Source organism: Pongo pygmaeus, chromosome 12 (assembly GCF_028885625.2).
Source record: "Pongo pygmaeus isolate AG05252 chromosome 12, NHGRI_mPonPyg2-v2.0_pri, whole genome shotgun sequence".
In the NCBI taxonomy this organism is placed as follows: Eukaryota; Metazoa; Chordata; class Mammalia; order Primates; family Hominidae; genus Pongo; species Pongo pygmaeus.
In genome coordinates this window covers 33974774-34118952 of record NC_072385.2, presented here as the reverse complement: position 1 = coordinate 34118952, position 144179 = coordinate 33974774, and positions in this window count along the sequence as shown.

The following is a 144179-nucleotide window of genomic DNA, read 5'->3' as shown; positions in this document are numbered from 1 at the left end:
ATACCTGAAGAGCCTTCTCAAGAGGGATTGGCACAAACAAACCCAGGCTGTGAAGACTGCAATAAATACCTAATTATTCAATACCCAGACACTGACGAACATTTCCAAGCAGCAAGATCCTCCAGAAAAACATGGTCTTAACAAAAGAACTAAATAAGACAGCAGGGATCAATCCTGAAGAAATTTATATAAGTGACCTTTCAGACAGATAATTCAAAACAGATGTGTCGAGGAGACTCAAAGAAATTCAAGATAACACAGAGAAGAAATTTGGAATTCTATCAGATAAATTTAACAAGAACATTGAAATAATTAAAAAGGCTCAAGCAAAAATTCTAGAGTTGAAAAATGCAATCAACATATTGAAGAATGCATTAGAGTCTCTTAATAGCAGAATTGATCAAGCAGAAGAAAGCATTAGTGAGCTTGAAGACAGGCTGCTGGAAAATATGCAGTTGGAGAAGACAAAAGAAAAAAATAATTTAAAAATGAAGCACACCTACAAAATCAAGAAAATAGACTTATACAATAAATCTAAAAGTTATTGGCCTTAAAGAAGAAGTAAAGAAAGAGATAGGGTAGAAAGTTTAGTAAAAAGAATAATAACAGAGAATTTACCAAACTTAGAGGAAGGTACCAACATTCAAGTACATGAAGGTTACAGAACACCAAGCAAATTTAACCCAAATAAGTCTAACTCAAGGCATATAATAATCAAACTCCCAAAGGTCAAGAATAAAGAAAGGATTGTAAAAGCAGCAAGAGAAAAAATAGAAAACAAATAACATACAATGGAGCTCCAATATGTCTGGCAGCAGACTCTTCAGTGAAAACCTTACAGGCCAGGAGAGAGTGGCATGACATGGCATGACATATTTAAGGTGCTAAAGGAAAAATGCTTTTACCCTAGAATAGTATATTCCATGAAAATATTCTTCAAGCATTAAGGAGAAGTAAAGACCTTCTGAGACAAATGAAAGCTGAGGGATTTCATCAACACCAGACCTACAAGAAATGCTAAATGGAATTCTTCTTCTGAAAGAAAAGGATGTTAATTAGCAAGAATAAATCAACTGGATGTATAAAACTCACTGGTAATAATAAACACACAGAAAAACAAAGACTATCATAACACTATAATTATGGTGTATAGACTACTTTTATCTTAATTAGAAAGACCAAATGATGAATCTATCAAAAATAATAACTACAACAACTTTTCAAAATGGACTGCACAATAAGAGATAAATAAAAACAACAAAAAGTTAAAAAGCAGGGGGACAAAAATTAAAGGTGTAGAGTTTTAACTAATTTAACTGTTTATGCAATCAGTGTTAAATTACAATCAGCTTAAAGTAATGGGCTATAAGACAGTATTTGCAAGTTTCACAGTAACCTCAAATCAAAAAAAAATACAATGGATATTCAAAAAGCATATGATGGATACACAAAAAATAAAAGGCAATAAATTAAATCATATGATCAGAGAAAATCGCCTCCACTAAAAGGGGAACAGAGAGAAAGAAAAGAGATGACCACAAAAAGCTAGAAAATAAATAACAAAATGGCAGAAGTAAATTCCTACTTGTCAATGATAACACTGAAAGTAAATGGACTACAGCCTGGGCAACATGGTGAGGCCCTATCTCCACTAAAAATACAAAAAAAAAAAAAATAGCTGGGCATGGTGTTGCATGCCTATGTTTCCAGCTACTGGGGAGGCTGAAGTAGGAGGATCACTTGAGCCTGGTAGAGTTTTCAGTCAGCCAAAATTATGCCATTGCACTTCAGCCTGGTTGACAGAGTGAGACCCTGTCTCATAAAAAAAAAAAAAAGTAAAGAAAGTCAATGGACTAAACTCTCCAATAAAAAAGACAGAGTGACTAAATGGATGATAAAACAGGAACCAATGATCTGTTGCATAAAAGAAACATACTTCACCTATAAAGAATACACATAAACCAAAAATGAAAGGATTGAAAAAGATATTACATGCCAATGGAAACCAAAAAAAAAAGCAGGAGTAGCTATACTTAAATAAGAGAAAATAGGTTTCAAGACAGAAACTGTAAGAAGAAATAAAGAAGGTCATTATATAATGATAAACGGACTGATCAAGGATAAGTATATAACGATAGTAAATATATATTCATTTAACACTGGAGCACCCAGATATATAAAGTAAATATTATTAGGGCTAAAAAGAGAGGTAAACCTCAATGCAATAATAGCTGGAGACATCAACAACCCACTTTCAGCATTAGACAGATCACCCAGACAGAAAATCAACAAAGAAACATTGATTTGATCTGCACTATAGAACAAATTGATCTAATAGATATTTACAAAAAAATTTACTCGAGGCTGCAGAATATGCATTCTCCTCTTCAGCACATGTATCATTCTCAAGAACAGATCACCAAACAAGTCTTAAAACATTCCAAAAATTGAAATAATATCTAGCATCTTCTCTGACCACAATGGAATAAAAATAGAAATCAACAACAAGAGAAATTTTGAAAACTCTACCAACACATGGAAATTACAGAATATGCTCCTGAATGACCAGTGGGTCAATGAAAAAATTAGGAAGAAAATTAAAAAATCTTCAAGCAAATAATAATGGAAACACCACATACCTAAACCTAAGGGATACAGCAGAAGTAGTATTAAAAAGGAAATATATAGCTATCGGTGTCTATATCAAAAAAGAAGAAAAACTACCAAGAAAAACTAACAAAGCATCTTAAAGAACTAGAAATACAAGAGGAAACTGAACCTAAAATTATTAGAAGAAAAGAAATAATATCAGAGCAGAAAAAAATGAATTTAAAATTAAAAAATACAAAAGATCAATTAAAAAGTTTGTTTTTGGAAAAGGTATACAAAACTGACAAACCTTTAGCCAGACTTATGAAGAATAAAAGGGGAGAAGACCAAAATAAAAAAAATAGAAATGTAACAGGAGACATTACAACTAACACTGCAGAAATTGAAGGGATCATTAGTGGTTATTATAAACAACTATATGCCAATAAACTGGAAAATCTACAGGAAATGGACAAATTCCTAGACACATACAACCTACCGAGATTGAACCATGAAGAAATCCAGAACTTGAACAGACAGTAACAAGTAATGAGATAAAAGCCATAATAAAAAGTCTCTGAGCAAAGAAAAGCCTGGGACCCAATGGCTTAACTGCTGAATTCTACCAAACCTTAAAGAAGAACTTTTATCAATACTACTCAAACTATTATAAAAAATAGAGGAGGAGAGAATACTTCCAAACTAATTTGACAAGGTCAGTATTACTCTGATACCAAAACAAGACAAACACACATCAAAAAAAGAAATCTACAGGCAAATAGAACTGAAGAATATTGATGCAAAAATTCTCAACAAGATAATAGTAAACTGAATTTATCAATACATTAAAGAGATTATTCATGATGACCAAGTGGGATTTATGCCAGAGATGCAAGGATAGTTAAACGTATGCAAATAAATCAATGTGACACATCATACAAACAGAATGGAGGAGAAAAACTATATGTTCATTTCAATTGATGCTGAAAAAGCATTTTGATAAAATTCAATAGCCTTTCATGATAAAAAACCATAAAAAATCTGGGTATAAAGAAACATACCTCAACATAATAAAAGCCATATACAACAGATACACAGCTAGTATCATACTGAATGGGGGAAAAAGTAAAGGACTTTCCTCTAAGATCTGAAACACAACAAGATTGCCAACTTTCATCACTGTTGTCCAACATAGTACTGGAAGTCCTAGCTAGAGCAATCAGTCAAGAGAAAGAAATAAAAGGCATTCAAATTGGAAAGTCAAACTATCTTTGTTTCCAGACGATATGCTCTTATACTTGGAAAACCTAAAGAATTCATCAAATAACTATTAGAAGTGATAAACAAATTCAGTAAAGTTGCAGGATACAAAATCAACATACAAAAATTGGTAGCATTTATATATGTCAATAGTGAACAATCTGAAAAAGAAATAAAAGTGTAATTCCATTCACAATAGCCACAAATAAAATAAAACATCTAGGAATGAACTTAACCAAAATAGTGAAAGATCTCTACAATGAAAACTATAAAACACTGATAAAATAGATTGGACACAAAAATATATTTTAAAAAATCCATGTTTATGGAGTGGAAGAAGCAATACTGTTAAAATTTCCATACTACTCAAAGCAATCTACAGATTCATTGCAATCGCTACTGAAACACCAGTGACATTCTTCACAGAAATAGAAATAACAATTCTAAAATATATGTGGAACCACAATATTCTGAATATTCAAAGCTATCATGAGCAAAAAGAAAAAAAAATTGGAGGATTCACATTACCTGACTTCAAATAATACTACAGAGCTACAGGAACAAAAACAGCATGGTACTGGCATAAAAAATAGACACACAGACCAGTAGAACAGAATAGAGAACCCAGAAATAAATCCGAACATCTACACTGAACTTCTTTTTGGCAAACGTGCAAAGAACATACACTGGGAAAGGACAGTCTCTTCAATAAATGATGCTGAGAAGACTGAATATCCATGTGCAGAAGAATGAACTAGACTGCTATCTCTTGCCATATACAAAAAAAGAAATCAAACCAAAATGGACTAGAGACTAAAATGTAAGACCTCAAACTATGAAACAACCATAAGAAAACATTGGGAAAACTTTCCAGGACATTGGAGTAGGCAAAGATTTCTTGGGTATTATCACACAAGCACATGCAACCAAAGCAAAATGGATGCATGGGATCACATCAAGTTAAAAAGCTGCTGCACAGCAAAGGAAATGATCAACAAAGTGATGAGATCGCCCACAGAATTGGAGAAAATATTTGCAAACTATCCATCTGACAAGAAATTAGTAACCAGAATATATAAGGAGCTCTAACACCTCTGTAGGAAAATATTAAATAATCTGATCAAAAATGGGCAAAATACTTGAATAGACGTTTCTCAATAGAAGACATACAAATGGCAAACTGGCAAGCAACTGGATGCTCAACACCACTGATCATCAGAGAAATGCAAATCAACACTACAATGATATATCATCTCACCTAGTTAAAATGGCTTTTATCCGAAAGACAGGCAATAACAAATGCTGACAAGAATGTGGACAAAAGGGAACTCTCATACACTCTTGGTGGAAATGTGAATTAGTACAACCAGTGTGGAGAACGGTTTGAAGTTTCTTCAAAAACTAAACATAGAACTACCATATGATCCAGCATTCTCACTGCTGAATATACGCCCAAAAGAAAGGAAATCAGTATATTGAAGAGACATCTGCACTCCCATGTTTATTGCAGGGCTGTTCACAATAGTCAATATTTGGAAGTAGCCTTAGTGTTTATCAACAAATAAATGGATGAAGAAAATGTGGTACTTATACACAATGGAGTACTATTCAGTCATAAATAAGAATGAGATCCAGTCATTCACAACAACATGAATGCAACCGAAGGTCATTATGTTAAGTGAAATAAGACAGACAAAACAACAAGCATCAAGTGTTCTCACTTATTTGTTGGAGCTAAAAATTAAAACAATTGAACTCATGGAGATAGAGAATAAAAGAATGCTTACTAAAGGCTGGGTAGGGTAGTAGTGGGGAGGTGGGGATGGTTAATGGTACCAAAAAAAGTTGGAAAGAATGAATAAGACCTACTACTGGATAGCACAACAGTGTGACTATAGACAAAACAATTTAATTGTACATTTAAAAATAACTAAAAGAGTATAATTTGATTTTTGTAACTCAAAGGATAAATACTTGAGGGGGTGGATAACCCATTTTTCCCTGATGTGGTTATTTTGCATTGCATGCCTGTATCAAAAATTGCATGCCTGAAGAAAATATTTTGGTTAGTTCACCCCATAAATGTATACACCTAGTAGGTACCCACAAAAATAAAAATTAAAAATTAAAAAATATATAATTTAAAAACTAAAATTAATTTTGAATAAAATTTAATTTAAAAAACATTTTAAAGTCTGACAATAAAAAATTATTAAAGATATAATAAAGTTCTTTATTAAAATATGCTTTTATATAATTTCATTTAATTATTGAGATTAGTTCATTTGCAAATGTATTGAGGTATAAGTTATACATAAAACTTATCTATATTATGTGTATATTTTCATGAATTTTAAAAGTTGCTTTGCAGTCACATTGCCACCACTACAATCAAAATACAAAATGGTTCCAGGCTGGGTACAGTGACTCATGTCCGGATTCTCAGCACTTTGGGAGGCTGAGGCAGGAAGATCAAAGGAGAACAAGTTTGAGACCAGCCTGGGCAGCATAGTGAGACTTCATCTCAACAACAAAAATATATATACAAAAATTTAAAAAATACAAAGTGGTTTCATTGAACAGTTTCTTTAAGACCTTTTTAGTCTATTTTCTCCCCTGACTGCCAGGTACAGGCCATCACTGATCTGCTTTCTGTCACTATAGTTTTACATTTTCTAGAATCCCACATAAGTGGAATTATATAATATTAGTTCCTATGGCTTGAATATTTCTGTCCCCTCTGGAATTCTTAGGTTGTAATCTAATTCCCAAAGTGATAGTCTTGACAAGTGGGATCTCTAAAAGCTAATTCAGTTATGAGGATGGAGCCCTCATGAATGCATTAATGCCATTATTAAAAGTGTTCCCAGAAATAGTTTGGTTCTATTGGACATGAAGGTTCCCTGTCACCTTCCACTATGTGAAGATGCAGCAAGAAGACCCCATCAGATTTCAGCACTTGAATTGGACTTCTCAGCCTCCAGAACTGTAAGCCAATACATGTTTGTTCATTATAAGTTACCCAGTCTGCTGCCTTCTGTTATTGCAGAACAAAATGAACTAAGACGGAAATTGGTACTGGGAGTGGAAGTGTTGCTATAACAAATACCTAAAAATGTAGAAGTGGCTTTGAAACAAGATAATGAGTAGAGGCTAGGACAGTTTTGAAGAGAGTGCTAAAGAAAGCCTGCATTGCCATGAGCACAACATTCTGAGCAATTCCGGTGAGAGCTCAGAAGAGGAGAACTGTAGCAAAAATCTGAAACTTCTTAGAAATTACTTAAGTGATTGTGATCAGAACATTGGTGGAAATATAAACAGTAAAGACCATTCTGATGAGGTGTCAAATGGAATGATGAATATCTTTTTGGAAACTGAGGGAAAGACCATCCTTGTTGTAAAGTGACAAGAAACGTAGCTGAACTGCGTCCATGCCTGGGGGCCTGATCAAAGGCAGATTTTAAGAGTGATGAACTAGGATATCTGGTGGAAGAAATCTTTAAGCAGAAACTCATTTAGAGTGCTGAGTGGCTTCTCTTCACTGCATATATTAAAATGTAGAACAGAGAAAAATAATTTAAAGATGGAATTTATAATTAAAAGGGAAGCAGAATGTAAGGATTTGGAAAATCCCCAGTGATTTGGTTTGGCTCTGTGAACCCACCCAAATCTCATGTCAAATTCTAATCCCCACATGTCAGGGGAGGGATCTGATGGGAGGTTATTGGATCATGGGGGTGGATTCCCCCCGTGCTGTTCTTGTGAAAGTGAGTGAGTTCTCACCAGATCTGATGGTTTAAAAGTGTGGCACTCCTTATCCTCCAACACTGCCTTCTCTCCTGCTGCCATGTAAAACATGTCTTGCTTCCCCTAAGCCTTCCACCGTGGTTGTAAGTTTCCTGAGGCCTCCCCAGCCATGTGAAACTATGAGTCAATTAAACTACTTTTCTTTATAAATTACCTAGTCTTTGGTATTTCTTTATAGCACTGTGAAAATGGACTGATACACCCAGCTAGCCATGAAAGGCATGAAAAAGCATGTGTTTAGGAGAGAAAATCAAGGCTTTGGCTAAATGAATGTTGGATAAGGAGATTAGTATGGACTGAGGGAAGCCAGGTGCTATTCATCAAGACAAAGGGAGAATTAGCTTTTCCAATTCAATTTAAAAAGACAATGGCTGAGTAACATTGAAGGTATTTCAGAGATCTTAGAGGTTATGCTTCCCAGCAGATGCCCAGAATGCTGCATCCTTGAAGGCAGAAAAGTTGAGAGGAGAGAGAGAGAGACAGAGAGAGAGAGAGAACCAGGGCATCTGCATGACCACAATATTTGTTCCCATGCACACCTCAAGTGTTTGTTCCCCACGTTCCAGCACAGAACTCCTTGGCTGCTCCAGTTGTGGCTCAAAGTGGCCCAGGTGTGGCTCTGATGAGACTTGGTGGTGTTCACATGATGCTAATTCTGCAAGCACAGAGAGTGCATAAGCTGTGGAGACATGGCTGCCTCTACCCATATTTCAAAAGATATGGTAGAGACATGCTGCAACTATAGAGCTGCCACAAAGCATTCTCACTAGGGCAATGCCTAGTGAGACCATGAAAGTGCGAGGGTCAATGCAAACAGCCTCCACTTGGGTAATGCCCAGCAGAACTGTGGGGTTGGGATCACCAGAGAATCTCCACTAGGGTAATACCAAGTAGGGCTGTTGGGTGGGACTGCCCCAGAGACCCCAGAACTATAGAACCGCCAGTGTGCCACACCAGACTGGAAGAGCTTCAGGCATGAAACCCCAGACATAAGAGCTACTATGTGGACCGGGCCCGCAAGCCCTAGAGGTGTGGTTGCCTGAGGCCTTGGGGTCCCAACTTCTACCCCAGTGTGTCCAGGAGGCAAGACCTGGAATCAACAAAGATTTACTCTGGAGCCTTAAGGTTTGACGTTGTTCATTCTGTTGGGCTTTGTACTAATTTAGGACCAGTTACCCTTTTTTCTTGCCTGTTTCTTTCTTTTGGAACAAGAAAGTCTATCCTAAGCCTCTCCCAGCATTGTATTTTGGAAATGAATAACTTGTTTGATTTCATAGACTCACAGTTGGAGGGGAATTTTCCTCAGAGTGAATTGTACTTTGAGTCTCATTCATATCTCATTGAGTTGAGACTTTGAATTTATAATAGTCCATTTTCATGCTGCTGATAAACACATACCTGAGACTGGGTAATTTATAAAGGAAAAGAAGTTTAATAAACTCACAGTTCCATGTGGCTGGGGAGGTCTCACAATCATGGCAGAAAGGGGAATGGCATGTCTTATATGGAAGCAGGCAAGAGAGAATAAGAGCCAAGCAAGAGGCAAAAACCCTTATAAAACTACCAGTTCTTGTGAAATTTACTCACTACCGTGAGAATAGTATGGGGGAACCACTCCCATGATTCAGTCTCAGGTTTGGAAACCCCTGGATGTCGAGGCAGAATAACTGAGGTTCCTAAACCTCAATTGTTGACTTCTGTGTGCCCACAGGTCCAACACCACATGGAAGCTGCCAGGGTTTGGGGCTTGCACCCTCTGAAGCCATGGTCTGAGCTGTACCTTGGCTTCTTTTAGCCATGGCTGGAGCAGCTGGGACACATGCCACCAAGTCCCTAGGCTGCATACAGAGGCAGAGGCCTTGGCCCGCCCCACAAAACCATACTTTTCCTCCTAGGCCTCTGGGCCTGTGATGGGAGGGGCTGCCAGGAAGGTCTCTGGCATGCCCTGGAGACATTTTCTCCATTGTCTTGGTGATTAATATTTGGCTCCTCGTTACTTATGCAAATTTCTGCAGCAGATTTGAATTTCTTTCCAGAAAATGGGTTTTTCTTTTTTCTTGCATTGCCAGCCTGCAAATTTTCCAAGCTTTTATGCTCTGCTTCCTCTTGAACACTTTGCTGCTTAGAAATTTCTTCCATCAGATACCCTAAACTATCTCTCTCAAGTCCCACAGATCTCTAGGGCAGGGGTAAAATCCCACAAGTCTCCAGTTCCCAACCAGTTCATCATCTCCATCTGAGACCACCTCAGACTGGACCTTATTGTTCATATCACTATCAGCATTTTGGTCAAAGCCATTCAACAGATCTCTAGAGACTTCCAAATTTTCCCACATTTTCCTATCTTCTTCTGAGCCCTCCAAACTATTCCAACCTCTGCCTGTTACCCAGTTCCAAAGTCACTTCCACATTTTTGGGTGTCTTTACAACAGCACTCCACTCTACCATTACCAATTTACTGTATCAGTCAGTTTTCATGCTGCTGATAAAGACCTACCCAAGACAGGGTAATTTATAAAGAAAAAGAGGTTTAATTGACTCACATTCCACGTGGCTGGGGAGGCCTAACAATCATTGCAGCAGGCAAAATGTACGTCTTACATGGAGGCAGGCAAGAGAGAATGAGAGCCAAGCAAAAGGGGAGACCCCTTATAAAACCATCAGTTCTCATGAGATTTATTCACTACCATGATAACAGTAGAGGGGAACTACCCCCATGATTCAATTATTTCCCACAGGGTCCCTACTACAAAATGTGGAGATTGTGGGAGCTACAATTCAAGATGAGATTTGGGTGAGGACACAGCCAAACCATATCAGGACCTAAACTTTTGAGTTAATACTGGAATGAGTTAAAACTTTCAGATTTATGGAGATGGAATTAGGGTATTTTGTATGTAAGAAGGATAGGAATTTGTGGCAACTTGGGGTTAAATATTCTGGTTTGAATGTTTGTCCCCGCCAAAACTCATGTTGAAACTTAATTACCATTATAATAGTTTTAAGAAGTGGACCGTTTTAAGAGGTGATTAGGCATGAGGGCTCCATCCTCATGAGTAAAATTATGCCATTATAAATGGGCAGGCTCAGCCTGCTCTTTTACTTTCTCTTTGCCCTTCCACCTTTTGCCATGTTATGACTCAGCAAGAAAGCTCTCATAAAAGGCTGGCACCATGATGTTGGACTTTTCTGTCTCCAGAATTGTGAGCTAATAAATTTCTGTTCATTATAAATTACCCAGTCTATAGTATTCTCTTACAGCAACCTAAAACAGACTACTACAATAGTATTCTTAGTTTAACTTCTTCAGATTTGCAATTTTTTTTATTTTCTATTTTTCCATAAGTTATTGGGTTACAAGTGGAATTTGGTTACATAAGTAAGCTCTTTGGTGGTGATTTGTGAGATTTTGGTGCATCGATCACCCAACCAGTATACACTGCACCATATTTGTAGTCTTTTATCCCTTGCCGCTCTCCCCCTCTTCCCCCCATGTCCCCAAACTCTACTGTATCATTCTTATGCCTTTGCATCCTCATAGCTTAGCTCCCACATATCAGTGAGAACATACGATGTTTGATTTTCCATTCCTGACTTACTTCACTTAGAACAATAGTCTCCATTCTCATCCAGGTCACTGCAAATGCTGTTAATTCATTCCTTTTTATGGCTGCATAGTATTCCATCATATATGTATAAAACACAGTTTCTTTATCCACTTGTTGATTGATGGGCATTTGGGTTGGTTCTGTGATTCCATGATTTCACTATGTTGAATTGTGCCACTATAAACATGCATGTGCAAGTATCTTTTTCAAATAATGACTTCTTTTCCTCTGAGTAAATACCCAGTAGTGGGACTGCTGGATCAAATAATAGTTCTACTTTTAGTTCTTTAAGGAATTTCCACACTGTTTTCCATAGTGGCTGAACTAGTTTACATTCCCACCAGCACTGTAGAAGTGTTCCCTGTTCACTGCATCCATGCCAACATCCACTGTTTTTATGATTTTTTTATTATGGCCATTCTTGTGGGAATAAAGTGGTATTGCATTGTGGTTTTGATTTGCATTTCCCTGACGATTAGTGATGTTGAGCATTTTTTCATATGTTTGTTGGCCATTTGTATATCTTGTTTTGAGAATTGTCTATTCATGTCCTTAACCCACTTTTTGATGGGATTGTTTTTTCCTTACTGATTTGTGTGAGTTTGTTGTAGATTCTGGATATTAGTCCTTTGTCAGAGGTATAGACTGTGATGATTTTCTCCCACTCTGTGGGTTGTTTGTTTACTCTGCTGACTGTTCCTTTTGCCATGCAAAAGCTCTTTAGTTTAATTAGGTCCCAGCTATTTATCTTTGTTTTTATTGCATTCACTTTTGGGTTCTTGGTCATGAAATCTTTGCCTAAGCCATTGCAAAAGGGTTTTCCAATGTTATCTTCTAGAATTTTTATAGTTTCATGTCTCAGGTTTAAGTCCTTAATCCATCTTGAGTTGATTTTTGTATAAGGTGAGAGATGAGAATCCAGTTTCATCCTCCTACATGTGGCTAGCCAATTACCCCAACACCGTTTGCTGAAATGAGTGTCCTTTCCCCACTTTATATTTTTGTTTCCTTTGTTGAAGATCAAATGGCTGTGAGTATTTGGGTTTATTTCCGGGTTCTGTATTCTCTTCCATTGGCCTATGTGCCAGGTTTTATACTAGTACCACAATGTTTTGGTGACTACGGCCTTATAGTATAGTTTGAAATCAGGTAGTGTGATGCCTCCAGATTTGTTCTTTTTGCTTAGTCTTGCTTTAACTCTGCAGGCTCTTTTTTGGTTTCATATGAATTTTAAAATTGTTTTTTTCTAATTCCATGAAGAATGTTGGCAGTATTTTGATGGGGATTACATTGAATTTGTAGATTGCTTTTGGGAGTATAGTCATTTTCACAATATTGTATCTACTCATCCATGAGCATGGGGTGTGTTTCCATTTGCTTGTGTGGTCTATCATTGCTTTAAGCAGTGTTTTGTAGTTTTTCTTGAAGAGGTCTTTCAACTCTTTGGTTAGGTATGTTCCTAAGTTTTTTCTTGTTTTCTTCTTTTTTTTTTTTTTTTTTGCAGCTATTGTAAAAGTGGTTGAGTTCTTGATTTGGTTCTCTGCCTGGTGGCTGTTGGTGTATAGAAGAGCTACTGATTTGTGTACATTAATCTTGTATCCAGAAACTTTGGTGAATTCTTTTTTCAGTTCTAGGAGTTTCTGGAGGAGTACTTAGTGTTTTCAAGGTAAATAATCATATTGTCAGCAAACAGTGACAGTTTGATTTCCTCTTTACCGATTTGGATGTCCTTCATTTCTTTCTCTTGTCTGACTGTTCTGGCAAGGACTTCCAGTACTATGTGGAAGAGGAGTGGTGAGAGTGGGCATCCTTATTTTGTTCCAGTTCTCAGAGGGAATGCTTTTAACTTTTCCCTATTCAGTATTATGTTGGCTGTGGGTTTGTCATAGATGATTTTTATTGCATTAAGGTACGTTCTTTGTATGCTGATTTTGCTGAGAGTCTTACTCATAATGTGATGCTGAATTTTGTCAAATGCTTTTTATGCACCTATTGAGATGATTGTGTGATTTTTGTTTTTAATTCTGTTTATATGTGGTGTATCACATTTATTGACTTGCCTATGTTAAACCATCCCTGCATCTCTGGTATGAAACTCACTTGATCATGGCAGATTATCTTTTTGATATGTTGTTGGATTCAGTTAGCTAGTATTTTGTTAAGGAGTTTAGCATCAATTTTCATCAAGGATATTGATCTGTCATTTTCTTTTTTGTTTATGTCCTTTCCTGGTTTTGGTATTAGGGTGATGCTGACTTCATAAAATGAATTAGGTAGGGTTCCTTCTTTCTCTGTCTTGTGTAATAGTGTCAAAAGTATTGGTATCAATTCTTCTTTGAATGTCTGGTAGAATTCTGCTGTGAATTTGTCTGGTCCTGGACTTCCATTTGTTGGTAATCTTTTTAACTACCATTTCAATCTTACTGCGAGTTATTGGTCTGTTCAGGGTATCTAATTCTTCCTGATTTAAGGTAGATGGGTTATATTTTTGAGATCCATCCATATTGCTTCATGTATTAATATATTGCTATTTATTCATTACTGAGTAGTACTCACATCTTGTTGATGAACGTCTTGAATTTTGGGGGGTCAATATGAATATTGCCATCATCATAAGCATTAGTGTGGACATGTGCTTTCATGCGTCTTGGTGAAATAACTTGAAGCAAAATTTAGGTTAAAACATGGATGATAAAGGCAATTATGACGATGTCTCAGAGACAAATGAGAAACATGTTATTGAACAATGGAGGAAAGGTCATATTTGTTTCAAAGTGGCAAACAACTTGGCTTAATTGAGTTTATTCCCTGGTGTTTTGTGTAAAGTAGAACTTGTGAATGATGAAATTGGATATTTGTATGAGGAAATACCTTAGCAAAGTGTTAAGATGTGGTCTGGTTTCTCTTGATTGCTCATAGTAAGAAGTGAGAAGACAGAAATCACTTAAAAATGGAATTGTTAATCAAAAGGAAGCAGAACTTGAAGATGTGGAAAATTCTTAGCCTATCCATATTGTAAAGAATAAGAAAGTGTGTTCAGTGGAAAAGACCAAGAGTGTGACCAAATGACTATCTCATAAGGAGATTAGTTAACCACCTAAGTAGAAGCCAGGATTCATTTTCTATGACAATAGAAAAAATGCCTCAGAAGGTAATTCAGAAATCAGAAGGACTGTGCTTCTTATTACAAACCCAGAGTGATAAAACCTCAGTCAGCATGGAGCCATTGCAGAGACCCCCAGTTAAGGCACTATCCCACAAAATCATGGAAACATAAGTACCTTTGTGACTCATACTGGCAGGGACATGGCATGTGATTCCAGCTCAAGAGAGACACAATCACATGACCCAGGCATAGAACTGCTGCAGGGGCAGGGTTAACCAGAGACATGTAGACAGAGCCACCACCACAGTGTGTCCAGAAGGTGAAACACCCTCAAATTCATATGGAATTGCAAGTGGTTTCAAATGGCCAAAACAATCCTGAAAATGAGTAAAATTAAAGGATTTAATATTTCTCAATTTCAAAACTTAATACAAAACTGCTGTAATCAAAAGTACATGGTAAGTATAGACATACAGATCAGTGGAATAGAATTGAGGTTCCAAAAAAATTAACATATACATCTATGGCCAATTGGTTTATAAGAAGGGTGTCAAGACCATTCAATTGGGAAAGAATATTCTCTTCTGCGTAAGGTGCTGGGACCGCTGGATATACACATCCAAAAGAATGAAGTTAGACCCTTTTTTTACACTCTATACAAACTTAACTCAAAATGGGTTAATTAACTAAATATTAAAGCAAAAACTATATAATTCTTACATGAAAATATAGGAATTAATCTTCATGGTTGTGGATTAGGCCATGGATTGTTAGATATTACACCAAAACCCCAAGTAACAAAAAGATATAGATATACATATATAGATATATATACCTACATATATGTAGGTATATATATATGTAGATATATATCTATATATATGTATACCTATATCTTTTGTTTTAGAATATATATAGGTATATATAGATATATATGTAGATATATATATCGATATTATGTAGATATATATGTAGATATATATATCGATATTATGTACCTATATATATCCATATATATGTATATCTATATCTTTTGTTACACAATTGTGGTTTTGCACACATATATAATGTGTGTGTGTGTGTGTGTGTGTGTATATATATACACACTGTATATATATATACTGCAGATTAGTTGTTTCTATGGCCTGAGGTTAGGGAGGAGTTGGGAGTGACTGCTTAATAGATACAAGGTTTTATTTTTGAACTAGATTAAAGTAGTGGTTGCATCACATTATGAATGTACTAAATGCCACTGAGATATACATTGTTAAATGATTAATTTTATGTTATCAGAATTCATCTCTTTAAAAAAATATGCTTCATGGTAGGATAGGAAATGAGATAGACAATTTGATATAAAAGTTAGTTTCAGCTGGGCATATAATTTTTAATAGATGTTTTTAAAACACAATGTGCCCTTTATTACTATTTTCTTCATTTCTGTAAACAATGGACTAATAACTCATTAAAATACTACTTTTTATCAAATAAATACTTATATAGGCCAATTTTGGGAAAAGAAAAAAAAAAACTTGATACTGAAAAAAGTTAGGCCAGCACCCATAGTCTCAGGCTGCATGTCTTCTCCAATGTCAGACTGTTCCTGGCAGCACAACAGTCCAGGTTTGCTTCTGAAGACCTAGGACATAGGTCTGTTCCTACAATCCCAGTACCTAGGCCTTCACTATTGGATCCAGTTTCCAGGCCCATAATTGCAGACCTGGGCACTAGGGAAGGTCCTGTAGTCCCAGGCATCATGGCCACCCAACTTCTGACCTAGACACCAGGCCATCCAGCCCAAACACTTTCTAGCAGCAATCTCACCTCATGGACCCCACTAGCTGGCCCACCAAAATTTTTAAACAGGCTGATGGGTGAAGGCCTTTCCCAGTCAAAGCCAGTGTGCAAAGACTACAAGAGGTGCCTACATCTTTGAATGCACAGATACTAATGCAAGATGAAAAGAATCACAGTCAGGAAAACATGAAGCCTCCTGAGAAACAAAATAATGCACCAATGACCAACTCTAAACCAATGGAGATCTATGAACTGCCTGAAAAGTACTCAAAATAATCATTGTAAGTAGTGCAGTGAGCTTCAAGAGGACAAAGATAGACAATTAAAAGAAATCAGGAAAACAATAAATGAACAAAATTAGAAGTTGAACAAACAGATAGACATCATTAAAGAAAGAACAAAACAGAAATTATGGCACAAAGAACACAATGACTGAACTAAACATTTCCATAGAAAACTTTAACAGCAGATTCAATCAAGCAGAAGAAAGAATCAGTGAGCTTAAAGATGGAGAGGTCATATGAAATTACCCAATCAAAGGAATACAAAGGAAAAAGAATAAAAAAGAGTAAAAAGTTGTTTATAGGACTTTGAGAGATCATTAAGTAAACCAATATATACATTATGAGAATCCTAAGAGGAGAAGGGAAAGAGAAAAAGGGAAAAAACTTATTTAAAAACATAATTACTAAACTTCCTAAATCTGGAGAGGAAAATGAACATCTAGAATGATGAATCCCAAAGAGTACCAAAGATATCTTTCCAAAGATGTATTATAATCAAATTCTCAAAAGTCAAAGACAAAGAGAAAATTTTGAAAGCAGAAAGAGAAAAGTGACTTATCACGTACAGAAAAACTTCTAAAATATTATCAGTGGATTTCTAAGAAGAAACTTTGCAGGCCAGGGGAGAGTGGAATAATATATTTAAAGTTCTAAAAGAAAGAAAAAAATCTAACAACCGAGAATACTATGCAGAGAAACTTTCCTTCAAAAAATGGAGGGGAGATAAAGACATTTCCAAACAAACAAAAACTGAGGGAGTTCATCAACACTATACCTGCATTGCAAGAAATACTCAAGGGAGTTCTTCAAGCTGAAACAAAAAAACACCAATTAGTAATATGAAGACATATGTAAATATAAAACTCACTGGTCAAAATAAGTACATTGTCAAAATTAGAATATTCTAATGCTGTAATGAAGTTTTGTAAATAAGTTTTCACTCTAGTATAAAAGTGAAAAGGCTAATACAAAGGTATTAAAAATAATTACAGTAGTTTGTTAATGGATACACATTATATAAATATATAAACTGTGACATCAAAAACATAAAATATGAGAGGAGAAGAAATTAAAGCATAGAGATTTTATTCATGGTGAAAAGTTGTCAACTTAAAATAGAATGTTATGAATATAAGTTATTTTATGTTAGCCTCCTGGTAACTACAAAGAAAAAAACCTGTAGTAGGTGCACTAACGATAAAGAGAAAGAAACTAAATTCCACCTCTACAAAAAAAAAATTACCAAATTACAAAGGAAGACAGCAAGAGAGGACGAAAGAAACAAAGGAACTGAAAAACAGTGAGAAAACTATCAACAGCCGGGTGCAGTGGCTCACGCCTATAATCACAGCACTTGGGAGGCCAAGGTGGGTGGACCACCTCAGGTCAGGAATTCAAGACAAGGCTGGCCAACATGGCAAAACCCCCTCTCTACTAAAAATACAAAAATTAGCCTGGCTTGGCAGTATGTGCCTGTAATCCCAGCTACTTGGGAGACTGAGGCAGGAGAATCGCTTCAACCTGGGAGGCGGAAGTTGCAGTGAGCCAAGATTGAGGCACTGCACTCTGGTCTGGGCAACAGAGTGAGACTCTGTCTCAAAAAAAAAAAGAAAAGAAAAGAAAAGAAAAAAGAAAATAACAAAATGAAAGCCGTAAATTCTCACCTATTAATAAGTGCTTTAAATATAAATGTGCTAAATTCTCCAATAAAAAAAAATGAAGGAGCTGGATAGATAAAAACCATGATCCAACAATATGCCCCCTATGAATCACTTTAGCTTAAAGGATAAACACAGGCTGAAAATGAAGGAGTTATAAAAGCTATTTCATGCAAATGGTAAAAAAAAAAAAAGAGAGAGCATGGGTGGCTATACTTACAGCAGACAAAATAGACTTTAAGTCAAAAACTATCCAAAAAGTCAAAAAATATGATTATATCAGGGTCAATTCATCAAGAAGGTATAACAATTTAAGATATATATGTATCCAACATCAAAGCACTTAATAAATATATATGCTTATATATATTTTATATATATATAAACTATAATATATATAGTAAATGTAAATGTTAGCAGAACTGAAGGGAGAAATAGATAGCAATGTAATAATAGTAGTGGAACACAGTACTCCACTTTTTATAATGTGTAGGTTATCCAGACAGAAAACAGCAGACATAAAAAACACTATAGATCAAATAGACCTAACAGATATATACAGAACATTCCATCCAACAGCAGCAGAATATGCATTTTTTTTTTCAAGCTCACATGGAACATTCTCCAGAATAAATCACATGTTAGGCTGCAAAACAAGTCTCAGCAAATTTTAAAAGATTAGAATTATACCAAATATCTTTTCTGACCACAACGGTATAAAATTAGAAGTCAGTGACAGGAGGAAAATTGCTAAATTGACAAATATGTAGAAAATAAATAACCACCATCTGAAAAACCAATGGGTTAAAACAGAAATCAAAGAAAATTTTAAAAAAATTATGTTGAGACAAATGAAAAGGGAAACACTACATAAAAAAACTTATGGGATACAAGAGTTCTAAGCGAAAGTTTTTAAAAATGCCTACAATAAGAAAAAAAGAAAACTCAAACAACCTATCTTTATACCCAAAGGAACAGGAAAAAAAAGAAGAAAATACGCCCAAGTTTACTAGAAGGAAAGCAATAATAAAAATGAGAACTGAAATAAATATAATAGAGACAAAAATTAAAAAGACCCATAAAATTAAGATTTAAATTTTTGAAAAGATCAACAAAATTTCTCAGGTTTGTCAAAGATCAGATAGTTGTGGATATGCGGCGTTATTTCTGAGGGCTCTGTTCTGTTCCATTGATCTATATCTCTGTTTTGGTACCAGTACCATGCTGTTTTGGTTACTGTAGCCTTGTAGTATAGTTTGAATTCAGGTAGAGTGACGCCTCCAGCCCTGTTCTTTTGGCTTAGGATTGACTTGGCGATGAGGGCTCTTTTTTGGTTCCATATGAACTTTAAAGTAGTTTTTTCCAATTCTGTGAAGAAAGTCATTGGTAGCTTGATGGGGATGGCATTGAATCTATAAATTACCTTGGGTAGTATGGCTATTTTCATGATATTGATTCTTCCTACCCATGAGCATGGAATGTTCTTTCATTTGTTTGTATCCTCTTTTATTTCGTTGAGCAGTGGTTTGTAGTTCTCCTTGAAGAGGTCCTTCACATCCCTTGTAAGTTGGATTCCTAGGTATTTCATTCTCTTTGAAGTAATTGTGGATGGGAGTTCACTCATGATTTGGCTCTCTGTTTGTCTGTTATTGGTGTATAAGAATGCTTGTGATTTTTGCACATTGATTTTGTATCCTGAGACTTTGCTGAAGTTGCTTATCAGCTTAAGGAGATTTTGGGCTGAGACAATGGGGTTTTCTAGGTATACAATCATGTCATCTGCAAACAGGGACAATTTGACTTCCTCTTTTCCTAATTGAATACCCTTTATTTCCTTCTCCTACCTAATTGCCCTGGCCAGAACTTCCAACACTATGTTGAATAAGAGTGATGAAAGAGGGCATCCCTGTCTTGTGCCAGTTTTCAAAGGGAATGTTTCTGTTTTTGACCATTCAGTATGATATTGGCTGTGAGTTTCTCATAGATAGCTCTTATGGGGAAAGGACTCCCTATTTAATAAATGGTGCTGGGAAAACTGGCTAGCCATATGGAGAAAGCTGAAACTGGATCCCTTCCTTACACCATATACAAAAATTAATTCAAGATGGATTAAAGACTTAAACGTTAGACCTAAAACCGTAAAAACCCTAGAAGAAAACATAGGCATTACCATTCAGGACATAGGCATGGGCAAGGACTTCATGTCTAAAACACCAAAAGCAATGGCAACAAAAGCCAAATTTGACAAATGGGATCTAATTAAACTAAAGAGCTTCTGCACAGCAAAAGAAACTACCATCAGAGTGAACAGGCAACCTACAAAATGGGAGAAAATTTTCGCAACCTACTCATCTGACAAAGGGCTAATATCCAGAATCTACAATGAACTCAAACAAATTTACAAGAAAAAAACAAACAAACCCATCAAAAAGTGGGTGAAGGACATGAACAGGCACTTCTCAGAAGAAGATATTTATGCAGCCAAAAAACACATGAAAAAATGCTCACCATCACTGGCCATCAGAGAAATGCAAATCAAAACCACAATGAGATACCATCTCACACCAGTTAGAATGGCAATCATTAAAAAGTCAGGAAACAACAAGTGCTGGAGAGGATGTGGAGAAATAGGAACACTTTTACACTGTTGGTGGGACTGTAAACTAGTTCAACCATTGTGGAAGTCAGTGTGGTGATTCCTCAGGGATCTAGAACTAGAAATACCATTTGACCCAGCCATCCCATTACTGGGTATATACCCAAAGGATTATAAATCATGCTGCTATAAAGAGACATGCACACGTATGTTTATTGCAGCACTATTCACAATAGCAAAGACTTGGAAACAACCCAAATGTCCAACAGTGATAGACTGGATTAAGAAAATGTGGCACATATACACCACGGAATACTATGCAGCCATAAAAAATGATGAGTTCATGTCCTTTGTAGGGACACGGATGAAATTGGAAATCATCATTCTCAGTAAACTATCACAAGGACAAAAAACCAAACACCGCATGTTCTCACTCATAGGTAAGAATTGAACAATGAGAACACATGGACACAGGAAGGGGAACATCACACTCTGGGGACTGTTGTGGGGTGGGGAAAGTGGGGAGGGATAGCATTAGGAGATATACCTAATGCTAAATGACGAGTTAATGGGTGCAGCACACCAGCATGGCACATGTATACATATGTAACTAACCTGCACATTATGCACATGTACCCTAAAACTTAAAGTATATTAATAATAAAATAAAATAAAAGATCAACAAAATTGACAACCCTTTAGCTACACTAATAAAAAAGGGAAAATATTCAAATAAATTAAATTATAAATGAAAGAGAAGACATGACAACTGATGTCATAGGAATACAAGGGATCATGAGAGATTGCTATGAAAAACAATAGTTCAACAGATTTGAAAAACTAGAAAAATAGATAAATTCTTAGAAACATACAATCTACCAAGTCTGAATTATGAAGAAACATAAAATCCGAATAGACCAATAATGAGTAAGAAGATTGAGTCATTAATCATTTTTCTTTTTTTTTTTTCAAAAAAGCCCAAGACCTGATGCCTTCACTGGTAAACTCTATCAAACATTTAAAGAATTAATTCCATTCTATATGAAATTCTTTCAAAAACTTAAAAAGTGGGAAATATATCCAAACTTATTTTATGAGGCAAGCATTATCCTGTTACCAAAGCCAGAAAGAGATACTAAAAGAAAAGAAAATCATGGGTACAAAAATCTTAGATACAAAAATATTCAAAAAATACTAGCAAACTGAATTCAACAGCTTATTAAAAGGATTATAAACCATCGTCAAGAGGGATTTATTCCTGAGATCTAAGGATACTTCAAAATATGCAAATCAATAAATGTGATACACCTCGTTAACGGAATGCAGGATAAAATACAAACGATTATCTCAATAGATGCAGAAAAAGCATTTGATATCCTTTCATGATTACAAACAAAGTTCTCAACAAATTGCATATAGAAGGAATCTACCTCAACACAATAAAGACCTTATTGGACAAGCCCACAGTTAACATCATACTCGTTGGTGAAAAGCTGAAAATGTTTTCTGCAAGATCTGGGAACAGGAGAAAGATACAATCTTTCACCACTTTTCATTAAAATAGTACTGGAAGTCCTAGCCAGAGCGAGGTAAGAGAAAAATATAAAGGGCATCCACATCAGAAATGAAGAAGTAAAATAGTTTTTGCATACAGATGACATGAGCTTATATATGAAAATCTTAGATACCTACCAAATACTGTTAGAACTAATAAATCTATTTAGTAAAGTTACAAGGTACAAAATTAACACACCAAAACCAATTGCTCTACAGTAGCAATTAAACAATTCCATTTAAAAAATAAAGAAAACAATTCCATTTACAAAAGCATCCAAAAAAACTCACTTAGGAATAAATTTAGCCACGAAGGTAAAATATCTATACACTGAAAATTATAAAACATTAATGAAATAAATTGAAGAAGACACAAATAAGTGGAAAGATAGCCTATGTTCACAGATCAAAAGAATTAATATTGTTAAAATGTTCACTACCCAAAGCAATTTACAGATTCAATGTAATCTCTACCAAAATTCCAATAGCATTTTTCAAAAAAACTTTTTAAAAAATTCTAAAATTCATATGGAACCAGAAAAGACACAGAATCACCAAAGTCATCTTTGGCAAAAAGAGCAAAGTTGGAGGCATCACATAAGCTGATTTCAATATATAATATAAAGCTATAGTATTTAAAATAGTATGATACCAGCATGAACAGACATACAGAACAATGGAACAGACTAGAGAACTCAAAAATAAGCACATGCTTTTGTGGTCCACTGATCATTGGCAAAAATGCCAATAACACACATAGGGAAAGGATTATCTCTTCAATAAACTGTGATGGGCAAATGAGTGTTGGAAAAGCTTAAAAGAATGAAATTGAACTCTTATTTCATACCATACACAAAAATCAACTCAAAATAGATTTAAGACTTAAGTATAAGATCTTTAGCTGCAAAACTACTAGAAGAAAACTTTTGAAAAAAGCTTCTTAATATTGGTCTGGGCAATGATTTTTTTTTCTTTTTTTTATTATTATACTTTAAGTTCTAGGGTACATGGATGAAGCTGGAAACCATCATTCTCAGCAAACTATCGCAATGGGCAATTTTTTTTTTTTTTTTGGATTAGATCTCCAAAGCATTGGCAACAAAAGCAAAACTAGACAAATGAGAAGCTTCTGCACAACAAAGGAAACAATCAATAGAGTGAAGGGAATGAGTAACTATGTACCAACTATACATCTCACAATGTTTTAATATCCAAAATATAGAAGGGACTCAGCTCAATAACAAGGAAACAAAGAACTCAATTAAAAAACAGGCATAGGACATGAATATAAATTGTCTAAAAGAAGACATACAAATGGGCGGAAAGTATGACAAAATGCTCAATGTCACTAATCACCAGGGAGTTGTATGCAAATCAAAACCACAGTGAGATATCACCTGATACCTGTTAGGATGGCTATTATATAAAAGACAAATCGTACAAAGTCTTGGTGAGGATGTAAAGAAAAGGGAACATTTGTACACCATTCATGGGAATGTAAAATAGTACAGTCATTATAAAAAACAGTCTGGACATTCCTCTGAAAAATAAAAATAGAATTACCATATGATCCAGCAACCCCACTTCTGGGCAAATATTCAAATGAAGTGATATCAGTATCTTGAAGAGATATCCTCTCTGTTATGTTTGTTGCAGTATTACTCACAATATTCAAGATATAGAATCAACCTAAGTGTTCACTGTCAGATAAATGGATAAAAGAAATGTGCTGTATATACACATATATAAAATGGAATACTATTCAGCCTTAAAACAGAAGGAAAATTCTGTCATTTGTAACAACACGAATGAACCTGGAGGACATGATGCCGAATGAATCAAACCAGGTACAAAAAGACAAACACTGCATATATGACTTATGTAAGGACACTAAAAAAGTCATACTTGGGCTGGGCATGGTGGCTTACGCTTGTAATCCCAGCACTTTGGGAGGCCGAGGTGGGCGGATCATGAGGTCAGGAGATCGAGACCATCCTGACTAACATGGTGAAACTCCATCTCTACTAAAAATACAAAAAATTAGCTGGACGTGGTGGTGCGCACCTGTAGTCCCAGCTACTCGGGAGGCTGAGGCAGAAGAATGGCATGAACCCGGGAGGCAGAGCTTGCAGTGAGCCGAGATCATGCCACTGCACTCCAGTGTGGGTGACAGAGCGCGACTCTGTCTCAAAAAAAAAAAAAGTCAAACTTGTAGAAACAGGGTAGAATGGTAGTTACAGGTGGGTAAGAAGTAGGGTAATAGTGAGATGTTGGTCAAAGTATCCAAACTTTCAGTTGCAAGATAAGTAAGTTCTGCAGATCTAACATACAGCATGGTGACTACAGTTAATAATACTGTATTGAATACTTCAAATTTCCTGAGAGGATAGATCTTAAGTGTTATTACCACACACACACACACACACACACACACAAAGGCAGCTACATGAGATGATAAATACGCTTATTAGTTTGATAGTGGTAATCATTTCACAATATATACATAGCAAAACATCATGTTGCATACCATAAATATATAAAATTCTTATTTGAAAATTATATCTCAAAAAAGCTGGGGAAAAGATAATGAACAAAATTATTTTTGGAAGTGAGAAGATATCATTGTATATCACAGAAATATATTATTCAATTTAATTATCAAACATTTCACTTCATATACAAGGATCTCTTATTTTGTAAAATATTAAGAATATTTCTCATTATTTTTCAGAAAAAAAGTCGTTGTAATGTGAAAAACATTATATATATTTAGAATCAGACAACATAGGAAGGTGTATCCTACTTTGATCCAAAGATGGTAGATCCAAAGTAGGAAAAAGTTCCTTGCAGTTTTCATCAGTGTTTTTTTATTTGGAAGAAAGTGGTCTAATTACACACCCTCTCCAAATATTTTCAAGTCTCTTATCATTTTAAAATATATTAGAATAATGAGGCCAGCCCAACTATATTTTATCCAACACACTAATCTGTAATCTTATTATTTAGGGAGCCATGAGGCCCAGTGAAAGAAGGCACTACCTACATTTTCAAGAGAGGAAAAAAGAAAGTGAGAAGTAATTCAATTAAAGCTACTATAATTTTTTTTTTACAACTGTCATACAATATACCTGACATATACCTGACAAGTTCATGGATATTCAACTTCAGAGATGACTGATATTTCAGTGTCAACTGCAGTTAACAAGACTAGCTTCTCTTAATTTCCCTTGATTCTGCTCTCTTGCATGTAGCGGCTATTAATTGCACCAGCCTACACCTATGCTCATTACCAGAAGAAGAACACTGTCACTCCCATTCAAGTCCAGAATTCTAGAGGCTGTAAAGGCAAGGAAATAAATCCCTAGATCCTCCAGAAAAGAACACAGTCTACCAACACGTAAATTTTGGCCAAAGTCATGTGGATGTCTGACCCACAGAATGGTAAGATAATAAATTTTTTTAATTTTATGCTTTAAAATCTATCACTTTAATCTTATGTTCTTTAAGTAAGTGGTAATTTGTTGTGGCAGCAAGAAAAAAAGAGAAAGAAAAACCAACACAATAGTATTTTAGTCATTTATAGAGATATAAATTTGTATTGAAATTGGGAGTGGGTGGGTGGGTATGAATGGGCGTACTACCTGTCTGGCCATTAATACAGTAAATACGGAGTCATGGGATAGTAACCCACAGCACTCCAGGTCCCTCCCAGCATTTGAATCCTTAGACTTTACTCATACGAGCTCCTTTCATTGATATTTTCCAAAAGATAATATCAAGAGAAAAAGAAATTAGTTTCAGGGAGAAATAGAAAGTTCAGGGTAAAAATGGTCACTGGTTACTAGCACAGAAAGAGAATCAACATAAACATCATTCATCCTTACGTGCTAGGACATATCCAATGCCTTATCCCATTTAGTATTTCCAAAAACATTCAAGAAGGTTGTATTATTCATACTTTTACTAGTAAATACAGAAACAGAGAAAGACTCTTTGACCAATGTTACAAGCTGGTAAAGATTAGAGTCAAGCTTCGAATCCAGATTTTTCTGAATTCAAAATTCTTGCCAGTTCTCCTCTACGAGAGCTGCCTTCCAGCGAAAGTAAAGTGATGAACTTGTGGCTACATTTGATGTGATTATGCTTTTTACTCAGACATGCTCACACCAAACAAGGGGTTAGTATAATGGAGAGGCGGATCTTTTCTAGTGCTTTAGAAATCTCCTTTTTCTCCACTCACAAACCAATCAACTTCACATACCCTCAGCACCATGCTAAGCGCTAAAGACAGGCATCTGGGAGAAAAACAAGGCACATTTTTTTCTGTAAGAGACTTGAAAATATTTGGAGAGACAAGAAAGGGGGGAATTTGAAGAATGTAATTGAACACTAAATAATACTGTGCTATCACCAACATGGCGTATGTAACAAACCTGCATGTTGTGCACATGTACCCTAGAACTTAAAGTATTAAAAAAATTAAAAAAAAAAAAAAGAAACAGGACCGTGAAAAAAAAAAATAATAATAATAATGTGCTATATGTTCCTAGAAGGAAGAAATTAGTGTGATCTGCCAGGCGCGGTGGCTCACGCTTGTAATCCCAGTGCTTCGGGAGGCCAAGGCGGGTGAATCACCTGAGGTCAAGAGTTCGAGACCAGCCTGACCAACATGGAGAAACTCCGTCTCTACTAAAAAAATATATATACACAAAATTAGCCGGGTGTGGTGGTGCATGTCTGTGATTCCAGCTACTCAGGATGCTAAAGTGGGAGAGTCGCTTGAACCAGGGAGGCAGAGGTTGTGGTGAGCTGAGATCATGCCATTGGACTCCAGCCTGGGAAACAAAAGTGAAACTCTATCTCAAAAAAAAAAAAAAAAAAAGAAAAGAAAAAAAAAGAAAGAAATTAGTGTGATCTGAGAGTATCAAGAAAGCCTGCACAGAGTGAGAAGGACTCAGGCAGACTCAAGGTGGGGCTGAATCCCTATGGTGCCTTCAGACAAGTGTGGTGCACACTTGTCTGAGAGTCAGATGGATACCAAGAACTTGCTAAGTGCAGGAAGGCATTCCTTGCCCTCAGGGCACTCAAGACACTCACAAACATTGCATGAGTTTGTGACAAACAAGAATTCATCTTGGGATGTGATATGTTTACATCAAAGAATTTACATAAAAATTGGAGAAGAGAGAGTATTATCAATCCTGACACTGTAGGACAGGTTCATTAGACTCAATATTATGCCATGGTTTGTCCTTTGTTTTTTAATAGGTTCATGCCTGCAATAGTTCAAACTTTGGCAGTTTCATCATGTTGTTCAAAAGGCACTGACTTGACAATTTCTACGTAAACGGAAGCCCAGAGGCAGGCACCCCTGGTGTTCTGATGACTGAGAAGTAGTGCTTATTGGCAGAAATGAAGGGAACTGGCTAACCTTTATGCCATTCCAGTTTCACTTCCACATCCAGAGGGTAATCCTTTGATGGTATGAAATCGATTTTGAATTTGTTCATTTATAAATTCCTCTCTATAAACATTCAGAAATATCCTCATTGAATTTTACTCACCTAATTTTATATATTGGATATATTCAGCATCCTAATCTGAGAGTAGTTAATTTAACATAAAGTGTATTTCAGAAAATGGGTCTCTTTGTGCCTGTGGCCCTTATAGACTTCTTCTGCCCATTTCTTGTTTGATGGGTTTGATTCTATTTTTTTTTTCTAGGGGAACCAACCTTATTTCTCTGTCAGTTGCCTCTCTTTTCTACACAGCATCAAATCTAACATCTTCTGCTTTCTCTCACTTGGGATAATTCACTGAAATACAGCTCCAGCTCATGCTTATTTTTTTTATTACCTTGAAAAAAACAAAAACAACAAAAAAAAAACCTGTTGCCCAAGAAGCTCAGCCTGCCCTCCTGAGCCAGCCTGCCCCACGCACTCAGACCCAGAATACAGGACATAAGAATGGAAGGTGCCAGTGACATGATGTATTCCCCGTGGGCAGCTATTCTACTTAATTTCTTTATCTAGAAAGACAAGTTTGCAGAAATTTTAGATCAGTCACAGCTAAAGCAGTTTATAGGCAGCCAAAGCCAGAAGGGGTTAAGAACAATCTCTGAAGTCTGGTTGGGCAATGGTGTAGGAAAATAAAAAAATAAAACTTATAAATGTTGAAGGTGTTTAAATTTGTTTAATACATGTCTTTTTCTTTAAGGTAACTGCTTTATATGTGGTTGATGTTTTGAAATTATGCCAATTGAAATGTAAAATAATCAGAATTTTCCTGCCCTATTCTTATTTGAATAAATCTTATTACACATTGCTTTTACCCATGACTAGGTTATTGCAGTGCCGAGTCAATATCATTCACATGATTTGGATTAAATTACAGCAGTGCAGGTCTCTTTTCTTTCTTTTCCTTCTCTCCTGAATATAAACTCACTATGATTTTTCTTTGGCTGGCATTTGCTCCTTTGACTTTCCCCCATATTCAAGAGATGGTGTATGCTCCAAACACATAACATTATCAACTTTAAGGGCTGCAATTGATTGAATATTTTGACAAATATACCTCTCTAATTCCTGAAGCCATATGGACGTGCAGGATGCCATATGGAATAAAGTACTCTGCCTCATGAAATGATCCAAAAGCATTTTTTTTATTAGCGGTTATTTCCTTGAACTGAAAACTGATTAAATTTTGAATATTCCATCACTGGGGATAGTAATCTAGCCAACTCTATATTCTTAGCAGCATCTCTGGTGATGGAAGTATACTGCTGAAGTGAAAGTCCTTGACAGGGGTCACCACATTTTTTAAAATGTCAGGGGAAAGGTTACTTCTGTATTATTTGTATATCCATTAAGATGTTTGCTGCAGGAAGCAACAGAAAACCCTCAATTAGCTGTCTTAAAACTAGGAGGAGATGTGGTTATCTTCTATAACAGGAAGTCTCAGGCATGGCAGTGAAAGGGTTGGTGAAATCTGAGGTTCCAGAATGCCAAGAACCAGCATTCTGTCTGCCGTGACTCTGTCCTCCCTGCCTGCCAGCTTCATTCTCCAGCTGGCTGCCCTCATGGTTGTGGGGCGGCTACAGCAACCTGGGTGGGACACACACGTGTGACAGTGTCCGGTGGAAGCTAATTCATCGGCTCCTGCTGACAGTCTCTTTTATAAGAAGAAATTCTCAGAAATCATTCAACAGGAACACCCTCACAGCTCATTCTGTGTGTGTCACATGCCTGTTCTAACAGCATGTCCAAGGGAGGTGGGATTCCCATGACTGGCCCAATGTAGCATGTGGATGCAGAAGAAAGACGTTAGACCCCCCAATTAAGCTGGAGGTCTCTTAGAAAGGAAGTTAGAAGCAAGAGCTCGATGAGGAGGCTTGTAACCAACAAAGTTTGCTACATGCTTATAATATTTCTTTGTACTTTAAAAATTGACTTGGCGATTCCACCTCCATGAGATCTGCTGAGTAAATTCTTTTACGTGGGAGAAGTAAGTGGAGTCACCCCCAAAGACCATCAGGAAAATATTTCACTGAAATCTGAGGCTGCCCAGCCATGGATATTTGTTGAAGTCTACCTTTCCAGTACTCCAAGGACTATTTCTTAGAGAAAATCTTAATGAAAATAAAGGACATGTAGGACTGGCTTTCTTCTTCATTGCTAAATGGCTGTAGAAGTATTTTCAAACCACTAATCTCTAATCTGCAATTCTATTTCTATTTATAGAATGTAAGGCTTTTTCAATATCTTCTGTGAAGTATTAATGAAGACGGAAAAGCAAAATTAAGAGCATCTAATCCATTAGACATTCAGAACTGAAGCTTGTTTCAATAAAGTAGGTACAGGACATCCCATGCAGCTTAGAACATGAATGTCCTGGTTCATCTTGACCCTGTTGAATCAGGACAGTGGTGTCTTGAGCAGAATCCAGATTTTTTTCTTCACATTTGCAAATAGTTTGGACTGGCTTATCTCACTGAGAAGCAATGAAAGCCCTGTGATTTGGAATTCCTAATGTCTGTGCAAGTTCTTTCTCTGATTGGCTGAGTGAACTACAGCAACTTACTCTATCAGGAACTCAGAGTTATCCATCCGGTGGTGGTGGGTGAAAGTGGTATTCAGTGATTTCTAAAATTTCATTCAACTCTGACTCTATGATTCTCAGTTGAGTTAAAATAAATTGAATCTTCAAAAAGGTCAGATGAAAGCAAATCATGGTGTCTGACCAAGTCTCAAAGCCATAGCTAATAATCATTGTTATTAAACATTTAACTATAGCTCCTAAGCAAATATTGGAATAGAAATCAAATTTTCAGTGAACTACACTTCACAGTTAATAGATTACAACCTGGAATGGATTTCTCAAGCCCTCCTTTTCTCAAACATTAAAAAGTTGTTGGTTTTTTATATCAAAAATCTGACTTTCTTACTATTGGCTACAAAGTATTCTCTGGTAGGAAGTCTAGGTTTTAGAGATAAATACACAAAACAAATAAGAAAAGGCATTAGAATTTATCTTTCCTTGTCTAAGATGCCATTGAACTTCAACCTCTAAAATCTAAAGTAACAAAGAGCATTTTGTATAAGTATATGAGAAAAACAGACAGTAATGTTTATAACCTACTTATGTCATCTGCTCTCAATTTCTCATTCACAATTAATTTGGATTCATCTTCATCTTATGTATTGAAATTTTTTTAGCCCATTAACACTCTTTCAAAGGTCTATAAATGAACATAATTAAGGAACATATTTTTGTAAGCACTAGCTTCTGAAATATTCATTATTAACCTGCTGGCTACACTTGTCCTTTTTTATATTTATATAATTAATTAAGTCTCTCTCTTCTAATCCATACATTTTCAAAAAATTATTAATGCTATTCAGGTTTTGACTTGTCTATTTCTCCTTTCTGCAGTTAAAGGAAATAGTTTTTGTTAATCAGAATTTCTCTCACCTTTCCATTTTCTAGTAGAGTTGAAGCACTTGAGGATAGTGACAGTTGGACCATTTTTCTAGTTTGCTAGAAAAAGAAAAAATGACAATACATTTAGAAGAGCTTGGGGAGAGGAATAGTTCTAAATATAAGTGTTCCATGATAACAACATATAAGATGCATGGTCCAGATGTCAGCTCTAGGATATTTATGGGGGCAGGTTAGTGCCAGATCCAAGTAATTTAAATTGCTGCTCTTGTATAGCATTTGAATTCTGGCTGATGAGACCCATCCATTAGTTTTTCACAGATGACTTATATAAATAAGTCTTAGACAATTTCCAGATTGTAATTTTCTGTATTAGAAAACAAATTGGGTCAAGGCTAGTAATGAAGTCACATCTCACAAAGAGAATGAGCTAGGGTCATCCAGTGAGCTGCAACTATTTAGGATCAGGAGCCTCACAACCTAGAAGACATCCTAAACTGTCTAGCGTTACCAAGAAGGAATCAAAAGTTTATTTTAACTGTTTTTAATAACAAATTATCTACCTTTGATATTTTCAAACCAAATAAAATAAATATTTTTTAAATGAAAAAGAGGAAGTAGAAAACTTGGCATCACTTTTTCAAAGTGTTCCCAGATCTTGAGTCTTCTGAAATGACTAAATTACAATGGAAAATCAATTTCATGCTGGTTTACTCTGCAAAAGGCCTTAACTGGATGGCTAAGAAAAATAAAAATTGGAAATGGTCATGGTGACACCAAAAGCTGCAGCTGATTTCCCTGTGTAGGAGTTTCCATATGTACAAAAGTCAGTGAACTTTTACACAGATTTGCTGATTCTAATGAACTAATTTGACAGAATTAGGTCTGAGAGTGGTTGTCAGAGAGCAATATGAGGCTACCCACTGAAAGTTGGGCCTCTTGTTTAAAATCTCAAAAAGAATATCCATGCTGAGAAAGCAGCTTGACACTGTGCATCTATTGTGTGTCAAAATACTTACAATTTTTAAAAAATTGTATATCTCTAAAAATGCCTGGAAGAGGCTTATACTCTCTTTCTTTATTGCAGCCAAATGTTCCACCTGGGGAAGATAACTGAACAAAAAATAAAGGAGATAATATCAGCTATGTAAAGTGTTTTTTAAAAAGGAAAACAGATTGATGTGATATAATGTATATGTGCTTGTTTGTTTCATTCTGGTGGTGGTGGATCAGCTCCAATTGCATGGCTGACCTTTGGACAAGGTGACAGGAGCGATGACACTTGAGCTGAGTCTTAAATGACAAAAATGAATAAGCAATTGGCATATCTGGACAAAGGGCTTTCCAAAAAAAGAGAACAGCTGATATGAAGACCTAAAGACTAGGAAAAAAATGTTGATGTGTTCAAAGGCAGCAAGAAAACCAGCGTGGAGTGAAGGTTGAACTTGAGGGAGGTGTTGTAGGAGAAAGAAAGGATAAGTTCACATCCAGGTCGGTGAGTTTGAAAGCTTTGCAAAAGAGTTTGATATAATTCTAAGAGTAGCAGTGAGCTGCAGGAAAGTATTAGGTAGGAGGATGAGTCATGTGTTCAAAAATAATTCTGACTTTACTGGGGAAAATAACTTATAGAGGCACAAAAATAAGAAGGGATTGATTACAAGGCTATTGCCTATTACTGAGGGAAGAAATAGTGGTGTGTTGGATTGGGTGGTAGAGGCAGGACTGATCAGATATAGATTCAGGACATATCCCAAAGATACTTTTGAAAGGGCTTGCTGATGAGTTGAATGTGGAGAAATGGGGGGAGCGGTAAGATCATGCATGATTTGGAGGCTTTGGCTTGAGTACTCTCTGGGGAGGTGGTAGGTTAGTTGCTATGGGGAAGGCTGAGCATGTTGAGGAATGAGGAATCAGGAGCTCTCTTTTGTATATATAAGGTTTAAGATGCTAATTTGACATCAGAGTAAATATTTCAAGTAAGTAGTTGGATACATGACTCTGGAAATTTAGAAATAATTTAGGGCTAGAATTTTAAGTTTCCAAGTTTTCAATATTTAGAAGGAATGCACTCTCAAGGAGCTGCTGGAAATGACCTAGGACATGAAGGGTAATTGCACAACAAACTAAGAGCAAGAAGACAGCAAAGGCGACAAAGACAGGCTGTCCTAGGAAAGAGGAGGGAAATCAGGTCACATGATAGTACAGCTAAGAGATGAAGGAGAGAGTGGTCAATGAAATAACAACAAACAAGTGATCAATGGGTGGCAATAGGGGTCACCAATGCCCATGATGAGAACAGTTTTAGTGGAGTGGAGGGAACAAAAATTTGATGGAAATGAACTAAAGAGAAAATGTGAGGTAAGAAAGATGGAGTGGACTACTATAGATCACTTTTGTAAGTTTTTGGTTTTATTATTTTATTGTTTTGTTTGTTTTAACTCAAAAAAGTATCTGAAATAAGGTTGTAGCTGGAGACAGGAAGTCTGGATTCAAGGGAGAGGTTTTGATTTTACTTTTAAAGACCAGACATTATGGTAGATACGTTTATATGCTGATGGGACATATTAATAATGCACCAAATGAGAAGATACTTGCTGGTTCCTTCCTTTCAAAGGAAGAAAATAAAACTAAGTGGCCTGGAGGGAAAAGGTACTGCAGTGACTACTAGGTGCATTGCAAGATCAACCTGCAGCTGCATAGCCCTTCAGAGATGTCATTGCAAATGATGGAAACACTCTGGAGACTGAGGGTTCTGGAGTAAGAGATTTTAAGGCCAAGTTTAGAGATACATACAAGATGCACACATGCCACAGCACAATTTTGTCGACAAAGCAAAATTTTCTGGTTGAATTCATCCATTAATTCCTTGATTTAATTCATTCATTCAACAAATATACATTAAGCACCTAGTATGGTCCGTTTACTCTGTTAAATACTGAGGGTAAAATAATAAAACAGACATGGTTCCTGTCTCTTTAAATACATTTCATTATATTGCTTAAATGTGGACCATGTCTTATGATACTCACACATACACACATGCACTAAACTATATATATTTTATATATAAACACTAAAACTATTTATAAATATATAAATATATAAATATATGTAATATATACAAAACTACATATATAGTTTTATATCTAAAACTATATATATTTTATATACATATATAAAACCATATATGTATATGGCATTATTTTGGATGAAATTCTGTAACAGCCTATGTGTCCTAAAATTTGAAAAATGTGGATTTGCTTTAAATGCTTAGATCTAGGACTAATTATCATAGGCACTCAACTCCAGATTACTATAGGAATGATTTGGATAGCCCACGAAAATTGAAAAGTTTGTCAAACTCTTGATTCTTAATCTAAATAATAAGGGACCTCAAAGTAAATTCAAGATGGAAATATATAAATATATGTTATCTGGGCTGTGAGGCCTCTTCTACCAAACATCCTTAATGGCGGAAGTAAGAAAGAGCTACATTATTCATTCATACACATTCACTCATTCCCGATCAGGGGAGATGTACCACCTAGGTTCAGCCTGACTTCAGGGAGGGCCACAGAGTGCAGACAATCTCACTGTGACCAAGAGTGAAACTGCATCTCCATGAGCAAAGGGGGTGAAGAGCTTGAGAGGCCAGTAAAAAGTCTATGGAAACTGTGTGTTGGCAGGGATTTGAGGTGACCTGAGATGTTATTTCTGGTGGCAATTGGGAAACTTTGGGAACTTGAAATCACCCAAGGCCTCTCAGTATCTACGATGTGCCTATTGCAGATTCTTGATTTTCTGATGTTGCTTTCTCGGATGTAATTTTATGCTGAAAAAAAATAACTGCTGTCTCTTGTTCAAGTGCCTATTCATAACCACATACATGGTTATGAAATGATTAAGCAACCTGTGCTGCTGGGGCCAAGGAAAGTGTGTGTAGTGGAACACAGGGTGAACTATGGGAAGTGATTTGGAGGAATAGAAGGGAGACTATTCAAAAGCCAACTTGCAACTGGAAGTTTTTGTTCTCTGACAAAAATAATCCTGTTTCCAAGGTCCTTCTGTACTCTTCTGTGTAGACAAAGAAAGAAACATTTCTAGTTGCTAATTTGAAACTTGCTGTAGCAGAGAGGTATATTACTGTAGTTTCCAAAATTATATGGGTACATGCAGAGGTTAACAGGAACAACAAGGTTAGAGTTGCAGAATAACTACAGTCCACAAAAGTGTTTGCTGTTAGAATAATAGCAGCCATGGGTATGAAAACAAGAAGACATAAAGCATAGTGAAATATCAGAGACAATCACCAGCACAGAAATCAGAGAATATCAGAAAGAAAGATGTGAGGATAGAGAAGAAAAAGAGACACAGCTCGTTTAGCAACTGTTCTCTAACTCTTTACCTAGTCTCTATCAGAGGATAAACAGTTAACACCAGAATTGCACAATATAATATCTGCAGAGTATTCATGATGACTAGTTCTTTCTGTATATGTCTATAGATAGGTGTCATACTTTATCTTGTTATCTGTTAGTAAATTGTACTTGTTTTGCCATAATATGGGTCAGTTATTCTCAAATGTGCCTTTAAAAAATAAGACCTTGGCTAAGATCAACACTATTTTATTTTCCAAAATACTCTGTTTATCTGGTAATGAAGTTTACTTTCTTCTTAGATATACTTGTTATTGAAATGCATGTATTGGCTTGGCATGGTGGCTCAGGCCTGTAATCCCAGTACTTTGGGAGGCCCATGCAGGAGGATCTCTTGAACTCAGGAGTTTCAGACCAGCCTGGGCAACATGGTGAAACCCCATTTCTACTAAAAGTACAAAAATTAGTCAGGTGTGGTGGCATGTGCCTGTAATCCCAGCTACTGAGGCCGGAGAATTGCTTTAACCCAGGAGGCGGAGGTTGCAATGAGGCAAGATGGTGCCACTGCACTCCAGCCTGGAGACAGAGCAAGACTCCATTTCAAAAAAAAAAAAAAAAAAAAGAAAGAAATATATTTATTAAATGCCTAATTGGGGCACTCTTTGAACACCCTACCTACTGAAAACTAGTAATTTAAGAATATATTAAATTAATATAATTTACCATTTTTAAGTTTACCTTCTCACTAACTTTTCCACAATGTTTATAAGAGTTTTGAATATTACTCATTTTGTTCAATTAATCGATAGTTATAAAAATAAAATATGGAATTTATAAAAACACTAAGTTAAACTATAAGTATAAAATGAAAGATAAATGCCACAAACTTTCTAATTTAAATAACACAAGACGCAAACAGGCAAGCATTACATAGACACATAAGAAAAGCCGAGATAATCTATGTTAAACGTTCTTCTGAGCTGCCTGGTAGCAAAAGCAAAGGGGTCTATACAAAAAGGTGGTCTAATTTCTCTGTTCAATAATATAAAATGAACATAATCTGAGAGAGTTTCACACATCAGTGCTTAAATGTGGGCCTCTGAGCTGTGTAATGAGGAAGACCTGTGAGCATTTTTTTCCAAGATGCAGAATTATTCTTATACGACCAATTTTTCTGTCATCTCATTCTATTAAGCATTTTCTGGTTTTGGTCTCAGTGAACAGAGAGCCAATCAAGTTTGCCTAAGTAAACAAAATTTAAGTTTGCTTAAGTAGTGGCAAATTGAAAGTTGACCTCACTGGTATCTAAAAATATGAGACCTATACATATTTCAAAGCATCATGTTGTACATAATTAACATACATACTTTTTTTTTTTTGACACAGAGTTTCGCTTTTGTTGCCCAGGCTGGAGTGCAATGGCTCAATCTCAGCTCACCTCAACCTCTGCCTCCCAGGTTCAAGCAATTCTCCTGCCTCAGCTTCCCAAGTAGCTGGGATTGCAGGTATGTGCCAGCACGTCTGGCTAATTTCGTATTTTTAGTAGAGACGGGGTTTCTCCATGTTGATCAGGCTGGTCTACAACTCCCTACCTCAGGTGATCCACCCACCTTGGCTTCCCGAAGTGCTGGGATTACAGGTGTGAGCCACCGCGCCCGGCCTAACATATATATTTTTAATTTGTCAATGAAAAAAAAAAAAGATGAGGCAAATGTGGTTGGCTGTCCAGGGCCTGGATATTTAATTTGGTAACCAAGGTTAATGTCTTCACATAATGCCATCTCTGCATCTCTCTTTCTTATGACTTCATTTCACTCTGTACATCTGTCCATTTGTCATTCTCTCCTCCAAGGGTATCTGATGTTTGATTATCTTATGCTTTGCTGAAAATCACTACTTCCATGGAGCCTCCATATGACTCTTCAACTCAAGTAGCTCTGTCTCTTTCAGTTCAAATTTCTGAGAGTCAGTGGTTTTACAGGTTTTTATTCACTCAAACACCTATTCCTGGTCCAATCAGTTATGGCTGAGGACTGGGGAATTAGAGGTCTTCAAAGTAGGATTAACTTTCTAGGGGCTGTGGAAAGAAGACAGAATAAGACATATCTAATAATAGCTTTCAGTAAAATATGAGAACAATGTAAGAGGGTATTTTTGGGAGTTGATTAATCTTACATTGTTATTGAATTGTTACTCCAAACACACTTTGCAGCATGAATTACTATAGGGACATAGTGCTTTTATGTTTCTAGATTCTGCGTGCAAGCTTTACATAGTCTGTGTGTTCTGATGTAATGGGCAATGTCACAAGACAGCAGATCAGCTGAAGATGTGGCTGGACTCTAGGAGACAGTCTCTCTTCTCAAGTCAACCTTTGGCAGAACCAATGAGTCACACTGGATTATTCGCCTCCGGAAGCCTGGACAATACTATCTGCCTTGATCCCCATGTACACTCTACTAGCTGTCAGCTCTATTATTGCACCTCTGGCATTCATCAAAAGCAGGGGCATTGAAGCTTGACCATCATTAAATTGAAGGAGACAGCTGGAAATTCTATATTTCAAAAATCCTTATTGATGGTCCACTATATGTTAAACTTTTTGCTAGGCTCTGGGATCACCAAGATAAACAAAACACAATTCCTTCTGAGTAACTCCCAGGTACTGAGCAGAAAGAAACACCCAGATGAAAAATGTTGTGTAATGTGATAAGTGTGGTAGAAGTACTGTGGACAAAGTGCCATGAAAAAAGAGAGGAAATGTAATTAGGAGAGACTCCTCTTCCTTTTGTGTATCGTAGAAGAATTCAAAAAATAATTTCTAAATAGTTGAAGAATTATAAACTGAGTAATCATTAGAGAGGTTTTTAGTGTTTTCTATTCATTTTATAATGGGTTATTGAGTTTGTAGTACATATAGCTCCAAATTGAATCAAGATCTCCAAAATTTTGCTCAATTTATATGTTTCTAAAATATTGTGATTTAAACCTATGTGTTTTAGAAAAAATACAGTGCCTTTAAGAAGGCTGTGATTTTCTACGTGTTCTTTTATTTTTTTCTTTTGGAATAAGCTCTTATCTTTTAAGGGAGAAGAATTTAATTTACCAAATTTCAGAATATGAGTAACTCCCAGGTACTGAGCAGAGAAATTCAGAATATGAAATTTGGTAAATTAAATTCTGTGGCATTTTCTATGGATAAGACTTTGACTTGTACACCTAGAAGTGCTTATGTAAATATACAATTGTTTATATTTAAAATGCTATTCCTGAGATGTCTGAATGCACCTGGATTAAGTTATAGTATCTGGACCATTTCTATGTCCACTTAAAATTGCAGTAATCATTTTGCAAAAAATATATACAGATATAGACATTCAGTCAAGGGATTAGGTATGAGGGTATGAGGTCTGCAGAAGAAGCTATGGTTCACAGCTGACTAACTTCAGGTTGATAAGTTCTTATCGGGATGCCACGAGAACATGCTCCCTGGCTTCCAATCTCCTTTCCCATCATCATCTAGACAGATCCAGTCTTCAATATATGCTTTATTCACATGGCAATTTGAATCAGAGTGTTGCTTATCTTGGATTTTGTTTCTTACACACTAACTAGATGTGGGAAAAGAGGCAGACAGCCAAATGTCTGTGGGACTCAAATGCCCATCTGGAAAATGAATGGTAGACTAAGCCAGTAGCCTCTAAAATTTTTATTTTTTTGATAGGCACCTCATCAGATTAATAAAAAGTGCATCTTCTTAAATGCAAACTTATTTATTCTAACTTGTAGGAAAGTACTACCACATAGCTACATTATATACATTATAAACTATATGTGAAACAGAAAATAAAATAATCCCGAGATATATGTACATGTAAATTGTTGGTAACATTTTAGTTCTTGCCTTGGGTGATGAATTCATGTATACTCATGAATCGTGCCTGTTTCAGATGTCATACAATAAAGTATAATTAAAATGAGAGGGGGCCTTGCATGAACCAAGGTCGACAGAGCGTCCTGAATTTAAAATAAATTAATCATTTCTATGGACCTCATTTTCTAAACTTAGATTTTTAAAATTTGAGATGATGAAAAAATTGTGCAATATTTTTAAATGTCTTCCTAACCATGATTATATAATCCCATTTTATCTAAAAGACAATACACACTTAGAGTGCAATTCAGCATTACTGAATTGGATGCAGATCCATATGTTAAATAAAATTTTTAAAGACTTATTTATCTCCTTTTTTTGCAAGCCTCTGCATTTCACGTTTTAAAATGTCATAACTTATGCTATATGAGCTCTTCCCTCAATTGTTTCAACTGGGCTTGTCTTACCAGTGGCATCTGAAATCAGTGGCTTCTTTACAGGAATAATTTAAATCACTTGTCCATTTTGTGCTGGTTAGTCTAGCTGAAACTACATAATCTAGTTCCTAAATCTGCTTAACTAGGTATACATAAACTCTACCGTGTAATGATATATTAGGCAATCTTGTGATTAAAATCGTCCTGTCCCTGGCTTTACATGGAAGAACTCCCTTTTTCTCCCTCAGTTTACCATGGGTACCACAAGGGACTCATACAGCACTGATACGCAAATGGAAAGCAACAGTGTTGCTATACTGGTTGTTAAAGAATTGAATCACTTTCATACTAGATGTAAATAGTCACTTTCCCAAGCTCCTCAAAATACCCACTACTCTGGCCCTTCCTCTAAACCCTCACGTCTCCCCAGGATACAGCAACTAAAGAATTAGCATCTGCATCTCTGTGGGTGGTGTCCATCCTGATTGGTCTGATGAGTGTACAAAGTTGGGGGATACAGCCCTGGACCTCTGACCTTCAGACTGGGTGACAGCATGGAAGAGAGCTTATATATTAAATATTAGTAAAGTTCAAGTTTTTTTGTTTGTCTAAGTAAACATAAATAGATAAGAATTAATTATCATATACTGTCCCCAAAACCTTCTTTAAGACCTCTGGACTTAACAGTATCTAAGATTCCTTTGAGATTACCAGGAAAAAAAATCTCCTGTGTTTTTTATAATCGACAAATGGAACTCTTCAAATTCAAAATTACATTTTTGCATAATGTTTCATACATAAAATTCTATTTTGGAGACAACTTTTCAGAAATATAGCTGTTCTAAACATATTTACTGATACTTTTGTTCATATAAACAGATGTAGGGGAACTAAAATATGATGTCTAAATTCAAATCTAAGCTTCATCACTTAGTCTTATCAACTTGATAAGAGGAAACTCAGTGTCACATAATTAAGGGTAATATTGAATATGTGAATTCTTCAGCAGTTGATCATATTTATACATTTAGACTTTCTATTTGGCTGCACACTTTGTGGGAAATTTTTCTAATTCTTTTGAATTAATTTAATGTCACTGCTTGAAATAGCCTAGGATATAGAAAAATGTCAATGATTTTCAAAAATGTCACCTTCTCTATGTAAAGAATGGCTTTTTGTTTTCTTTAAAAAAAGAATAAAGCATTTGTATTGAAACACTCTATGGGATGGCTGCCACAGGAATCTGTGCATTACTCCACAGGTAGAAACCAATTGATCTTCAAGTGGGCAAGTTGGCCTTACCCCAATTTTGAGCAGATACATGTTGTATCATCAAAACCTTTGGGGCAGTTGTCCTGACTTGAGCATAGCAGGATGAATAAAACACTCCCAGAAAAAAATCATATTTAGAACTTTCTCTTTTTAGCGAAGGAACAGAAACAGGTTTATTGAAGTCCATCAGATCTTCCAGTTTTTTTTTAAGAAATACATGTTGCTGTATCCTATTGAATTCTGGCATCTTAAGAGAGAACTAATAAAGCGTATAAACATTTCTCTCTGTGCAAACATGTATGAGATTCAGAAAAATGTTAGCTCCAGGATCAAACACAAAACCCTTATCAGGCTAGCCCCTAAAAGCACTAAGAACATCAAAAGCAGTATTTAGTCCACATGTCAAAACAAAACAAAACAAAATCAAATGAATTTGTTGATACCAAGAATGATTTTGTTTTAATAACACAAATCATATACATCACCGTGGATTACATAGATTCTGGGTTAAGTTTGCATTTTAGCTGCTATTTTGATATCCCTAAGCGGATGGATGAGAAGAAAGTATAGAGTGGTACCAAGCACCCACATGACAAAGGGAGACAGGAGAAAAACAAAACAAAACAAACATCCAAACCACAATAATAATAAAGAATGGATCTGCCAAATATCTTACTGCAGTATCTCACTTGGTCCTTTCAACTATTTTGTTAGGTATTATGATAGATTCCATTTTATTAAGGTTCATAAAGACAAAACAAATCAGTTGAGGGTCTAACAGGTAGTAAACTGTGGAACAGGGATTAAAATTCGGATCTATCACGTCAAGGTTTCTGCCCCTAATCAGGATTGTATCATGAAAGGGAAAGCAAGGTATTTATGGGCACACTTTGTGCCAGAGACTTTGCATACAATGTTCCATTTCATCTCCACAGCATTAATCTTTCTCAACACGGTTGGAAGTTAAAAAGTATATGTTGAAAGAATAAATGTAATAACAGAAAAGAGAGCATTTTATGTCTGGGAAAAATAATTGCGGAAGAGAAGGAAATAGGAACAAAAGGCAGAAGCCAGAGATCAGACCAGAGGTAACTGCGCTAAATGTAACATCACCACCGTCAGTCCAGGAGGAATATTATTTCTACTATTTGTGGGATAAATATTCTAGGATTATTATTTAATGCTTAAGGGACAGGATTACCCCAGTAGATATGAAGATTTGGGGGAATATCCAAACATCAGGGTTCAAAGAAAAAGACATCTAGGTGGCAAAAGTCTGACACAAGTGGTTCTGTTCCTCAAAGGCATTTTAGTCATTGTGGTTCTGTTTTCTTTGACAAATAAAGCAATAAAGCATTTTCTCCTAATAAGTTAAATTGGAATGAACACAGGAGGTATCAACCCAAATTTCAGAATGACACTTTTCTTTTTTTGAAAGGGTCTCACTCTGTCACCCAGGCTGGAACAGAGTGGCACGATCATGGCTCACTGCAACCTTAAACTCCTGGGCTCAAGCAAATCTCTCTGCTCAGCCTCCTGAGTAGACAGGACTAGAGGCATGCATCTCCACACCCAGCTAACTTTCTTTTTAACTTTTTTGTAGACAGAAGGCCTCACTATATTGCGCAGGCTGGTCTCAAACTCCTGGCTTTAAGTAATCTTCCCCCTTTGGCATCCCGAAGTGCTGGGATTACAAGCATGAGGAACTGTACCCACCCAGAATGACACATTTTTTTAGAATAGAAGAGAATATCTAGAAAAATATTATCCTTCAAAGTAGTCAATTTTTTAAAAAGTACAGCAACATTGCAGGAGTTAATTGCAGATGCCATCTGGTTCCATTTCTGTATCGTATTATCTCCTACTGATTGTAGTAGTTAGGCTACGTTGGGTACAAGTAACAAGAAAAGTAGAGCAGGCTAAACAGCCAGGAGCTTAGTTCTCACCTTGATGAGCCCAGTGGAATGTAGGTGCTGGCATAAGTTTGTCGGCCTCCTGATGCCATTGGGGGCCCACAGAACAGGGCAAGCTGCATGCCCAGCAGTGCATACATGCTCAATGTCAAAAGAAGGAGACAGACAGGAAGACAAAGTGGTTTTGTGTGGAGACATTTTGTCTTTTTATCAGGAAGGAAACCTTCCTCCCACCTGTGTCCTGGCACACCACCGTTTGTTCCTCCATGCTTCTAGTGGATCTCGTCTTGAGTTCAAATCGTCCGCACTGTCCCATGCTCACTTGTTATCCAGTCACTGGCCACGGGGAAGGAAATTTGGGTAACAGAGTGATATCATCAGGAATCCTCCCAGACCTGGCTCATCTTGACTTCAAGGGATCTCAACCAGATGCCTGACAAATCAAAGTTGCATTGACAAGGATACCTGCAGGTGGGATAAGATAGCTGGCTGCTGTGTAACCACTAAGCCGTCTGCATGTCGATGACAGAGTTATTATTTCACAAGGAGGAGTTGTTTGGTTGAAATCAGTGTAAGCCTCTTTATCCAAAGATAATAGAACAAAAACATTCATTTTAAAATGAATTTTAAATCCATCCATATTTACTTTTACAAGTAAAACAAATAATGAGGCCACATTTATTGAAGGCATTTGGAATAAAAATGTAACTTAAGACTCGAGATTGTATTTCCTTTCAAATGACAATATCCGTATTTCAGACCACATTTTAATCTGCAGTTTTGAAATATGCAAAGTGCTTTTTATACTAAGAAAATACAATGATTAATATAACTACTACATATACTACATCCTTTTTCTAGTAAAACGTCAGTTTTCTTCAATGTAGTCGGTGTTGCACCATTATTTTAAAAGGCCATGGACAGTAACAACATGTTTTTGAAAACTAACTCCTAGATGGCAATGACAATGTGTAAATGTACTCATTTATATATAATGAAATGTTAAGTTCCTAAAAGGCAACTCTAATTAAATGGAAGAGGCAGAAACTCCACTGCTTGGTTGCATTCATTTGTCACACATCTCAATAAGACACAATTACTTATTTAATGTTTTAATGATTTGGTTAATGCTGTCCAACCCTTATTATAAACAACGAACATGGTAACATCAGAGGAAAATGTTAAGAAAAGGGAGAAATATTTCAAAATACATGTATGTAAAACAATGCTATTTATAATTTAATCATCTCAATTCTGTGACATTAATAATTTATCAGAAGCTGCAGCCTGGGTAACAGCCCAATATGTGTAATTCATCTCCTGGAGTCACTGCTGGTGGTCAGTTAACCTAATAAGTCCAGAGTGATTCAGCTTCCTAAAAATTAATTTAGTAACTGTCCAGCAGTTGGTTCCTTTAGAAATTTCATCATCTGCCATCCTCTGCGTAAAGTTCCAGTAGAATTGTGCTAGGAATGGTGGGGCTTGGATTAAATACTAAACTGCATTCAGGTAGTTCTTGTATAAATAGTCAGTGCCACTGTCAGATGTTTTCTGATAGCAGCATACCAAGAATTCACAATTACTGGACTCTGTTAGGGTAATACAGTTTTATTCTCAAACTATGTGAAAACAGCTCATTCTTTGAAGACCAAAACTGACTTGTTTTCTTAATCCCATAGCCCTCAGCTTCATAGAATTTCATGTGCTATTTATTTTGGGCATCAATCATAAAATGTCTCTTGTGATTTAGAAAGTGTGTATATATCAGAGTCAGAATTTTCTTATAATATCAGAAGCAGGGAGGTGGATAATGGTCTACATATTTCACTAGCAGACTTTGAGGCATGGGAGAGCATGAATCACAGTGAGAAACCTAAACAGAAGGGAGGAACAAAGCAAAATAGAACACTAAACTTTAAGATTCTGTGTGTGTGCTTGTGCGTGTGTGTCCATTTATAACATAGTTTTCTACCTTGGTAATGAGTTGCCAGTTAAGCAATTTTGCTACTAAGGAAACTGTCCTAACTTGGAAACATGTTGCTTTCACTCAACGGCACAAGGAGAAATCTGAGTAAGTCAAGATCAGAGGGAGCATCTTTCCTAGACTAAGATAATAATCAGGTAAATCTGCCATGAGAAATCACAATGTGTGACTATTTCTCATTCTTAACCAAAGATCAGCTGCAAACAGCAGGACAGTATCTCATGTAGTAAGTTATTTAGGTTGGGTTTTACCTAATAGTCTGAAAAATGCATTAATCCTTTGCTTCAGTCCTGAATTTAGTGGCTGGCTTGAGTTCCTGTTCTCTGGCATGAATACAGCATAACAGACAAGGTGTCTTTCTCATCCCGACCTTTCCTGAGGCTGCAGGAGTAAAGGGGACTGTGAGCTGTGACTGCTTGATTACTTGGGAGTATTTATGAATGGATTTTTTTTCTCAGTCCTTGAGCCAGTTCGTTCACACCAGTGTGTTTCTAATTTCACAAAACTGCTGAGTTTTGTTCTTAGAAATAAAGATATCACTAGGACCATAACTAATTACTAAGTCATGACTTTTGTCATGCCCTTGAATACAACCATCGTTTTTCTTCCCATCACAGATCTGTCCTGCTTTTTAAGTTGAGAGGCTGATCCATGAGAGTCCAATGATTTGGACTCTCAAATCATTTTCCTCCTGATTTAATTGCTTATGACTTGGGACCTATGCATAAATAACCCTTTTATTGTCATTCAAATCTTTTTCACGGCATTGTAGTATTTATAATCAATATGTTGTTTATGATTTAGAAAACTCCTTGGAATTATTTTATAAGATTCAAAGAAAATCCTCATGCTGTTTTTTGATTTGTCCAGAAAAAAAAAAGAAAAAAAATAAAGGAGAAGGTAGGGGAAGGAGAAGATGCATACTTTAAAAATGCAAGGAGTTATATGGGAGAAAGGAAATGAAGGAGCAGGGGAGAAATGTGTGAAATACAAACAAAAAGACAAAAACTGATTCTGTGAAGAATGGAGTGAATTAAAGCAAGCAAGGAGAGCCGCTTAGCAGAACAGGCTGTCCTCCACGTACGAGGATCTTGCCAGTGAACTTTGCAAGAGTCTCTAAAGTAAGAACAGAGATATAAATGCCCACCAGGAACCAGACACAAGGAAAACACTTTTTTTTTCCCAGGCAGAAAAAGAAAGAAACGATATGTTTAACACGCACCGACCGTCTATACGGTGCCAACTGCGTTCAAAAGCTCGTCTCTCAAATGAAAACCACGCTTGCTTGGACTCTGCAGATCAAACAAAGCTGTTTGAAGATAATTATGCTCTAATCCATCTGTAGTCTCCTTATAGGTGTTTGGGAAAGTGAACTCAATTTTCAATAGGAGAATCTTCCCTAATATCTCGGGTCAATAGGATTGCCGGCAAGAGACCCCAATTTAAAGGAACTGGGCCTGGATCGAAGGCCCTTGCTAGGTGGTGGATTTTTATGACGTTTGAGTCTTCACTTTACTTTTGCTTTTCCCTCAAAGCCAAGAACAGAAAGAGATCATGTCTCTTCGTTGTAACTGTATTTCTGTTGTGGGCACTTTGCACTGAAACATTCGAGTCTTATTTATAATCAACAAGGTTATGATTTTCCTTTCTCTGTTTCCTCTTTTATTTTTGCCATATTTGGCAACAGAAGATTGGCAAGGCATTCTCCTTTTCAGCATACATCCTTGCTCAGGGACTTGATTAGCACATTTTTGCCAATAAAGCAGGCAGTAATTAATTTTTAATAATCAGTACATTTCTGCTATATCAGCAAGCGATTCCGAAGCCTGAGATATTTTAAAAACAGTGCTCAATAGCACAGGATGCCACATATTAACTTTGGGGCAAATATAGCTTTTAGAATAATGTTTTGAAAAGCAGCCTCCTGTAAATATAAGGTGGTATGGCACCATATGGAGACTGGCTTTCTGACATATGGCTTGAATTAACAAGTTTAAAACTGTTAGGATCAGTTTTTCTTTCACTGAAGGCAAAAACCACAAGATTCAGAAGTGAAATATGCTCCAGTCACTGATACAAAGGCTCACCAAACGCAGGGCCTCTTGGGCTAGATTTTTTTTGTTGGCAGTCAGTGCAAGTTATCAATAGTAAAGCAAGTCGTAACACGACGAGAAATCACAAGGCTGCCAAGCCTTAAGATTTCACTTCAAATAGCGCTTACATGGGCCCACACCACACTCCCTAGCAAAGGACATTGCCATTTTTGAAAGTGGCTTTTGAATTATGATTATTACATCCTCAACATAAATTGTTGTTCTTGGGTTGACATAAAAGATATTTGAAAAGATAAACTTGAGTGACAGATGGAAACGGTGTCTTCTGATCTCTCCTAATTGAACTTTTGTATGATGAATTGAACAGGAGAAGTTCAAAGATCCAGGATCTGTATTACACAAATATTGTTTCATTTAATCAAAACTGTCTTTGAAGTGTGGTGCTTGTGGGCCACCTGTAGCTTTGAAATTTAAAGTCACATAAAGCCTTTGGTGATACTGAAGAGGACAGGACGCAGCTAGAATAACTGCTGGACAAAAAAGGGAAAAAAGTGAAGATGCGAATGAAGGCAGTTTTCATATTCATGATTCCTTTTATTGCCCTTTCAGTTTTTCAGCAAGCTGAGCTCTCTAAAGTTGTAAAGAAAAGCATTCGTGCATCCAGACACTTACAGGGCTGATTTTCGTCATTGGAAATGTATTTGTTTGTGGTTCAGCATCTAAACTATAATTATTGCAGCTTTGAAATATCCCATCAGGGTGAAGTTAAGCCCGGCTAATCTGATTCCACTTTCTCTGTCTGCAACTCCCTGTATGAAGATGATTATAAAATTTCTCTCACAGAGATCTGGAAATCCAGTTCTTTTTTAAATCTTGATCCAAGTGGCATCAAATACATTTGTGGCCAGAATGGGAAACCTCTATCGGGATAAAATATTTTACTAATAAGAGGAAATGTTATCGAAATGATATTTTATATTTATACAGTTTGCAAAATACTATCAGGTATGTTGTCACCACTTAATTCACAGAACAACTCTGGGACATAGTCATCTTGCCATTTTATAGATTAAAAACAGCAAAAACAAAAGCCTGAGGCTTAGAAGGCTTAAATGATTTGCCTAATAGGTCACAGTTAGTCAGCAGCAGGAGGGAGATGAACTTGGGATTGGAGTTCAGGCTCCCAGCCCTGTCCATCATGTCCCTTCCCACAGGCTGGTCTCTCCAGCCACTTTCCTTGCAGTGTGGTGCTCCCTCGGAGTGGAAGGGAGCTGTGTTTCAGACACTGTGGAAGCTGCTCCTTGGTCTCTTTGTTTGCACTGTTATCCATGCTCTCTGCCATAGGAGGGCAGCAGGAAAGCAATGAGATGTGGGGAGGGAGAGCAGAGGTAGCAAGGCATTTGAGTCACCTGAAAACTCAGTATCCTGGGGTCTTGCTTTATTAATCAGCAGGGCACTCATTGCGCATAAACAATAGGTTTCCTGGGAGCCCGAGATGGTGGACCACAAGGTCAGGAGTTTGAGACCAGCCTGGCCAATATGGTGAAACCCCGTCTCTACTGAAAATACAAAAAAAAAAAAAAAAAAAAATTAGCCAAGCTTGGTGGCAGGTGACTGCAGTCCCAGCTACTCAGGAGGCTGAGGCAGGAGAATCGCTTGAACCCAGGAGGCGGAGGTTGCAGTGAGCAGAGATCATGCCATTGCACTCCAGCCTGGGCAACAGAACAAGAATTGTCTCAAAAAAATAAATAAATAAATAAAAGGTTTCAAGTGAATCTGTGTTCTTGCTATAAACAGGTATATAGGCCTTTCTGTAAAAGCATTCTAGAAAACCCTTTCACAATGACTGTGCCCTCTTAACCTAGATCAGATAGCAATTCCTTGTGATTCCTCTGGATCCCCAGATACTGTTCTTCTATAGGTACTTTTAGATGTATGGAGGCCTGAAGTGAATCTAGTAATGATTTTTTTTTTGAAGCATTTGTTTCTGCCATGGGATAAGTCTTTTTGGCCTAGTTCGAGAAATTTCACTTACTCAGTTAGTTTAAAAATCAGGAGAGAATCACAGAGCAGACAGCAATCTTTGGGAGCATTTGGTTCAATCCAGCTAGGTTACAAACAAGACAACTGAGGCTTAAGAAACATTACTTATAGAAAATCGCACAACTACAGAGATTGGCACCCAGGCCTTCTGTCTCCCATAGTCCAAGGCTTTTTTAGTCAAACTACCTTGTCTTAAATGTTATCTAATAAAATGAAACAAAACAAAACAAAACAAAAAACAGACAAAAAGCACAATGTTTCAGGCATCTCAATCCATTATTCTCTCAAGCCCCTGCTGTTTTTTATCCTTCTTCAGAGGATAGCCATTACCTACCTGACCTATCACATATTTATGGTTTATTATTTGTCTCCTCAGCCCCCAGGAGAACGTAAGTGGTAAACATACTGGTAAATGCTTAACAACCAGCTCTCTGAAGAGAAGGAAAAAGCAATGACTTGTAGCATTTGCTGATTTTGTGGTGTGAATCCACCCACCAATGGTTGATGTCAAGCTATCAATGTGGCCGAACACAAAGTTGAAGATGCATGTCTACTAACCTTGCCGAGGCACTCCAACTGTTTCATAAAAGCTCTGGCTGTATCCCCAGTGTCTAGAACGGAGCCTGGCATGTATTGACTGCTTAATAAATATCTGGAACTGCCTTATGGGAGTCATGAGACTAGTTTTCTAAAAACTGCTGGAATTCTGCTGCTCTAATTTTCCCCCTAACGTGCAAGGCTACAGCATACCTTCCTTGGGGAGAATGTTCATTTTCCCAGCTTGTCTCTTTCTGGTTGTTGGACATTGGCCAGATTCTGTTTTAACTTAAACTTTAAGTGAAAAAAAAAGCATAAAGGGTTTGTCAGGTGAAATTTTAAATGCAGATTGAGAAAAACTAGATTATCATAATGAGACTCGTGTTTGGGAACATTGTGATAACAATGTGATTCTTTTTCTTCCTCTTCTTTTTTAAACACTTGGGATGACATCATTCATTCTCTCCTTGGGGGTACAGGTCCAGCCCTCTGGCAACCATTTCTACAACCTTTCCCTCTGTAGCCTCTGCCTAGAAGCCACTCGCAGGAAACTAGTAAGCTCTGACCAAAGCTTTAAGCAATTGGAGAATCAGTGTCTTTGTGGCGGATAACATAACCCATTATGAACTGAGTTGTATGCTTTATTAATGAGAAAAAGAAATCTCAATTCTGCTCTGGTAATTAGTGTAACTGGAACTTATGTCGAAACCAAATGTGGGAGGGCTTTGTTCGGCCATATTCTTTTGACATTTTTATGTGCAAAACACTGTAAGAAATGAAGCCACCATAAAAAACATGTCCAATAATTTTGGTGATCTTGAAGTTAAAATATCCATGAATGCACAAAGGAAGAAAAGGGACACAAAATGAAAAATTAAAACCACATCCTCCTGTGCTGTAGGAGAGAGGTGCATCTTCAAATATTGAGCAGCTCTCTCAAAGGTCAGTTATTTTTTAAACATGAATTTTGGTGTTTTCTGTAGAGTTCCCAAAACATGACCAACAAGGCCTAACAGCAACTCTGTATATTTTTCACACAAATATATACATTTTGCATGCGTGTTTTATAGAAATTATAAAAAGAGATGAGCGTCTTTTTGGACCTTTCTTACTACGGCATGTAGTATAACTTATATTAAATTCCACAGGAACAGTGCAAATCAACAAGACATTTAGCCTGAAGATTTCAGTACTAGCATAAGCAAACAGTCTACTGGAAATTTATGCATTCAGAAGTTTCAGGAAATTTATACCTTTCAGAAATTCATATATTCAGATATTTTATTTTGGGGGACACATTTAATTTCAAGCAAATGATTTGAGGGGAAACATCTTAACTATGGAAAATTCTTAACGAAACATAAAAGGCTGCAAAAAAATGGCTTTCTGTTAGGGCACACTGAATACCTGAGTGATCATATACCCGCTGGAGGCAGCACTCATAGGCAGACATCTTTGTGCACTGTCCCCACCACACACACTGTGTGCTCAGCCAACGTACACGCATTAGGATTAAGGGAAATGATTCAAATGGACTCAAAAGCTAATTGAAAATGTACCCTTGTGATTCATAATTGTAACGACATGGGAAGACTTCATTTTGGATTGATTATTTAGACAAAACTTGTATCTTTCCTTATGAACACTATGACTTCCATATTTATCGAAGTAATGTTGACTTAAAACAAAAAAGAAAATTTTAGGCACTGTGGTTCTTCAAAAGCAGCCCAATTCAGTTGCCTAATTTTGGTTCCTATGGAAAACATAATATTTGTATTTTTCTTCTGCCTCTAATGAATATCTTAAGCAAAATCTAAACCATGTTGGCCTGTTAAATGAGGAAAGTGATGGAAATACAGACACAGGAGGAGAGCATTTCTGGGTTTTTTTTTTTTCCTATTTACATGAAACTGGCTAATAGCCAAGAAGTCTGGTGTTTCACTTTAAACATACAGTCGTTTACCCCACAGAGCATAAGTCAGCTGCCTTACCTGAGACAACCTGTTCCCTTCCAGAGCTGTTCTTTTAAGGAGGTTTATTTTGAACTGATTCATAATCAGCCATCACAAGGATATTAATACAGTTATTTTAAGGCAAGGATCCGTTCAATAATTAATTACTAGTCCGTCAAAACACAACTGGTAATTCCCAACTAAAAAGTGCAATAACTTACTTAATGTGCTGAATGAAATTCTTTAAAGCGTTAAAAAATACTTTATGAGTATTTTTAGAGTACACATAATCATAAAACCAGAGCTTAATTCTATGTTCTACATACAGGTGCAAAACAAAACAAAACCAAAAAAGAAAACGGAAAAAAAATCCTCCAGGTTTTCTTATGAAAGGCATTAAGACTAAATTCTCTATCAACAATTGCACTGTCTTTCTTTTAAATGTGCTGATCTAGGAAGCTTGAAGAAACTTTTAAATGTAAAAATTATAATGCTATGTATGAAGGAAAATATTTAGAATTGTAGGGATTTCTGCAGCCTAGAAAACTGCTTTGTGAGGGTCAAGGATTGTCAGTAAACAAGGCAGAGCAGACCACCATTTATACCTTTAATTTCTCCTCCCTGACTGAGAAATGTTAAAATTCTTGAAAGCTTTCATTAGAGAACTTTCCAAGCAAAAAAGAAAAGTCTAATCAAAAAAGGGGCATTAGCTTAGCTTTAAAATAAACGAGCTTTTATAGCTCAGGTGAAGTGTGCTATCTCTCTTTCTCTCCTCCTTACCCATCTCTCTCTCTCTCTCTCACTCTCCCCCTTCCATCCACCCCCTTCTCTCTGTCTTAGGCAAACAGGTATATTAATAGATCATAACCACAGCATTTTGCTAACAGTCACAAAGCTATATTTAAACGCAGAGTGCCTCTGCCATGAATTCTATAGTATCTTTATAATCTTGTCTTAAAAATACTTGCTATGGCACAGCATCTTTGATCCCAGGTGTGTGACCGTGACCTCAGAGATCTAGCTACCACCACCTTCTTTCTGCCTCACCCTCCAAGAGAGGCTGCAGGTGGAGGTGGCCCCAGGCTGACCCCTGCCCTTCAGACAACAGGAGGCAAATTCAAGTGTCTGAGGCCCAAACTTAGCTCTTTAACTCCCAGGTAAGCTGATTTGGGGAAGCTTTGCTCCTTTTAACCTAATAATTAAAATACACAAGAGTTTGCATTGAAAGGGCCCAGAGGCGCTGACCCAGGTAGGCTCAGACTCCTTTCTGGCTTTCAGTGTCCATGAGACCCCCACCCTGCCCCCAGTCACACATCCATTCACTGCAAGATAATTATGCAAATATATACTAACTAGGCTTAGTTCCCTACTTAGACTTCCTTCCCACTCCCTGCATCCTAGCATGGGTGCTGACAGTGTTTTGGAAGAGTTACTAAATAGCTGGAAGGCTTTCTGAATATATCTATCCTGGCCTGTCAAAGCTAGAACGGCGACGGTCCATCTGGGCCTGAAAGACAATTTCCATGGTGTAAAATACTCTTTCAATTCTTTCCTACCATAGACAACCAGCTGGTGCTACAGTGAGACAGCCAAATCCACTGTGTGTAGACCTCCGCTCCAAGCTACAGAATGGCCTGGGATGACCCTGAGGCCGTATCTTCAGAGCAGTGAGCACAAGCCTTTCCGAGGGGAGAAGGCAGGTCCGGTATTAGACTCACAGTCTAGCGCTGAGGCTGTGGAAGGCAACAATGGCAGGATACACAAAGCAGTTGAAAAATGAATGAAAACGTATTTTTTTCCAACTTTCTGGATATTAAGCACAGAAAAAGATTTATGGGGAAAAGAGCCTAAAGTTTTTCAAACAAATGCCTACTTTTCAAATGTCTATCTTAACCAGAAGCCCTTTCTGGCACATTTCTGTTGTGTGATTCTGTATACCATTATAAAATCATAAACAGCATTTGAATCTGGCTATGTGGGCACAGTGGAGGAGATTGTTTCTTTCCCTGGAAGTCCTGGGATTCTGCTCACCCTTTAGTTCTTCTAAAAACATCATTTGCGAATGTGCTTCAGTACTGATGTATATAGAGTATTTATGAGCCATGTGGGCCTGAAACTCATTCAGGCTCCTCAGTAAGGATTTCTGGATACACATCTTTCATTATTATTATTATTATTATACTTTAAGATCTAGGGTACATGTGCACAATGTGCAGGTTTCTTACATATGTATACATGTGCCGTGTTGGTCTTTTATCCATATTACATCTTCTGGGAAGCATGAAAAACATGATCCTTTTCTGAACCACCAGGTCAAGGTAAGTCAGACTCAATATTTGTAAGGAGTCACAAAACACAAGCAAAATTCTCAAGCAATGGAAGTCATTAAGGCTCCATACTGCACTGCCAGCCCAGAATCAAAGGCAAAGGGCTGGGAAAGCATACATAGCTAGCAGCAGCCAGGGGGAGAGCAGAGTCAGTCATTGCACTATTCATTGGTCAAACCAGTTAGGAAGAGCAAGAACAAACAAACAAACAAACAGAGAACAAGTTGATTTTCTCAGGCAAGGTAAGAGTCAAAAAGCGTGGAAAAGTTTCAGGGGAAAGTAGTCATGGCACCCTGCGGGGGGAATAATTCTTAGGGACCTTGAATAAGCAGCTTTGACCTTGAATGAGTGGCTTTGATAACCACTACTCATAAGCTTTTTCCTAAACCTCAAGTCTTTGTTTTTATCAGGACCCCTGCAGAGACTGCAGGCCACAAGAGGTCAGTTGCTGAATGCCCTGGGCAGGGCCTTGTCTTCACAATTCTCAGTATTCAGAAGACTTCTTGCTGGTGTCCCAGGAGCAGGTGTTCAGGAAGGTGGGCAACATCCCTGTCTCAATGACATCTGGTTTGGCAGCCTTCTGGCTATGCTACTACAGCCAGGGGAAAAATACCCAAACAATATGTTCTGGTTTAATCATGAGCTTGGCCAGTTTAAATAGAACTTTGTTCTCTGCTAGTGTGACCAATGTATTCCTTACCATCATTGGACAGGTAGGTCAGGGCCAGAGTGTGCCCATGAGAACCTCACTAATGGGATGCCACAGAGGAAGAGAACACCATCTGGATTTATTCTGTGCTATTGCCAGGGTTATAGAGAAAAGCAGTAGAGGTTGACAGTGTCCATGTACCATTCCAGAATCCCTGATGGTTAGAGTAGTGAGCCCTGGGATGGAAAAATGCAATTGAATCTCTCAATCTAATGATTTCTCTGAACTTGGCAACATTGCTGTTTGTTGCTAAGAGCCCACCCTGCTTATTCACATACAGTCAAGAGCGTCCCTCACTTTTGTAAATGAGTTTCAGATAAATATAGCTCCCTCAGGCACACTGACATCTCTGACACGCAAGAAGCAATGTGTGTTAGAGTCTAGACTGCTTAGAATTGACCTGAAAGGTAACCATATCCCAAGTCTGCCTGGGTGCCAGTAGTATCCTGGTAAACAGTTTAAAAAGAGGCCTATAACAAATTAAAATTAAATGAGACGCCACTACATACCAACTAGTGTTGTTAAAATTAAAGCCTGATGATTCCAAGTGGGGACAAGGCTGAGGAGCAACTGACTCTTAGAATATACTAACAATGGAAGTGTAAATTGATTGAAAATTTACACTACAACTGTGGGAAGCTATGTAGCACTATCTATGAAGTTGAAGACGTCCATATCCTTTGAACCAGCAATGCCATTCTTGTGTATATAACCAACAGAACTACTTGAACATACTCATTAAGAGAGGTACATAAATGCTTACAGCAGTATTATTCGTAATAGCATGAAACATGGAAAAGCAAATAAATGTCCTTGATTGTCAAAATAGATAAATAGTTTCTGGTCTTACATTTAAGTCTCTAATCCATTTTGAGTTGATTTTTGTATGTTGTGAGAGATAGGGGTCAAGTTTCATTCTTCTGCATATTTATATGCAGTTTTGCTAGTGTCATTTTTTAAAAGGGTGTTCTTTCCCTGATGTGAGTTCTTGGCATTTTTGTTGAAAATCATTAAGCTGTAAATATGTGAATTTACTTCTGGATTTTCTCTTCCATTGTCCTATGTGTCTGTGTTATATCAATAGCATGCTGTTTTGATTGCAATGGCTTTATAGTAGATTCTGAAGTCAGATAATGTGATGCCTTCAACTTTGTTCCTTTTATTCAGTATTGCTTTGGCTATTTGAAGTCTTTTGTGATCTCACATGAATTTTAGGATTATTTTTTCTATTACTATGAGAAATGCCATTGGTATTTTGATAGGGATTGCCTTGAATCTGTAGATTGTTTTGGGTAGTATGATCATTTTAATAATATATATTTTTTCAATCCATGACCATCTTATACCTTTTCATTTGTTTGTGTCATCTTGATTTATTTTTTCATCTGTGATTTATAGTTTTAATTGTAGAGGTCTTTCACCTCCTTGGTTAAATTTATTATGGGTATTTTGTTTTATTTTTGTACTTATTTTAAATGGGATTGCTTTCTTGATTTCTTTTTCAGCAAGTTCATTATTGGTGTATAAAAATGCTACTGATTTTATTTTTATTTTTATTTCTATTTTTTTGAGGCAGAGTCTAGCTCTGTCACCCAGGCTGGAGTGCAGTGGCCTGATCTCGGCTCACTGCAACCTCAGCCTCCTGGGTTCAAGTGATTCTCCTGCCCCAGCCTCCTGAGTAGCTGAGATTACAAGCCTGCCACCACCCCCAGCTAGTTTTTGTATTTTTAGTAGAGAAGGGGTTTCGCCTGTTTGTCCAGGCTGGTCTCGAACTCCTGCCCTCAGGTGATCTGCCCATCTTGGCCTCCCAAAGTGCTGGGATTACAGGCATGAGCCACTGCACCCAGCTGCTACTGATTTTTGTATGTTGATTTTGTATCCTGCAACTTTACTGGCTTTGTTATCAATTTTAAGAGTTTTTTAGTGGAGTCTTTACGGTTTTTTTCTATATAAGATCATTTAGTCTGCAAAGAGAATCACTTTGACTTCCTCTTTTCCTGTTTGGATGCCTTTTAGTTCTTTCTCTGCCTAATTGCTCTTGCTAGTACTTCAGTGCTATGTTGAATTAAAATGGGTAAATAAATTATGCTATACTTCTAGGGTAGCTAACTATCCTAGGGTGTCCAGACTAAGACATTTCCAGCAACATAGAACTTCCAGTACTAAAACACAACTGTTTGTGTTTTAGATACAGTGTGTAAGAAGGTTAGCAGTTACTACTCTCTCTTAAGAAATAAAAAGCAGATAAAACTGAAAAATCAACAACTCTTCTTAGATAAGTCAGAGAAATGAAGTCACAGGACAAACTTCCACCTCGTAATTGGACAAACAAACAGGTGAATACAGAGACTCACAACTTAACCTGAGCAGAAACCACAAGTTGAAACCAGTGCCAGGGTAAGGAAATTAAGCAACTAATTTCTGGAGGATCTCTGTGAGCAAATCTGAAAGTTAAAAAGTCCTGGGGGGTTTAGGCGCAGTCACTCATGCCTGTAATCCCAGCACTTTGGGAGGCTAAGGCAGGAGTGCTTGAAGCCAGAAGTTCTAGACCAGCCCGGGCAACAAAGTGAAAGCCTGTCTCTGCACTTTTTTTTTTTAAGCTGACATAGTGGCATGTACCTGTAATCCCTGCTACTATGGGGAGCAGAGGCAAGAGGATCTCCTTAACCCAGGAGTTTGAGGTTGCAGTGAGCTATGATCATGCCACTGCACTCTAGCTTGGGTGGCAGAGGAAGACCCTGCCTCTTAAACTTTTCTTTTCCTAATCTTAAATTTTTAAAAAATATTTTAAAATTCCATCCCAGTTCTCACTACTCTAATCATCAGGGATTTTGGAATGGTATGTGGACATTGTCAACCTCTACTGTTTTTCTCTATAACCTTGGCAGTAGCACAGAATACATCCAGGTGGTATTCTCTTCCTAAATTTATCTAAATTAAAATTTTCTTAATTAAAACAAAATCATGTGGGGTTCCCACACTTTTGTGGATTTTACCTCCTGAGACACCATCAAATTCTCATAGTGAATATCAGAGAAAAATCTTCTCAGGATTCTACAGGAGCAGAGGTAAAATAACCATTTTTGAACACCCCAGGGCAGCAGTCCCCAACCTTTCTGGCACCAGGGAATGGTTTCGTGGAAGACAATTTTTCCACAGATGAGGTGTGGGGATGGTTTCGGGATGACACTGTTCCACCTCAGATCATCAGGCATTAGATTCTCATAAGGAGTGCACATCCTAGATCCCTCAAATGAGCAGTTCACAATAGAGTTCGCATTCTTATGAGAATCTAATGCTGCTGCTTATCTGACAGGAGGCAAAGCTCAGGCAGTAATGCTTCCTTACCTGCCACTCACCTCTTGCTGTGCAGCCCAGTTCCCAACAGGCCACGGACTGGTACCAGTCCACAGCCCAGTGGTTGGGGGTCCCTGCCCCAGAGCATACTGTGCTCCTTAACAAGATATGCCCTCAGCAGAAACTACTCAGTCAGAACCAAACTTTCTGGAGTTTTATTAGAGCCTAACTTACTTGGGGAAAGGGAAATGTCAAACTCCAGGCCCCACTAGCCATCCTGTCCCACCTAAGGATGGGAAAGAACTGAAAAGAACTTGTGAAAATCACAATCCAGAGATAGAGCCTTATGAAAAGACTGAAACCTAATCATAGGACCGTAAAACACTTCCCCTCTCACACACCTTACCACTATATTGCTAAATGCCTATTCTTCTTTTATCAAGTATTTAATGTCCATCTTTCAACAGAAAATTACAAGGCATATTAAAAGATAATGAATTCAGTTGAACAGCCTGAACAAGCATCACAACAAGAGTCAGATACAGCAGGGATGTCAGAACTACCAAACCAGGAATTTTGTTATTGTTAACATGCTAAGGGCTTTCATGGAAAAAGTAGACAACATGAAAGAACAGATGGATAAGGTAAGCAGAGACATGCCAATAAAAAATAAATGCTAGAGATCAAAAACACTATAACAAAAATAAAGCTTTTGATGAGCTTATAAGTAGAATGAACACAGATAAGGAAAGAAACTCTGAGCTTGAGGATATCACAATGGAAACTTACAATACTGAAAAAAGGAGGGGAAAAACAAAAAATCAGAATATCTAAGAATTGCAGAGCAGCTACAAAACATGTAGCAAATGACTAATGGGAACACCAGAAAAAGAATTAAGAGAGAAAGAAAGGGAAGCAACATTTAAAGCAATAATGACAAAATATTCCTAATTCCTCCTTTTGTCCCTGGATCATTGCTTTTATTCATTTCACTTACATATAAGCATATATATTTGCACCCATGCATCAAAAAATAACATTGTGGTCAATGACAGCCTACATATATGACAGTGATCCCATAAGCTCAACAAATTCCCCCAAAGGCCCAATTTTCCCAAATTAATAACAGACAGAAAACCACAGGTCCAGGAACTCAGATAACATGAAGCGTAAAACAAAACAAAACATTTTACCTATAGAGAAGCAAGGATTAGAATTATGTCTGACTTCTCAAAAACCATGCAAATAAGAAAACAGTGGAGTGAAACACTTAAAGCATGAAGAGAAAAAAACTCACCAACCTAGAATTCTGTACTCTATGAACTTATACTGTAAAATGAAGGACAAATACTTTCTTAGACAAACAAACATGCAGCAAATATTTTGCTAGTAGACCTGCCTTGCAATAAATATTAAACAAAACTTCAAAGAAAAGGAAGATGATATAAAAAAGAAACTGATGTAAATTTAAAAAGAAAGAACATCAGAGAATGAATAAGTGAAGTAAAATAAAAACATTTTTTATTATTAATTGATATAACAGACAACATTTTTTTCAAAATAGAAGCAATAATGTATTAGATTATTTAGTATATATATGCATGTGTATACATGTCTGTATGTAAATATATGTATATATACACACACACATACAGGCATATGTGTCATTATGTGTCATATAACGACAGGGATACATCTTGAGAACTGTGTTCTTAGTTGATTTCATCATTATGTAAATATCATAGAATGTACTTATACAAATCTAGATGGTACCGCCTACTACACACCTAGGCTATATGATATTGCCTATTGCTCCTAGGCTACCAAACTGTACAGCATAGTACTGAATACTGTAGGCAATTGTAACACAATGGTAAGTATGTGTGTATCTAAATATATCCAAATGTAGAAAAGGTACAGAAAAAATATGGTATTATATTCTCATGGGATCACTATCGTACATGCAGTCTGTTATTAACCAAAATGTCATTATGTGATGCATGAATATATATACATATATGCCTATATATAAGGGAAATGAAGGAAAGCAATGACACAGGGCACAAAGAAGGGAATTAGGAATAATTTGTTATTATATATAATTGCTCTACCTGTGAAATGGTACATTGTTATTTGAAAGTAGACTTGAATTTGTTGTTAATGTATGTTGCAAAATATAGGGCAACAACCCGCAAAAAGTAAATTATATATACATGTATATATACATAGACACACACACACACACACACATATACACACATATATGTGTGTATATATATATAATATAGTAAAAAAAAAAAGCAGAGAAAATATCATATAAAATGCTCAAATGAAACCACAATAGGCAGAAAAACTGTGGAAGACAAAAACAGGAACAAAAATGAGGGCAACAAATAGAGAAAAATAACAAATATGACAAATATTAATCCAACTATATCAATAATCATCTTAAACATCGATGTTCTAAATACATGATTTGAAAGACAAAGATTGTCAGAGTGGATCAAAAAACAAGATTCAACTTATTTTCTATATGTTGTTGACAAGAAACCCACTTTATGTAATTTCAGATTGAGTAGGTTTCAGGGCAAAGAAATTAGTTAGGGAAAAAGAAGGGCATTATATAATGATAAAGGGGTCAATACTCCAAGAAGACATACCAGTTCTTAATGTGTATTTGCCTACTAGCAGAGCATCAAAGTACAGGACACAGAACTTTAGGAAGAAACATTAATCCACAATCATAGTTAAAGACTTAAACCTCCCTGTATCAGAAATGGGGAGATTTCAAAGCCAGAAGATCGTAAAGAACATAGCTCAACTTACCAGGACCATCAACTGAATATAATGGACATTTATAGACCATTTCATTCAACAATAGAAGAAAACCCATTCTTTTAAGCTCACATGGAATAGTCACAAAGATAGACCACATTCTGAGCCATAAAACAATCATAATCAGTTCAAAAAAATAGAAACCATACAATGTTTGCTCTCAAACCAAAATAGAATGAATCTAAATATCAATAACATAAAGAGAGCTGAAATATCCCAAAATACTTGGAGATTTAATAACATACTTCTAAGTAACACAGAAGTCAATGGAGACTATTAAGAGATATTTTAAAATATTTTGAACTAGATGAAAATGAAAATATAATTTTTTGGAATATGTGGGATGCAGTGAATGCAGTGCTTAGAGGAAAATTTATAGCATTGAATGCATACATCAGAAAAGTCTAAAATCATTCTTCTAAGCTTTCACCTTCAGAAACTAGAAAAAGAAGAGTAGATTAAATTTAAAGTAAGCAATAAAAGAAATAATAAAAATTAGACTGGAAATAAATTTAAAACAGGAAGACAATAGAGAAAATTAATAAAACCGACAGCTGTTTATTTGAAAAGAGCAATAAATTGATAAGCCTTTAGCCAGGATAAGAAATGAAGTGAGAGAATACAAATTACTAATATCAGAAATTAAAGAGCAGACATTACATGTCCCATGGACATGTAAAGATAATCAAAGAGTACTGTTAACAACTCTATGCCCACAAATGTGAAAATCTAGGTGAAACAAAAGAATTTCTTGAAACACACAAGATGTCTAAACTCACACAAAAATAGACAATATGAATAGGCCTATATTTTGTAAAAAAAATTAATTAATTACCTTCTAAAACAGAAAGGGTCAGGACCAAATGAGTTCACTGGGGAATTCTATCAAATACTTAAAGAAGAATTTATATCAATTGTCTACAATTTTTTTCACAACATCTTAATCAAAATTGATCATTAATCTAAAGGTAAAAAATGCAAAACTATAAAACTTCTGAAAAATAACATAGAAGAAAATCTAGCTGACCTCGGATATCTCGATTACTTTTTAGGTACAACAATAAAGGTACTAATAAGCTGGACTTCATTAGAACTAAAAACATTCGCTCTATGAAAAACAAGGTCAGGAAAATAGAGTACAAGCCACAGATAGGAGAAAATATTTGTAAAATGCATATCTGCTAAAAGATTGCTACCCAAAATATACAAAGAACACTTAAAACTCAACAATAAGAACACAGACAACCTGATTGAAAAATTGGTCAAAGACTAACAGACACCTCAACAAAGAAGATATGCAGATGACAAACACGCCTAGGAAAAGAAGCTCCACATTCTGTATCATCAGGGAAATGCAAACTAAAACAACAATGAAGTATCATTAAACACCTATTAGTAAAGCCAAAATCCAGAACAAAAAGCTGGTAAGGATGTGGTGCAACAGGAACTCTTATTCATTGCTTGTGGGAACACAACATGATACAGCCACTTTGGAAGACAGTTTGGAAGTTTCTTACAAAACTAAATATACTCTTACCATACAATCCAGCAACTGAATTCCTTGGTCATTATCAAAGGAGGTGGAAACACATCCATACAAAAACCTGCACATTATGTCTATAGAAGCTTTATTCATAATTGCTAAAACATAGAAACAATCAAGATGCCCTTCAGCAGGTAAATGGATGAATAAACAGTCTGGTTCTGGGAAAACTGGGATGACTGGTCGTCATACAGTAATGAAATAGGATGAATGAATATAATACCTTGAATGAATCTCATAAGCAAATTGTTTGATGGAAAGAAGTAAAACGCCAAACAATAAGTTCTGTATCATCCATTAATATAAGTCTAAAAGAGGCAAAACTAAACTATGGTATTTGGAGGAACATACAAACTATGAAGAAAAGGAAAGATGGTTACTCATTGAGTGGCTACCCTTTCTCTGGGTGGGCCTGGGAGATTCATGAGGAAGGTTTCTGGAGTGGAGAAATGCTCTCATTCAGAAACAGAGTGGGGGTTTATCAGTATTAGTTCTATAATAAATCATTAAGATGTATTTGTGATTATTTCATATTTCTATACTTATGTTGTATTTTAGTTTTAAAAGGTTAAAACAAAAGATAGAGTGAGAAAGAATAGCTGTATTCCACAGCAAAAAAAAAGCCTTTCTGTGTCTATTCTGGAAGACCATATATTAGAGTGGAAACTGCATAGATCTTTGAGTCAAAATACCAGGTTTAAATTTTGGTTTTACTCCATGACCTTGGGCAAGTTGCTAAATTGATCTGAGCGTGTCTCTTCCTCTAGGGGCAAAAATATATTGGTTTCATTTTACTGAAGACATATCTATACAATATGCTTGGCACTTCACTTAAATACTCGGCATCATCTAACAGGAAGACAATAGCACCCATTTCACAAGCTGCTGTGAAAAATAAAAGAGATAAAGAAAGTGAAATGTACAGCAGGAACCCACCCATGTGAACCAGTCAGTGGGTGGCAGGGCCCCACTCTGCATCCTCATTTCTTATGTTTTTAGGACTATTCACTGCAAATGCAGTTCTCCCACAGTGCCAGGAAATATGATGTTTTACATTTGATTTCAGTTCTGCAACCATAAAACTGCACACGTAGTTGCAAATTGTTGGGAGCAGATGCTGCCATGTTGTGGAACGGTGGACCCCTGTCTCCTGCAAGAATGTCTTGTCTAACTTGAAGTCCCTACCAGCCAGCCCTCATCCACTCTTGCTCATGGGTCTGGAGAAGGGCCTCTATCAAGAGGGAAGAACCCCAGATATTTAACTAGAATGGCCAAGATAAGACTGTAACAAAAAGGGATAGGAAATACCAATTCCTGCTATATATCGCCATGTTTGAGTCAGTGCTATCCCATGGCACAGCTTCAAGCAGAAAACAGCGGCTCTGTATTGTAGATTTAATGATGAGTGAAGCATGGTCTCTACCTTGAAGGAGCTTAGAAACATGGTGGGCTCATATATTAGGAGGGTAAGCTCAGATCATTAAACAAGAGCATGTCTGACTTGCTGCCAAGGCATGCAAATGAGTTGGCCTTGCACTTGATTACATGGGACACATTCAGCTGCTCTTATAAAAATTCTGCCAAGGACAGAGAACCCAAGGTAAGCTTGACCAACACCTATGCAATATCTCCTCCATGGCAGACACCTCACTGACTGCAGTTACATTAATTCCCTTGGTCCTCATATTGCCCCTTAGAAGTGAAGAAATTGAAGCTTGGGAAAATTAAGTGGTTTATTTTTGGTGTCGCTGGAATGAAGTATTAGAACCAATTTATACAGCTGGAGTTAAAGTAAAGCCCATTTTCTTTCTGCCATAACCAGAGAGCTATTTATGAAGTCTTTTCTGTGGCATGTCACAGGTTAGCATTTCCCACATCATGGTATTCCGTAATACATCAGTGTCCCACAAAATGTTAAAATAAAAGGTTCAATTTAGTCAGAAAAATGAGCTAAACAGTTCTTCACCCTATAGGAGTTTTCATCACCTTAAGGGTTTCTATTACCAATTATGACCCTCATGGGAGAATACGTACTTCATTTTACAAATTAATTAATTAATTAATTTATTTATTTATTTATTTATTTATTTTGAGACGAAGTCTCACTCTGTCGCCCAGGTTGGAGTGCACTGGCGTGATCGCATCTCACTGCAACCTCTGCCTCCTGGGTTCAAGCGATTCTTCCACCTCAGCCCCCTCGGTAGCTGGGACTACAGGCACGCACCACCATGTCCTGCTAATTTTTATATTTTTAGTAGAGATGGGATTTTGAGATGTTGGCCAGGCTGGTCTCAAATTCCTGGCCTCAAGTGGTTCGCCCGCCTTGGCCTCCGAAAGTGCTGGCATTACATGCATGAACCACCATGCCCAGTCACGAATTTATTTTGACACTCAAATATTTTACTCTCTCTCTTGGTACACAAGTGTTCTATGGAACCCAGTGTGGGCAATGATGCCCACTCTCACTGAGATGCTTCTCGGTGCTAAATTGGATATGTAACTGCGCAGAGAAAATAATAAGCATCTCCCCATAAACCCAGCAGAATAAAGCTCACAAACTCACCTATCATCCTCCTTGTTTGAACATAAACTCAACTGTGTGCTTTGTGACAAGGCTAGGGGAAAACTCATGTTTCTAAGCAAACATCAGCAAGCTTGCATTTTTTGTTGTTATTGTTTGTTCTTTAGAGGAGTTCAGAACTTTAACTAGAATTAACTGGAAATACCATTTGACCCAGCCATCCCATTACTGGGTATATACCCAAAGGACTATAAGTCATGCTGCTATAAAGACACATGCACACATATGCTTATTGTGGCACTATTCACAATAGCAAAGACTTGGAACCAACCCAAATGTCCAACAACGATAGACTGGATTGAGAAAATGTGGCACGTATACACCATGGAATACTATGCAGCCATAAAAAATGATGAGTTCATGTCCTTTGTAGGGACATGGATGAAACTGGAAATCATCATTCTCAGCAAACTATCATGAGGACAAAAAACCAAACACCGCATGTTCTCACTCATAGGTGGGAATTGAACAATGAGAACACATGGACACAGGAAGGGGAACATCACACTCTGGGGACGGTTATGGGGTGGGTGGAGGGGGGAGGGATAGCATTAGGAGATACACATAACGCTAAATGACGAGTTAATGGGTGCAGTACACCAGCATGGCACATGTATACATATGTAACAAACCTGCACATTGTGCACATGTACCCTAAAACTTAAAGTATAATAATAATAAAATTTAAAAAAGAATTATAACCAAAAGACAAGAGACTTAGAAACAAAATGATTCTTAAATTCATAAATAGAAAACAATGTCTCCATGGCCTCACTAGTAAAAGGTTCTTAAAGCTAGATATCCACCAGAATTATCTATGGAGACTTTTAATTAATTGTAATTTTTTACATTTATTTTCTTTTATTTTTATAGATTTAGGGGGTACGAGTGCAGTTTTCTTGCATGAATATACTGTGTAGTGGTGGAGTCTGGATTTTTAGGGTATCCATCACCTGAATCATGCACATTGTCCCCATTAGATAATTTCTCATCCCTCACTCACCTCCCACTGACTTACCTTTCTGAGTCTCCAGTATCTATCATTCCATTCTCTGTGTCTAGGTGTACACATTATTTAACTCCCACTTATAGGTGAGAACAACAGTTTTCGACTTTGTATTTCTGAGTTATTTCACTTAAGATAATGGCCTCTAATTCTATCCATGTTGGTGCAAAAGACATAATTTCATTCTTTTTTGATGGCTGAGTAGTATTCCATGGTATATAAACATATACCATGGAATAAATGTATATAGTATATATAGATATGGATATATATCATTTCTTTATCCAGTTATCCATTGATGGACACTTAGATTGAATCCATGACTGTGCTATTGTGCATAGTGCTGCAATAAATATACAAGTGCAGGTATCGTTTTGACACAATGATTTCTGTTCCTTTGGGTAGATAACTAGTAGAGGGATTGCTGGATTGAGCAGTAGTCGTATTTTTAGTTCTTTGATAAATCTCCATACTGTTTTCCATAGAGATTGTACTAATTTACATTCTCACCAACAGGGCAGCTCCCATCATCCACAGTTCTGATTCAGCAGGTTTATTTTGTGTTGTTTAGTTTCATTTTTGTGTTCCATTGGTCTAGGCCACAGAGCCATCGCTCTCCAATGAAGTAACTCTACTTCACTGATAACAAAGACAGAAAATTATGATTTCAAGTATTGCCTTTGTGTTCTTGATTTAAAGTGTAGTTTTGTGAAGAAACTGGAAATATCCTAATGCATAAGAATAAAGAATTTCTTGGATAAAATATGGCACTTCCTTACAACTGAATACACTGTGGTTCATTACATATCATATTATGGAAGGAATTTAGTACCTCAGCTGTCCCTGCTAAATGGCCCACCCCACAGCCCTGACCTCCCAGTCAGTTTCTACTTTGCTGTGACATTCTTCTATCCCACCTGCCTAGTCAAGATCACAGATAAATGTCCCCTCCTCCCTTGGGTGCACATGCAAAACTCTGCAACTTATAAGCAACTCAGAGAGGAGAGATGACAGGTCCACCTAGGCGCTACTTTTCACCCCTAATCTCTGTATCTTCCCATTTCCTGAAAGGGAGTGGAAGGCTTCCCTGCTCACATTCTGTTCTGAGTTCCCTCTGTCCTTGACACATGGTCAAATTCAAAGACAGAATCCATCAGTTCTTCCTCTTTGTGCGGGTTTTTGTCATTTAGAAATCCCTTCCTCTCCCCACAAAACTGGCTTTTAAAGTGATCACTTTCTGAGAAAGTTGAGAAAGTGAGCTTTGAGACATAATGAGCAACGGGCTTGTCCTCCAGGCTGCTGCTCATGCCAGGAGCGTCAAGATTCAGCCTTGGCTGTGGACAGTAATGAGGAAACCATGGGAAGAGGAAAATTAAAAGACAGTCTTTCTATTTGCAAAATATTGGACTTATTATACTTTAAAAAAAAAACTTTCTTTCTTTCAATGGTAACTTTACCATTCTTACTTTCAATGGTAACTTTACTTCTGCCTGCCTGGTCACTTTCTCTCATTCTTAGGGACCACCTCCTTCCGTCCTTGCCCATCACTTGGGCCACACCAGCATATGGGGCTCTACTGGGACCCATGATTGAGAGGGACTGATTAGCCCAGCAGGGCAAGGGAACTGGTCTCACACTGTGATTCAGACAACCAGGGTGGGATCAGCCAAAGCTGGGACTAAGCCTGCAGTGCCCACAGCCACCTCCACTGCACAGGAGTGGGCTTCTGAGGACAGACATAGAATCCCTGTTCATATCATGTCCCAGCCCTTTGATAGAGATGCTGGAAATGAATCAATAGCTACAGCAGGGATCATTAAGCCTACCAGTAGTATTTGCTTCTGTGTTCAATGATCCACTTTTTCTGCCCCCAAACATTCATCTTTCTTTTCCTTACTGGGTTATTTTTATCTCTCTCTTCTTATCTCTTCCATCTTTCCCCCCGAGCACCAATACATATATGTAGCTCCATTGTCATAGGACAGACTTGGCATATTCTTGAACACTCTAACAAAATCACTACCTTTTATAGCTTGAGCACACCTCAAGAAGATATCAAGACCAATTCGTTTATTTTGTCAGTGGCACCAAGAGATGTTATCAGACGTCTCCAGGATTACACAGCCAGGTAGCAATGGTATGGAAACTAGAAATCAGGTCTAATATTGCACCTCTCCAGTTCTCCTGAAGTGTATTCATAAAAGGCAAATCTATTTTAACATTAACTCAAGAAATGCACAGAATGCTAAATCTGTGTACACACACACATACTCACACATAGCTCTCAACACCACACATAAATACTTTTGATTATCTGTCTTTTTTCAAAAAAAGTGCTTTCCTTGCTTATCCCCTGCAATTTCATTAGCTCAGAGAGCTAAAAGTTGACTCAGTATCTACATTTTTTTAAAGCTCTCCTTTTCAGAAGCAATGCCCATTTTGAAACAAGCCTACACATACGTGAAAAATGTCATGCTTTATATCATGTTGTGCCTCTGGGCATTTTGTCAAATTATTTTCTTTTTTTTACTTTGGGTCCTAATGATCCCAGACACTCACTATGCAAAGGAGTGAAATATTTTGCTCGCCTCCCTCCACTTGAAATATTCAAGTAAGAAGGGGCTCTGAGGCTCTGTGTCCTCTGCTCAGCTGGATCGCCCATGTCCTCTATTCATATTTGTGCCTGCATCCTTGCTGTTACCTTCATCTACATACATTCCCTGATCATCTGCAGGCTGTCTTTTCTCCTTTGAAACAATCTCTGTTCTTTATATCCAAGCTGCCAAATTCATGCATTCATTTTACTGTTTCCACTGCTACTTTGCTATCTGGGTATTTGTATCAATGATGGGGAGCAACTAGCAGTACATAAAATACATTTGTCCGGCATTTTTTCCATGGAAACAAAAGCAGGACCCCCTCCATGTCTCATGCAAGAGCTCCATTGAAAAAGATCTCCACCGGGTTCCAAAGGGAAAGTCATGCCTACCAGAACCAATCTGGCGACAAGAGTGATAGGCATGTTCTTCCTTTAATTCTAACATTTTCTTGTGCTGTTAGCATTTTCTACGGATCTTTGAGAGGGGGCAAAAATCAACATACTCTTTTCCCAGGCTGCAATGTGTCTCATGATGTGTGGGGCACCATCAGGACCTAGGTTACAAATCTTCATCACCTGGGCATATGCTCAGAGCTTCTGCTGCTTGCCAGCCCTGGGTCTAGGGTTGGCTCTAATAAGAACCACTTTCCATTAAAAGTGCTGGCTGTCCCCTCAAACTCAGGAGACAACCTGACTTTCTTCAAGACTGATTAGAGTGTCCACAAAATAGTTCATTTAATGCAAAATGTTTATAATTTATTGGGATCATTAGAGCATCAAAAATCAGATAAAACATTTCAGCAATGGGATAGTCCAAAATCACAGAAAGTAGTTCATTAGGAAAATAAAATATACCATTGTGCTTAAATTAGAGAATATTTTTTCATTAGTAAAATAGGGTAATGCAAGATATCTGAAGGAATGAGGGAGAGCTTGCTACCCTTGAGGACATAACAATTCATCTTGACACTATTTCTTATACAGATAAGTGATTCTCGTACTTCAGCCTCCTGTGATGCTTGCTGATGCTTTCTTGAAGAGAGAATTCTGCCTAGGGACACAAGACAGCTGCCCATGGGAGATGATATAAGGCTCCCAGAAGGCTTTGCAGCTGGCAAGGGGAGATAGAGTAATGTTTTTCCAGCCACTGATGGGAGCCTGAAATTTCACTTACAGTGAATAATGAGTTTTTTTTTACTTAAAGATTTGGGCTCTGATAAAATACGAATGTCCCCAAGAGGAAAGAGTCTTCTGAGCTACGATTGTCTGCATATATCTCAGAGTGAAATATTTTTCAAAACATTTCTTGGGAGTGGGCTTTGATAGGGCAAGGGATGTGTTAAGGAGAAAGCCTTTAGATAGCATTAGTTTAAGAAGATGGGGAAAGGTACTAACCCCTGAATACACTGTGGAAAACTTTGTATTCAGTTGTTCACACCTTTCCCCTTTAGCAACTGAATGCACTGGAGGCAAAAGGAAGAATGGGAAGATGAAAAATTAGCACTTTTGTCTTGAGTCATCTCGGCCCTTGTTACTATATCCAGAGTTGAGTTCCCTGTCAGTGGAGGTGTTCTAGAATAGAATGAACAAGGGTTTGGCTGGCAAGAGGGCCATAGACAAGATCTAAATATCATATGCATGGCTGGACTCAATCCATGTAATCATTAATTTTGCAGGCACTTACTGTGTACCTTCTACCAGACACTGTGATAGGATGCATATGGCATTGTTGTGGCTTCAAGGAGCTCACTACGTCAAAGGTAAATCCCACCAGCTCTGCTTGCCAGCCTAATGCCTCTTCTTTGTGAACTCTGCCGAGGATAATAAAATTTTTACTTGAGCAATAATATTAACCAAAGGCTTTGCCCAACTGTGTGTGTGTGTGTGTTTTTAAGCCAGTTAAGTGGCACACTGACTGAGCTTCTCACCCTGTGGCGGCTGCCAATAGAGCAGTTCATCATTTCTTAAGACAACTGCCGGAGTAGAGAGCCTACAGGACTCTGTGTAAAGAGATCTGATTAGGGATTGCAACATATGACTAATAAAGGAACGTGGTACCTTAGATGTTCAAAGCATTCCTTCTAAACAGAATTCCGAAGAGCTGTTTCTTAGAACTATTTAAATAAATAATTTGCTGAACAGGAAAGACAAATATTCACTAGAAGTAATTGGCTTTTAAAAAGTAACTGATTCAAGGGAAAAATCAAAGTAAAACCAGCCTCTTTCATTTTTGTTTACAACATCATTGAGGGGCTCCCAAATCACCAATGTCCATGTTCTCGGCTGCCTGCTAGAGCCCACCCACAGGGAATAGGGGATAGAAGCTCAACTCAAGTGCATGAAAGCAGCAGTTTGATCTGAGTAGAACCAATGAATTGTACTTACTTGTCCTTTTTTTTTTCTTTTATAAGAATTTTTCCTTTTCCCATTTCAGTGTTTGAGGCCAGGAACTTGTATAAGTACTTCTCTTTCTATGCGGGATCTGAATGTGACCATATGAGTAAGACAGCCATGATCATCTTCCCAGTGGAAAGGCCACCAGTAGTTAACAGTTTTGAATCAACAATACACCTGCAAATGAGGACTGAAACAGTACACAGACCTCAGCAGTGGAATCATTTCTTCAAAACTAAATATTATGTAGTTATGATATAAGGATTGTGGTAACCATAAAAACGTAAACCAGAAATTCATCTTGACACTATTTCTTTGTTTTTTGTTTGTTTGTTTGTTTTTTGAGACAGAGTCTTGCTTTGTCTCCCAGGCTGGAGTGCAGTGGCGCGATCTCAGGTCACTGCTACCTCCGCCTCCCAGGTCAAGCCTCAGCCTCCCGAGTATCTGGGATTACAGGTGCCCACCGCCATGCCTGGCTAATTTTTGTATTTTTAGTAGAGACGGGGTTTCACTATATTGGCCAGGCTGGTCTTGAACTCCTGACCTCATGGTCCATCTGCCTCGGCCTCTCAAAGTGCTGGGATTACAGGCATGAGCCACTGTGCCTGGCGACACTATTTCTTATAAAGATAAAATTCCCTGTAATAATAATACTTTCCAAAGCATTTTCACATACATTATTGAATTCAGTCCTCAAGAAAAAAAGTAAGTAGATATATTACCTTTAGTTTTAAAATGAGCAAACTGACAATAAAAAGGTTAAATTCTACTCCAAAGTTAACAGATGAGTAGGGGAAAGACCTGATATTTGAACCAAAGTCTTAATACTTTAAGGTCAGGATTCTTTTAGTTGAAATGTACATTCTCTAACATATTGTCTTTTTGACAGTCTCCACGATTTTTAGCTATGCAAATATAGAAAGTGCTTTCTTTATTCTGTAACTCAATCAATCTATCTATTAACAGATATTGTGCATCAGAGCTGACACATGGAAGATACAGGGAAATCTCAGAGGTGATCTCTACCTTCAAAGGAGTCAAGTGTCAAACAAAGAAAAATATAATGCATACTTAAGGAAAATAATAAGAAGCAAAATATCAACGATGATTGCAATAATTAAGGGAGGCTGGGGGAGTAGATTGGAGTTGATAAGTAGTTTGTGAAAAGGCTTCAGAGGAAGGATAGAGTGGATATGGATATGTATAGGAGGGGGTAGGTGATGTCTGCAGTCACGTGGGCTTGTAGAATGTCATACACTTCTAGAATATCAGTCTGAAGGATAATGGGGGTTGTGTCCTGGGTGGAGACTGTCCAGTAAGTTCCAGACACACATAAACTGAATTTTGAGATAAGGATACAGTAACAGTAAGGATCTCAGGGACTTGAACAGGGCAAACCAAAGAAGTGACCACTGCCCACTGTGCAATGGCTTTGTAGGCACCAAGAATAACCCAAGTGTAAATGTTCAGTCTACAGCTTGGTCAATATCCTGCCAGTGGCTGCTGGCCCTGAACCCACTGAAATAGTGTGTTTTCTCAAGCTTGGCTCAAAAATGCAGATACTCCTTAACATACAATGGGGTTACAATCCAACAAACTCGTCATAAACTGAAAAATTCTAAGCCAAATCATGTAAGGTCAGGGGCCATCTGTACAGGTTAGATGAGATTGTCACACAGTGTCAAAAGTGGAACAAGGTGCAGAAGTCAGGCTGTGGCTGATAGATGAAGAACCAAAAAGTTAAGGACAACAAAAGTCAATGATGGTGGAAAATGCACGTAACTCCATTGAGAGGGAACTGGGAACCTACAATAAATATGGCACCGTTAATTTAGAAAGCAGAATGTGTGGATAACTTCCATGTCATCAGAAGATCTCTATCTTGCAATATAGTTGATGAAAGGGCTGTAATGGGTAAGAATCAACAATAATTACTAGAATTGCAATATCAATAGTATTATTAACAACATGTAGCAGCTAATATATATGGAGTATTGACTCTGTGAAAGACTTGGCTAAGCACGGCACACACAGTCTTCCAGTTAACTGGCAATAATACTGAATGACATGCACACTGTCCACTCACTCTATACACGTGAAAACTGAGCCTGTGACTTTCCCAAAGACTCTTCACTAAGGAGTAGCAAACCCAGTGTTCTTACCCCACTCTGTCTGATGCAGAAACCAAGTTATAACCATTATGCACTAAAGGTGTCCTTTGCATGAAAGATTAACTTGTAGATACCAAAGTATTCAGGGAGAAGAATTCCACTGTGCATTTATGAAATAAGTAAATAGCCACGTATGGTCCAATGAGGAACACCAGGTCAGAAAAATCCAGAGAGCAAATGAGAGTATGTCCAATGCCCTGTTGCTAAAGTTTGTATTTCTCTAGGTTAAGGAGAAAGAACCCCTTCTTGAAACCCTGTCTTGTGCCCTAATGTCATGAGTCTTCTCAGCCCCCTTTGGGGATGTCCTCAAGCTCATGGAGGGAATTCTTCTCTCATCTTATGGTTGAATATGCTGAGACAGAGGATATTGTCCTGCTTTCCACCTCCTTCAAGAAGTAAGTCTCTTGCACTCCCCATCCCCAGCCCCAGGACCTTATCTCAACCACAAGTCCATGGGATTTTAATTAAGAATATGAAAGCCTAAACCCTTATGCAGAATTTTCTTTTAAAAATTTCCTCTCAACCTGGCATCTGTGGTAGAGAAATGAAACAATTCATTTTGACAAGTTGCACTAAACTGAGGCCTGAAGCATACTGTGAGAGCCTCTCTTTGGATCCCATAAAGTACTCAGGAAATATGCACTTAACATCTGGTTTGCTGGATTCCTGCTGAGAAATGGAGGCTTTGGTGTGAGGCTGTCGGTCCGGACTGGCAGATTGGCTGTGCATATAACTGCATGAATCCATACAAAGGGGTCATGTTCAGGCAATACTTGGGCATGTTCCAACGGAATCTCAAGAAGGCATATGAATTGAGATTGAACAGTTGGATTCTTGTACAGAAAAGGCAGTGGTAACTTACGGATGGGAATGTTAGGCATGCACCTCTAAGAAACAGGGAATGTGAGGTGCGTGCTGCAGAATATGATTCAAACACCAAGATACTTTAAAGTACATATACTTGGAGGAAAGGGGGAAAAATAATAAGACCTTGGTAATTGTTAGCAGAATTGTAAAACTGCACTTCTCAGTGCTTTTTGGGTAGATCACAATAAAATATTTTTAAATATTTTAAGTTTTGATGTGAGTTTCAATGTATATCCACAAAACAGAAATGAAACGTGTGAAGACTAGCTTACCATACTTAAAGTCCAGTGGCAAAAAGACTGTTAAATAACAAATCTAATTGAATTTTTTACAACTTTTTGTAATACATAGCAGCACCTTATTGAGCAGTATAGCATAACGGTGAAACATGCAAGATTTACGGTTAGGTTGCAGGGTTCAAGGTTGAAATCTACCACTTCCTAATAGTAGCCTTGGGTAAGTTAGTTACTGAAATGCCTTCTGCCCAGTTTTCCTCATCTGTAGAATAAGGACGTTAATATATTCTTCATGGCATTGTTGTGAGTTTTAAAGAAGAGTAATAAAAGCACCTTGAAGCTTCTCCACATAGATGTCTCTATGGACTGCTTGGGCTTCCTGACAGCATGGTGGTGGGGCTCCAAAATCCAATTTTCCAAGAGACAGGAAGAGGAAGCTATCATTCGCTTTTGGCTTTGAGCTGGAAACTGACACAACTTTATTTACACTGTGTTCAATTTGTCAAAGCAGTCACAGAATCTATTCAGGTTCAAGGGGAAGGAACCTAAACTCACTTCTCAGTGGGAGATCTGTCAATGAATTTGTGCCATCTTTGATCTGTCACATGGGGTCACAGAATCTTTTGCAAACTTAGTGAAATCGATGGGCCCTCTTTCCAAAAATTCAGGTATGCAAATGTACTGGGTTCAATGTTGGCTCAAGGCTTTATGAGAAACTAACATAACCATGGCTAAAATTAGATAGATAGGTTAATTATCTTTTACAGAAAAGTTTGGGATGGTGGGATACAGCTTCAGCTACAGAAGGTCATTCAGGGACCCAGGTTCCTTCTGATTTAATGGTCTGTCAATTTCTGGGGTATTGCATTTCTTAAACAAAACTGTTCAACATCATCATATTCATGCTCCATTCCAAGAAAAGAGAGGAATAGGAAATGGAGGACAGGTATATGGTTATAAAAAATATACCCATATCACTTTGGCTCACACTACTTCAGTCACTTGCTTACTCAAAACTTTGTCACTTTGCCACACCCAACTTCACAGAAGACTGGAAAATACACTTGTCTTAGTGGCCATGCAATCAATTAAATCTTTAAATGTTCTATTTCTAAAGAATAGAAGAGACTGGATATTATTTATCAATTCGTAGGCTCTTCTACGGCAAGTAACAAAAACAATAAAACCTTGAACACAATTTCACGTGGTTCACAGAAAATCTAAGCACGCATTCTGGGATCTTAACCAAGGATCTAAAACTAAGAATCACCTTGTTTAGAATTTTAGAAGAAAGCATTTCAGGTTATAATATTTTTAGAGCTGGCAGTATCTTTTTTTATCATCTAATCCTGTTCTCTGATTTTAGAGATAAGAAAGCAGAAACCTAGAGAAGCAATTTCTTGCCCAAGGTCATACACCTAATTACCAGGACCAGCCTAGTTCTCCTCAAGGTTAATCAGTGTTCTTTCCACTATGCAGTAACCCCCTCTCTTTCAGTTCACCAACTAAATAAGTGCCAAACAATGGTGGCAGATAGCTATGAGGAAGTGTATAATCTCTTTGGAAATTTTAAGCTATTCATTCTCTCTCGTATTTATCAAAAACATGTGCCAAGCACCGAGTCAGGTGCTGACAATATGGTTTGCATCATAACAATAAACAAAAAAATCGTGCCTTTAGGGAGCTCACAGTCTAGTTTTGGAGGGAGAAGTAAATAAGTATTTATTATGCAAAGTGATAAAAGTGTTCCACTAGAATAAGTGGAAATATGAAATCACAGAGAAGGGAATGACAACTTGAGTAAGCCATGACAGGCATTCCAAAGACAGCAATGCTTGAGTGGGAATGCAGTAGGAGGAAACAGAAGGAAGCAGAGGACACATGGTGAGAGGGAGAGAGGAATGGCAGACTCGAGGTATGGTTAATGGAGATATGCCTAGACAAGAGGCATTTGCCACTCCTTAAGCGAGAAGCAATCATTTAAGCAAGGACAATCACGGAGAAGTTGAGAAGATATATTCAACGGAGCTCAGGAAATCATAAGATTTGTCAATGAAGTTGCTCTCAGGTATCAGGAAGAGTTGGAACCTAGGATAGTTCCTCTGTATTTGGATCAGACAACTGTGTGAGTGGCAAAGAAAGGAATAGTGGAGGCAATCTGTTTGAATATACCATGATTAAGATAACTTTGTTTGTCTAGGTGAAAATATAGAGTAAGAAGTCAATGGCATGGTCTTAATATAGGAAAAGTAATCAGGCCTGAAGATATAAACAGGAGACTTTGTTGTTTACAAGGTAGAAAGCAGACAAAATGGCGTACAGAGAGAGTGTAGCATGAAAAGACATGTAAGGGGAGTATTTGTGACTCCCAGTATTTAGTGGCGGTATGAGAAACTGTAGCCAACAAAGGAAATTAAGGAGTATCAGAGAGGAAAAAGGAAAACCATGGGACCTTAGTGTCTTAAAAGCAAAAAGAGAAGTTGTGAAATTCAAAAGGACAGTAGCTAGCAATGCCAAATATTGCAAAGCTGTCAGGTGAGCAGGCGGATTGGAAATTGTTCCCCGGATCCTGCATCTGGAAATGATTGGCATTAGAGAGAGCAGTCCCAGAGGAGTGCAAGGACAGAAGGCAGATTTCAGCAGATTAAAGAAGTGAGATAGTGGCCACTGCTGGTGTCAACTTCTTGCTTAAGCAGGCTGGCTTATGAAGGGCAGGAGAGGAATAGGGTAAAGGCTGCAAGAAGGTACAATATGAATAAGACTTTTACTGATGGGAGATATTTGAGCATGTTTCTATGCTGATAAAAATTGGGTAGCAGAAAAGAGGAAGTTAAAATACCTTTATAAAGAGAAGAGAAAATCGATAGAGAAAAGTGTGAAAGGAGGCAAAAATTGACTCTCAAGAAGACATGGGGTTAGGCTGGAAGTTAAATGAGGAAGATAATAGAAAGCAGTTTTTCTCTGTTTATTTGGAGATAAAAGGAGGATGGAAAGAAAGGTAGGACAGAAGGGAAGAAAGAACAAAGGAGAGAGGGAGAGGAAAGTTACTGAGGGAAGAGTTGAGGAAAACTTACATAAATACATTTGTAGGTATGTGGGTGTGAGGTTGAGAAAACTCAAGCCTGAGCATTCTCTTCTGGAACCAGAGACAAGCTCAGAATCTGCTGGGAATAAGCATGGAGATGAGGAAAATAAGTCTAAGGAGAAACATAAAGGCTTGGAATGGACAAGGGACATGTGGAAATACAAATGGTATGTGCTTTTGTTCAGAGTTGCTCAACAGCTCTAGGAGGATTTGGTCTGTCATTGGGAGGGGGGGTACATTCAGTTGGAAAGGGAGAACAACAAGGACATTAAGGCTATATGAAGATGCAGATGAAGTGGTCCAAGGGACTAGGCTGGATACAGAGGTAGAAAAGCTAAAAAGAGAAGTCAGAGAGCCTGGGATCCGAGGAGAATAGCCTGGGGATTGAAGATGCCTAAAGGCATGAGATAGAAATGACTACAGATAATGAAAGGCGCGGAGTGAGAAATACTTAAATAGTCCCAGTAAATCCCTATGTGGGTGGCAAAATAAAGGATTATTGAGAGTTCAGTTGAAAATTGATTGATTACGCAAACAGTAATGGTCAAAGTAGGAGTGGAGAGGGGGATGGCTGCTTCCATTCTGCCAGTCAGCAAGAAAGAGTCACTATCTCCTCTAACTAGGGGAAACCTTCTACGATGTATGCACCAGATGGTTTTACATGTTCTTGGCTGGTGCGAGGACCTGGACCTTTCAAGGCGTTTGTTAACAATGTAACCATGTTATATAGTTTATGAATTAATCATAACACATCTATTGCCTTTCTCCTCAGGCTATCAACAGCCATGTATGAGAGGAAAATGCAGAAAAGATGAAAATATAGTATAACTAGCTATAGAATGACCACTGGGCAAAGTTCAAGAGTCATTCCTTTCTCTGAGATTATCAGATCACAAAGGGCACAGTTACAAATTTGGCTTCGCCCATGGAAACAGGCCTGCAGGTGCAGGGTTATATAATGTCCTGCTCCATTTACCAATGCTCTGATGTCATGGATAACGCATTCTCTATATCTGACTGTGGAAAACAGTGGTAATACTTCAGTATTTTCACTAAAAAAAAAAAAAAAATGATTCTGTGTGTGACAATGGGGTTTATGTCCTGTTTCTGACTTTGGTACAATCCCCAGAATTGCACAATTATCATTTAGTCCTATGGCCACAGTAAGGAACGATGGAGGAAGAGAAAGAAAGAAGGAGTGAAGGACATCAGTAGGAAACATCTAAGCAACAAGTTAACAGAATTTGTGAAGCACCGGAAATTTCTTAAATACGTTTAAAAATGCATTGCAACAAAAATGGGCTAACTCCTCTATTACATTTCTTGGCTCTTTTTTGAGCCAGAGAACCATAATGAAGCCCATTTGCCTACCTTCTGTATTTCACTTTTCCCAGATTCCTCCACATGCCCATGTGGCAAAATACGCCCTTTAATGGGTGAAGGTTAAATACATCCGAACCTCAAAACCCATTCATATGGCAAAAAAAATATACTCACTATCTGTCCCCTTCATTCACCCTAGGCATTCTTGTAACAGGCTTCTCAATGGTTCTCAGATTTGCAAATTGTCTCCCATTCAATTCACTTGAGCAGATGTTTATTGAAAACTTCCTAGATGCTCGGCATAAGAGAGCATGGACTCTGGAGCCAAGATCTGTAGGTTAAAATTTACTTTGCCAGTTTAACAAGCTAGTTTTAAAAATCTCTTCTTCAATTTCCTTGCCAAAAAAATGTAGAAAGTAGTAATACTCTACATCATAAGATTATCATGAGTATGAAATGGCATAACAGGTGGAAAGAGCTTAGCACATTGCCTATGGGACAGTAAGTACTCAACCAGTGTTTGCTATTATCATTAGATGCTATTGAGTTTATTTAAAAAAAGTAGTGTATAATGTAATTCTTGCTCTCAGTCTTGTTTGTGGTAAAAAGAGAAATGACACAGGATCAGTGGAAGAAAAAAAAAACATATCCAATGTATACCAAAATGTGTAAATACTCTAAATGAGAAACAACCAGAGTTAGCAGAGGTTTCATTAAAAAATGCCTACATAATATGAACTTACAAGAAGTGGAGGAGCTTTGCTAAATTAAAAGGGAAAAGGAGACATTGCAGAATAGGATTTAAAAAATAGACTAGGAAGCTATAAAGGTAGGAATGATTGTATGAGACAGAGGGTAAGAAGGAGAACCATATGCCCTCTGAGCAACGTGCTGAAATGCAGGGAAATTGGATGGAAAGATTGGCATTCCAAAGCAATACTGCAAGAACACCAAAATGTGATAACTGTGTCTTGAAGAGTGCAAGACACACACTCTGGCATATTGGGAGAGAGAAGTCTGGTGCTGTGATTCCTTCTATGAATTTGTTCCAGTTTTCCCGCCACACCAAGAACTCCTGAGATAGACCATACCGTATTCACCATCAAAACCACAGCTTCTTTCTGTGACTGACACAAAAGAAGTGTTGAATAATTTGTGCAATTAAAAGAAAAGAGGAAGATGAGAAGGAATAAAGGGAAAGAGGAAGGGAGGGAGGGAGGGAGGGAAGAAAGGAAAAGAGGGAGGAAGGGAGGGAAGGAAGGAAACAATTTGCAATGTCAGAGCAGGATGATGTAATGTCTGGCTCCAGGAATGGGGGGGTATGTATTTGACTGTGCAGACTATGCCAGTCTAATGCCCATGCTTGTTCACTAGGAGGAGACTGCGTCAACTAACTGTTTCTGCTAGCGATGGAGTTTGGGCTGCAAATTAAACTGTTTTCTCCTCTTTCATTTTTGATGACTATCCCAAGGCATTTCATCCAGGGTCAGCCCCAATAATAAGGAGGCAGATCTGTATACCAGGCAGAATAGTAAACATGCTAATTTAAAGGTCATCAAGCAGTCATGTGATAAAAGACAAGCTAAAATAAGGGTGCCACTGAGCACTGAGATGAAAGCTGAGTAACTTCCTGATAGAAAACAAATGTAGCAGAACAGACTTCCCTCTCTTTTCCTTTTTCTCTAAATATGAAATTTACTAACACTTTAACTTTCCCCAGAGAGCTGCATACGGCTTGAAATATATATATATATGGTTTGTGTGAGTTCATCAAGGATTGAGGAGACTAGGTGATACATAGTAGGGGTTAATCACAAATTCCCTCAGTAGGGATCACAGGCAATCTTGACTGGTTTCACTGAGAAAGAATGGATGCATCTCGGAAAGAGAAAAACTCTGACACGACATTCCAAGAGTAACACGGAGTGTGAGGAGACAGCAGATAGCATCCCAGCAGAACCCTTTCTGCCCTTTAGTGAAGATTAACCAGCACCTTTGCCTTTGTGAAAATAAAGGATGGAGAAACATTTATGCAACTTGCAATCACCTGAGCTTTGCATGCTTCCTATTTCAGGAGATTTTCCATCCTTTCAAAAATTCCACACACAAATCACCAGGGCTCCGAAACAACAGAGCAGAGAGATTTTTAAGGAGTCCCACAAAGGGGGAGGGGATGGGCAACACCAAATCTTTAGCCTCATCTGTTTCGTTTTTGTTGTTGTTTCTAAAATAAAGCTGCAATTGGCCCGGTGTAATCTGATAAGTGTCTTATTATAAACTTGAACATCAACGGAGGGTAAAAAAAATGATGAAACTTGCAACTTACAAAAAAAAGAAAAAGAAAAAAGAAAGAAAGAAAGGGTCTAAATGACTGGCAGTTCCCATTTCTTTACAAGTGTTACATTTCAGTCCTCTGCCACTACCACATGTTTCCTGTTCACAGATAATTTGTACAACATATTTTATCATTCAGTTTTAGACACAGTTGAAAGGCTTTTGCCTAAGGCTTGGAACACTTTGAAAATTGTATACCATTTGCAAGGCTTTCTTCTGCTTCACTGTGCAATTAGGTGACTGTCTTTCTACAGACATCGAATTTATCATTTATGGGAGTGTGTGTGTGTATGTGTGTGTGCGTGTGTGTAAAACCAAGGTGAACTAGAATGAATGAGAGTAGCTTTCAATAACCTATAGATGAGGGATTAAGAAGCAAAACAGTGATTTCAGCTCCTTGAAGGACTACACTTCTCAAACAGCAAGTGGGTTTTCTCCGTTAAAGAAGTTAGGTTCTGGAAGATTTTAGTTCCAAATATTGTTTCCATCTTTACTCCACTCTACATTCCCTACTGGTAGTTAAATCACAGTGTAATAATCCTAAAGAAACCCAGTCTCATTAGTTTCTACAAAAGCGATTTCAGGACTTTTTGTTAGCTTCCCCTGCCGCCTTCTTTGCCCTGTCTTGCCTGAATTTCGCAGTTTGCCTGTGAAGCACTGATGTGCTCAGAGCTTCCCCTGGTGGAAGTTGCTGGCAAAAGGTGTTCTAGCCAGGAAGGGCGAATCTGAGACTTGCTCCCAGGCATGGACTCAGCGGAGTGTTCAGTTGCCCAAGAACAGAGAGTACACAATGTGACTGGAGGTTCTGATTGAATTTCCTATGCGTTTCTATGTTTTACATAACCTGAATTTTAAAGTCAGATTTGATAAAAGATAACTTATTCCCATCATTATGCCACTTTGTATTTTTCCACTGAATAATGCAAAGGAAAAGACAGAGCAAGGAAGCCCGATTCAACCCTCCCAGGAAGAGCTTGACTTTCCTCTGAGGTTGAATTCAGCATCCATCATTATGCAGGCAATGTGGTGCTTCTCCTGTATTTTAAAAATGTGCCAATAAAATGGTTGTGGAAAAGTCTAAACAGCATTGACCCTTTTGAAGAGAGAAGCTATTTAGGCCTGCATATGCTCTTTAAAGCATTGTTGTCTTTTCTTCTTCAAAGGTAAACTTCCCGTGTTAATTTCACTTGTATCATGTGTCTATAATATTTGTTAGTCTATAAATCCTGAATATAGCTTTGTGTATGTTTTAAGTCATAAACCCTGTCAAGGCAGGTTTTAGGGGTGTGGGTGGGGTTGGAAACTAAAAACCATAGTCAATTAATAAATGCGAGCACTGTTAATTATAGTGACAAGGATGATAGGTTTGTAATCCATGCCAATGGTGAGGAAGAAATAACAGAATTTGAAATCTATTTAGAACAATCTTTAAAAGCTCCTAACAAAACTTAGCTTTAACTAACGGGGGAAAGAGGGAGGGAAGAGAAATGTTTCATTTGTTATTTTGTTTCAGGAGACATTATCAACCTAACAACAGCAACTTTTTGAAACAACAAATCATTAGATTTAAATAATTTTATAGTCCATATCACTCTGAATGTTTAACAGGCTAGAAACACCAGAAACATGTTCTGATGTAAACCTATTTAAATAATTGCCTGAGTAATACACTTTCTATGATTATATATTTATTAGAGACAGATTAAAAAAAAAACCCACACAATTATATTCAAAGATGAAGTCCACCTATCGATGACCCTGTCTATTCAGAAATAGAAGCCGGACCACGGAGGACTCGTAGGTCTCCAACTCAACACAGGCACGTTTGACTCCTTCGCTTCTTCGACAAAACACTGAGGATAATGTAAAATAAAGCCACTTAGAAATGCTATCCTCTGTAAGTACTAGGAAAGGACGATTAGAGTTGTACAGACATTTGTTAGATTTACACATGTACACAGAGCCAAGACCAAGGGGTTTGGGTCAGTGGGAATGCCATTATAATAATAACTTATGCAGCCGGAAGCAGCAAAGACACCCACGCTGAAAGAGCCATCCTAAATAAAGTGGAACGTACTTTCTTTTTGAAATCCATCCAGATTCTTTGCAATGACATAGACTTTTGGACCCCAGAAATCAGGGCAGCTTAAGCCATCGTTTATCAGAGGCCTGCTGCCCCTAGGCGGACCTGCAGGTGGACGTATGAGACTCAACAAAGCAGCTTTTCATCAAGGCTTGCCTACTGCCCCTTTCAGTTTCCAGAAAGCAAGGACACGATTCCTGACGATTTGCCTGAACACCTTTCACCTAATCAGCTCAGTTCTTCAGCCCTTTATGAGGAACTTTCTTGTAGACTGAAGAGGCTACATGAGAGGCTACGCTATTCTTTACTGGCCAAGTGAGGATGGGAAAGTATGAGTGGGTGGGGGAAGGAGGGCTCTCTTTTTAAACTGTTGCTTCCTTAACATATGGCCCAAGTGAGAGCAAATCCTGAGAGATGAGAGAACAGCATCTGCTCTAGTTTGAATGTGTCCCCCAGAAAGCATGTGTTGGAAACTTAATCCCGAATGCAACAGTGTTGGGAGGTGGACCCTAAGGGGAGGTGTTTAGGTCATGAGAGCTCCACCCTCATGAATGGATTAATGCCCATTATAATAGGACTGGAGGCTGTGAGTTTCATATCTTGCTCTCTCACACTCACTGGCCCATCAGCCTGCCACCACGGGATGACACAGCACAGAGGTCTTCACCAGATGCCAGCACCTTGATATTGGACTTCCCAACCTCAGAACTGTGAGAAATAAATTTATTTTCTTTACAAATTACCCAGTCTGTGGTATTCTGTTATGGAGACACAAAACGGACTAAGACAGCATCTTACAACAATCTGATCACCTTATGGATATGGACTTAGGAAAATTCTTAACTGTGCACTTCAAAAATACCCCACATCTAAGAGGCAACTTCCTATATACTGAGTTCGTGGGTGTACACACAATGAGAATACATCTTCCAGGGCAGGGCATGTAAGCAGATGAATTCACATGCAGGAATTGTTCAAGAAATTGAACCACTGTGGGCTGCTTTTTAAAAACTGTGGCTTTCAGGATTCTGAGTTGAGCCTATTCTTGCCATTGACTTTCTGTATGACCTTGCGCAAATCATTTAACCTGTAGTGCCTCAGCCACAAGAACAGTATGATTCTTGGTCTAAGATGCAATTTCAAAACAGAAACCCCATCTTCATTTTCCTTCCTTTTCCACTGCTTGATCTCTTCATTGCAATGCAGACAGCTGCTCTTAAGGTGCTTTCTGATTGACCTGCCTGCCCGTGGCATTTGAAAGCCTCATTCCTTCTCCTGGGCTGACTCACAATGTGTACCTAGCTGGAAGGGGGCTCTCTTGGTAAGGAGACACACACATCTGGCTCACCTGTACAACGTGCAGATGTGCAGACTTGAGCTCCTCTATAGACTAGACTATGCTCCACCCCCAGATCGCAATCAGAGACTCAACATGAACTGAAGGTCTTAGTGTCATCTCCTAATCCTACTGTATTCTGTGCCTCAGCACTTCATGCACTGTAGATGCACACAGAAGCCACAGAAATTATGCCTCCCATGTGCAAGGGGGCAGTAAAGCTCATGTTAAAAGGTCAGCTTTGGTGGGAACTAGCTCTGGGTTCAAGGAGTAGGACTTTCAGTTCCCTCTCACAGATAGAAAAGTTCCTGGCTGATAGTATTGCTGCCTGTTGGAGGACCACATTTTCATTTTGAGATCGACTGGCCCAGGGCTTTAATAGAGGTGATGAAGAACAAGTCAGGCTATATAGGAGAGCACTTGTGTCTTTCAAAGGTAGAGAAGTTAGGAAGCTCATTGCTTCCTCTCTTAATATCCCCTATTCTAACGGGAACCAGATGTCTCAGGCTTTCTTCTCCCAGCTGAAGGAAAGGATGGAAATTCTCATCTAGGAATGCTGCTCCAGGGGTCAAAATCTTGGCATGGCCTCCTTGGTATGCCATGAGGATCCTCCAGTCATTTCTTAGCTCTTGGGGGCACCACAGAACGCAGGCACTTGTTCATAAAGCTTAATAAAGAGTACCTGAACTAACAGCACACATTTGTCTCAGCTTGTAACTGAGCAAGTGGAGATATTTCCTGATCCACTTCAGGAACTGGCAAGTTGGTGCCACTTCATACTAAGGACTGGTACACTGCCTGCTGCCAGGGAAACCACCTAACCCCTCGTCTCAAGCACTTAGTTGAATTGAACTCAAAAACATTTAGAAATCCTTCTAAGAACATTCAGCAAAAATTGACTCTACTAATCTTATAACCTTCTACTTCAGACTCCTATTTATGCTAGTTCACCTATTTCCCCTACACATCCTGCAACTAATAATTCATCTAACACTACTCAATTTGTGGGACTATTATTTTTGGAAAGGACTTCATACATTCAGTACTTGTTTACATTAAATTCTATTTTTTTCTTTTCTAAATCCAAATTTTCCTAGTTAATAGGACTTGGAGGAGCTAAGAATATTAATAGTTCTTTTAGATGTAAGTCTTAATTCCACATCACCCTATTTGTCAATTCTCATTGGCTGCATGAAAAAAGTCATCCAAACTTTCCTTTCTTTGAATGTTTCTTTTATTATTGTTCTTGGGCTTGATAAAAAGTGATGAATACAGTGACTTTTCTCCCACGAGAAATGCAATGACTCATACTGCACTGTACAGAAAAACAAAGTAGAGAAATAAAAGCATACAAACAACCTAATGCTTTAATAAAAGTAGACCCCAGTGGCCCTTATGTTCCTTTGACTGCTTCCAAAATCTCCAAAGTTCATTGGAGGTCATGTCCAATGGATTGTAGTTTGTAGTGCTATACCCTATGTATCTTGAAATTCAGACTTCATACATTCTACATATTTTAGGCTAAAGGTGAATTCAAATTGCACATTTCCTCACACATTTTCTTGCTATAATCATAAATGTGATCTTGCAGGGAGTACCATTTACCTTTTGATTGAGAGATCAACATTAATTGAATAATCATAAAGAAATGCTTCCCAAGAATTCTCTTGAAAACATACAAAGCCTAGAAGGGAGGCAGAGTGCAAAAGCTTAAGTGCTCTTCTAGCTCGTGAATCTCAGGCCCATGTCTTATGTTTTTCAATATTACATTTTGTCCTGGACATTTCCCCCATGTGTAGGAAGGATAGATGCAATTTCAGGCAATAATGAGATACCTGTAGTATTAGAGGACAATGAGTGGGGTCCTGTGGGGAGGAAAAGCACTAAGCATTAGTTCTGCCTCTAAGCCTGACATCACCGTTACCAGTTGGGTGGTTCACGGGCTCCCCAAACTCTCTGAGCCAGAGTCCGGCAACTCCAAAATGGAAGTTGCATGAAAGCCAACCTCACAGGGTACTATGTTGCTACTGAGAAAACGTTTTAAAAGTAAAGCAAATTATAAATGTAACAGGGAATCAGACATGCCCAGGATGTTGATCCTATGTATAGATCCAACACACAGACATTGATGTTTTTGTTGTTTGACCAGGAAGAAAATGCTAAGTACGAATTTCCACTTTTCTCCAGTCCCTTTCCTATTGCTAAATGAAGATCATCTCATCATTGTGTATCAAATGCAGCATATGTAAAAATACCTCCCGATCATCTTTCACAGGAATTCTTTCCAAGTGAGAAAGTAAGTAATGGGGTCATGGGCTTTCTGGAGTAATACAACCCAGGTTTCTAGTGTGATTTTGATTAGCAGAGTCTATCCCCAGTTTTATTTGTGTGTGGGTAAGCTGTAATCTATGATTTCATGCATTTTCTGCAGGAAAAAGAAGGAAACTCAGCTAAAGGTACTTTATCACATTTCATAAGAAGGAATCCTGGAATTCATGAGGAGTCATTTGAGACAGCCTACTGCTAACCCAAGCCAGGCAATTAATCATAACACAACAGACAGAAGTTGTGAATTGACAGTTAATGGAGCATACATTTAGATAACAGCTTATCACCTTCACTATCACCCTCTTCATCCTCTTCCTCATCTTCATCATCCATGGCAAAAGTAGTGAAATGGAGGTGGAGTGATTCCTTCTGTTTTGGTTCTTAAAAAATACAAGTCAGTCAAATGTCAGCCCGCGCCAAGCTTTCTTGCGGAAGATTTCAATCTATATTGAGAAAGGCTTCCATTGTCCTCTCTATCCTCCCCTAGATGTTTAACATCCCGTGCTAACAAGTCAAGTCAAAGTGAGTTCTAATGCTGGAGAACACATACCAATGTATAGATTCCTCTTATTAAATTTGGGGGGTTTTGACCTTTCCAGATTACCTGACGTTATCCCAGATGTTGCCTGTTTACGGTGGGGCCTCAGTAACTCATGTTGGCATTTAACAAAATTTAGAAATATGGGAATTTTTAAAATGGTTTCACTTTTTTTCAAGGAACTTTGATTTAACCTGAAGCCGTGAGTAAACTCAGATGGGTAACAATTTTAACTAACTCAAAATGAGAGATCACCTGTAAATCATTACGGTAGATTTTGGAGCAAAAGCAGAAATTTTTGCAATACCTTCTTTGGCAAAAATCACTCTGCCTGTAAGTTAATTAGGGTGATATTGCCATCTAGTTATTTGTGGCTGGATCATAGACAGCAACAACGGGGAAATGTATCAGCTCAGTGAATAAAAAGAAATGCTTCATTGCAATGATAGAATAACAAATTAGCTGATAATTAAACTGGTCTGAATTTACAGTGTCCACAAAGGTCTGGGAATCAGCACAGCTCAGTCTTTGTCTCATTCCTCCATGACCCCTATAAGCTTTGTCATAGGAAATTTGGGAACAGAATTTGATGAATCTGGTTACAAAAAAGCACATCCCTGTTATATAAAATATTTTTCAAATGCTAATTCCAAAATGAATATATTAGACACATAAGAAAGAAGATTGATAGAGAAAATGATGCTCTGAGTCACTCCAGAGTAAGAAGTCACATGAATAAAATCTGTCATATCCACGCACACGCACATACACGTGCACACATACATGTGTATACATACCTGTGCACACACACACATTCTCACACACTTGCACAGGTTGAAATCTTGCTCTCCAGCATCTGTGGATAAATTGTGAATTCCTAACACGCCCAAGATCAGATTGTAGACAGAATTTTGGCCCTCCCAAAGCACTGGTGACTGGCATTAGTCAGGAACTCAGAATGGTGAGCTTCCAACTAGGTTGCTACACTTCTCTATCCCTCTCTAAATGAAAAGAGGGTCAATTTGTTTCAACTGTCCCTGTATTTTGGTTTGTAATAGGAGCTCCTTGCCTCCCTCCTAGAATTTCATCCCTTTTCAATTCTTTATGCTGTTTTTGGCCTTGTACTTACTTCCTTTTTGCTCACTCTTTGGGTGATTTCAAATCAGTTTTCAAAATATTTAGAGGTGATTCATTTTTCTATGTTCTTTTTTGTAGGCCACCATAAAAGAAGAAGGCTACCATTGTATTTATGAAATATGCCCTGATATATTTCAGGAGGCTGGTGAACACTCATTATAACATTTAAGACTTTGTACAGTTTAATCACATTCAGGGAATTCCATTTTCTAGATGGAATGTTTGGGTCTGTTTGGTTACCTGTACTCTGTCACTTCACTGTATCTCATATCTATAGGGGGGTGGAAGAGGAGGAAATTGTGAAAATGGAAGAAATTTTGCTGCCTAGATTTTAGCTCAATGGATTTGGAAAAAGATTTGCTCCCCAGATTTGACCAAGATTAATAAGGACCACATATATTAAGTGCAAATTTCATTCCTAATCATTCTCTCTTTAAATACGTGAGCCACACTGGGTTGAAAAAGCGGCTCTGAGTTTGATGTATCATCTGCTACGGAGCAGAGTTCATGTTGCTTCCATGTTGGTGCCTGGTGTGTTTTATCTGGTCTACATCTGCCCCTGGTTTCAATAATTCACTTTGTTCCAAGTCTGGGGCATGTGTGTTTATCAACGTTCTTTTTTGTTCAAAGGGATGTTCTATGACCCAAGTCACAAGTTGTTCCTTTAACTGTGTCCCTCCAGCTTCACACAGGGAATGTTGTACTTTTGTTTACATGGATATCCTCATCATTTGTTTTTCCGGGAAGGAAGGGCAGCAAATTATTTTATCTTGAAAAAAAATCATATTTTCCCAATGTTGTAATATTATTGGCACTGATGTCCTTAGGACCATTTCTTAGAAGTGCACATTTCACTTATAATCATCTAGAATCCAATTGCATTGGGCAATTAATCCGATTTAGATGAAAGGCATGTTTAATTACCCATTTACTTTATTTCTCACCAAAGAACTCCAGGACCCTGATTTATCTCGCAGAACCATGATCCCAGGTTACTACTGCTCTTATACTTTTTAGAGGAATCCCATGAGATTGACTCTTGGACCTCTCTGAAAGAAAATATAATTTATTTTGGAAATGACATTGATAGACTAAATCTCCATGAAGGAGAATAACAATGTTGATAAGCATTAAAGGAAATGCTTCTTCCCCATCCCTCTAGTTTCTACCAGCTCGCTCTCCTTTCTTGTAACTCCCCACAGGAAGCAGTCATTCTCCTTGGCTGTCCCCTGCCAATCATTTTATAGGAGCTGACCCCCAGCAGCATCCTACACTGCCCGGTCCTGGATGGGTGAGACTATCATTAGTAGAGTTCAGTAACAGAAAACCCACTTTGCTGCACACCCAAGCCACATTCTCCAGAATCAGTTTTAGCAACAAGAAAAGAAATCTAATTATAGGCCTCATAAGAGCCCTCCCTCTCATAAAATGCTGCCCAAATCCAAAACATGCACATATAATTAGTCATCTGCTGGCATCGTTCTCCTGTCGCTTCCAGTTATTGCCTAGCTAACCAGCAAACCCCAGGTCTGGACCGAAGGACTCATCTGCAGTCATTTGAGGTTACAAATGGTCACAGCTTTTACAGTACTTTCCAACATCTAACCTATATCCCTTCCTTTATTGCAGGAGTAATGAATGAAGTTAAGACTGACATAAAGCCCAGTATTCTCAGCAGGATGGCATGTGGCAAATTCACAGCAATAAAATAACAACATGCATTGAAACTTGTGTGTGTGTGTGTGTGCGTGTGTGTGTGAGAAGGGGTGTTACTAGCATCTAATAAGTAGAGGCCAGGGAGGCTGCCAAGTATCTTATGATGCATGGGACAGCACCCACAACAAATAGTTATCCAGCCAAAAATGTCGCTAGTGCCAAGGCAGGGAAACTCTCATCTAACCTCATATCACAAAGCATCATGGTGGTTTTCCCTACCCAGAGAGGCCCCTATTCTTTGGTACTTCACAAGGACACCACAAGATGTATGCTATTTAGGCAACAGTCATTTATAAACACAGAATGAAAAGGACACTTGTGAGTCCCCAACTGCAATTTGAACTCCATAATTCAATTTAAAATCCATAATATTAATACAACATCATACAAGTGTGATTGCAAAACAAAATTCCAAAACCATAATTCATCATGCCACAAGTATCTGATTAGCTACTTGGTATAAGCCATTCTCCATTATATATCCCCAAATTATCTAATTGTATTAAAGACATAATTCTGACATTTCCATCCTGTTGTGTAAAATCTCTAAGGATAGACTTAAAATGATTTTCCCTTCCGATTTACTCAAAATAAATAAATCACTAACCTCCACATCCAGCTCTTGTACCCTTTTATCCACCCCACCTCCTGTCCCCCCCAGTCCTGAGCTACAATCAACTTAGCACTTCATTTTCTCATTTTTTTCCCATTAGATTGAAAATATCTCATGGGATGGCATCAACTTTAATTTCAAAATATGGGAAAACTTTGAGTTAGAAAACCTGAATCTACTTTTATTTTCTTTTTTTTAATTTTATTTTTATTTTTTATTATTATTATTATTATTATACTTTAGGTTTTATGGTACATGTGCGCAATGGGCAGGTAAGTTACATAAGTATACATGTGCCATGCTGGTGCGCTGCACCCACTAACTCATCATCTAGCATTAGGTATATCTCCCAATGCTATCCCTCCCCCCTCCCCCCACCCCACAACAGTCCCCGAAGTGTGATGTTCCCCTTCCTGTGTCCATGTGTTCTCATTGTTCAATTCCCACCTATGAGTGAGAATATGCGGTGCTTGGTTTTTTGTTCTTGCGATAGTTTACTGAGAATGATGATTTCCAGTTTCATCCATGTCCCTACAAAGGACATGAACTCATCATTTTTTATGGCTGCATAGTATTCCATGGTGTATATGTGCCACATTTTCTTAATCCAGTCTATCATTGTTGGACATTTGGGTTGGTTCCAAGTCTTTGCTATTGTTAATAATGCTGCAATAAACATACGTGTGCATGTGTCTTTATAGCAGCATGATTTATAGTCCTTTGGGTATATACCCAGTAATGGGATGGCTGGGTCGAATGGAATTTCTAGTTCTAGATCCCTGAGGAATCGCCACACTGACTTCCACAAGGGTTGAACTAGTTTACAGTCCCACCAACAGTGTAAAAGTGTTCCTATTTCTCCACATCCTCTCCAGCACCTGTTGTTTCCTGACTTTTTAATGATTGCTTTTATTTTCTACTGGTTGTGATTAAGCAGGTTACTTAATCTCACTGAGTCCCATTTGCTTGAATACAAAATGACCCAGCTCCAAGAACCACTCTGATGACCTCAAAGAGTTGCTGTGCAGATTGAATTTAAAGCATGTACCTTGAGTTCTCTGAAAGTTTTGAGTTACCAGACATAAAATATACAAAAGTAACAACAGTGTCCTTGTGGTAGGTAGAAACTACAATGGCCCCAGTAATCTACCTACCTCAGTGCTACTCACACACTTGTGCCATTTCCTCCCTTCGAGTGCCAGCTGTACATATTAATTAATGTCTAACAAATAGAATATGACAGAAGTGGTAGGAAGTCATTTTTAAGATGAGGCTCTAGAGAAAAAGTGGCTTCTATCTTGGGTGCTGTGTTCTGCTCTCTCTTGGGTCACTTGCTCTGGAAGAAAACAGTTGCCATGCTGTGAAGCAGTCTTGTGGAGAGGTCCACGTAACTGCCCTTGAGGTCTTCCAGCAGCTTTGTGAGTGGGCTTCGAAGAGCATCCTCCACACATGAGCCTTGAGATGACTGTAGCCCCAGCTAACACCTTTGCTTGCAAACTGTTAAGAGACCCTAAACCAGAAGCACCCAGCTAATCTGCTCCCAGATTCCTAACCCACTAAGACATAACAAATGTTTAATGCTTCCAGACACTAAGTTTGGGAGTTGTTGCTGGAATGAGCTCAAAGTCTTAACATCCTTCCTCAGCTTGGTGATAACTTACGATTGCTTTCACTGGGTTTCTGCACCCACGGCTTAGTTGTCTCCTGTTTTCATTTCTTCAGACTAGTCCTAGCCCACAGGCTGCTCACTTTGTCCTGGAGTGTCATCGAAGAGAAGTGTGTGTCACTGACTCTGTCAAAGCAACCAATCTTTGGGGAAGACATACCTCAGGAAAGGTTGCTGAGAACTTGAAATTTCAGACCTTCATTCAGAATTCTCTTAGTTCGTCATTATCTTCGTGCTCTGCTACGAACGAAAAAAGTGCAAAATGAAGAACTTGAAAGAAAAGTGAAGCATTCACTTAACTCTTTCATATTCAAATATTAACAAATCTCTTTAAAATAGATCGCTATGTAATTCCATGAACAATGTTAATTTAGGAAAATTACATTTAAAACAGTGGAGTACCTTTGGTTTATTTTCTCTCTTTTACTATGTTTGACAATAATACTGTTTATCGATATGTTTAGCTACATACCTTTATTTCTGCACATTATGTTTCAATATATTTGGCCTTTTTGTTTGTATGAAGTATATGCATGTGTATAAGGCACAGCTTCTGCATGCCTTTATGTGAACATTACTAATAATTCTTGTGAGCCAATTCATTCTACTATGTGCTCTTCTCTCTATTCCTCAGTTGCTAAAGTCAACCCATGGGTTAGTCTTTATTTTACATAGATTCATGCCTGTGTCTTTGCAAATGCCATAAATTGTCAGTTCTCTATATAGGCTTAGTGCACTATATGAAGAATTAAAAAATTCCTGGCTGGGCGCGGTGGCTCAGGCCTGTAATCCCAGCACTTTGGAAGGTCGAGGTAGGCGGATCACAAGGTCAGGAGATCAAGACCATCCTGGCTAACACGGTGAAACCCCGTCTCTACTAAAAAAATACAAAAGAAAAATTAGCTGGGCATGGTGGCAGGCGCCTGTAGTCCCAGCTACTCGGGAGGCTGAGGCAGGAGAACGGTGTGAACCCAGGAGGCGGAGCTTGCAGTGAGCCAAGATCGTGCCACTGCACTCCACCCTGGGCAACAGAGCAAGACTCCCTCTCAAAAAAAAAAAAAAAGAAAGAAAGAAAAAAATTCCTACAGTATTCCACCTCCATTCAACCTGTTCCCAAACTGTTTCGTTTCTCTGTCTTGCTATTTTGTACCTCTGACTACACCTTCAAAAGAAGTGAAAATATAATGGAAATATGTGTACTCTTTGGAAATATTTAGTGTAATCCCTGGGGGAAGAAAAACATAAAAATACCTTTGCAGTGTCTGCTCTGATGGGGTATCCCTTTATTAATTTATCTAATGGAACTTCTCTTTAATATGCATTTATGGTTTTTTTCCATTCCTGAACCAAGGCTCATGGAAAAATAATGAAGAGGTTGGTTATGTAATCTGTGTTGCCCTAAATTTATAATTAGGACAAAGAGATGGATGTGATATTAATTTGAGCATATGTAAAAATAAGGCAGATCTGAGGACCCAGGAGAAGAGATGCAGAAGGCACATATAGTTTTTAAGTCCTGTACTAAATTGCCTGACTTACGTCCCTGGAGATCTGATCACTATATCATAATGTTGAACAGATAAAGTGAGGTGTTTGGTACCCCTGAACAGAACAGAAGGCAGCTCATTTCCTACCGGCTTGGAACTTCTGAAATGTTCAACAATAATGTATATTTGATGAAAGAGATGGTTTTCCGGCCTTTATGCTACTCTGTATTAACATAGCATTCTTGGTACTGTGCCTATATCCTTCAGTGATAAATGCCATCCATACAGCTTTCCCAAATGCAGAAGGAAGGATAATTAAAACCAACCATCTAATCTCAGAGATGTGTGAAGATTAATAAAATTATTTCTCTAAAGGTCCCTGAGCTTTTGGAAAGAAGAATTCAACATACAAAGTATTACTCTGTAGTTTAATTTGTAGTTATGTGAGGTAGTTTATAAGCACTTTACATCAAGTGAAAAACATAATTAGTGCTACATTACTATTTCAAAGGTCATTTTATATACAAGGCAACAAATGTAAAACACAAGGATTTAATCATGAATTAATTTATTGCACAGCATATGTTATGTATATTAAGATACAGGTTTTTGAATTTAACTAATAATAAAAATGAAAGAAGTAACAATACTGGTGAGTTACTTGATTTTCTTCAAGTTTAAAATTGATGAAAAAATTTAAAGAAACTTCTTCTGCTCTATTTTTGTGTGAATTCCAAGTTAAGGGCAGGTTTCTGAAGACCATAGAGTTCAATGTGGGAGATAACTTGTTTCAACTGTTTTTGAATTTTTAATTGAAGCTCAGCAATGAACCTGGAAGGGATTGGACTGGAGGGAAGCTGGAAGGAAATAGATTAGGTAAGACCGAGCAATGATTCGTAGGGTGAGTAGTGGGACCTGAACTTTATGGGGATAGTAGAAGTGGGAAGAATGGAGGAGAAAAAGACACATTATCAAAGAAGAGTCAGGTCTTGTAACTGACAGCATAAAAGAGACAATGGTTTTTTTTCTATAAGGAAAACTGCCAGTGTGGAGGACTAGAAAAGTGCCATCCAAGAGAACTTTCTGCGATGATAGAAGTCTTCTACCTCTGCTCTGTCCAATATGGGAGCCACAAGGCACATGGGGCTATGGGGCATTTGGAATGTGGCTGGTGCAGCTTCGGAGGCTGAATTTTTTTTATTATGTTTCATTTCAATTAACTTAAATTTAAAACTCATATTTTACCATATTGGCCAGTGCTGATCTAGAAGAATAAATAGTATCAGAAGCACCATTGGTAAGAAAAAAAGGGAAGCCAGGAACAAGAGTTTGCTCGAGGAATGGCAGGGGCACAAACAGCGGATGAATATAACACACATACACACACACACACACGCACACACATATACACAAAACTGTATCATCACATGGTGAAAAAGTAAGATAAGAGCTACTTTAAAAAAATCCCTTTTTAAAAAAACTCATTTGAAATCTTGATTATTTCGAAAGATTTTCAGGATTTCCTGTTCACAGTCTCCATCCGTGTGTGCCATTCCTGTACAGAGGTTTCATCTACATCACCTACTGGTGGCCACACACACTACCCAGGAGATCATGTGAGGAAAGAGGAAACTGAGACCTTGCAAAGGCAAGTAGATACCAAAGTAGCGGGGGGCAAAATGTCTTAGAGTGAGTCTGTCCCATTTCTTTTAGATCATCATGTTGACATTTATTAAAGGCACATGATCTCTACAGGCAAGCCACGTGCAGTTCACAACACAGTCAGAGTTGATATATAGAATAAAATTCAGAGAGTAGTAATAAAGGCCTTTCTCAATTGCCTTAATAACTCATAAAGGGACAAACGTATTTGGTGCAAGAATTGTTTTAGGTTGCAACTGCTAACTTAGCAATATATTTTGCTTCTCTTTGCCTGCTTCCAAATTGCCAACATTTCCCTGAGGTTATAGATAAACAAACAGTTTACTATCTACTAGGAGTTTTCATTTTTTTTCAACTTTAGCTACTTTCCCAGGAATAAATAACATGGGTATTGTATTTGAAACTGCAAATACTAAACATATGATAAAATTAATATGCATAATGGGAAGTTTCCAGGGTTTTCCATCTTAAGAGATTTTATAAAAGTAGAAACTATTAGATCTGTGTATACGGTAGCAGTTTATTTACATCATAAGCATGTTTGTACACAAGTTGATTACTTCTGTATTTATTGCTTCTGATTAGCAACAACTTTCAAAAAAAATGGCATACGTTGTCAGCATGCTGTTATATGTAACCGTAATAATAAAACAGTTCACCAAGTGTACCTTAGAGGTATGAGCTTTCATCTTATATATGATTAAGGCTTCATCATACCATGATATTACAGTAGAAGGCCCTTTTCAGCTGCAGTATTCTATGAGTCTATAATGTTCAAGGAAGGAGAATGCCACAAGTGGCTTATTAGATTGTTTTTCAGTTCACAGTTTCAAAAACAAAAATGTCTGTTAGATTAGTTTGTACACTCTTCATGGTGATGATGTAAAGGTGTACCGTATTCCATTCACTGCATGCCCCTGTAACAATATATCCCACTAATGCAGTAGTTTTCATACTATATTATCCAGGTTGCCGGAAGATAGGGGGACGTGCTTCAGGTAGGGCCCCAGGCTTCCCTGCCTTTGTCTCAAATCAAACAGCTTTGTTTTTGTGTTTCATCTATTGTTCGTTGTAAGGTTTTGTTATAAAAGTGATTCTGCTATTAAAGCCAAAGGAAAAAACTAATATTGCATACACACACACACACACTCAGAACACATCTGTTATTTTTCTTTCATTTGTTGCCCCAGATGCCACTCCTCTGGTTTTCACCCTGAATTTGCTCCAGGAGGTAGAACATTACAGACAAGCCATGAGCTGCATCACTCTCTGCCTTTCACACAGGTTTAAGCAAGAGGAGGCCACAGCAGGAGCTCTCAGAGCAAGACGGGTGCAAGTCAGGTATGTATCCCTCCTCTCTTCCTGTGGAGATCCAGAGATGGCTGTGTCCCTCAAGGAAGGCCACCACACTCATCAGGTAGTCCACTCCATAGAATTATTCTCTCTAAATTCACAAAGTGCCCCCTTTCCTGGCCCTTTAAGCCTCCTTCCAGGGTATTGTGCTATCCTGCTTAATCTCCTAAACCCCATCCATGACTCTGTAAACAGTAGTCCATTTAACTCTCCTCAAATGACCTAAGTCAAGAGTGCCATTTGCTTTTGCTGGGCTCCCACCTAAGAAACACATGTATATTTGTGCAGACACAAGTCATAAACATACCACACACACACACACCCCACATACAGAGAGAGAGAGAGAGAGAGAGAGAAAACCCAAACCTCTAAGTATAATTTCAACATCAAATCAAATATCAAATATCAACATCACAGTAAACGATTTATTTACTATAAAGCAAAAAGAAGATACTCATCCAGCCTACTCATAGTTTTTCTAAGTGGTTATAATTCTTGGAATTACATAGAAAATTCACTTTTAAAGAGAGGCAGTAATTCTAAAATATTAGGAAAGACACATTTAATGTTTTATTTTATTTATTTATTTATTTATTTTTGAGACAGAGTCTTACTCTGTCACCCAGGCTGGAGTGCAGACCGCAATGGCACGATCTTGGATCACTGCAATCTCCGCCCCCCAAGTTCAAGCAATTCTCTTGCTTCAGCCTCCCACCATGACTGGCTAATTTTTGTATTTTTAGTGAACACGGGGTTTCACCATGTTGGCCAGGCTGGTTTCAAACTCGTGATCTCAAGTGATCCACCCACCTCAGCCTCCCAAAGTGCTTGTACTACATGTGTGAGCCACCGTGCCTGGCCGTTTTAGTTTATTTTCAATGACTCTTTGCCACAATTAGAACTGGGCATAACCTTTAAATCAGTAATAACACTTCTAGGAAAACAATCTTTGAAAATGCACGTGCACAAAAAATGTACGTTGAAGAACATTCTTTGCTGCAATGATGTAATAGAGGAAACAGGAACACTGTAAAATAGGAAAGCTGGGAAAATTGTTAATGGCAATCATTAGGTGCTGTGGTCTGAATGTGCCTCCCAAAATCCGTGTGTTGAAACTTAACCATTCATGTAATTGTATTAAGAGCTGGGGCTTTTAGAAGGTGATTAAGTCATGAGGGTAGAACCCTTGAAGATGACATTAGGGCCCTTATAAAGGGCTTGAGAGAGTGAGTTTGCTCCCTTCCATCCCTTCTGCCATGTGAAGACATAGTGTTCCTCTATTCTGGAGGATGCAGCAATAAGGGACCATCTTGGAAGAAGAAAGCAGCCCTCAGCAGACACCAAACCTGCAGCCATCTTGATCTGGACTTCGCAGCCTCCAGAACTATGAGAAATACACTTCTGATTTTTATAATTTAGACCCACAAACAGACAAAGACATTACAGAAACATAAACTGTGATACATTTATACTATGTAATATTATGGAAAAAATAAAAAGAATATTAATATGCTCTGAAAAAGAGGTTAAAAACAAGCTGAACTGATAATAATGCATATACTATTATCCCATTTATATAAAGGAAGTTCACATATCTGTGTACATGTACATATTTCAAGTCACATAGGTGGTTATGAAAGGTGTTTTGAGTGGTTGTCTCTGAAGAGAAAAGTTAAACATTAGAGGCATATGGAGGGGCAAGTGTATACAGTTTTAGATGGATGATGAGAGCTTACATTATTTGATGACAAATAAATCCAACATATCAATCCAACCCAAAGATTTTTAGACACTCTTTGTCTCTTGATCATGTAGTGTGACAAATATTAATTTCACAAAGTATGTGAACATGTAATTATTCGTATCTGTTTTTAGAATTGCCTGTGTAGGCAGTTCTGTTTATTTTCCTCTACTTTTTTGTAGTTTCACATTGTTACCAACATCTTCTATATATGATCTTACTAAATTTTTTTCGGGGGGTGTTAATTTTCTAAGTTATTTTGCCATTTTTATATACATTAACTTTATATTCTACCCAGGTATAACTATTTTTCATTTACAAAAAATATTTAGCCAAACACAGGGATTTCAGATAAAAAATAAGTTTTATTTCAGAATTAAAACTTATTTTTATTCTGAAATAAACTTAAATAAAAAGTGTTTTATTTCAGAATAAATCCTGGTGATAATTTTTCCACTGTGTTTAATTTTCTAATATTTTTTGAAATTTTAAAATATTTTCTCAAATAATAACAAATAAAAAATATTAACTATTCTTTTACCTAGGTTGTAAGTATTCCTATATATTCTTCATGTAAAGTGTTATATCAATGCTATGGTATTTTTTTGAGGTAAAAATATGACCAAGTAGAAAAATTAGGTATTATTTATTATGAGGAATTTAAAAATAAAGGCAAACTAATTAAATATGTAAAAAAAAATCCTATAATGCATAGTGGTTATCAATATGCGAATTAAGAGTTTGAAATATTTATTTTAGGGCTTACTTGTTTTCAAAGAGTTTATGTAAAGTTAGAGACAACATTCAAAATATAATTAAATCATTGGAAAAGAAATTAAAATTGGCATGATTGTTTTAATATGGACTAAAGAAGTATTTGCAAAAGACTGAAAATATAAAATCAAGTATAAATATTGTAAACTGACCAGGTACATGCACAGAAAACATTAAAAAAAAAAAAACCTGATGAAAAGTTTTACAGATAAAAGCTTGAAAGTGCTTAAAAGTTGTTAAAAAAACTGCCCGTGTGCAAAACTTTCAAACTGCTTGTAACATGTTTCTTTTTCATTTATTTATCAGTGCATTTTCTGGTAAGTCATCTACTTCTAATCTCTAAGTAATTATTTAACATTCAGAAGAGATAAGAATAGAAAATCGGGGTGGGCCAGGCGAGGTGTAATCCTGTAATCCCACGCCTGTAATCCCAGCACTTTGCGAGGCCCAGGCGGGTGGATCACCTGAGGTCAGGAGTTTGAGATCAGCCTGGCCAACATGGTGAAATCCCGTCTCTACTAAAACTACAAAAATTAGCCGGGCACGGTGGCACACACCTGTAATCCCAACTACTCGGGAGGCTGAGGCAGGAGAATCTCTTGAACTCAGGAGATGGAGGTCGCAGTGAGCCAAGATCACGCCATTGCGCTCCAGCCTGGGTGACAGAGAGAGACTCTATCTCAAAAAAAAAAAAAAAAAGAAAAAGAAAAAAAAAGAAAATCAGGGTGGTACCATGTAATGATAGACGGTAGACCTTGTATACCCTTCTCAGCCATTTGGTATGGGGAAGAGGGGTTATTGAAGAATGTTATAAGAGAATATATAAATGCTTTAGATTATCCAAATAATCTAAAATTTTTAGTTATTTCTTTAGCACTAAGTGGAAGAAAGGTGGAGACAGAACCAATATCAAACATCAAGCCAAGTTAATTAGGACGCTATTTTTTATTTATTTATTTATTTTTTTTGAGACAGAGTCTCTCTCTGTCGCCCAGGCTGGAGTGCAGTGGCGCGATCTCGGCCCACTGCAAGATCCGCCTCCCGGGTTCACGCCATTCTCCTGCCTCAGCCTCCCGAGTAGCTAGGACTACAGGCACCCGCCATCACGCCCACCTAATTTTTTGTATTTTTTTTAGTAGAGATGGGGTTTCACCGTGTTAGCCAAGATGGTCTCGGTCTCCTGACCTCGTGATCTGCCCACCTCGGCCTCCCAAAGTGCTGGGATTACAGGCGTGAGCCACCACGCCTGGCCAGGAGGCTGTTAAGATAGCCCAGCAAAAGAAACAGAAATGAACAAAGATGAACGACCTAGAATCAAGATTTGAAAAATGGATGTGTGGGATGAAAAGAGTCTGATAAAACTTCCAGTCTTGAGTGGCTTGTTGGTTCCACCAGAAAAGCCTCCCTTGTCCTCCTCAAGGCCACTTTCTCCTGTCCTTCTGGTATCAGTCTCTCCTTACAGTGCTGGGGATTCATTTGTGATTGAAGGCCAAGAGTTTATGTTGGTGCCAGATATCAAAGTTATGGGGACCCTAACATAGACAGGTGTTGCTTCCTGGTCCTTTCTGAGGAGGACAGAATTCAGATTTTCTGTCCCCTCCTGACCATTTGTCTAGGTCCATTCAGAGAAATCGAGTCCCAGGAAATAATTGCAAAAGCAAAAAGCCCTGACTTCCAGGGCAGTCATGTGACCTTGTGTTGTCTTTTAGGACATATGGTTCCTGGAGGTCAGCACTGTAGGCAAGAGGGAGAAAGCACAGAATCCCCTAAAGTCGTTCAGGCTATTTTGGTCTCTGACAACGCAGATTTCTTAAGAACCCACATAGCAGGTAGGAGGTGGCACCTTGAGAGCCGCACAGGGCTGTCAGAGGAACGGCAGCTGAAAGTGGACTTGAAGTAGGAGCATCGTGTATCCACCGGCCTTCCACTGTGGACCTCAGAAGGAGCTGATTGTCATAAAGGGGCTGACTGAAGCCAGGAAAAGTCTACATGGTGAGCAAGCACGTCTGGGTGGATTACTCCATCTTTCAGCATGATTACATAAGAAATGGAGAAATAGTGTCAGTAAAACAGAAAAATACAAAACAAATACAAACCTAAAGTACAAGGGAGAAGAGCATCCGAAGGAACAACACTGGCTGAAAATGGCATGTGACAGCAACTGGAAGAAAATGTCAAGACACATCCTTAAGAGAATGCAGGAAAATAGGCCTCTGTCAACCAGGAGCACTGGACGGTCAGGAGAGGACAGGTTAAGATGAATAAGCAACACGATTCCATAACATAGAGTGAAAGACAGAGAGAGAGAGAGATGATATAAAAAGACTAACAAGGAAACTAAAAACACACACCAAAATCAAAACCAGACTAATGCAATAAAGAAGAGAACTGACAAGGTAGGTATCAAATTGGTGATAGATCACATTAGAGAGGCTATTCCAGGGTGCAAAGAAAGTTGAAAGAAAGTCATATTAGTATAGAGATTTTTTTCTATTCTTGAAGAAGAGATGGAAGCAAATAGAAAAGTCATAATCAAAGAGATGAAAGAGGGCTAGCTAGGCAGACTTACAGCTGATCACCTTTTTACAGGCACAATTCATTGAAAGTATTTACAGGTATAGTCTTGAACAGAGAAAATTCAAAACATACCACTTTGCCTTTACTCCAGAAATTAGAATAAAACAATAAGGTTTTGTTTTGTTTTGTTTTGTTTGAGACGGAGTCTCACTCTGTTGCCCAGGCTGGAGTGCAGTGATGCAATCTTGGCTCACTGCAACCTCCGCCTCCTGGGTTCAAGCAATTCTCTCACCTCAGCCTCCTGAGTAGCTGGGATTACAGGCATGCGCCACCACACCCAGCTAATTTTTGTATTTTTACTAGAGACAGGGTTTCGTCATCTTGACCTGCCCGGTCTTGAACTCTTTACCTCAGGCGATCAATCCACCCACCTCGGCCTCCCCAAAGTGGTGGGATTAAAAGCGTGAGCCACTGCTTTCAGACAATAAGGGTAATATTAATAATTGAAAAAATGTACACCTATTGAGCTCTAACTATGTGCTAGTCCTAGTAATTCTTTTTTTTTTTTTTTTTGAAACAGGGTCTCTCTCTGTCACCCAGACTGGAGTACAGTGGCATCTTGGCTCTCTGTACCTGGGACCACAGTTGCGTGCCACCAAGCCTAGCTAAGTTTTGTATTTTTAGTAGAAACAAGATTTTGCCATGTTACCCAGGCTGGTCTCAAACTCCTGGACTCAAGTGATCCATTTACCTTGGCCTCCCAAAGTGTTGGGATTACAGGCGTGAGCCACTGTGCCCAGCCTGTATGCTAGTAATTCTTCTAAGCACTTTATGTGTATTAATTCATTTAATAATCTCTTTTTATTACTCATCATCTACAGCTAAGGAAACAGACACAGAAAGGGCAAGGAACTGGACAAAGATCACACAGCTAGCAAATGTCAGAATTGGAATTCAAAGCCAGGTACTATAACTGCAGCTTCACACAGTAAATAATATTTTTAAAAATTAAAAATAGAAAATCTAGTAGAATATAAAACAATATATGCCTTCAGAATAGTGACAAAAATAAAAACGGAAAAAACAATATGCCTATTGCAAAAGAAATAGAAGGATTTATCAAGCAAGCACACATTTGCACATACACAAAACAGCACAAGGTGACTTAAGTAATACTGAACATCACAATAATAAATATAAATTAATTTGCTTGTCTATTAAAGATAAAAAACACTAGGCAAAAACCAAATTCAAACAATGTATCTTTAGGAAAAAATGCATCAAATACAGAGTTTTTACTGTAGGTAAGCAACAGGATAGAAAAAAATAGAAGTAACAAGTGCAATAACGGGAAATCAGGAATTGCAATATTTATATCAAAGAAAGCTGAATTATAAAAAATTTACGAGGCAAATAATTTTTTATAAATGTTTGTTATCAAAGGAGACATTGTTCCCTTAAGCCTGTAAGCATCATATACATTTTTATTAAGACATATTAATCATTAACTACCACTTATGTAACATAAAGAGAAAAGGACAAATAAAGGTATTCCATGACATTAATGCACTGTCATTGACGGATGTGGTAAATGAAAAATAATCTGGAAGACATAATTAGTAACGCTGAGTTAAATAAATAAAAATTAAATTTTGTACTAAACGACAGAATTCACTCTCTTTCATATCATCCTTGAACATTTGTAAAATTTAATCATTTATGGGCCACAAAACAAAATTCACTAAATTTCCAACAGAATGAAGCATAAAGTCACACTCTTTCAGCTGAGGCTGCAGCCAGCAGAAAATAAAAATAAAGAAAAAATAAAGTCACATTCTCTGCTGTCATCATAATGAAACTAGCAAAGAAACAAATTTTTAAATAGAAATATTTAAAAATATTTCTATTTCATATAAAAGAAAAAGTATAAACTGCAGTTATTCAATATGTGTAAAATCATGACAATAATACAACTGCATACAAGTGGTTTTCATTTTCTTCTTTTTGTCAGCTTGTATTTTAAAAATTTCCAGCAAAAGGCATGTTATATCCTTTGAGATATTCTAAAACATAATTTTTTGAAAGATAAAAATAGCAACATCAAAAATATTACCTATCAAAACTTTTGAGATAAGGCCAAAGCAATATTGAGAAAAAATCAAAACCATAAATACTTTTAAAGGAAAAAGAACTAGTAAATACAAATGTATGAAATTTTAGGTACAGAATTCATAGCATAACAAAAATTCTAGAAAAGTATGATGAAATAATAAGAAATATAAAAGAGTAAATTAGAAAACAATAGACAAATAAATCCAATGATTGATTATTCAAAAATCCTAATAAACTTAATAAAATTATAATGCATCTGGCAAAAACAAGTTAAAAAATAAAAGCACACATATTCCTAAACAGGTACAAAAATAGAAGTTTATAAATTCTGATGGTTTTTTTCTCAACTATCAGGATATACTACAGACAAATTTATGCTTATAAATTTTCAAATATGACAAAAGTAAAGTCTCTAGGAAATAAATAATAACTAAAATTGACACATGTATGTGTATCCAAACTGATCAAATATTTAATTTTCATAAAATACAAATAATTTAAAATTTATGTCCACAATGGACATAAATGCCCAGTCCAGATAGTTTATGTAAGTTGGTACTTTTAATACAGTACTTTCAAGTTGGTGCTTTTAACACTCCAAAGTAAAGAGAAATTTTATTTTTTTCAAATATGATCAACACTAAAACATAACAGCTATTTTCACAAGTAATCTTGATACAAATATGAGACAAAAATAGTGATCCAAAATAAAAAAGGCAGATAAATTTCACTCATGATAAAGATCCAAAAATCCTAAATAAAATACCAGCAAATCAAATTCACCAATATATTGCAAGAAAATATGCAGTAACAAAGCTAGTTCAGAAATACAAAAGATTTTCACATTAGAAAAATCAAAATATGGAAAATATTGCATTAATAGTAAGAAAAACTGTCCAGTCGAAGTAGTATGACATTGTGGAAGAGAGAGATCTTGTTGAAAATGGCAACTATAGTTTCTCCTCCCTGAGAAATGTCCACACATGTACAAAATGGGGTGCACAATGCCAAGGCTTTCTTTCAAGACCCATGAAAGTTAATCAAATTTATTATTATTAATTTTTAAAACAATAATAATCTTCCTGCAATACTAATAAAGGATATTTCCTTAACATTACATGCAATAAGCTGCAAGGATTTGGTATGGTATCAGAAATACAAATATACACCTACGTATACATAGGGACACACACAGTATATATGCACTATCATTGGGAAACATCTTCCGATTGTTCTAGCAAGTTTAATAAAACTATAGGAAAAAATGAGGTATAAATAGTGGAAATAAGATAAAAATTATGATTAGTTATTAATGATAAGATTGCCAACCTAGGAAATTATAGAGTCAACTCAAAAACAAATAAAATAAACAAGAAAATTTAGCAAGGTGGCTAACTTCAAAACACACCTCCCCTATACATACATGAGAGCTTTTTTACATACTAGAAATAACTAATTAGAGAGTATGATTGGAAAAGTCTCCATTCGCAAATACACAAAAAATTGCTCAGACCAAGTTTTTAAAAAGGTAAGACCTATATTAAGAAAACAATAATGTTTTACAGTGGAGAATGATACGAGATTTTAATAAAAGGTTGATATATCATTCTTCTTTATCAAAAAGTTTAATTTTTTACATCTGTTAATATTCTCATATATTGTTTATAATGTATAACCATAATTATAATTTTTGCAATAGTATACTTTATTATTATAATTCAAAATTGTAATATAAAATTAATACACAACTGATATACCAATGTAGCCTTGAGGTAAGCCCTAGTATCTCTAAACATTTAGCATATGACAACAATGGCACCTCAGATAAATAGAGAAATAATAGAAAATATTTTAAATGATGTTACAACAATTGACTAACTGGATATTGTCTCTCATGAAAATATTTCCACTTACAAAAGTAATTCAAAAATACTGAGTACCAAATACTAAAAGTGGGAAAACTATCAATGAACTCCTGAAATGTAAAATGAATTCAATATAGTCCAAAAGTCAATGCATCAGAATGAAGAATGCCTTTTTCAAGTGAATGGCAAAGCCAAATTTACAAAGCAAATGTTGTGCTACTCCATAAAAGTTCAAATCTTTGTGCATCAAAACATATATGTGTGTTATTTTAAAAGATGGGACAAAAGAAGGTAAAATGTTTGCAACATTACATTTCAAGTGATCAATCACCTCAACAATAAACTAGCATAAACTATGGGACCATAATTACACAGAAGCATCAAAAGCCTTAAAAATCTTCACTAGATTTCATCATCAATTCCTCTTCTAGAATTTTTTCCCTAATTAATTAATCATATATATGTTCAAAGTTTTGTCCACTAGGATGTTTGTGGCAGCATTGTTTAAGATGGGTTTTTAAAGATGGAATTGATGTGGTATGCTAGATCAGTGCTCAGAAAATGTTCTGTGCAATTGTTTGCTTTTGATTTGGATGTGTGTGAGGACAAGATAATTTCATCTCCTACTCTTACCCTCTCAAAGTTGTCTCAGAGAGTCTCCAACACAGACTCTCCCAAAAGTCTAGGAAAACTAGTCAAGGTGTTTTATGTCATATGTATTATGTAGAAAATAACTTGGGAGTCCCATGAAGCACTTCTCTTCTTCCCACACTCATCAGTATCACGCTGCCACTGAGATCCCTTTTCCTCCCTTATCTTCACACAGGACCCCACTGCTGGCTCCTGATGCTGCCTCCTGAATTTTCAAACTGACCCTTCATAGTCCTCTTCCCTTTATATACACACAGCAATTCACCGGTGCCCAGCCTCTCCCTCCAAAAATGCCTACTCATACCTGCAGCCCAACAAACCACAAGCCCTGGAATGATAAGACCCACCCTCATCAGAAGGCAGCAGGGGCTTAGAAATAAAATTTTTCTTTATACTTACACAAGCAAAATAAACTTCCTAATAAATATTTATTTATGCATAAATAAAAATGCATATATGTACATATGCATCCATGTATGTATCCATTAAATGACTAGACTATATAGCAATTTCATAAAAATTTTACTTTCTTCTATGACAGACAGTTAGCTATCCAATGATGTATTCTCTACTTTCATAGTTGTCTTAGATTAGGCTCCTTGGAAAAAGAGTCAGAGCGAGAGTTGGATGCAGAAATTTGACCTACACCTATAAAGAAGTGGTGGCAGGATTCAGTAGAGGGAGAAGTCCACACACTGTGCAGTTGCAACTGAGTTTTCCGTCAATCCTTCAGATAGTTCTGGAGCTGTGATGGCCCTTCAGAATTTTCCTAAATTGAAGCAAAGGGCCTGGGTCTATGAATCAGCCAGTCATTAGCCACTAGCAATGCCCAGTGAGCCAACCAGCTGTGGGCCTTCAACAGCTGATATTCCCACAGCCAAGGACCACCATATCATATCTAACAGTGTAGAGAAGCTGTGCAGAAGAGGCTGGCCTGACAAAAACAACCTCTAGAAGAGCCCCAGGACTAGTTCCTACCAATAAAATGTGTGTGAACGTGATGCTTGCCACTGCTTGGCAAGGTGGTTAAGAAGTAAGCCTGTCTTCCTGCATGAGTCAGAAGAGGTTAGGCTGAGAATGATGATTTCCAATTTCATCCATGTCCCTACAAACGACATGAACTCATCATTTTTATGGCTGCATAGTATTCCATGGTGTATGTGTGCCACATTTTCTTAATCCAGTCTATCATTGTTGGACATCTGGGTTGGTTCCAAGTCTTTGCTATTGTGAATAATGCCACAATAAACATACGTGTGCATGTGTCTTTATAGCAGCATGATTTAAATCATCATTCTCAGTAAACTATCGCAAGAACAAAAAACCAAACACCGCATATTCTCACTCATAGGTGGGAATTGAACAATGAGAACACATGGACACAGGAAGGGGAACATCACACTCTGGGGACTGTTGTGGGGTGGGGGGAGGGGGGAGGGATAGCACTGGGAGATATACCTAATGCTAGAAGACGAGTTAGTGTGTGCAGCGCACCAGCATGGCACATGTATACATATGTAACTAACCTGCACATTGTGCACATGTACCCTAAAACCTAAAGTATAAAAATAAATAAATAAATAAATAAAATAAAATAAAATAAAATAAAAATATTTTTTTAAAAAAAGAAAGATACAGGCAACTTAGACATTAAAAAAAAAAAAAAAAAAAAAAGAAGAGGTTAGGCTGTGCTGTGGCAACTAACAACTCCAAAATTCTAATAATTCTCAACACAAGAAAATCTTATTTCTTTCCAATGCAGTGTCCACTGTGCTTCCAGACATTTCCCCAGGGCAGCTGTCCTCCATCTGGTAACTCAGGGATTCAATCTGCTTCAATCATGTGGCTCTGTGTTCTCAACGTGAGGCGTTTATATTCACTGTGCAAAATGGAGACTAGGGAATTGAACCACTCGTGGACTTTTCACTGCCTCTGTCTAAAAGTGACACACATTATTCTGCTTACATCTCTGTGGCCAGAACTGATCCTCGTAACACCATATAAAGGGCAGAGAAGTATCATTTTCCAGGAATAAAGAATAAGATATGGGATCTGGTGAATACAGATTTGTCTCTGCCACACTCCTTCCCTGTTTCCTCGCTGCCAGAGAGAAGGAAATAACTCTGAGGCCCTGGGGGATAGCAGTGCCACCAGACAGGAGACTGGGTCCTTGAATTTCCACATGGAGGGCACTTGGCCAAACACTCACATTGGGCTAAGCAAGAAATAAACTTCTATTAAGACATTACACATATTAGATTAATCTATTACACCATTAACCATCAATTACAGCATCTAGTGTTGTGTTAACCACAATATTCTCTTTGGGCTTTGCTGAATTTTTAAATTTTTCTACACTTAACAGGCATTATTTTATAACTAGACAAAAATTATTTTTAGGAATCCATGATATGTATTTGCTTATTTAGAAATCAGAGTGGAAGAATGCTGGAGGATATTGCAGCAGTTTTTTGAGGATGAGGATTGTGTCTGATGTCTGTGGGCTCACAGAACGTGGCATCGTTCAAAGTCTACAAGGTGCTCAATAATACATCCAGAATTTACTTCATAATCACAGCGACTATTAATCATTGCCTGGACAGTATTAGGTATTTAGTGTTTATTGTTAAATATATAGCTGACTGACTACGTGAAGAGATGGATCAACTATCAAAACTAAGAGCAGCCAAAATATCCAGCCCGGCTCAGTGCTTTAGAGCATTCTGTTGGTTGCTCTTGTTCTTAGAAAAACTCTGCTTTTTAGCTGGACCTTTGGGAATGTTTATGATGTGACAGAACCCTCCTTTCTAGGGTCATCTCCTATCATAGGTGCACATGCTGTTTGCAATATAATTATAAAAAACTATGCATGATTCCTTAAGCAATCGCTGTGTACTTTCTCACACTCCGGAGTTTTTGGCCCAGGCTGTGCTCTCTGTGTGAAATGCCATTTCTCTCCCTATGCTCCTAGCCAACACCAGTTCATTTTTCAGGATGGAGAATCAATGTCTTCTCTTACAGAAGGATTTCCAGGAAATGAACTATTTTTTCATCCCTCTTTTTTCATGGTGCTTAATTGGGCCTCTGTGGTGCTGGCATCACAATTTTGACCTTGCCTCTGGGTGCTGCTGTTTGCATATCTGTCCTCCTCACCAGACACGAGTCTGTCCAGGACAGCTCCTGTTTGCCCTGGGATCACATTTAATGTCTCATACACAGAATTATTTCCCCTAACCTACCACAGTGCCTGAACAGACATTGCAGTGTATGTCCATTAAATAATCGCCTAGACAAGTGGGGAGACTATTTTTTTTCCTTTAAATGTTTAAACTTTTGGGGTACCTGTGCATCTGCTTACTTGGGATTAGCACACATCAAAATCCACCACCCCTGGAGGACTCAGTAATTCAGGGTCCACCAAGTGCTTTATCTCAAAATGAGGTCTGGACTCACTGATTGAATCCGGGAAGCTGCTAACTCAGCACCTGCGGAGTAGGTGTTCTTGCTTGCATTTAACCTAGTGCTTGGGGGAGGAGGGTTGCAACATATATGGTAGTGTTTAGATTGCTCTCCATTTAAATATCTTAAAATTCCCAGAAAATGTAATTTGAAGCCCTTGTCTTGCCACAATCAAGCCATTACAAAAAACCTGAACAAAAGTTATGCCAAAATTTAATTGTAATTTTCAGGGTCATGCCATTACAACCTAGTCATTGGGGTACTTTTAAAGATACTTTATAGGATGCAGTAAATCGAAAGTTTAACTTCTTAATATAACTGATTTTTAAAACAGAATAGATTTTAGTGGGTTCAGTAAAAAACAACCCTAAACCATCACATTTCTCTTAGTGTTAAATATCTTTCAATGAGAATGTTATCACAAGCTGGTAATTATGACGATTACATTTTTCAATATTAGGTACAATGAAGAATTTTGAAGCAAAATAATTGAAAGCAACTTCTTATTAAGAATTTTAAATTAAGCGATATATTGCCCATTACTACATGATTACTATTAAAACATTTATATGTACTCATGTGTGTATCACCCTCAAAGAGACAGACTACGTAACATACACATACATTTTGCTCACCTCCGTGTAAAATATTTAGATAGGATGTTTTATCATGATTCTTAGTCATGTGACCTACATATGTCTTTAAGATATTTGAAGATACTTTCTGTACTATTATTTAAACTCAAACCTTAATGCAAATGTTTTCTACATATGGTACTATAGTCAATGGCATAGTTTACATATATTGCATGTATATAGCATGTTTATTTCTAAATAGATTGGTGAATATAAATACACTTAATGGATATAGTCTTTCTATGCTACGTTCTACAGATCTAAGATACAATAGAGAACTTTAAATTCAACCAATTTACACTTGAGATATAATTTCTGTAGGTCTTTTGAAATAATCAGAGCAAGAAAACCAACAACTAAAAATATTTATTCTATAATTTAATCCAGTCATAGTAGTAGATGCCTATGGACAGGTACGGTTAGGAAATATATGGTCACATAAAGGGGAGTCCTACTAAATCTCTTGGTTTGAATAATATTTTATGTTTACATACACAGAAATGTAATTATCTATTTGTAAATTTTTTACTCTTATTCTTACATTCTAAATTGTATAATTGCTGAGTAGTAAGTTAGGGGATGTTAAATTGAAATGTTTATAAAACTAAAAAATGTTGAAACATAAATTATCATCCTTAACACATTATATGAAGAGTAATATATATAGACATCTCCTTATAATTATTATCATATTGAATACGGCATCACTAAATTTAAAATATTTCTGGATTATAATATATTTTATAGTATTTGGCCAGAGATTCAATAAATAACATTTACTTCAGACGTTAAATATTTTTTATCATACATTTATAAAAATGTGTACTCGTTTGGGATCTATGAGCTGAGATTTTATTTTATGTGATTCTATGCGCAAATTCTGACTTTTCTATTTTTTACCACTTTGTGGAGAGTAAAAAAAAAATGACATCAATGTCAAAATCCTCTGAAATAGAAGTATCTAGAGAGCTGGAAAAATAGGCAGTCGTGGGACCAAGTTCAATAAATTATGTGAGGAGAATTGCTAACTATGTATAATTATTTTAATACGTATCATTAGGCCATATTTTTTGTAGTGTGCTGTTCCACTTTTACATTGTTTCCTTGTTTCCAGCCCAAGGACATATTTCAGCATTATAATTTGTTCCTCTTAATGTGACTGTTATTTGTGTTTTAGGAATGATTTGTAGATTTTTTTGACAAGGGACAGGGGCCTCCTTATATCATAAATATATTATAGAAAATTGGAACCAAACTATTGTTACTCATTGTTATGCTGGCAATTTAGAGAATTCACAGTTCATGAGCTTTGCTAACTTACATTTCCAGGACTTCATCTCTCTCTGTTAAGAATTTCTGTTTCTCCATCATTTTGACAGGGCTTTTTCTTCTAAGTGACTTGCCTTGTATATTTGACCTGCCCTGCCTGCATCTAAAGAAGAACGAAGCTTTGAGGGGGACCCATCCTCTGGTCTAAGACCATCCCCCATGCTTGAGCTAGCTGGAACAAAGAAGACCTGCATGCATCGTGCAGACTTGAACTTATTTGATCTACATGAAGGTCTCTTGCCATCAGACTTTCACAGGTGGAAAAATGGGGGCCAGAGACAATAATTGTCTGCCCAAGAGGTTCCAGTTAGTGAGGGGGCCAGCCAGGATCTGAATCCAGGCTTCTCCTCAAATCCTCTCGCCTTACCTCTACCATGTTGCAGGCGTTGGTGCATTTGTAGTTGGTAGAATGATATTAGGACTTTTTTCCCCTGAAGTTACCACTTTGGTTTGTAAGCAGTAAAAACAGGAAGTTTGGGATGCAAGCTGCTCTGCAGTGGCACCAGACATTACACACTAGAGTGTGTCCATCTTAGCCTGTGAAATATGCAGTCGCCTAGCTGCATCCGGGGAAAGACTATGCATCTTTCTTGTGTGTCTAAAATAATGCAGAGTCCATCTCACCTCTTTTTATTTTTTCTCTCATATTAAGCACTGAGAGCAGTTCTGACCCTTGAAAGCTGTGACAGCATAAGGCTGTCAGCCCCAACAGAAGGCTTCCTCATAAAGAATGAGTATTATGTCTTTTTCATAAGAATTAAAGATCTAATCTGACCAAAGCTCCATCGATGCTGATAGGGGATAGAGCCTTCTTCAGAAATGGAAGACACATGATTACCTTTTATGGGTGAGATATTCTAATTATTCAGTAGGGATTCGTTTCAGGTTACAGGATTTTTATTGGAAACCATTTAAATTTCAGTACCTGTCATTCGAAGTGGACAACGTAGAAGCACATATAAGAATTACTGGAGCACAAAGCCAGGCCCTCCGTAATTTGCATACACCCATATAATATAATTTTTATCTTCTTTTCACATAGGAAGGCAGTGAATTGCAGATATCATCCACAGACTGCTGCATAGCATATTGGTCGTAGCAAACTGTTAATAATAATAATGCAGGAAATTCAATTTTAGGAACTAGCTATATTTATCCACACAAGAAGAACTTTCTCAGATGCTAACTTGAGCAAATGAAGGGGAGAATGTATATTTTCTCCTGCTCTTTACTGTTCACCAAGTTAGAAATTGAGCCTAGTGCAGAATTTCCGGCAGCAACTTGATCATTTTAATAATGAAGATTAAACAAAAAGCGGACAGATGAGTAAGGAAAAAACTGTAAGCAAATAAGTAAGAGTTGAAATCTGTAAGTTGTTTCACTAATGTATGCTCCTGGTTGATCTTAGGTCTATTAAAGCAATTTGTGAAGCTATTACGTTTGGTTTATACAGTTGAGGAGTATCACCAAAGTCAGACAGCAAATACTCACACCATGCACTTACACTCGTGCCTGCTGATATCCTTAGAGATGCTATTTGTCACCATTCAAATGAAGCTTCCAGACAATACCTTGTCTTCAGAAAATATCACCTTGTCAATAAATTTGCATTTCATATGTTGCAGAATTATTCTACGAAATGCCTTTTAGAATAGTGTACTTAAGGCAATGCTTTTTCCCAACTGTTTAAGATTCATACAGCACTGACTCAAAGCTTCCTCCCAAGCTCCTCACACATTTCTACCCACTCAACGTTATCTTCCAAATGCTACCACCAGCACAGCCATGAGGACACAGGATCAGATCCCATGGTCTTAGAAAGAGGTGAGTGAAGACACTGTTTTCCCTCTGGGAGAGAAGCTTTGATCCTGCCCATATAGGACCAAAATGTTCAATAAAATGATTCATGGCTAAAAGACTATCAGAATCCAAAGACAATGAAAAACCAAATTGGAGATGTCAAAGGGGACTTGAGGACTCCCGGAGTGATAGGAAAGCAGGTAAATGCATGGTTATATGGATGTGGTAGGGCTCCTGCCTGAGGATCTGCCAGTATCTCCAAGTGTCTCTCAATCCAAGAAATACTGATTAAATAGGTGGTCATGAGACCTAATTGGTTCTTCTATGGGCTCTATAATATAACGTTCAACATATCCTATAAATAAGGGCTCCGAGGAGCCTGTCAGGATTTAGAGCGCGACGATGGGAAGAAAGCAATAAACTTTAGCCATGGATCAAAGGAAGCCAATGCCTTTCCTATGAATTCAGGTTTTTGGTAACTGAAGGCCTCAAAGCTGCTAAGCTTTCTCTGTTGCCTCCTGTAAAGTTAACTCTGATGTAAACACCCTGAACCAGTGGCTTACAGGCCTCCATGAAGTTTCAGTAAACAGGGCCATCCCCTATCATGATATGCCCCTTCCCAGAACACTTGGTAATCCCAGCCAGTCTTCCAGCTTTGAGTCTTCAGTGCCCACCACCTGTGAGCAGAGACTTAAGGAAAGTGATCTGAAGAGAGCCCAGTGTCGAAAAATTCATATTGACACTTTGATCACAAGCAGCGTGGAACCCAAAGTTTTTGAACAAACCATTTGAGAGTGTGTAACATGTTTGTGAAAATATTCGAGGCATAATTAGATAAATAACAGATCCAGTGTCTATTTTTACTTTGCCTTGATGAGAAGCTTTGCAGGAGAGACTGCTGGTAGTTAATTCTCCTTAACAACAATCTGTGTAATCACAAACCCCAATTAGCCGTGCCTGTTCTATGCTATACAAACTATTTCCTTAGCGCGTCACATCACTACTTTGTAATTAGCTTTCACCTACACGAGCTTTGACTAAAAAAATATAAAAGAGTGTAAGTGATTGTACTGCCACTCAGTATTCTGCGAAATAATCGCTACCGATTTCAATCAGATTAATTTTATCACCCGTATTAAGGAAAATTACCTCCCTCTTCACTCTCTACAGCTGAGGGCTATTTCATTTCCTGAGATGTTCATAAAAGCATAATATAAAGAAATCTGTAATTGTAAATATCCTTCCCTAATAACTTTGAGATATTTCCTTAATACATCTTTACATTTGGAGTTTCCGTTCCATAAAATACAGTAACAAGTGCTCTATTATGTTTTAAGTGTGTGCTGTTAAGCTGGACAACTTAGTGCTGTCCTTCCTGTTTTTACATAGGGTTATATTTAACTTGCAGATAATGGGAACAAGGTTTAAAAGTGATGGAGCGGAATAATGGCGTTACAGCAATAATATATCTTGCCTTTGTGAGGAATAGAACTTTACAGCCCTATTTCAGGTCAGCCAACACTGATGCCATTTTTCACAGCCTGACAACTTTCACCTTCACCCAAACTCCAAATGGGTTTTAAACACCCTTTCCAGCCAGGACACAGGCCTCTCGCTGCCTGTGTCCTTCCTCGTGGACCCTTTCAGAGATTAACAAAAAAAGAGCAAAATAAAATAAAATAAAATAAAGGGTGGGAGAAAGACTATTATACTCTTGCAGTTGCAGATTCTTCTTTGGGCATCCAGAGATCCCCAAATGTTGCAATTCAAAGAATTGAGATCTTCCACGAAGACTGAGTGATCACGGGAAAGGTTTCAATACTAGCTGTGCAGGGGGCTGGGACTTTTCTATTGGATTGTATTGCTTCTATCAGGCCTGGAGTGGAGTGGTTTTTCTGACGTGGTTGCAGGCAGCCCTCTATGCCACGCTGAACACTGCGTTGCAGCCCGCTGCCTCCCTGACAAGACGTTTTATTAGATGGATCATTCCATCAGAGTTGTAACTGCAAGGTGGATTTTAGAAGTCCTCTGGATTCTGAGCTCAAAAGCATGTCAAAGCTGGGGACCCTGGGGAGTTTACTTGAAACCGCACTGATAATATTAAAATATAATTTGTATCCTGAGCTAACTATCCATAGTTTCATGCATAAAAAGTCTACCAACATCTAATACCTGACATACCTAGACAACATGCAACTGCATGTATCTGTCCTGGTGAGCACAGGTCATTCACATTTGATAAAGACCACGGGGGGTAGGCTGGTGAGGAGGGGAAGTTCCATCACTCAAGGCAGTGGACCTTGAATTGTTCTCATATAGTCAGGCCCCATAGGGAAATGAAGTGTTTAGGAGACTTTAATCTGCTCCCCTGCAGCAAACACAGTGGCTTTTGCCAGCTCGACTCAAAAGTGTTCTTCCTTGCTTAATATTCTTCCTGCCCCTCTGTCTCCTGGCAGGTTTGCACAGGTTTTTGTTTTTGTTCTGTTTTGTTTTCCTGCAAAATAATGCAGTGTGGAGCAAAACTTTGGGGTTCAAAATGGGAAAGGGTAAGAAAATAAAGTAAAATCATTTGTTCTTTTCTTGGCTTACCAATGCAAGAGTGGACACAATGGAGGTCTGTATTCCTGTGTGAAACAACACCCAAACAAAAGGGTTAGAGTATCCATTTCCTGTATTGCTATTTTTCTGGAAAAGTGTTATGCTCCCATCAGTGACTGCTGATGTAGTCAATGCTTTGGAGTGCCAAATGAGATCTGGGACACCCAGTGACATCGTGCTACCTCTGGGGATGGGCCATCCAGGATGTTAGCAATAAGACAAAACAGACCCTGCAAATGAATAAGCCTCCTTCGTTGTATTTCGCCATTGTCTGGGTAGTCAAAAAATTTGGTTTAATGCAAGTTCTTGCCCTTTATAGTGTGATGTTCTCATCATGATAGAATTGGTTTTAGAAAGTGAAGATGTCATTGGCAATTATGAAAGAGACTCCGGCTTGTGCATTTTCTAAGAAATCTAGCCCAGACTACTGGAAGGCTCACCATGATGCAGCATTCATTTGGAGCCATCAACAAGGCTACATCAAGTTAAGGTCTAGCATAAAATCTTAACCCTGAGCTGGGAAACCCCAGTTGGTAATATCCAAACTTACAAATTCTACCTTAATGCGTATCTCCCAACATGTCAAATGTTAATGGACTATTACAAGTGAAGGAATTTAAGGCTAACAAATTAGAGACACAGAATGCATACGTAGAGACGGGGAGGTGCGTGGAGGAAGATAGTAGCCTCACATTGTACAAATAGCTGCTTCAAAAATAGTATTTCTATTTTGAATAGCTCTCATCAAGCATTAGTGATTAAAGGAGTCTTCTGGAGGAATCTAAATCCTCTGCTATTTTCTTTAAAGCTCTAGGGTGTAAGGAAAAGCCAGCAGGCACATAAATGGTGGTGACCGGGACATATATTCACACCAGTGAACCCACCTAATAAGCCGGTGTTCAAGATGGCCAAAGAAATGGGGCTCTGCCAGTACAACTTCCCATACTGTTCTGTTAAATGGGCTCATGTAAGAACCAAAGATCAACTGCTCTTTGAGATACACAATTAATATAAAGATTTTTCTTTCCCATTGTAGAAAAACTACCTCAAGAGAAAAAGTTTAATATCAAAATACTTTTAACCTGTGAATTTTAAAATCTTACAAAGACAGTTTAGTTTAGAATTGTCACTTTTAAATAGCTTTGAAGAGTTATAGCAATTCATTTCATAATTTCTTTATTCCTCAAGCAGTGATTTTTATTGAACATTTACTATGTCAAATGCTATTCTTTTTTTTCACACTTAGCCACTATTACACAGGTAAATAACCTGAGTAAGAGATGCAAGGCTGAAAACTATAAAATTCTTTTAAAAGTTTTCGCTTCACATTACTGGAAAATACTCCTTAGAGAGGATAAAGGTGAGGAAACTCAAATAAACCTAGCATATTTAAAATTTTCATGTTTTAAGAATGAATATAACTAAAAAATACCCATGCTGATTTATTAATTTACGTGAATAAAGTCAAAAATGTTTAATTCTCTTTTTATAGTAATACAGTGCAGCAAAAGAGATCCAGCTTCATTAGCAGAGGTGTCCATACCCACGCGTCTGACCCTGAGTCACACTGCTGGCTCCCGTAGCTAGGAACCGAGCAGATTGCACTGGTCTGGTGCCTTCTGTTTGAATTTAGCAAACAAAAGCAGGTCTGGCCAGAATGACAGCAAGACCCCATTTGGTTTATAGGCAAGAAACACTGACATCACTCTCTTCAGCCGGGAGCACTGTTAACATGCAATAAAAGCAGAATGATGGCATTGAGACAATATTCATCTAAGCTGAAAAAGTCACAAATGAATGAAAGGATAAAGAGGACTACAAGGCAGCTGGAACTTCATGTTCCCTAGGTTGGATGGGCTCCCACAAACCCTCCCTTTCTGCCCAGCATCTCTGTGGAGAGATGCCAACCAAAACCCCAATATACTTGGTGGAGCCACAGGGATCCTCAGGATTAAGGAATACACACAGTTCCAATCTTGAGTGATGGGAAAATCACCAAACATTCCCCTAACTTCAGTTGGGATCAAGGTACAAACTACATCAAAATGAATGGTTTCAGAATCCTCTGCTTCTGTGACTCAGGGATGCATGAATCAGCTCAGGCTGCTGTAACAAAATACCCCTAACTGGGGAGCTCAAACAACAGAAATTTATATGCTCATAGTTCTGGGGGCCACAAGACCATGATCAAGGTGCCAGCAGGGTTGGTGTCTGGTGAGGGCTCTCCCCTTAGGTTGCAGATGGCAGCCTTCTCACTGGGTTTTGTTACGGCCTTTCTTCAATGTGTGTGCGGGAAGAATGGTCTCCCTGGTGTTTCTTCTTTAAAGGACACAGTCCTATGAGATCAGATCCCCACCCCATCACCTCATTTAACCTTAATTATTTTCTTAGAGGCACTATCTCCAAATACAGCCATATTGGGAGTTAGAGCTTCAATATAAGAATTTTTGGGGAAAACAAACATTCATTCCCTAATAAGAGAGTCTAAATGCCTCAAGTAAGATCACCACACAATGAGTGTCCTAATTTGCTTAGATGTCATCACAAAACGTAGACGAAGACAATGAAATAGGCCTTGGTGAATAAGTTTAACTGCATCATGCAGTTTAAGAATTGCAGCTGCTTACTCCAACATTTGCTAGCATTTACTATGTGCCAGACGCTAGGAAAACAAAGATGAGTAGGGCAGGATTCTTGTCCTCAAAGAGTTTCCAATCTCTCTCTCTTATTCATTGCATGAATTCGTTATTCAGAAAAGAATTCGAGAGGACCCGCTGCAACCTGAAGTACAACCGTGTTTTGCTTTGTTTTGTTCTGTTTTTTGAAGAAGGCTCCTCCTTTCCCCCAAGCTTTATCTGAACAAAATCCATTAAACTTTGACTGTTTTCTGGGATGCCAATGTGAGCTGCCCAAGATCAACAACGTTACTACCCTTTAGTCCTTTACCTACTACAGCAATCAGTAGGCTGCAATAATCAATCAATCTAGTAGTATTCACTACTAGAGATAATTTTAGTCTATATGCAAATATCACAAATATATCAGGATACTATTATACCCAGCAAAACATCTCCCTGCTGAAAATTTTCCTGGTAGAAAAATTATTGGTGATTTCATCTTATGGGGATTTTGTTTGTTTATTTTATTGCTTGTTTGTTATTTGTTTTTGAGTATATCTTTTTGTTTCCCCTTTAATTGTTGCTCTAGCATTTAAAATATATATCTTTATGTTATCACAGTCTAACTTAAATCATATCAGTACTCATGTACCATAAGAACCTTATAACAGTATACTGCATTTCACAATTCACAACTTCAGTGCTATTATTGTCACATATTTACATATGTTAGACATCTCATAATACATTGTTATTACTTTTGTTTTAGGCAGTGAATTGTCTTTAAATAACCACACAAATGAAAATGTATATTTTCTATTTACCCTTGTATTTACCAACTTGGCACTCTTCGTTCCTTTGTGTAAATCCAAGTTTCCATCTGTTATTATTTTTCTCTAGCCTAAAGAATTTTCCTTAATATTACTGGTAGCACAGGTCTGCTGATGATGAATTATTTCAGCTTTTGTTTATTTTTAAATTTCGATTTTATCTTTATTTTAAAGGCTATTTCACAGGATACTTTTAATAGGAAAAGTTTATGTTGACTTTTTTTTCCTTCCAACATTAAAAAAAAATTAATTGACATTTGCCTTGCACAGTCTCTAAACAGAATAGGCAACAATTCTTATCTTCGTTTCCCTTTACATAATGTGAAGTTTTTTCTTCTAGCAGACTTCAATATTTTGACTTTGTTATTGATTTTTAGCTACTTGATTATCATGAACTACAGTTCTTATTCTACTTGGATGTGTTAAGTTTCTTGAATCAACGGATTTATCATTTTAATTATATTTGGAAATTTTTGTTATTATTTCTTCAATTATTTCATATCCCCTCCTCTCTCCTTTCCTCCTGAGACTTGAAATATACATATTATAGGCCACTTATTGTTATCCCACAGGTCTGCTCATTCTTTTTATCATTTTATTCTCTGCATTTTTGTTCAGATATTTTCTGTTGTCTTGCCCTCAAGTTTACTGACCTTTTCTTCTGTACTATCTAATCTGCTATTAATCCCATCCAGTTAATTTCTCATTCCAGATACTGTATTTTTTTTAGTTCTATGGTTTTATTTGCTTCCTTTTAAGGTTTCCATTTCTATCTCCATTATGTTCATGTTTTTCTTTTAAATAATTGAATATATTTATAATAACATTTTAAATTCCTTATCTGCTAATTACATCATCTCTCTCATTCATGTATCTGTTTCTATTGACTTATTTTTCTCCAGGTTATGGGTTACATTGTCTTCTGTCTTCAAATGTCTGGTAATTTTTTATTGGATGCTGCATATTATGATTGTAACATTGTTGAATGCCTAGATTTTGTACCCTTTGTATAAAGTGGTAGATTTTGCTCTGGCAGATAGTTAAGTTACTTGAAAATTATTTTTATCCTTTGGAAGCTTGTTTTTAAGCTATATTAGGATGAACCCACAGTAGCCTTTTGGGGTGCTAGTTCAGCCACGGTAATAAGGCCTTATCCTGCTGGTGTCTCTACTGAGTGTCCTACGTATGCAACAAAATTTCATCACTCTGGCTGAGTGGAATATAGGAAACTCCTCCTTTAGTATCTCTCTCTCTCTCTCTCTCTCTCTGTCTCAATATGTCTGGATATCTCTCTTCTGCTTTGTAAATTCCAGCCACATGAAACTACCTGAACTACAATCATTTCCCAATGGCAAAAGCTTCTCCCCAAAAAAGAAATTCTCCCAATTCTAAATCTTCCCAAGGAAGCACATTCAAATCTTTAGCAAGCCTCAAATACTATCTAATAATATAAAGAATAGTTTTAGGGCTCATTTGAACAAAATCAGAAAGAGATTATCTAAAGAATATTTGAATCCTGACATTTGAGTCCTGCTGAAAGATGAGGAATTCAACCATTGATCCAGGCTTACCCCTGAACTGGCTCTAGTAAATAAAAGGAAAAATCAAGAGAAAACCTGAAACCTTTTGACCTAAAGAAGAGTTAATAGCAGCTGGGGACGATGTTGTGCACCTGTAGTCCCAGCAACTCCAGAGGCTAAGGTGGAAAGATTGCTTGAGCCCAGGAGTCTTGGCCTGCAGGTAGCTATGATGGCACCACTGCACTCCAGCCTGGGTGACAGAGTGAGACTTTGTTTCTTAAAATAAATAAATAAGTCAATATGATGAAAGGCTTTTGTGATGAATACACATTAAAAGTTCTTGTTATAAAGGAAACAACAGTTCATTAGAGTGTTGAGCACAATTTCTTCTGATGTGTAGTAGTAAAAAAAAAAAAAAATACAAAAGCCCAGTACTGGGGGCTGATAACTCAAAATTCACAGAATGATTTTTTTTTGACCAAAACTCATTAATTTGTAGGAGTTAAATAAGACCAAATCCTTTTAAAATACAAGAGCCCAATTTACTAATGATTTGTACCTATGCACAAATCAAATTAATTGCACTATTTCTGGAAAAATTACAAGTAGAGAGGGAAATTTCACATTCATCAAATCCATTGAAATCCATTTGGAACCCTTTTTGAGAGGCATTAAAAAGATTTAGCTGTTTAAGGAGTGAGCAAGGCTATTTGGACACAATTATTTAAAAGTATTAAAGCACACTCTGGTTTCCCCTAAATTTAGTAGCATGATGCCTAGGACCTCTTATAACACTCTCTTATGCAGTGAAACTGTCCTGTGTTTGACATTGGCCTCAGTTGTTTTATTTTAGCAAAGCTTCTGGCATTCATAAGAGCCCAGACCACTTTTGTCTTCAAGAAATATATATTATTAAGTCTCTAATTAGAAAGGAATCAAGAAATAAGCTGTCAGCTGAAATTTATGATTACTTATAAAATGTTAAGGGCCACAATGGTTCATTTTAAAATGCTGGCTGCCACTAACATTTCCTTTCCTTTTGCTGCAATCACTTAACAAGAAAAAAAAAAAAAGCATTTCTGAGCCACCAAAATTACATCTAAAAAACTCACAGTAGTGATACTCAATGAAGTACTTTGCAGGATGGAATCTAATCATTGAGATGGGATTAGGTTTTAGTCTTGCTTACAGAGACTCTGTTTTAAAGGCCCCTAATGACCCTTTTTGGGGGAAAAATGCAACCATTTCCCCAAATTTCACATGTCCTAGTTTAGTAGCATTAATAGACTTATATGGGTGAGGCTAGGCGTGGGCACAGCGGACGGGTGAAAGAGGTAAGAGATGCATTCTGTGCAGAGCAGGAGAGTTTAACAGCACTCCTGCCATTTTTTTTGTTAATAGAAATCATGTGGTTATAGCCCCATTCACTCAGTGGACAAGTACGGTACCCCGACTTGTCCTATTACAGCCTTCCATTAGGGAACGACTGCATCTCTCTTCTTTCAACATTAAACATGGGCTGCACTTTGTGAACAAAAACACTCAAGTATTGGACCAGTAACTTGGCTCCAGCTTCGACTTTGTTTACCCCTTGGTTCAGTGCATTTCTGCTCCATCACGAGGCTGACATGTGCAGGCAGCAGGCGGCAAGTCTGTGCATGCAGATCACCGCCCTTTCAGAAGGGCAGCTTCAAGATTCCCAATGGAATTCGCCTTGCCAATTGCAGAGTCCCACCTGCTCGAAGCCATAGCCACTAACAGAAAGGTTTCCTGGGATGTGCAAATAAAGGGGCCGGGAAATTTTCTTTTTCAGATGTGTGCTGCGAAATGTATATCAATCTGAACAATTCACGTAAGCACGCCTAACGCAAATTACAAAGCTGGCTTTAGTGCTTTCTACTTTCTGCGTCTATAGTCCTATTTTCAAGAACATTTTTCACTGACTATTAAAATATTGGCAGGACACAGTGGCTCACACCTGCCATCCCAGCACTTTGGGAGACTGAGATAGGATTGCTTGAGCCCAGGAGCTCAAGACCAGCCTGGACAACATAGCAAGATCCTATCTCTACAAAAAAAAAAACAAATTTACCAGGTATGGTGGTGGACACTTGTCCCAGCTACTGAGGAGGCTGAGGTGGGAAGATTGCTTGAGCCCAGGAGGTCCAGGCTATAGTAAGGCAGTAAGCCATGATAGTGCCACTGCACCCCAGCCTGGGTAACAGAGTCAGACCCTGTCTCTCGAAATACACACACAGACACACACACACACACACATATATATATATATATACACACACACACACACACCTTTCTGCTTAGCACTACATGGTCCCATGAAAAGACTGGGGAATATTTTGTAATGCCAGAATGTTAGCATTCCCATGTCTAACAGATGCTTTACTCCCTCAATCACCCCAACTTCTAATGTGTAAAATGGTCCCAGTTTATCTTCTAGACTGTGTTCTGATCCCGCTTCATCTATAGAGTAACAATTTCTAATAACATAACAACCTTAGTGACAACCTTGTTCTGTAGGCAACCGGACCACCTTCTAGTCACACCCACTTACTCTCTGCAGTGCTTCAAGCTGTTACCAATGTTTTCACATACCAAGCCTCCCTCATCTCATTGAATTTGTTGATCTTTGAAAGAAGTGTTTTCACTATCTGGATTGGGTCAGACATCATCTTGCTAGCAGGATCAGCCAAACGATATTAGCCTGCTCTTGCTTCCAGCATCTTCTATGCCATTGAACAGCTCACACCATGCCCCAGGCAGCAATGGCTCTCCATCCCACTTTGGGATCTTGTGTTCTTCTCTGCCCCCCGGGCCTTTAAAGTTTCCACTACTTCACCATCCCTAGTTCTACTTCTACTAAACTTAAAGGTCCACTCTTACATTTAAAGAATCATGGATTTCTAAAGAAGAGAAATAAATGTGAGGTAACCTCACCCAAATGAGGAAACTGAATAGCATGTTGATGAAGTGAGTTGCCCAAGGCCATGGCACTAGTCAGCGGCACAGCTGATGTCGGCAATTCTGTCCAAGGGTGATGCTTTCCCTATTTCAAGTGAGTGTTGCCCGAGGACTAGCTATTTGTGTGATGACTAGCTATTTGTGTTGCCCGATGACTAGCTAATTTGTGTTTCAAGACCATGCCAGCCTGCTTTCCAAAACAAGCTTAAGGTTAATTTGCACAGCTCCTTTGTGATCTAACTGAAGGAGAGACAGGTAGAGAAGTTATAGACACCATGCCATTTCCCCTTCTTCTAGGCTGGCAGCCACTTCCATCAGGACTACTACTACCTGCTAAAAGGAAACAAAAATGCACCACCAATTCTGTTGTTAAGCTGGGGAGGTTTTCTCCTTTAGAGACAATGCCATCATGAATTATTTGTGTCTCCTACCCTCCAATTTGACCTTCAAGCCTTTTCTTCAACTCCCTTAACAAAGGGAACAATAATAAAAACAAGTTTCTTTATGAGGAGTTTGGAAGAGCTAAGAGACCAAGACATGCAAGGATGGCTGGAAGAAAGAATTCACTCAGGGGAAACCCTTGACTCTGAGGAGTCCTGATCCACTGGGGCAGAGACTGTGGGAGTGGTGGCTGCAATATCAGAGGCATTTGAGAGACAACCTTGGGTCACACTCAACTCATTTCTGCTCATCAACAGGTGGTTGTCTTGAAGGAGCACCAGTACATACATCTATGCCCCAAGGCAATGATCTACCTCCCTGTCCTTGGAGGTGTTCAGGCTTGGATATATGAGAGAAAAGGCTCCTTGGACAGAGGCGGCACTCCATGAGTACAAATGCTCTGTGGTTTTGTGATGGGTTTTTCACAGTAATGATTTCGAGTATTGTTATTGACGTTGAAAGCTGCCATATCAGTAACCATCCCCCATCACAACATCTGTACACACTTCAGATGTGTGTAATTTCTCATGCCAATTAAGGGGCTACTGTTTTTCCAATCTCTAGTTTGGAATCCATTTTTAATCTTATTTTTGTTTTTCTTCAGAAGTCAATGGCAGTCTTCCTTTGTAAGGATCAGCTGAGCACTTTAAAAGAAAAAAAAAGAAAAACCATCAAAATATATGGTATTATCATTGTGGTTGTTCATTGACTTGGGAGAAAAGTGGGGAAACAATACATGTATTGACAGGAAGTGATCCCTTCGAAAATTTAAGTATATTTGCTTTAAAAATACAAATAATAAAACCGCCCAAGATATCATGCCAAATGCCACCAACAACAAATTAAAAGCTTTATACCTTCACACTACAAATTTTAAAAGCCTCAATATTTAGGTGCAGAGAAACCATAGCTATATAAATTTAAGACACAGACACCTGATCAGTACATACAAACATATATTTTTGTATCCACAGAAACTTATATGTGGAAAAAGAAAATCACACATGCAAACGCATTGGCTGCTTCCAAAAACTTGGCCCTGAAAGTTGACTATATTTTGCCATCGGCAGATGTTGTTGTTGTTTTTATCATTGGAGACGATGGTATTTTTACACATTTCAGAAAGGATCTCTGAAATCACGAATGCTTTTTAAAACACACTGAAAGTGATCATTTACATTCAGGGTCCAAAACAAGGTGCACATAGGAGCCGGCGTCATATCTTGGCACTTTAATGAGATGTCCTTTTTTCTTCTTCCCTAAACAAATGCAGAATGATGTGTGATTCCCTTTTCAAGCCAGGTCACCTTTAAGAGCCCAGGGATGGCCGTCACCGCTGAATTGCCAGCCGGCCCTCGCCAGAGATGTCTGCCCATGCAAAACCTGTGACAAAGGACTGAAATGACAGCTCTCTGACTCACTCCTACATTGTGTTTGTTTAGGAAGGCCCTAGAAATTGTATTTCACCAACCACATTCGCTATCAACACACAATTATCTGGCTTAATCATGTGGAACAGTGGCAAATTCACCTGGGGCTTAAGAATTAATGACATTCTCGTCTGAGCTGCTTTAGTGAAATGGCCTAGCACCTGAAGCAGGAACAGCGAGATTGCTCAAGAAAATTTGGTTTTCTGTTTTCATTTCACAGCATAGGGCCTCTGCTCAAATCAACAAACACTCCTGATTAAATAGCTGTGGTAGTCGACTTCTTCGCACTCGTGTGCGTGGCTCTGAATGTACATCGAGCACCCCAACCTTTACAGGAAAAGAATTGTCTGTGACTTGTTGGCGATGCATTGTCTTTTTGATGGGGGGAAGTAAGTAAATAAATTGGCATTGAATAATTTGGGTATGATCACAGTTATTAGTGTGGATGACCCCTCTATGGCTGAAGACAAGTCTGAGACAGGAACCCCCTCAATGCACTAATACGCTCAGGTATATATTTTCATTTCCTCTCTCCATCTGCAGCGAGGGCATTGAGATTCCGCTTACTCCTGAAAAATCCAGCCCCTTCCTCAGCCTTAAACCCCCCATGTACAAGGGCTTTGTGGAGTCACTGCTGACTCTGCGGCTAAATCCCAAGGAGGGGAGAGGCCAATTTTCAAAAGCTGGCAGTGGCAAGAAATTGAGTGTTCAGACTTCCAAATGCTTCAAAGAAAGTGTCAGGTGCAGTGTTCTCCCTGAAAGGCTGCAGGAGAAATGGCCTTCATTTATCAGAATAATGATTTATTTTCATTAGTATGCAAAGGCTGAGCAGAATAGCGTACCAAATTCCTGGTATCCTTCTTGGTGTGCACACTACACCAAATGTCCTTGTATTTATTATTTAAAAAAATTTTTATTTTATCTCTCTTGTTAGCAAGGACCATGGGGCTCAAAGCTGATAGGCAGAACTGCAGAATGTTTTAACTTTTTGCTAAGTTATTTGGTATTACTGCTAGCACTGATGCTGAGCTTCTCGTATCAGAGCTCCAAAGCCTGCTGTTTAGAGAACATTGGGAAGTCCTTAGGTTTGCTTCTGTCAGCCCTGCCTCTAATTCATCTGCCTCTCATCTCTTTCTGCCTCTCATCTCACCACTTCTGACGGTCCCTATCACTACCACTACCCTCTGCCCCCAATAAGTTTGCAAAAATACACAGACTGAGTTAAAAAGTACTCAGGGCAGAAGCAGTAATAAACCCAAAGCAGTAAGATTCAAAAAAATGAAACAATAAGAGAAACTCAGTAAAGGTTAAGAATTGGTAAAACTCTAAAAATTCATCATCAAACAGGCTTAAATATTACTCTTTTTTCTTTTTTTTTTTTTAAAGGGGGCATTTTATGGGAAAGTGTTTTTGATACTCGACAAGCTAAAGGGGTGTGTGTGTGTGTGTGGGTGTGTGGGTGTGTGTGTGTGTGTATGTGTGTGTGTGTGTTTTAGGTTGAGCTCCAAAATTAAACTGCTTTATAATAAAATGCCTAATGGCACAAACAGTGGCACAGAAGGATCCAGAGTGGGTACATTTGCTGCACTATTTCTCACCAGCCAAGTGAAGTTCATGTGGCTCCTTGGTATAGAGACTCATGATATCACTGTTTCAATTGTTCTGAGACAAAGTGTAATCAGCCTTCATTGTGCAGTTCACATAAAGTTACCACACACTAATCACAAACAGGGCGTGGATACTGATCATTGATTGTAACAGGCAGCTCCCAACTTCATCAGAAAAGGGGCCATGATATAGTCTGAATACAATAAATTATGAAAGATTTCTCATAAGAAGTAGGCATTTACAGAAGAGATAAGAAGTAGTTTACATGTGAAGAATTGGAGCTCAGATAGGAAATATCATTAATTCAAAATCAGTTAGCTATGAGAAGCTTGTCTTCAACCTGCATCAGTACCTTTTCAAGTACTTATATGAAGTTTCCAAAGTGCAAAGCACCTACAAAAATCTAAAACCATATTCTTCCAAAATATTACATATCTGGAAGTCTCTCGTCTTGCTAGACAGTTCGATGCTTTGTTGTATCTGCATCTGTTTTAGATCCAGTCTGCTCCCCAGAGTTTTTTTCCCAACTGTCCTTTTACCCATCGATTCAAAATGTTGATGTATGTTTATTCATCACCCACAAAAGGAAAATATGGATTAACAAGACACATTCTGCCATTAAGTAGACCACAGTGTGGAGGTTGCAGGGGAATAGAAAAATAAAACTCCTAAGTTTTATAGTATGTACTGTTGCCTTATGATTATAGAGAGATATGCAAAGGCTTAATGAGCAGAAATGAAAAAGATTACTTTTTTCTATTCCAGAAGAAAATGCAGAAACTTTCCACAAGAACAAAAATAATATGATATCTAAACAGAGTCTTCAAATAGCACTAAAGGTTTTGTTTTCATTTCTCTGAGAGAAAGGACAGGAAAAGTACATTTCAAACGGAGAGTGAATAGCATTTCAGTGAACAGCATTCATTCACTTATTCATTCATTTATTCACTCAATCATAATTGCTGTTGCTCTAGACACTGAAAATACAATACTGGAGGGAAATGATATGATCCACATTCTTGTGGACTGGAAGTCTACCAGGAAAGACATAAAATTATCAAATAATTACATAGCTACAAATAAGGCTGAGTGGCATAAAGAGAAAGAGCAGGGGGCTATAAGGCCCAGGAACAGGGACACAGTTCCAAGCACAGCCAGGACTCTCAGAGCAAGTGAGCGTAAGCTCAGACCTGAGGGAGGAAAAGGAGGAGGCACACACACACAGTGGTGAGCATTCTAGGCAGAAGGGGGAGGAACCTCCTTCTAAGAGCTGTTACTCTGATGCCTAAACCAGTTAAATCCTGACTGTGGCTGATGAGTTCAAACCTCTGCCCCAAAAAGGATAAAACCAAGTCAACAGCCCACTTTACAGAATTCTGCTTGACTCTTCTCTCACACCTCTTGCATGCATCCACTTCTAGCTGGGTGGAAAAAAAAGGAAAAAACCCAAATCTTATGATAAAATAATAAAAGCAATTCAGTGGAAAAAAAAATCTCTTGAAAGCTCTGGTTTTCTTTGGCATTACCACACTATCTCTTTACCTCTCCTACAAGGTCCTGCAGCCACAGTGATCTTCCCTACTGCCTCAGAGTGAAAAGTTTCCATCATCTCCCACAGCAAGCTGAATTATATACATCCCATCTGACCATTCAGTATTTACATGAACTATTTATCTAAGAAAAACAAAACAAACACTTCATCTCTTTCTTCCCTAGATGTAAACCTTCTACTTTGCTCTGTAATCCACAAATTTCCAAAATAATCTCATGATTTCTAATTAAGTATGATAAAGTAATACCAACATTAATTTATTATTAAAAAGAACACTATTACCATCTAACCTTAGCAGCCTATTTTAAGTTTCAAAAGGAAAATAGCATTCATGAGCTGTACACCAAGTAAATACCATCAAGTAAATAGTGGGGATCATTTATAAATGGTACAAAGGGAGAGAATCAATTCTCAACGAGGTAGAAAAACTAGGGACTGAGAATGTACAGAAATCTAGACTCTACTCAGCTGCTGGCCAGCTGTGCAACCTGTTATAATCCTCTTAAGTTCTCTGGGTTTTGTTGGCCTCAGATTCTCCATTAAATGAAGATGGGCCCTTGTTTTGCAATCTACTTGGGTAATGGAAAAACAAATGAGCTTCCATGGTTTAAAAAAATACTTTTCAAATTATGAAACTAAATACATCTAAACTTAGTATTCTGCCTTTACAAATGAGGTCCCTTAGATCATCAAAAGATGATAAGAAAAAGCTTCATCATCAGCCTAGTGGGAGCAATGCTCCTCAGGAGTAAAAAGAGATAGGCACAAAATATTGCACAGTGCTATGAACAAACCCACCGTTGGCTTATAAACCATTCTCTTCATGAATTCTCTGTAAGAGTCCCGGTATGTATTCCAAAATAGCCTCTTCCCTTTTACCAAAATATCCCTCTGCCCCTTGCTACAAATTGTAAACACTAAACTGACTAAATGTTTTTGGCAAAAGTTTCTAACCAGGAGATTATAAGAGTGCATTGCAATCTGTAAATAGTAATCAGTCTGGCATAGCTTAAAGGATGACATTTGAAGCTGGATTCATAGGCCTTGAATGGCATGGAAGGAATTCAGGCAATAATTTTGAGAAGGCTGTTAAAATTTGCCAGATGTTATCACCCAGGTTGCTTGTTAAGAAGAGCTGAGATGACCCACTAACTCCGTTCCTGGAGACTCTGATTCAGTAGATAGGGAAGAGATTCTGAGGATCTGGACATTTAACAAGCACCCCAGGTGATTTTTGCTATCAGGCAGGGTTGAGAAACACCACCATGGGCCTTGATGAGCCACTGGAGAGCTGTAAGCAGGAGATTGGCACCATCCATCTACACTAAGGGCCAATTTACAAATGCCATCATCTGGAGAGCTTCAGACTTTAGGAGCCTGACTTCTTGGAATTGGCAAAGGAGCTGTTAAAAATCCCAGTGCTCAGGGCAGAACACCCGAGGCCAATCACAACAGAACCTCTGGAGACAGGATCCAGGCACAGCATTTTTATTATTTTATTTTATTGGATTGTATTTTGGATTCAGGGGTACATGTGCAAGTTTGCTACATGGGTATAGTGGCTGATGCTAGAATTTGGGCTTCAGTGAACACATCATCCAAATAGTGAAAATAGTACCCATTGTTTTTCAACACTGGTCCCTCCATTCCTCCTCCCTTTTGGAGTCCCCAACATTTACTGTGTCCATCTTTCTGTCTATGCAGGCGCAGTGTTTTTAAAGCTCTCCATGTGTTTTCAGTGTGCAGCCGGGTTTGAGAACTGAGAGGATACTGAGTATAGCTGTCTCTGACTCCTTACCAAACAGGATGGCAGTCCATCCTGGGGGCCTGGGGTCAGATAAGGAATAGTCAAAGCTCACTGGATTAGCTGTGTCACTTGCTTTATTTTTCTTCATTGAATTTATCATTACCTAACACTTTAATATACTTTAGCCATACTCAAAACCCACACATATATACTCACAAAGGAAAATACACACACACAATCTCCCCTTCTAGAATGTGTGTTTCATTAGACCAGGGACTTTAGAATAATAGTTCCTAGTAGATTGATCATGCATGCATATTACATACATAGTTTCAATTATCAGGAAAGGGGAGCAAATATCATTAGCCAGTGCAAACTTAACAAAGCTTATAGGTTTTTCAAGACAAAAATAAAGAAGAAAGTAAGTATTAAGATTTTGTGGGCAATGGTAATGAAGAGAGAGATGTTATATGCAGAGGCAGAAACTGTCCAAAATATGAGCCTAATATTAGTAATAAAATGGGCATATTGGTAATGAATTCACCACTCCTTAAAGGGAAAAATTCTCATGGATAGCCAATCATTATTATTTTTTATTACAAAGTCCTTTAAATAATACAAAGATTTAACTACATCTAAACTCTGTACTCACAACCTCCTGTACCTTTATTCAACTTGACTCAGGCACGAACAAAACCACCAATCAATAAACTTGTATTGTAAAATTCTCATGGATAGCCAATCATTATTATTTTTTATTACAAAGTCCTTTAAATAATACAAAGATTTAACTACATCTAAACTCTGTACTCACAACCTCCTGTACCTTTATTCAACTTGACTCAGGCACGAACAAAACCACCAATCAATAAACTTGTATTGTAAAATTCTCATGGATAGCCAATCATTATTATTTTTTATTACAAAGTCCTTTAAATAATACAAAGATTTAACTACATCTAAACTCTGTACTCACAACCTCCTGTACCTTTATTCAACTTGACTCAGGCACGAACAAAACCACCAATCAATAAACAAATTAATGTGACACAAGATATCTTGCAGAAACAAAAATGCTAATTTTGCATTTATTTCTACATTTAGTTGTATTTGTGTTTTTATTTTTGAGTTGTCTCCTTTTTTAACTTTTTAAGCATAATGGAACATTATCTGAATCACTATTGTTGAAATATTGGTATTTTCTGTTTGAACAATAAATTTGCATTTTCCTTAACTTTAACTATCAAATATATTTAATACTGCACCTCAAAATAAGATATTGACAAAATGTAAAATGCCAGTTTAGTCAAGCTCTTCAATGTGTAACAACTATGATATTAACAATAAATATAAATTGTTTTCTGCAGAGATTGGATGTCCTTCCACAGTAAGTGTTGCTGACCACAGGTTTCTTTGAGAGCAACATTAGAACCCAGGTTACCAAGGGCATGATAGTAGATAACATTTGTGTTTAGGTGTTTGTATTTACAGACAGATAAACATGAAAAAGGAGATGAAAGTACTATAAAAGGCCAATAGTAGTTATGTCCAAGTAGTGAGGTTATAGATCAATTGGAATTTTGTTTTTGTTTTCAAAATAAGTATGCATTAGTTGATTTATGAAAAGCTTTTTGTTTTACTGTATAGCCCATTATTAAGTGAGGGGTTTCAGAAAGTTGCATATGGTATGAACTAATTCTTTGAGGAAAATGATACAAATGGATTTCAATGTATTGATAAATGTCTGTATGTGCATGTACTAAAAATTTAACTATAACTCTCCTTGGGTGATAAGATTACAGATGGGTTTTCTAAGTGCTCGTCTTTGTGCCTTTATGCATAGGGTAGGTACCTATGAATGTGGCTGCTAATGATTCCCACAAGCCAGGTGTCAGGCCCTTCTGTGATCTGCCACCCTTGACAATGAGCAAGACTCTGATTTGCTTCTAACAGAATCCAGCAAATATGATGGAATGTCACTTTCAATATTAGGTTTTAAAAAGACTTGCTTCCTTCTCAAGCTCTGTCATGTTCTTTCTTGGAACACTTGTCTTGGGGAAGCCAACTGCCATGTTGTGAGTCTGTGTGGTGAGGGACCAGGGGCTAGAGAACTTATAAACAAATTCACACTCTCCTTCCTATACCCCTCCCCAGTAGAGTCTTCAGATGAGACCACTGTCCCAGCTGTCAGCTTGGCTACAGCTTCAGGAGAGACCTTGAATAAGACATACCTAGCTAAGCTGTACCCAGATTCCTGACCTAAGAAACATTCAGGTAATAAATGTTATTCTTTGTAGACACTAAATTTGGGGGTAATTTGTTATGTGGCAATAGATAACTGGTTTTCTATATTAAAAAATTAATATAACTTTATAATCAGACTTTTGGTTGATTGGTTGGTTTCCTCTTTCCTTGTTTTCTGCCTTCCTTTCTCCTTTTTTTTCCCCAGAATGATATGGCTGAGTAGGATTACTCAGTGGCTTTTGATAACACTGCATTCAAATCATTTGTCCTATTGTTCTGATTTCTATTGGACCCATGTTTTTCATTTTCTATGGCAAGCCATTGTTAGAATATACACTATTGCACATATTAAATAGGTGGACTATATAAAGAAGTCCCTTGTGCTCTGAAAACACTTCCTATGGACTGACATTGCCCCACTTTCCTCTTAAAGCTATCATTCAAATGGCTCTGATTTTTGCCTTGAGATACCTTGTCATAAAGATAGAGCAGCAATTTCTTACCAAGTAACACAATTAATGGATTAGGTTCACCTCAAAACACTAAATAATATATCTGTTCCTTACTCTAGTCAGAGACACAAAAATTGGAATCTTAAAGATGAAGAGGAAATGATGGAAAACGAGAGGAGAACCGTGTGATTAGACATCTAAATGGAGGTATGCAAGCATGTCCCATCATGAACAGCAGCAAGCGCCACTTCCCGCACAGAAGCTACTGTATACACAGCACTTATCACTGATCCCAGATTCCATATGACATGTCTGAATCAGGAATAATATGGTAATTTTCACAGTTACAGAGTGGAAAATCTTTATGGCGTAGCAGCAGAATGTGTCTTTATTTCACATTTTAAGAATCGTGCCACAGGATGGAAGTAAAAACATTTTGAATAGATGTAGGCGAGCTTCCGAATTCAGGCCTCAGAAGCTACACAGCTTTTTGATAGAAAATACTCTTCCTGTTCATCAGGGTTGCTAGCCTATGGTGAGCTTAATTAAAATCAATGGAGAAAAAAATTGAATACTGAGAAGCACTACTGGGGCTCATGAGATGTAAATGAGTCAAAATATGAAATACTCAAATAACCTAGGGTCATGGACTTAGTTTAGTGATCACCTTATTGATCTATTGAAAATCATCTCTCTTCTTTTGCTCTCTTGTGCTATCTCAGATGGAACTGGGAGTTGATAAAGCTTCCATTTTGGAGCGAGAATTCCTGCTTTTTTTAGCCCATACTGTCCCCACCCTCCATCCACCTCCTGTGCTGTTTCTCTATTAGCAGTTTTTACACCATCTCTGTTGCTCTTTTATTCACACCCTCATAGCAAAAAGAATATCAGCTGTCTAGAGGAAAAGCTTGTGTCTGCTAGTGGCCTGGAACCGAACCTGCCTCTTGATTTCAAATATGAGAGAAATGTACATTTCTTCCTTTTATCACATTTGAGCACAACAATACTATATTTTATGCACATGTAACTAGAGGTCAGAAAGGAGTAAACTGAACCCCAAGTGCACTCAATTCAATGTGATCAATATTCCTTTATTTTAAAGGGATTCATAAAATAGCAAATGTGCAATTTATGAAAACAGCCAAATTATTCACCCCTCCCTCTAACCATGCCTTTTGGCATGTCACTTTGAATTTCCTCCCACAAAAGCAGAGTATAGTCTTCTACCCCGTCTATTTTGTTTGGACCAATAGAGTAGAGAGGAAGTGGCAGTTCCAGGCCAAGACCTTAGAAGCCTCCAGGTTTCTCACTCTTACAACTCTGCCATCAATGGGGACACACTCAGACTGGGCTGCTGGAGAAACACAGACACGTGGAGCACAGCTAACCTGCCCTATTTGTCTAAGTGGAAGCCATCGTCGATCATGCAACAGCTGATCCCCAGACCCCAAGCCCAACCAAGAACAGCAGAACCATTTATGCAACCCCCAGCTGACCCCAGATGGAACTGTGGGAGTTGATAAAGCTTCCAGTTTTATCTATGTCTAATCACATGGTTCTCCTCTTGTTTTCCATCATTGCCTCTTCATCTTTAAGGTTCCAGTTTTTGTGTCTCTGCCTGGAGTAAGGAACAGATATATTATTTAGTGTTTTGAGGTGAACCTAATCCATTAATTGTGTTACTTGGTAAGAAATTGCATATATTGCATATAAACAATAAATGTTTTTTGTTGAATGCCATTGAAGGTATTGTGGCTTTGTTACATAGTATTATAACGGCACTAGATAACTGATAAAGCAGTTTCAGTGTCTATCCTCGTTAAAAATAAGACCTATTGTGGAGTGTAATTTGGGACGTAAATTAGAGTATAAGCATTGCAAGTGCATGTGTGCATGTGTATGAAATAGAGAGAAAGTGCACAGTCAGTGATTTTGCATGTGAATGACTAAAACCACATTTATTTCTTCAGTCTCAAAATGACACTGGATAACTCACCCACAGAACACTCATTCATTCACTCACTCACTTCATTATCCATTACCTAGCTAACAACATATTAGATATCAGGGATATAAAGGCAAATAGGCTGTGATCACTGCTCTTGAAGAACCTTTTTTATACTTGATGATACATTAGAAAATACGCTACGATAGAATGACAGCTCTACCTTCTCTCTGTTGTAAATTATAAACATGAGCCAATGTTTCATTACAGCTAATAGTTACTAGAAGGTTGCAAGTACTATTTTCTGTTTAATTGTCTATTAAAAATTTGTCTAAACTTTTCTTTTAAAAAGTCAATTTGTTTATTCCTCAGTGCATAATGTTACACCTCAAGGTAAGACTCCCTTTCAAATCTGAAACTCTTGACACTGGCAATATAGAAAAATAAAGTACATGTTGCACAGTGGGTGCCAGAGACCTATATTATGTCCTACTGTTGGTTACAGAATTTTCAATATTTCCTTATCCTTTTCACTCATATGAACTGCAGCTTATAGCAGTGGTAATCATTTCCTGTGTTTGAAAAAGAGATGAAAGCATTCATGGATGAAAGCAAGTTGGATTTAATCTCCTTCTCTCTCATCCAGTGCACTGTACTGATCATTTTCCAAAAAAACAAGACTTAAGCTCATATTTGTCATGACAAAACTAGTTTCATAATAATCAGATGGCAATTCCTAGTGTACACAATTCTAATATAATTACCAGGAGGAAATGTAGAGGGAGTTGCAGGTTTTAGATAAAGAAAAGCCTGTGAATTTTGTATTAATGTCTCAGACTCTCTTATTTGTGCAAGTAATCAATCTTTCAGGGAGTAGAATAGTAATTCTTTGTGAAAAAAAATGACAAGAGTCAGAGGAAGAAAGAAGATAATCTGAGTTCCATTCGGTACACAGCAGGTCAGCTGTGATTGACAAAGCTCATCACAAAACTATAGCTCACAGAGTAATCCCAGTAGCAGAGTCTCATTTGCAGCCGAAGCAGTGTTAATGACATGTTTAACAGCTGCTTGTTGAAGTTTGGAATCTGCATTAACCCGCAGAGCAGTGAACAGAGAAATGAGGAAAAGTATTGAAATCAAGCCTTCATTATTCTGACAGCCCAGGTGAAAGGGTGCCCAGAGGTTGTGGAGAGGTGGATAGGAGGGTCTGGAAGGTGGAGGGTTCAATTGCATGTAAGGACCATCTTTGAGATGACAGGGTCTGATCAATAAACAGAGGACTACAAAAGCAAACTGACGTGTTCAACTCAGAGACAATGAGGCAAGGAAGTCAGGCAACCAGAATGAAACCATAACTTGGACACCAAATGTTATGCAGGCATTATAGTCGCTAAAGATCAACTCAATATTATGCAGCAGTGGAGTTTGTTGCATGGAGAAGACCAAGTGATGCCATGGCTTTAGGCTTCTTTACCCCCAGAAATCTTATTTTTTCATCCCAGCTCAAAAAGCAAAGGAGCATATGTATCACAGTGTATTTTCTAGACTACTTATAATAGTATATGTTGAATTCACTTAAATTAACCACCAAACAGAGTTTCTTTAAATGCAACTCTTTATAATATTCCTTTTTTTTTTTTTTCATGGAAGTATATCTCTGGCTTTTCCATTGGCTGAGGGCATCTGTCGCTGAGGGAGAAGAATGAGAACACAAAGGAGTTGTCAGGGGATTTGGGGCAAATCCTAACTTCTTCACACTTTTTAAAAGTAGCCTTAGGCAGCTTGTGCAAATGCCTTGAGCTTCAGTGTCCTTATCTGTAAAAAGAGAGTAATAACACCCACTTTATAGGGTTGTCGTAGAGAATAAAGTAAAATATGTAAATCCCCCAGCACAAGTACACACTTCATAAAACATCGGCATTATTTACTAGAGATGGCCGACATCAGTGGGTAAGTGTGGCAGATCTGCCAAAAGTACCTCATTGGTATAAATTGGTATAAAAATCTCACAAAAACCTGACTTTGGGTAGAATTTTAGCTGCATGTTACCAATGCATTTTTTTTTTCTACTTTGTTTACGGAGTTGTGTCAAATACCTAAAAACCATGACTGGCACATGACAGGCACTCAGAAAATATTGTGGGTGAGTATACCTGCTGTAGGAATCTGAAGAGTCTTTTTCTATACTGTATTTTGCTTCTACGGAGGCCTTTCTTCATTAAGAAGAAGAAAGCTGGAACTCCTGAATTATAGGATCTTGGAGCTCATTTCATCAACTCTTTCATTCTGCACATGAAGAACCAAGGCTGAGGGAGAGGCTGACTTGCTTTAGGCAAAGCAAACCATGAATGAAGGTTTCACAATCTTACAGTATTTCATAAGTCACAATGTGTTCCAACCCTTCTTTTCCCTTAACACAGACACTAGGCAATGAATTTCCATGGCAGTTTCAGTCATTGAACGGGCCTGCTCACAAGATATTCTTTATTTAGCTTCAAGTTATTTTACCCCTCAGATCCTCTAGGTTCTCCTATGTAAAATGAGAAGGTTGGAGAAGAAACTTTTGTTTTGCACTGTTTTCTGTAAAACTTGGTGGTTTGGGGGAAGTCCTACACATGAACGCTGTAAACTCACTTTCCATCCTTGTATTCCCATTTAAAATAGAGTACTTCTTTTTAAAAATATTATATATACCAGATTCTACGTAAGATTTATTCAGGACTAGAAAGAGTTTTTTCGGTTAAATGACGACTGACTAGATGATCTCTGGGATACCTTCCCTCCTGTCTATTATGAGAGTGGAAAAAGTGAGGCCAACCCACTGGGAATTCATTTATTTTTATTACAACGTTCACCAACTTTTCCTTCCCAAAGGATAAGGGGCCCAACAAAGCAAGCAGGAGGGAGAAAGGAGAGGGGGAGAAAGAGGACAAGAAGGAAGAACAAGAAAGCCACCACTAGTAAGAGGAAGAAAGCAAAAAATTCACTAACACTTTCAAATTATTTTGGTCCATGTATTTCTGTACCCATCATCTTAATCTTCCCAAAAGTTCTATAATGGAAGTAGCAAAGGCATTATTTCCATTTGTCTGGGAGAAACCGAAATACTAGAGGTTAAGTTAATGTCCAGGGCTCTGTGTGCCATCAGTGCTGGAAGTATGGGAATAGAATGCCCATCTTGAGTTCTTTCTACATTGTACACTGATTAAAGCAAGATGACATCACATCACTCGGGATGCTTCCTTAAGGCCAATGTGTGTTACATTTGGAAAACAAGAGTGGTCCGTTGGGTTACATCTTTGAGGTCTCAGAATACAGACAATCAACTCTCTTTCCACACAGATTGTGCCATGTGTCTGAAATAGCCAAACCCTTCACAGAACTCTGTCATTGCCACCAACACTGCATGCATTTTTCTACTTTGCATCTAGGTAGTAAGTTATCTGTTTCAGATCAATTACCTGGCCATGAAGCCAATAAACAGTTAATGTAAGGTCAGGCACGGTGGCTCACACCTGTGATCCCAGCACTTTGGGAGGCTGAGGTGGGAGGATCACCTGAGGTCAGGAGTTCAAATCAGCCTGGCCAACATGGTGAAACACCGTCTGTACTAAAAATACAAAAATTAGCTGGGGCATGGTGGCAGCCACCTGTAATCCCAGCTACTTGGGAGACTGAGGCAGGAGAATCACTTGAACCCGGGAGATGGAGGCTGCAGTGAGCTGAGATCGTGTCATTGTACTCCAGCCTGGGCAACAAGAGCTAAACTTTGTCTCAAAACAAACAAACAAACAACATTTAACATAGACAGAGGTATTATACTCAACTTCATTTCCTTCATTTGGTGCAAATGAAGATAATTGGATCTTACTGAAATTTTGAGGTGTGTCAGGTGTTTCAAGCATGGACCCCCTATCTCTGGTTTTGTGACATTCTGGGATTTTCCCCCTCACACCTACCCCCACAACTCTCGGCCCACCCACAGAACCTCAAAGCCTTTTTGAAATTCTTCAAATGTTTTCAAATGCAAATGGTTTAAATTTACTTTTTGCATACATCTACATATCTGTTGGTATAAAAATAAATATTCATTTTATAAATATATCTACCTACGTGTTTTTAAATATACATATGGAGGTCACATGCCTTAGTTCTTTCTAAAATCCTAATTCAGACAGCCACTTTGGAGACATGGTGGGGAAGTTTTGGGGTCTCTCTTGCTTCCTTCTGCTCTAATACAGTGCTTCCCCATTAATTATGGTTTGCCCCAGCACCTCCCATGCTCAGACTTAAAGTGTGATGCCTTCCTTCTCCCCCACTTGGTTTTAATAATAATGATAATACCTACAGGTTATTCAGCACCTGCTATATGTGAGGTACCACATTGGTTGTTTTATAAACATTCTCTCTTATGATCTTCCCAATAGTAAGAATTTCTTCTATTATCTGTCTTTTATAAAAAGAAACTAGTTTAGGGGTTAAATAAAAGTCTAAGGACACATAAATACTAAGAGAAATGATTTGTATTCAAACCTAGGACTAGTTTTCCCTAAAATCTACAATATTATCCATTAAATTGTGTGCCCTGGGTCCCACTTTCTAAGGTTGTTCCTATGTATGAATGTGGTCTTCATTCCACAAATCTTTGCTGAATGTCTCCTCTCTGCCAGGCATCCTTCTAACATGTCAGATACCACAGTGGGTGAAACTGACAAAAGTGCCTGTGTTCAGGCAGCTCACACTCTAGTGATGAACACAATAACCACAAAAGAAGAAGAGGAGTAATCTGACACCATTCTTATTTCACAAATGATTGTGGTCGAGTCAATTACAAAGCAGGGGAGACTTGCCTTTTATTGTAGCCCCCCTGGAAGCCTCATGCTTGGTTAAAGAGAACTGCTTATAAAGAAGGGCAGGGTCGAAGAGGATGTTAGGGACATGGGGGTGTGTAAGGCACATTGGCAGGTAGGCTCTGGGTTTCCAAGGGAGCTCACCAAATCATACTTGCCAGCAATCAGCTTCTTACACAATTCTTGCCAAAAATAATGGTCCTACTTCAAAACTATGAAAATCACTCTTTTTAAGGGATAATTCACCATCAGATGAGAATTTGATAGCATATTAGAGTGCATAGGCTGCTTTAGGATACAGATTATATAAATGCGGTATTTGATGGGCACCATGAAAGCGTATGTGAATGATGTTATTTGGCTCCGTGTCCCCACCCAAATCTCAACTTGAGTTGTAATCCCCATGTGTCAAGGAAGGGACTTGGTCAGAGGTGGGTGGGTCATGGGGGTGGTTTCCCCCATGCTGTTCTCATGATAGGGAGTTCTCATGAGATCTGATATTTTTATAAGTGTTTGGCAGTTCTTCCTTCCTCTCTCTCCCTCCTGCCACCTTGTGAAGAAGGTGTTTGCTTCCCTTTTGCCTTCCACCATAATTGTAAGTTTCCTGAGGCCTCCCCAGCCAAGTGGAACTATGAGTCAATTAAATGTCTTTCCTTTATAAATTACCCAGTCTCTGGTATTCTTTATAGTGGTGAAAATGGACTAATACAGTAAATTGGTACCAGTAGAGTGGGGTGGTGCTATAAAGAGAACTTGAAAATGTGGAAGCTACATTGGAACTGGGTAATGGACAGAGACTGGAAAAGTTTGGAGAGCTCAGAAGAAGACAGAAAGATGCAGGAAAATTTGGATCTTCCTAGAGACTTGTTGAATGGTTTTGACCAAAATGCTGATAGTAATATGGACAATGAAGTCCAGGCTGAGATGTTCTCAGATGGAGATGAGGAAATTTTTGGGAACTGGAGCAAAGTTCACTCTTACTATGTTTTAACAAAGAAGCTGGCAGCATTTTCCCCCTGCCCTAGAGATCTTTGGAACTTTGAACTTGAAAGAGATTATCTAAAATTTGAACTTATATTTAAAAGGGAAGCAAAATATAAAAGTTTGTAAAATTTGCAGCCTAACGATGTGACAGAAAAGAAAGACCCATTTTCTGTAAAGAAATTCAAGCTGGCTGAAGAAATTTGCATAAGTAGTGAGGAGTCAAATGTTAATCACCAAGACAATGGGGAAAATGTCCCCAGAGCATGTCAGAGGTCTTCACAGCCCCTCTCATGACAGGCCCAGAGGCCTAGGAGGGAAAAATGATTTTGTGGGCTGGGCCCAGGGCCCCACTGCTTTGTGCAGCCTCAGGACTTGGTGCCCTGCATCCCAGCCTTTCCAGCTCCAGCCATGGCTAAAAGAGGCCAAGGCATAGCTCAGGCCATGGCTTCAGAGGGTGCAAACCCCAAATCTTGACAGTTTCCATATGGTTTTGGGCCTGTGGGTGCACAGAAGACAAGAGTTGAGTTTTGGGAAGCTCCAGCTAGGTTTCAGAGGATGCAAGGAAACACCTAGATGTCTGGGCAGAAATCTGCTGCAGGGATGGAGCCCCCATGGAGAACCTCTGCTAGGGCAGTGCAGAAGGGAAATGTGGGGTTGGAGCTGTCACACAGAGTCCCCACTGGGTTACTGCCTACTGGAGCTGTAAGAAGAGGGTCACCATTCTCCAAATTCCAGAATGATAGATCCACCAACAGCTGGCACTGTGTGCCTGGAAATGCCACAGGCACTCAATGCCAGCCAGTGAAAACAGCTGTGGGGGCTATACCCTTCAGAGCCACAGAGGCAAAGCTGCCCAAGGCCTTAGGAGCCCATCTCTTGTATCAGTGTGACCTACATGTGAGACATGCCATCAAAGGAGATCATTTCAGAGCTTTAAGATTTAATGACTGTCCCACTGGATTTTGGACTTGCATGGGACCTATAGCCCCTTTGCTTCATCCAACTTTCTCCATTTGGAATGGCAGCATTTACCCAATGCCTGTACCCCCATTGTATCTTGAAAGTAGCTAACTTGCTTTTGATTTTACAGGCTCATATGAGGAAGGAAGTTCCCTTGTCTCAAATAAAACTTTGGACTGTGAACTTTTGAGTTAATGCTGAAATTAGTTAAGACTTTGGGGGATTGTTGAGAAGGCAAGATTGGTTTTGAAATGCAAAAAGGACATGAGATTTGAGAGGTGCCAGAAACAGAATAATATGGTTTGGCCCTGCATCCCCACCCAAATCTCATCTCAAATTGTAATCCCCATTCATCAAGGAAGGGATCTGGTGGGAGGTGACTGGATCATGGGGATGGTCTCCCCCACGCTGTTCTTATGATAGGGAATTCTCATGACATCTGATGTATTTTATGAGTGTTTGGCAGCTCCTCCTTCCTCCTTTTCCCTCCTGCTGCCTTGTGAAGAAGGTGCTGGTTTCCCCTTTGCCTTCCACCATGATTGTAAGTTTCCTGAGGCCTATCCAGCCACGTGAAACTGTGAGTCAATTAAACCACTTTCCTTTATAAATTACTCAGTCTCGGGTATCTTTTATAGCAGTGTGAAAGCAGACTAATACAGTGAGAAAAATGCAGAGGACACTAAGGCAAAATGCCAGTTACCACTGAGACCTGGGCAGAAGACCTTAGAGATCTGGTAACCTGTGGGGTTCCTCCCAAGGGCATGCAGAAGATGTGGTAACTGAATAGGTTAAGAAAGCACATGAGACTTCTGTATTTGAGACACATTAGTAGTGTAGATACAACCCAAGCTCTTCTACATATCCCATTCCTTTAATTACTAATAGACTTAAAAAACTGATTTGTTAAAAGTTTGATGCTTTGATATGTATTTTAACATAAAAAAGTTGCTTTGAAAGAAGTGTTATTTTATTTAACCTAGGGAGTCATTTCCAAAGTGTAGTTATGAGGGTCTACCAGGAAGTAAAAATATTCAGAGAATGGGCACAGGGCATGTGTGCATAAAATCATACTTAATATTTTTTAATGAGGGTTCAAAGTAGGAGAATACTTAATTTTTTAATCACATAAATATTTTCTCATAAAATGGGACAAAAATAAACTTCACATTTTGACCTCATTTTCATTAAAATTCATATTTTTGGTACTGTCTTTACAGTTACAAAATAAAACTCATCATGAGATATTAGTAAAAAAAAAAAAGAAAGAAAAGAAAAGTCGAGGAAGAGCTATTAACAAAATAATGTCCAGCTCTCTGCCTTCCAGGCATATCATAGGATTTCACTTTCCTGCCTACTGTGAAGTAAGCCATGACTGTGTGGTATGATTCAGCACATTCCCATCTCTATGCTGCAATAATCCTGGGAGGAAATATAGAGGAGTCACCTGGGTTCTACTGACTCCAAAAAGCTCAGACCCTAGCTGACTCACAATGCACATGCTGTGTAAGTGAAATATCATCTTTTGTTGGATTAAGGCACGAGAAATGTGAGGGCTATTTGTTACCATAGCACATTTTGATGGTTAATACTGAGTGTCAACTTGATTGGATTGAAGGATACAAAGTATTGATCCTGCATGTGTCTGTGAGGGTGTTTCCAAAAAAGATTAACAAT